Raw genomic sequence first — 120,243 nt, 5'->3', positions numbered from 1 at the left:
TATATTCTGCAAATCATACAGTTTTATTTAATTCTGGTAAGTAGCTCTTTTCTGCATATAGCTCACGGAAAGTGACTTTGGCTATTTGCAATTTAGTCATGCTTACCCTGTAAAATACTTTAATAATCTGTAGTTGACACTGCCATGACTATTATACAGTTCTAAAATTGGAACTGCCTCGGATACTACAAAAAGTCCTTTTTGGCTGTCAGCTCAATCCAGTACAGTAGGAGTTTTAGTTTCTTCCAAGTGATTAACTGTGGTGCCTAACCCTCAGAACTTGGGTATAGATATCCTATTCTTCTCTACTTGGGTTTCAAATTCTGTAACTAGTTTAGAAAAGTAAAGCAGGATTAGATTGTTATTCTGACTTTAATGCTAATTTAGTCATTACATTTCTGTTGCACAGATATTCAAGCAAGCATTGAAAGATTTTCTACTTGTTCCAAAGCTAAAATAGGCCTTTTAGTGGTACAGCTGTGCTTTATGGGAAAAAGGAATACAGTACTGCTAATCTTTGCCTTAGTTTTGAGATATATAAGAGTAATAAGACCTTTCTCTCTATAGAGATTTGGTATGTGGGAGTATTTGAACCAAGCCTGCTCATTTTAACAGCGTATTATGGAAATGCTGTTATAATTCAAACAAAATTACTTACTCTTTTAGTTCCTTCCATATATTTTGAGTTTACATAAAGAGAATGTATGTTGCATAATCTTTGCTGCTAGGGATTAGTAGTAAATATGGTTTCCTACCTAAGATTCTCTGAACTAGGAAGTTTAAATATGTCATTTTGCCCTTCAGATATAATTGAGTCTCAAGGCACACATAGAACCATCATTATCACACACTTTAAATTGAAGCTATGAGATTGTCTCTAAGGTGTTAGCTCCAATTAGAAAAAGGAACATCAATTTGCGATGGCAAAGCCATCTAAAAATAACAGAAGGCAATCAACAGCTTTTCTGATCAATTTAATTTCCACTTACCTAAAAGTACTTCCATTTTTGGTATCACTTCAATCAGTAAAAATTGTGAATCTGCTATCCCAACACTTATTCAAAACCCAGAGGTTCATCTTTAACATTAGAACTAAGCATTTTAACCTATCGGCATTTAATGTCTTAGTGAAGCACCTTAACTGGAGGAGCTTAGCATTAGTGTCTGGGTGGTGTTCAGGATTCAAGTCTGATAACTACTAGAATAAGAGGTTAATGAGACTCATGTAACATAACTCCTTCAGCTGCTTAATGAGTTGCAAAACAGTTGGCACTATGATTACCAAACAATGTCTTGCCCTCTTTCTTTCTGGTGCTTGTATCTCTGAATGCTAGCTAAGTGTCCTACTTACACCTTCATCATGGAGTCTTGCTTTGTCTGAAGATGAATGTGTTGGTGGTGGAATGCCAGGTACTATAGTAGTACATTGTAGACAGTATCGTGGCAATTCCATAGGGGTGTTGTGAGGATACTGTACATTTAAATGAGGTTACTTAAAATAAGAATGGTAGAAATTACCCGCTTTTGACCCTCACGCTCTGAAACAAATAGGCAGCTCTGGCCCTTCATGTTTTTCAGCTGCAACTTTCATAGTGTTTCCTCACCATTAGCTTTGTAGTCTAAGGCTGATGAGAGCTGTAGGCAAAAAACATAAGGCTACAGTTGCCCACTCCTGCCCTGAAACATCAGTTTTGATAGACTCTTCTAAAGATGGTGAACTTCATGGAAAAAAAGTCACAGGTAAATTCTATTTGGCATAGGCATAGGCTGAGCAACTTACACATTCTGTGACTGAAGCACAGAATTTCATGACTTCAGAACTCCAAGGTCTAAGAATGTCAGCCAAGATGTATACCTCACATGTATTCAGAAGCTGCACTCAAAACAACAGCAACTAAAAGATGGAAGTGACGCAAGTTTTCCTTCCATATGGATTACTGAATATAATATTCCAGACATTATGATGGCCACATTGCAAAAATACAAAATAATTGATTTTCCCCCACCACAAACACACACATTGAGCTATACCAAACTTCATGCAGTCTGGATTTAATATTAGAATGACCAGTACTTTCTAGCAAAGAGAGCTGTGGAAGTAATTCCTATTTTTTTTTTAATTAAAGGATTCTCTGAATTATTGCCAATCCCAGTCCTGATCTCAATTTTAGTCCTAATTTGGCTGAACTTTTACACAATTGTAGAAGTTACATAAAGCATCACTATCCTGCCTACTTGAAATGTAAGTAGTGAATTAATTGTCTAATCATGGTCTATTTTTACAACATAATTCAAACTATTTACTGAGAAAGGCCTTAATAGCCCAAAAATGAGAAGTGGCTTCTACTTTATTGTAAAGGCTAATGAAGCAACACATTCAAGCCCTATGGATGTTTCTGACTAAATAATATGTATACTTTAAAATTGTGTCTGCTTACTCCTATTTGCACTAATGAAGAGGAGGCCTTAATCACTGTGTAGTGCTACTTATGGTGAACAAGCAGATAATGATGCTGCAAAGAATTAGCTCTGGGCAGTTAATGTTCCTCATGCCTTTGTATTTATTAAATTACTTCACAATAGTTTAAAGAGTCATGTCTTAAAATATACAGTGGCTATGATCCAACTGTTCACATGCATCTAAGTTCAACATATGTGCATATTTAATAAATGTTCAATCTGCATTTTTATTTGGCTAAGTTTTTAAAAGTTGTCTACTCCTTGGAAGGGGACTCGGGAAAAAAACCCTCAACAAATCCTGATGTATACACACTTTCTCTTGCGTACAATGGTTGTCTCTTTGGGACACAGTGAATTTGACTTTTACATGCCTCTTAAGTCGGAGGTGGCAAACCTGAGTTTACAAACATAACATTCGTAATTTTAAGTCCAACCAACAGGCACAGTGTTTACGCATACAGACGGAGAGAATGTATTTGAGAGAGAAAAAGGCAGCTGTAAGGAATGCCTTGCTTTTATTTAAAATCTTATCAGCAGATCCTGAGGTTCTCTGTATTAACGTACTGTACAACCCCCCCCCAAAATGGAAAGCAGGCATATTTGCAAAAGGAGAAAAATAGTATCTCTGACTTCAGAAGTACTGAACATCCTTTTAATCCCACATGCAACATGAACTCAGAATTACTATGTTATGTACTGTACTCCACAATAGACAAGGGGGGGGATCTGAATTAGTACAAGTATTTTCCCTTTTGCTAGGTTATTTCTTTCCTTATCCATAATGCCATTAATGTAACACATTCAGGTTTTTCTCACTAGTGCTTGTTCAATTATTAGCAGATACTACAGGCTTAAAAATTCTCTTTAGTAAGCAATTGACTGCTATAAAATGTTTGGGGGACTGTGGATAAGAGAAATAGAAACTGTATTGGGAAAAATATCTGCTATGGTGCATACCTGATATGTACTGGTGGAGACCAGTCAAAAGGTAATCCAGAGTTAAGTACTGTATGCTTAAGATACATAGAATCAGTGGTGTTTTAAGTATGCTTAAAATACATAGAACCAGTGGTGTTTCAGAGCTTAAGTATGCAATAATGCATCAAAATTCTTTCAGAGTATTTAAAAGAATCACATACTCTGTTTCTAGTGCTGCAGATTCCATGGTTAACAATTTGTTGCTCTGCAGTAACAGAAACAAAATAAAGGTTCTTCCCTGCCACTTATGCTTCTTTGGATGATGACCAGTGGATTGAAATTTCAGATTCAGCTTTCTGAGTTGTGGGGTTGGAGTGTGAGTGAATGTTCAATAATAGGGCCTTAGTACTGCTAAGTACACTACTAAGTACCCCACCCCCAATTTCAGAATAGGCACAATTAATGGTGAGACCTTGGCACACTCAAAATGAGTTCAACTCCTTTGCTGGGCTTTGTTAAAAAGAGTCCTTTTACCAATAAATGAACTGAGATTGAACAGGCTGTAAGATAAACACTCTGCTTCCATTAATGTTTGGACTACAATAGTACATTCATTAAAATATCTGTCATAGTGATGCCGTAAAGTGGGCTTGTAGGGCACTTTGTTTTAACATCATTGCAGTAGAGGCCAAATCACTGGCACACCTTTGTTACAGTGTATCTCCATTTTAATGACAATTGTTTCCAATTACCAATGGAAGCTAAATATGTGGTATGCACTCCACCAGCAAAAAAAATACTTCATATGCCACTTTAAAATGTTTGATGTGGTTGCTATTGGAGTCAAGATGAAGCAAATATATTTTTGCAGCAAATATGCTGCTGAATATTTATCTTAACGTGAAATTCTCACACTTTGACCTAGTTTTGCAAAAACAGCTATTTGATGGGTAAAAACTTTCTTTTGTAGAGAGGAATTTTCACTAGGATATGAAACCAAAGCAAATCAACATGAGTTACTGTAATTTACTGTTACTTGAACTGGAAGCAGATCCAAGAAAACAGTATCTTTGTATTTGGCAAAGGCTGGAATAATCCTCCTCTAAAAGGCAATGCAAGTATGCAGAACTGGTATATATAACAAAAACAAGGCTGCCAATGACTTTAGATGTTAATGCATCACTTATTAGCATATTCTGTAGTTCTTTGGATAATGTTTATGGCTGTTTGCTTTAGAGTACTCCATCTCTTTCTCTTTCAACTATGAATGGATGCTTCTTTTTCTGCTTTGTAGACAAATATTGTGTAATACCCAGTGCACCTCCTTTTAAAAACCGTACAAAGTTGTCTCCAACCAGTGGACCTACAGCAAAAAGATTGGGTTCCTTTGTGCACTCATAGGTATATGGGTCAATTTCAATAGGGTTACCCTTGCAAGTAATTGGCTCATTTGGATTATGGCCTATACCTTGGCCTTGGTCCTTTAGGAAGCATAGGTTGGGATGTGAACCTATTAATACTACGGCTACAGAGAACTTTAAGATCTTCTTCAATCCAGAGGCACTCTGAAGAACACACTTCATATCTGGCTGAAATGAAAGTACCTGATGTTCAGGAAAACTTGTATAGCCAGGATGTAAATTATAGGCCGTAGTAACTGACTGAGTACACATCATATGGTAGACCTTATGGTATTCTGGGTATATTTTTTTAGGCAACTGTTTGAAAATTAAATTTGGATCAGTGACTCTCCTACGGAATGTATGGATTACAGGAATGTTGTTGTTATAAGCACAGAGAACTGCATCAGCAGCTGTGAGTCCACCACCTACGATTAAGACTGGGTCAACTTTCCCATGTAATATTCCTTTGTTGATGGCTGTACCAAACTCAGCTATGGAATGGAGCACAAAGGGAAAGTCTTCTCCTTCAACATGGAGCCATCCGGGAGCATCAAAAGTTCCAGTGGCAAGAGCCACGTTCTCAGCAAACAAACAAAATGGCACATGAGAGCCATCTGCTGCTCTCTGATAGCCTCTGATTTCCCAGTTTCTCTTGATCAGGGTTATTTGTCCACCTTGTTCTTCTGACTGCAAATGTGGCAAAACATCTTCATCCACTTGACTTTCATCTTCATGCTCCTGTTTTCGACTAAGCCTTGACACGGATGTTATGTAGGTATTTTCTCGGATGTTCTTCTGCAGGCCCATGACTTTAACATAGTGCTTGTAATAACTAGCAACCTCTTCTGGAAGAACTCTGTCACATGTTACAGTTCTGAAAAAATATGAGATTTGTAGTTATCCACATTAAGTTTAATTTTCACATTCACAAGAGAACCACTTATAAGGTTCGAAAAGATACTCTTTGAACTACAACTACCAGAATACCCCAATTCTTAGAATCATCTGAAAAACTCAACTTCCAAGTCTGATTATACTGCCACTTCTAGGTCAGAATCTCAAGGAAAGCATTTTGAAATTGAAATAACAGTGGATATGTTCCTTATTCACAGAAATATTTCAAGTTACAGCTCTTAAGTACTATAAAAATCAGTAGCCAAATTCATAATGTAACTGAGCTTCATGAACAAAATGTTGAATTAGACAGTAGCTCCTATTTATATAGTATCATGGTTTCAATAGTCTTAAAATAAGTGCAGGCAAATGCTTTGACTGAAAACTAAAGCCTCAATGTGGCAACAGCTCCAAAATAAATTACCAAACGTAAGATTGAAAAACTGGCTTTAGAACAATCAGATCTCAATATGAATGCAACTATTTTAAACAATTATTTTGTAATAACAAAATCAGTAATGGCCAGAATCTGACTGCATTACATAGTCGTATACAGTAACAGAAATCATACAAACAATAGGAGGTATTTTGCTGGCTGCTATAGTGCACTTTGTAGTCTTCTAGACATGCAGGTGACAGCCACCATTCCATATGCACTATTGGACAATAAGATTCAATAAGATTTTGGCTAAAGAATGTTGCTACAAATTTAACAGGTATTATGTATTTCATGAGCTGCAAGTATTTTTTTTCCCGATCATACTGAAGATCACAAAGTATTATGTCAAATAAATCTTGTTGGCCTTTAAGGTGCCACAAAACTCCTTGCTGTTTTTTCAGGAACAGCTTAAAACAGGTTCAGAAGATCTTTACCCAGGACAACAACTGAGATATGTTTTGAATAGAATCAGGGCTAAAGTGAGTGAATTGCATCAGAAATTATGATTTTGTTTGGCTGTGCTAAGCTTCCAGAAATACCTATATGTATTTCTTTGTTCTTTACCATTTTTGTAATTTTTAATTTATGCCCCAAAACATGTCTCTGTGATATTCCTACCTTCTCTTAGCTTAGCAATAATCCAACCTGTTAATGCCTTCTGCTTGGTTCATATACCAGTTAAAGGAAGGGTAAGCAAGCCCTAGGCCCTTTTTTCCAGATCCAAAAAAGAAGATGGGCCCTCAATAGAATTCCTCCTCTCTGTTAATAAACAGGGCCCTGGTTTGGAAAGGTGGCAGCTACTAATTTAATGTGTTTTTTTAAATACCAAGTTAGCTCCTCTTTTGGTTTTTCATAGAAGCTGGATGGTGACAGAAACTATATGGGGAAACAAAATCAAAGCAATTACTGTATATGCTGGCATACAAGACGCCTGGGCATATACGACGACCCCCCAACATTTCCACTCAAAATACAGAGTGGACGGCTCTGCTGTGGCGCCGGCGGCAAGGCCCGAGGAGGGCGAGGAGGAGGGGAAGCGGCCGGGCGGGCAACGGCAGCGGAGGAGGAGGGGAAGCTCTCCGGCAGCGGGCGGGCGGGCAGCCCGGAGGCGGGCTCTGGCAGCTCAGGCATGGTCAGTTCTGCTTCCCTCCGTCCGGACCGCCCGCCTGCCTGCCTGCCTCCCCAGCCAGCGCGGACCTGTGTCACTCACTCAACGGCGGCGGTAGCGGCTCCTTCTGGCCCAACTGAAGTGCACCCAGCGTATAAGACGACCCCACCACCACTTGGAGGCATGTTTTTTGGGCAAAAAGTCATCTTGTACACCAGCAAATACGGTATGTCAAAATTTTCTGCTAAAACAAATGACAGCAAATAGAATGTACAACAAAGGAACAAAATGTCAGAATTTGTATATCTTTCTTAAATTACGAAGGGAAAGGTTCAGCCTCAGAATTCTGGACCTGGTCAGTGTGGTTTATTGGTGCCAGTTCAAAGTTTCTACCATATTTTAAGTACACTACTAAATCTGAGCTAAAAACAAAAAAACAAAAAAACCCAAACCCTAAATATCAATGAAGCATCTATATGTCACATCCTGTAACACTGATTGAGGCAGTGTACTAAAATAAACAAGATAAAAAATTAGTAGACTATTCTATGTATCACAAATCTTCACAAAATCTTATATATATTTTGTTGTAAGGCAAGGGGATTTATATAACGCCTGTGTCTGTCTCAGAATAATACTACTATAAAACCAATGCTTATAAGGCTATAAACAGTACTTGAAAATTTGAATAGTGCAGGTGCCTGGTTACTAGTGGCGGAGCACAACAACATTTGCTATCAGTAAACCACTACCATGCTATAAATTGAGGGGCATCTGCACTTTGGGTAAACAAACTTTGCAATATAGATTTGTGCTCCTCAGGTTCTGCCCCCATCTTTTCAACTTCTGAAACAACCTGTTTCACCCACTAAGTATTTCCAGATATCCTACTGCAAGTTTCCAATGTAAGTGTGCATCTTTTCTTCCTCTCAATTTCTAAAAGTACATTTCAATATTTATGCAATAGTATTGTACCAGTTGCATATTATTGTGGGTGTGGAGTACCCTGAATACAAACTGCTATATTAAAAAATATAAAATTAATCATGATGATCATTAAAAAAATGAGCCCAATTCCAAATGTGATGTTTTTGTCCAGCATAATGTCATACTAACAGAAATTCTGACCAATTCTCAGTATATGACCATTTCTGTGAGATCATTTATGAATGATGCTTATTGACACTGGTAAGAACTCTTATACTGGCATCTTTCCAAATGTGTTAAGAGGCATAGTGAAATGCTTTTAAACAATTTGCATTTTCAGGCGGATTTTAAAAGTTACAAAAACATCCCTACAATAATTTGAATCCTGACATTTTCTATACACTGGCTACCTGCTCACTTCCGTACCGGGTTCAAGGTGCTGGTACTAACCTATAAGGCCCTAAATGGTTTCGGACCTCAATATCTGGCCGAGCGCCTCCTTCCAGTTAGGTCTGCCCATCCTATAAGATCATTGCAGGCAGGGCAGCTGAGAGTTCTGACCCTGAGAGAGCCCTGGAAAACAACCACTAGAAATCGGACCTTCTCAGCGGTAGCGCCACAATTGTGAAACTCTCTCCCGCCTGAAGTCTGCCTGGCCCCTTCACTGGGCACATTCAAAAAGCTGCTAAAAACCTGGCTATTTAGACAGGCCTTCCATGAATAAACTACACTCTGATACAATAGTGTCCAATAATATAACTTCTATCATACTGCCATGCTCCGTGTTTTTATTTTCTTTTATACTTTTAATTGTATTTACTGTATTATAATTTTATCCTCAGTTCACTTTTCAAACAACAGGAAAAGAGATTCCATCTAAACATTAGGAAAATTTTTCTAACGGTCAGAGCTGTCCGGCAGTGGAACAGGCTGCCTTGAAGCATAGTGAAGTCTCCTTCTTTGGAGGTTTTTAAGCAGAGGCTGGATGGCCATCTGTTGGGTGTACCTTGATGAATGTTCCCACATGGGGGGTTGGATTGGATGGCCTCAGTGGTCTTTTCCAACTCTATGACTCTGTAATTTTTGAATTTCACCTTTATGTATTAATGTTGCTATTTTGTTACTCTGTTTTTTGTTATTTGTTGTAAACCGCCCAGAGTGGCCTTGGCTGCCAGATGGGTGATATATAGATCAAATAAACAAACAAACAAACATACAGAATTTGTACTCTTCAAGGAGGAAAAAGGGGGGAAAGAGAATTAAGCAACATATGCATCCTGAACAGATATACTTTCCTGAGAAGATTATAGGAAGTAAGTTACTAAACAAGATTACAACGGGTAATCTTTAAAAAGGCATCTGGAAACAACCATGATTCCCCACCCCCTAATGCCCATCATCTTTCTTATAAACACATGTCTTAATGGAATATACTCAAATGCACAAAGCTATTTAAAACTTTGATCTCAAGCAGCTGTACTTGATATTTAGAAGCACCTATCCTAGCATATTTTGCTCTGATTTAAGTAATATTACTCAACTCTCTAAAAGAATAAGGCCATTACGGAGATTAAGCAGCTTTCCAAACATGAGAAGAAAATCTGGTGGCCAGTCATCCTATGTATTGCATCCCTCTACACTTTGCCCTTATCATCAGCCCTAAAAGAAGCATTGTTTATCTGATTTATGAACTGCATACAATGCATGGTTATAGAGCAGGGATCTCCAAACTATGGCCTGCAGGCCATATCCGGCCCACCTTGCCGTTTTATCCAGCCAATTCCCTTCAGCTCGTGCATGCGCATGCACGCAGAGGCAGGAAAAGTGGGGGTGCGTGCATGTGGCATGCGGGGGGGTGTCTGTGTGGGAGGCGTGTGTGGGAATGTGTGTGTGCATGTGGGCACATTCCTGTTCCTTCAGCCCTTAAAATGTTGGAAATATCCAGTGTGGCCCTCATGTTCAAAAGTTTGGACACCCCTGTTAGCAGAGCAAAGCAAAAAACTGAAGTATCATGATGGTGGTTCACTTTACAAGAGTTCAGTCTATTGTAACTCTGAGAAATATATGCACAAAACACTGGAACAAAATTTTGACTTCTCTGTCACTTACAGGAATAATTTCCTCTTCTATAAATCACTGTCATAAATGAAGTAGATTATAATACTTTACCACTTATGGTATAAGTAACGTGATAATCTTTAAGATATTACAACATTGTATTCACGAAGGCTTTCACAGCCGGGATCTAATGGTTGTTGTGGGTTTTTCGGGCTCTTTGGCTGTGTTCTGAAGGTTGTTCTTCCTAACGTTTCATCAGTCTCTGTGGCCGGCATCTTCAGAGGACAGCACTCTGTGCTCTGGTGAGTGCTGTCCTCTGAAGATGCCGGCCACAGACACTGGTGAAACGTTAGGAAGAACAACCTTCAGAACATGGCCAAAGAGCCCGAAAAACCCACAACAACTATTACAACATTGTTGTTTTTGCTGTAAATAAGTAACATAGCTGCCCATCTAGAAATTATTATACAGTAATGTTATTCTCACCGTCGCTTAGTAGCAGCCCAGTCTTTAAATGAATACCCAGGTAATTCCATCCAGTCTCCAAAACTGATAGTCCGCATAGAACCTTCCATACACTATGGGAAATAAAGTTCAGACAAGCTCATATACTTTTAAAACCGCTTCAGTTTATCTCATCAATTTATTCAATAACAAAATTCATTTGTGATGACCAAATTCAAAACCACAATTTTTTTTAAAAAAAGGTTTTCATTTTAAAAAAGGACTATGCAACATGTCATGTTCTTTTCATGGATTTTTTAAAAAAAATGTTTATTCATTAAAAATACTCGACTGCACATATGATGAAACTCAAAACATTATACTATGATGGTATACACAATAAAAAGTGTCACCAAATACATGCCCTGGCATGATACTTATCAAAAACAGAGACATTATTTGGATGTAGCACTCTGGCCTTCTCTTGAACCACCTACCACAAATTTTTATGGTGTAAAAAGAAGCAATGTGATAATGTACAGTACCTTTAAAGTACGGCATGCAGGGAGATTTCATTTTATTTTCCAGCTAATTAACTCTTATGGAACCCACCAGAAATACTAATCTGCCTTTGCAGCTTTCCTGATAAGTTTTAATCAGCTTGTAAATAAGGCATGAATTCCTTGGACACTTTGTTTCAAAGGATAATAATGGTTTTCTATTTATTGTTTTGTTTTGCCACTACAAGACTGTTTAACTTCAATAGTAGGGCTCTAAGAGGAATACGTAATAGGCAGGAGGCTAATAGGCAGGAGGCTAATGAGCCTAAAGCTTGCAGATTGCCTTACCAACCCACTCACACAGAGTTGCTTAATTGGTTATGACTATATACCCACAAGTGATATGTAAACTAAAGTTTTCCCATCAGAACTGATTCCAAATACAAATAATGAAAGTTTTACTCACATTCCAAGCTCCACCAGGTGGTCCTTTGCCAAGGACAATATGAGGAATATAGTGATGTGGTTCTAGTTTCCAGTGAAGAACAGGTGGATAGTTAAATCCGAAGTCAGCATCAGGATGAAGCAGCGTATCAAAGAGAACTGCAATGGGATTTGAAGAGCGGCCTTCTAAGCCTTCAGCCAAGTACTCTAACTCCTGTTTTGAATAAATGGGTTTAAATGGCCAGAATACAGATTGTGCTAAAAGAGTTTTCATTTCTCTTTCCCACCAGTCTCCTCTACAGTCAAGATCTATTAATCTTCTCATAAAAAATTAATTCTTCCCTTGTGATTAATTACTATCCAAATTCCATATTCTTACAGAAAGACTGATTAGTGTCATGACAGTGCTTCACTGTCTTAACAATGACAGAACAACTCTCTAAAGGTATGGGTTTGACTTGTCTGTACATTTCTCAGGTTTAATTTTAGTAATATACATTGCTGATGTGTCGAACCTGTATTCGTTGTTGAGTGTTTTAAAAACTGATGTTTTCCAACTGCACAAACCTACTAATGTCAATATACTTTTCTCCATTGACTTCAAGCTCAGTCTCTTGGAAACAGTTTCAATGGACTGAACTATATACTGTATGATAGCAGCTTAGAATAGACATAAAAGGAGCCTCCCCAAAGAGTGGAAAAGCATTGTGAGTACACTCTGGCATCCCCTGGGCAATGGTGTGCAGCTGGCAAATCCTTCACTTCCAGAAGCGTTGCACTGAAATAGCTGGACCCACTCACTTCATGGATGCCAAACCCCGGGACAGTGGCTGAAAGTTGAAAAGTTTCTGCACACATTTCAAACTCTGTCTGCTTCTGGTCAAAAATAGTCTGATTGTCTTGACATTTTAATTGTTTTTTTGCCTATATTTCATGTATCTCCATGATTCTGAACTGTGCAATGCTCTAATATGAATAAAGAAATAGAGAATAAATATTTGATATGATTAAATAGTGCATTTTCAATATTTCTGAGAAGATCTTCTCTATCATTTTATGGGCCAATGATTTTATTTTCAGTAATCCATTGTGCGTCACATCACTGGTTAAAGGAGTACACTGAGCAACAAAAGCTTAGGCCATTGTTAACTACAGTTCCTCAGTTCAAAGAACAAAATCAAAATAGGAAAATAACTACAATGGGCAATTTAGCCATTATATTCAATACATGGACTTCCATATTGATCACTAAGTTTGAGGTGGTGGGGCATGGGGACAAATACTAAGAAGACTTAGTGGACCAGAGGTGGCGATAATGCAAAACTAGACACATTTTGGCTAGTTCTTGTATTTTTATTGCTTGTGGTGTATCTCTCAAAATATCTTTACATCCCAAGTTCTACTTTGCACCTATTGTACAAGTGAGGAAAGTAAAACTTTCAGCTTCTATCATGGTTCTCATGAGGAAAATAGACACTGTATTTTTTCAGGCCAGGTACAAAATACATTGTTTCTCCCAAACTGACATAGAATCATAAATATAATTTCAAAAGCAGTTATTTCAAATGCTTTTCCTGATCTTGAGTGGCATCCACATTCATAAACTGAATAAAAGATTTGTAGGACCTTACCTGATCAACAATAGAAAGATGACTAGCTTCTTTTAATTTATTATGCAAAATAGGATTTGGATGTTCAGCTTCAGGAGACAAATAAGGCCTGTATCCAGATAGCATGTATGAAAGGCAAATTCCTGAAGGTCCATTACCTGTTGTCAAAAATATAAAGAATTTACCAAAGCTTAAAATTACATTTTACCATAGTGCCCCTTCCCCCTCCCCATAACCATGGTCAAATCAAAGTCAGAAGATGTAAGAATTAAAAAGCAGTATTAGATATAAGTAATTCTTTATACAGAATGAAGTTTAATTTTTATTCTTTTGCACTTAATTAGTATTAGTAATTGATAAACCATAGGCAGTACGCAAGGCTGCCGGCAATACAGTGGAATCCAGTGAAAATAGAAGAGGGCACTTTCCTCTCTGCACTACAGCCCCCTGTAGACCCCAAAACTAGGTTTCAAGGTGGTTTAGACAGACGGAGTAGAGAATGAAGGAAGTCTGTACTAATACTCCAGTGCCAGTATACCATTGGATTTAGGCCAATGTAATCATTTTATGGAAATGAAACATGGAATCTAAGCAATATGTATCTACCATATATTTGGAATTAGCCTCCTAACTTTCTCCAATTCCCCAAAATAAAGCAATCTGAGAAAAGAACCAGGAACAGAAAATGTGAAGTGTCAAATAGCCCTTTTCCCCACCAACTCCTTCCAAAGCTAGAGGAGAGTTGTTTGTTTTTAAGTGGTTTCAGACAGAATTTACCCAGTAACATCACTCTCCACTAACTTTCCTTGCTGTAAGTAGATTGTTAAATGGCACCTACTTACCATTTAGGTAAATAGATGCCATTTAAACTATCTACTTACAGCAAAAAAAGCTAATGGAAATGGGAAGCTAATAAAACATGTACAGTATCTGAAATCCTTTTGATCAGACAAGCAGCTTGGGAAGGAAGGAATGATTTTAAATACTATATGAGGAATTAAGCACCCCCATATCTCTGTTCCCAGTCATGGCCTCTCAAAGCAGCTTTGCCTAACAAAAAGGGAATCATTTGAGTTTATTACATGTGACTGCATGTTTCTGCTGTTATTATTTTACATTTATAAAGTGTTGACAAACATTTAAATAGTCTACATATATTGAAAAAGTATAATAAGTGTAATTTCATGCCTACAGGATGACAGTACAAAAAGAATGGGGGAAGAAGACAAGTAGCTGCTATTTCACTGCCCTATGGTTGTGGCCAGGTTGCGTGTGGTACACGTTGAGCCTCAAGGAGTTAGATCTGGCAAGAAAGGAATACAACTAGGCAATTCTTAATCTATTGCAATCATTTTACTAGTTGGAATAAAGTATATTAGCTCAAGTCTCTTTCCTACCAGTATCTAACATATAATATACCAGTATATTGTGATAATAATTTGCCAGTGTAAAATAATAATTATCAATTAATTGTATCAGTTTCCCAAACCATCTAGCAGAGGACAAGGTTGTCAGATGAATATTACTACAGTTTTAACACTTCCAGTATTTCAGATTCTCAATCACATCAGTTTTAAAATTGACAGAGAATAACCCACCTATTACTACCATTGGCAAAGTCAATGGTGGATCCACAGGCAGAGTTGTTTCTTCTAGTAAGGGCATTGTTTTAACATTTGTCCCAAGGTTGTCACCAAAATACTGCACTAAGGAGTTCAAAAAATGTCCTTCAGTTTCTGGGTTACAGTAGTTTCTATTTAAAGGGAAATAAATCAGTTCATCATTATAACGCATTCATAATAAAATAATTATAACACATTCATAATAAAATTATTATGGCAATGCAGCCAAAGGGAAATTTGTCACAATTAAGAAAAAAAGACACTAGTTTCTTCATGCAGAACTTTAAATCCACCCAAGCTCTTCCTAAATAGTTATTTCATCATACCAAAAAATAGTTTATGTTGTCCAATGAGAGTTTACAAAAGGATACAGTCCTTTTTGATTAATACACAATTACTTTTGTAATAAATTGCCTGGCATAATTTTCACACTAATGGCCAAAGAACAAAATCATATATTTAAAATGGCTAGAATCCTCTTGGGGTTTTACTCTGAAGTTAGTGAAACTGTGGAAATAGTTAACTAATGAGGTGCTAGTCATGTGCCTGACTGCTCACAACCACACTGCTGATGAGAAAAATTATACTGGTACAGGCATGAGACCAAAAAAAGTTTTAAAAGGAGAAGCATTTATTCCTCACCTCTGCCCTTGGTGTCAGAAGCCCTAAAAGATGCTAGACACATCAGGAGCTCCAACCTAAAGGGCACAGGACTGATCTGTGAATCTGATAATTATCTGCACATTTTCCCTCCAGTAAATAAAAAAAAAGTGTATTGTTTCTTCTTTAGTGAACCAGATAGCTCATTTTTTCACAAATGTCTTCAATGCAGCATGGAGTGTGACAGAGGGAGAAAGCCACAAGGTTACTATTCCTGAAAATTATTGTGTATTGAAATTGGTTTTGTGCCTTCTGTCAACTCTTATGTCATAAACAAATTGAAAAAAAGCATACTTATCTACTTTATTACAAAATTCCTTTCAAGAATAAATAATATTGTACAGCCCTGTATGTGGGCAGAATAGCTGGATTTAACTAAAGTAAGAGGAAAGTGCCAAAAGAGCAAATATCTCTATCACAATTGTGATGCTTTCCCTATTGCTTCCCCACACTCTCTGATACTGCAGCCGCACATTTGCTTCAGGATATGGAAGCCAAACTGATTAATACAGAACTTTTTGAATGCAAGTGCTCAGTTGCAGACAAAATAGTGCCCTCAATATGCCATAAAGGCAGCATACAGTGGTGCCTCGACTTAGAAACGTCCCTACTTTTGACCATTTCGAGTTACGACCAGCTCCGGATGCAAAATTTTGGTTCTACTTGCAACCGGAGCGTCCACTTACAAACAGAAAAAGGCAGGGGAAAAAAGGCAGGAAATTCAAATTTCTAACTGTAGGTGGCAACGAGGCTGCTTCTTTGTAGCTCTTTCGCCCCAGCAGTAAGAGAGTGTGCCTCAGAGGAGGAGGCTTGGGACTGCCTCCTGCTTCTGAGAGCGTGTGTGTGTTTCCAGGGAGGCTTCAGGCTGCCTTGTAAGCTAGGGTGCTGTTTTCTGCTTTTAAAAAACTGTTCTGGGTGTTTTTGCAGCATGATTTTGGGCTGGGGGGGTTATGCTTCTGTGCTGTGATAGGTCTTGGGGGTTGGTTTTTTTTCCCCATTTCCATTGGGTCTTGGGGAAGGCTGTTACTTTTTAGAGTGTTTTTTCCCATTTCCGATGGGTCTTGGGGGTTTGTTTGTTTTTTGGGTTTTTCCCTATTCCCATGGGTCTTGGGGGATTTGGTTGCTTTTGGGGTTTTTTCCCCCATTTCCAATGGGTCTTGGGAGGTTGTTTTTGTTTAGCTCCCCCCATTTCTGATGGGGTTTGGTTGCTTTTGGGGGGGATTCTCCATTTCCAATGTGTCCTGCATGCTTCCCTTGCTTTTTCCTTTTTTTTTTTTTTTTTTTGCATTTCCAACCTGCCCCCTTTGTTCTCTGTGCATTTCCAATGGGTCTTGCACGCTTGATTGCTTCCCCACCCTTCGGCCAGAAGGGATTAATCACGTTTCCAATGAGTATTGCAGTGATTTTTTTGGGGGGGGGAGTGGTTTATTTCTTCGGCCGGAACAGATTAATTGCATTTCAATGGGAAATGGTGCTTCGACTTACAACCAGAGTGGTACCTCGCAAGACGATGACTCCAAAAAATGACAAATCCGCATGACGATGAGGTTTTGTGATTGCTATAGCGATTTGCAAAACAGTGTTTCCAATGGGCAATTTTCGCTGGACGATGTTTGGGTCCGTGCCTCGCAAACCGTTTCTCGCAAGACGACGATTTTGGCACTGATTGGCGCTTCGCAAAATGGGTGTTTTTGGGACCAATGCTTCGCAGGACAGCCATTTTAACAGCTGATCGGCGCTCCACAAAATGGCTTCCCTGTGGGCGATCTTCGCAAAACGACGACAATTTTCCCCCTTTGGAACGCATTAAACAGGTTTCAATGCATTCCAATGGAGAAACAGTTTTCACAAGACAATGTTTTCACAAGACAGCGATTTCTATGGAACGGACTATCATCTTCATGCAGGGCACCACTGCATTTCGAGTTACAACCATCTTCTGGAATGGGTTATGGTCGTAAGTCAAGGCGCCACTGTATAGGTTAAAGTAAACCATGTTGTTATGCAACAACTGCAATGTTCATGAGTGCATAATGCTTTGGTTGGTTCCATAAACTTGTACAGTACTCATTTTCTTTTTGCTATCACAAAAGGGAGGCATCATCGTTCCATTCATCAAAACATATGCTGCAGCTTTACATATAAACATAAATAAGGATATATGTAATTGTGATAACACGTTTCAAGAATGAAGCACAGCACTTGGGGGTACCGACACAATTAAAGAGTTTTGTCAGAACATTAATTGAGGATATCTTGTAATTCAACCCTAACAGAGGATATCTTGTAATTCAAGTATCCTTGCCAAACAGCTGATGAATTTTTATCTGAAGGCTTCCCCTCCTCACATATTTTTACACTACAGGAAATGAAATGTGTTTTAAAATGACCTTTTCTGCTTTCTCACCAGAAGTCTAGAAAACCAATCTTTAACAATAAGAATTAATCAAATCCAGTCTATGGATGGGGAGATTTTCTGTTTCGTTATCTCTTTCCCATATTAAAACCCATCTGTAACTGAGCAGTGGGACACAGTGCACCATCCTCCCACTGCTCACTGGTGGATAATTCCTGCTTATCACTATATTCATTCTTCTTAAAAGTAACTTTCCACCTTTAGTCTGAACACTTAAGAGGCAGCAACCCTGCTGAATGGAAAAATGGTCAGTGGCTGAAGGACAGAAAGCACTCACAGAGTACTTTCAAGAATGCATTTGGCATCTGAAGAAGTGGGTTGCAGTCAACGAAAGTGCTTAGTCTTTAATGTGCCACAAGGTTCTGTTGTTTTTTCTGCAAAAGATTAAAACAGCTGTCCTCTTGGAAATCTCATGGATAAATCTCATCCTGAAAGAATTTCCAGAAGTGAAACAGACCTTAGTCTAGGAAAGGCTGTGCCGTAATACAACATAATTTCTTAGCTTTTAAGTGCATTAAAATGTATTACTGTAGTTTTGATTCTGGAGGAAAGGGCAAAAATATTGAACAAAAACACAGGCGTACACCTCCTGCTTGCTGTAATACAAACCATGGCATAGTTACTTACACATGCAACACATATAGACATTGTCTCCCATACACACGTGTCCCCGCGCACCCCTATACAAACACAGAGGAAGGAGAGCTGAGGATTCGGACATGCTTGTCTACCGTAACAATTTCAAAATTAAATGTATGTGCCTCTTAACCATTCAGAGATCCACCGCAGCCACCATTGATAGAAATGTGGTGGTGGCAATTAGGGGAGGCTGGGATGGGGACTGCTCTCCCCCCCCCCTTTTCCTCTCGAGAGCGAAGACATCTCGCTCACAATACAACCAATGTAATCCAGGCCATGGTACATTTCTCTCTCTCTCTCTCTCTCTCTCTCTCTCTCTCTCTCTCTCTCTCTCTCTCTCTCTCTCACACACACACACACACACACACACACACACACACACACACACACACACACACACACACACACACACACACACACACACACACACACACACACACACACACACACACACACACACACAGCATCTTCGCGCACCTTTCAGGATGTTCTAAAACCCCTCACAGGCTCTGCTTCCTTGCCCTCAACCTTCCGCCTCCTTGAACTCCGCCTGAGGGAGCTGCAAGCCGGGCGGCCACACACGATGCCGGCCCTCAGAAAAGGAGCCGTTCCTCTTACATCTATCTGCTCACGAGGAGGACGACGAAGAAGACGACGACAAGGAGGAGGAGCCGGAAGGGGAAAGGATGGAGAAGCTGTCGCCGCCAAGCCGCTTCTCTCTCTCTCTCTCTCTTTCCGTCAGCCCCCCCCCCCCACACACATAGCGACCTCCAGCCGCCGTTATTTATTTATGTATTAAATGGAACTGACCCACAAACCCATTTCCCCCCAGCCGGCCTCGCCGAAGGAAACCGACCAAGGAGGCTTTCGTTCCTTACCTGAAGTGACTGGCCAGGGAACACCGGCAGCACCAAACCGTCATGAGGGATGAACGGCGGAGGCGCAGCAGTTCACCAGGCGGCGGCGGCGGCGGCGGCAGCGAGAGATGAAGGCGGCGGCGGCGGCGGTGCTGTGGCGGCGACTGCTGTTGGTGCTGCTGCTGCCGCGGCCGCCGCTCCTGTTTCTGTTTCCGCCGGCGCTCTTGTTTCTTTCTTCTTTTTCTGCCGCCGCCGCCGCACTGGGGGCCGCTGTTGCCTCTCTCACACACACACTCCGTCACTCACTCCCTCCCTCACACAGGCACGCAGGGAAAGAGTGTATCGCGCCCTCGCCTTCGCGCTTGGCAGGCGGCCCTGGCTCAGTCACAAGGCGAGGAGGAGCCTCCGCGGGGCCCAGGCGACGAAAGGGGAAGAAGAGGGCAGGACCGGTGGCGGGAGCGGCTGGGGGCTTAGCGGCCGCCGCCGCCGCCACCGCCCTCGGCGCGTGTGAGGAGGGCGGGAAAGAGCGGGAATCACTGAGGGCCACCCGCTAGCTGAGGTGCGCCACAAGGACCCTCAAAACTCGGCCGGGTTTTGGTCGGAAAGGCTCCCGACAGCAACGATTCGGGGTAGATAGCCAGATTCATCACAGTCCTCGTCCCCGGTTTTTTTCCCTCCATCAAAAGCGGCGCCCAGCTTCCGTTTCCCCATGTTCCTAATTTGACCAAGCCCCATTTCCAAAGTTCGCCTTCAAATGTTGTTGCAGCAAAACAAGAGAAAACCAGAAGAAACTTGGCATCTCATTCCCAGCTATTAAGTGTGAAAAATGAATTACTATATAGGAAAGGAACATCTAGGTCCTGAACTGATGTTTTTAGTCGTTTAGTCATGTCCAACTCTTCGTGACCCCATGGACCAGAGCAGGCCAGGCCCTCCTGTCTTCCACTGCCTCCCGGAGTTGGGTCAAATTCATGCTGGTATGAACTGGTGTACTCAGAAATAAAAAGTGATTTACCGCTGATAAGTGATGCTAACAGATGGACCAATTGTAGGGCTAGCAAGGTGCAGCCATGCCACCTTTTTCTTCTATGGAGCGGAAAGAAAGAAAAAAAATAATGGCAATAAATCTGAGCTTCCTGTGGCATCTATTCTCATCCCTGTAAAATTCTGTTAGTCTGGAAGGGCGATTGAAGAATTATTTATTTATTGAGCAGAATCATTACAAGTTAAGAATATGGAAACAGTTGAGATACAATGTATACTCGTGATGGACACCCATACAAAGGGACTATAAGCTTAGGTTTCTTAAACCATTACTAAATGTAAAACCTCTGCTGTTAACTACTGCTACTGTTATTTTCTTCACAACTACTGTACCAACTCTCATCACAAGGTGCAAAGATAAAAACTCAATATTTCCTACATTAACACACGATTCCTTTGCCATCCTCTTTCACCATTATATTTAATATTCTCTTTTTCTCTCCCTCTTGAGTTTAAATGACCCCCCCATCTTCAAAACCCACACTCCATGGCCCTCCTCTCTCTTCTCCCCCTCCTTTGCCCAGGTCTGATGTCTGTTTGCTGTCTACTGAGGAATTTTTACAATAGAGCCCTAAAACAAGCCATAAATTACTGTATTTGCGAAGGCTGCCTGTAAACATAATATGCATAAATTACTGCCTGTAAACATAATATGCATCCAGGAGCCCATGAATATTTAGTATGAAACTGATATTTCATTCAACATTTCATTGTTTCCATATGTCTGTCCAATGAAGTCGATGACTCCACAAAAGCTTACATTAAAATATATTAGTTTTTAAAATGCCACATTTTCTTTTGTTTTTCCTTTGATTCTTTGCATTTTGCTTGATATGCTTCCACAAACTAACACAGCTACCTCTTCCAAAACTGAACAATAATAGTTAATCTTTTGTTTTCAGTTGAATACTGTCTTATTCAGATTCACCATTTAAGGAACAAAAGAATTAAGAGCTTAAGGTTGAACAGTAACCTGTTGGTGGATGGGCTGGTGACTATCTAGCCCAATATGAGCCCAGAAGATTTGAAAACAGTGAGGGCAGCTTAGGTGATCCTAAGTTGGTTGGGCTGCTGAGATGTTACTTCCTTGCTTTCTAACTTCTCTCTTCCTTTGTGCATCTAGCATCTAAAGACCTCGCGTGTGTGTGTGTGTGTGTGTGTGTGTGTGTGTGTGTGTGTGTGTGTGTGTGTGTGTGTGTGTGTGTGTGTGTGTGTGTGTGTGTGTGTGTGTGTAAGGAGTACCACAGGAGGATCTGTCCTGTCCCCATGTAATGGATTTTATAAAGGCTCCTTTTCAACATTACAGATAATACTAAACTAGGATGTACTTTCAAGCAGGGGTGTGCAAGCTCCTAGGGATTAGGAGGTGCATCCCCTCACCCACAGAGGAACCTGTCTTGCAGGGACCTGGCCCAGATGTTGTCTAGTTATGTCATATCAGAAAGAATTAAAAATAATCTTGAAAAGATGGAGAATTAAGAGGGGCAATTACAACTGAAATAAACATGATGGAAAATGTTGGTAGGAGAATTAATGGTGTAAATGCAGGGTGGGTAACACTCAGCCTGACAGCAGTACTCATAAACAGGAACTAGAGGGTTTTTTTTTAACCACAAGCTAGACATGCTTCAGCAGTGCAGTCTGAGAACTAAGAAAATTATATTCTTAAACTGCACCCATGGCCAACCCTACTGTTAGGTAGAGTGGGACTCTGGCCTCAGGCAACAGATTCTGAGTGTAATTAAAAGTCAGCAGATTGTTATTTAATTTAACTTTTAGATGGTAGAATATCTTCTAACAAATATTAAAAGAACTAGCCACATACTATTATAAAAATCAACTTAACCCAACCTTACTAAGATTCAAATATGTATCTTCTGTTTGAGAAACAGGCAGGAATCTCAAACACTTCAGGTTACCTGGAAGGGCATCTAACTAGATAGTTTTGCCTTTAAATTTCTATATGTTACTTTGGATCATGCACTTTCCTTGAAGAAATGCTGCCAAAATGCAAAACATTTGCCCCTAAGAAACAATATTCTTTGAAAGCTGTCAGAAACAAGTTAGGCAAACAACCACAAATACTAAGAGTTACAGGGATTACTTATGCTGTTCTGCAAGTGAATATCCCAGGCCAGTGTGGTAAAAATCAGCCTATGCAAAACAGGTAAATGTAGCAGTCAATGAAAGCTATAAAATCATTACTGGATGCCTGAAGTGAACCTCTGTTGATAAAACCAGCAACCTAGCATACGTTGCACCTAGGGACATAAGAAGAGACAGCTAACAGTGAAGGCCTCAAAGCATCTATATCAAATTTGCATCCATTCTCAGCTACTGTCCACCACTTCCTAGACTAAAATCAAGGAAAAAAAATTTCAGAATGCCCCAAATACCTAATAGGGACGTGCCTGATTAGGTGGAAATTTTCTGAAATGTGTAATTATACTGTGATTCTTCTGACACAAGCAAATAATTATTGTTATATCTCTATTGACAGGGAAAGGAGGAGAGGAAATTTTCTACTTCATGTACCAAATTACTCTAGTTGGTTTCAAACAGTTGTTATCTGGTATAATTCCCTTTTCTCTCTTGTTTGGCTCTTGCTGGAGGGATGACTCAGGGATGTCAGAATTTTCTAACAATAATCCTTTATTCTTTGACAACTTGCTCAGTTCAACATTAACAACAGACACTGTCTCTTGCTTCAGGGGTGTTGCACCTTTTCCATTCTCATTGAACTATAACAAATCCCTTCTAATTGCATAGAGGTAGAACTCAAGTTTCCATAACGCCACCTCCGTGGAACAAACAATCTATCACATACACTTGTAGCTGACCTTTTTGGGGAGGGTGGAAAACCCAGCCCACTTGTGGTTCCCATACTTTCTTGCCCCGTTTTTGTCTCATCCTCAGTCTGAATGGGCTCACCTCATGGGGTTTCCCAGGACAGTCTGGCCATGCCTTGTTCTCCCTTCTTTGTGCTTCCCTCTGCTGCCACTCCCTGAACTTTTTCCTTTGTTCTTTTTCTTCTGTCTCCCCCGAGTAAGGTGGCTTTCTATAGTCTTCCTCTTCATTCCTTTTCAGTATACTCCCTTGGGGCTTTAAACACCATCCACTCTCTTGTCCAGGGGTCCTCCTGTACTATCTCCCCCCAACCTTGTTTCCAATCCTCCTCCTCCTCCTTTTTCACCCAACACACTTCTCCTTCTTAAGTTTCCAACTGCCCACTTCCCCACTTTCTCCATTTTATCTCCTCTCCCTTTCTTGCCAAAATGATGCCCTCTGGTGGTTCCTCCTTTACTTGTCCTTTCTGCCACTGCTCTTCCAAACATCATCCTTTTAGGTTCTCCTCCAGGGTGGGCATGTGTCCCTCTGTTTTCAGCCAAGGAGGCAGACAGTACACTCTGAGGAGTGCCCCTTAGGGTACTCTCATCCTCACAACAGTATATACCTGCATTCCTTGGGTGAGGGGTGTCCTTAGCAGGTCGAGGGGCAGCAAAATATCAAATGGGGTAATGCTGACTGAATTAAAAGGAGCATATTGTTCAGAGAAAATAATAGTATCACAGTGTTTTGCTTTAGTCTCAGCTCTTGTCTTATGTCCAATTCTGGACAAAGCAATTTAAGAAATATATTGGAAAAAAAGTATGAAGAGAAAAATGGCAAAGAAGGAGAAGGGCTAGAGATCGAATCTTAAGAGGAAAGACTGAGGGAGTTTGATGTGTTTAGCCTGGAAAAGAGACTATAAAATATGTTAAGATAGATATTTGTTGAATATTAATTGAAGCTTAAATTAGACAAGAAAGAGGACTCTGCCATTGGGTTTCTGGCTGTTTTAGTTGGTGAAGTACTCTCCATGAATTTGCTCTTAGATTTGCTCTTAGATGATCAACAGTAGTTTGGGTGTTTTATCAGCTTTACCTATTGTACACTTTATTCCTGTTTCTGAGGAGGCCAGATCTCATCTGGCTACTGTAACATGCTTCAGTGATACCTAGGTTCGTTTATTGCACCTACCAAGGGCTACTCTGAAGCATCTTTAGAAACTTCAGTTTGTCCAAAACGCAGTGTTCCAGTGCATGTTAGTGGGAAGTTATCCATGAGGCAGTATTATATGGATCCTGCATCGCCTCTCACCATTGTCAGTTTAGTTTTAGGGAACAATTTAAAATGTCTTGAAATATGTTCTGTGCCAGGAATATGCAAAGCTCTGCTTGTAACCACTGCCTAACATTTTGTGGAAAGACCTTTTAATGTGCCTACCTGTGGTAGAAGTGTAGTTAGCTGTGACTGGAGAGAGACAATAACACATCAGCTTTTAAAATGATGCTGCGGTTTTATTGTGGGATTATAATTTTAATTGAGGTAAGCCACTCTGGGTTGATACATAAGAATGCCATGGTTGTTGTTGTTTAGTCGTTAAGTTGTGTCTGACTCTCAGTGGCCCCATGGACCAGATCACGCCAGGCCCCCCTGTCCTGCACTGCCTCCTGGAGTTTGGTCAAATTCATGTTGATCACTTTGATGACACTGTCCAACCATCTCATCCTCTGTTGTCCCCTTCTCCTCTTGCCTTCACACTTTCCCAATATCAGGGTTTTTTCCAAGGAGTCTTCTCTTCTCATGAGATGGCCAAAGTATTGAAGCCTCAGCTTCAGGATCTGTCCTTCCAGTGAGCACTCAGGGTTGATTTCCTTCAAAGTGGATACGTTAGATCTCTTTGCAGTCCAGAGAATCTCAAGATTCTTGTCCAGCACCACAATTCAAAATCATCAATTCTTTGGTGGTCAGCCTTCTTTATGGTCCATCTCCCACTTCCATACAACACTACTGGAAAAACCATAACTTTGACTATGTGGACCTTTGTTGGCAAGGTGGTGTCTCTGCTTTTTAAGATGCTGTTGAGGTTTGTAATCACTTTCCTCCCAAGAAGCAGGCATCTTTTCATTTCATGGCTCCTGTCACCATCTGCAGTGGATCATGGAGCCCAAGAAAGTAAAACATTGGACTGCCTCCATATCTTCCCCTTCTATTTACCAAGAGGTGATAGGACCAGTGGCCATGATCTTAGTTTTTTTGGTGTTGAGCTTCAGTCCATTTTTTGCACTCTCCTCCTTCACCCTCATTAAGAGGTTCTTTGCTTCCTCCTCACTTTCTGCCATCAGAGTGCTATCATCTGCATATCTGAGGTTTTTTATATTTCTTCTGGCAATCTTGATTCCATCTTGGATTACTCCAGTCCAGCCTTTCACATCAGAGTTTCCATATCAAGTCCTAACTGTCGCTTCCTGTCCCACATATAGATTTCTCAAGAGATAGATAAGGTGGTCAGGCATTCCCATTTCTTTAAGAACTTGTCATAGCTTGCTATGGTCCACACAGTCAAATGGTTTTGCTTAGTCAATGAAGTAGAAGTAGATGTTTTTCTGGAACTCTCTGGCTTTCTCCATAATCCAGCACATGTTAGCAATTTGATCTCTCGTTCTTCTGACCCTTCGAAATCCAGCTTGTACTTCTGGGAGTTCTTGGTCCACATACTGCTGAAGCCTGCCTTGGAGGATTTTGAGCATAACCTTGCTAGCATGTGAAATGAGTGCAATTGTACGGTAGTTGGAGCATTCTTTGGCACTGCCCTTCTTTGGGATTGGGATGTATACTGATCTTTTCCAGTCTTCTGGCAACTGTTGAGTTTTCCAAACTTGCTGGCACATTGAATGTAGCACCTTAACAGTGTCATCTTTTAATATTTTAAATAGTTCCACTGGAATGGCATCACCTCCACTGCCTTGTTGTTAGCCAAGCTTTCTAAGGCCCTCTTGAGTTCACTCTCCAGGATGTCTGGCTCAAGGTCAGCGACCACACTATCTGGGTTGTCCGGGACATCCAGATCTTTCTGGTATAATTCCTCTCTGTATTCTTGCCACCTGTTTCTGTTCAGTCCCTACCATTTTTGTCTTTTATCATGTCCATCTTTGCACAAAATGTTCTTTTCGTTTAGTCGTTTAGTCGTTCAGTCGTGTCCAACTGTTCGTGACCCCATGGACCAGAGCACGCCAGGCCCTCCTATCTTCTACTGCCTCCCGGAGTTGTGTCAAATTCATGTTGGTTGCTTCGCAGACACTGTCCAGCCATCTCATCCTCGGTCGTCCCCTTCTCCTCTTGCCATCACACTTTCCCAACATCAGGGTCTTTTCCAGGGAGTCTTTTCTTCTCATGAGATGGCCAAAGTACTGGAGCCTAAGCTTCAGGATCTGTCCTTCCAGTGAGCACTCAGGGTTGATTTCCTTTAGAATGGATAGGTTTGTTCTCCTTGCAGTCCAGGGGATTCTCAAGAGTCTCCTCCAGCGCCACAATTCAAAGGCATCAATTCTTTTAATATCTCCAATTTTCCTGAACAGATCTCCGTTTTTTTCCTTTCTATTCTTTTCCTCTATTTCTTTGCATTGTTCATTTAAGAAGGCCCTCTTGTCTCTCTGTGCTATTCTTTGGAAGTCTGCATTCAATCTTCTGTAACTTTCCCTATCTCCCTTGCATTTTGTTCCCCTTCTCTTCTCTGCTACTGTATTTGTAAGGCCTCATTGGACAGCCACTTTGCTTTCTTGCATTTCCTTTTCTTTGGGATGGTTTTTGTTGATGCCTCAGTACAGAGTTCTTCAGGCATTCTGTCCACCAAATGTAGTTCCTTAAATCTGTACTTCACTTCCATTGCGTATTCATAAGGGATTTGGTTTGGATTACACCTGACTAGCCCAGTGGTTTTTTCTACTCTCTTCAGTTTAAGCTTGAATTTTGCTATGAGAAGCTGATGATCAGATCCACAATCAGCTCCAGGTCTCGTTTTTGCTGACTATATAGAGCTCCTCCATCTTTGGCTGCAGATAACATAATCAATCTGATTTTGATATTGTCCATCTGGTGATGTCCATATGTAGAGTCGCCTCTTGTGTTGTTGGAAAAGAGTGTTTGTGATGACCAGCTTGTTCTCTTGACAAATAGCCTTTGCCCTGCTTTGTTTTGAACTCCAAGGCCAAATTTACCTGTTGTTCCTTTTGTCTCTTGGTTTCCTACTTTAGCATTCCAGTCCCCTATAATGAGAAGAACATATTTCTTTGGTGTCAGTTCTAGAAGGTGTTGTGAGTCTTCATAGAATTGGTCAATTTCAGCCTCTTCAGCATTGGTGGTTGGTTCATAAACTTGGATGAGTGTGATGTTGAAAAGTCTGCCTGGATTTGTATTGAAATCATTCTATCATTTTTGAGATTGTATCCCAGTACAGCTTTTCCCACTCTTCTGTTGACTATGAGGGCTACTCCATTTCTTCTATGGCAATCTTGCCGACAATAGTAGATATGATAATCATCTGAATTGAATTTGCCTGTTCTCATCCATTTCAGTTCACTGATGCCCAGAATGTCAATGTTTGTTCTTGCCATCTCCTATTTGAGCACATCCAGGTTACATTCCAGGTTCCTATGCAGGGTTTTTTTTTTTGTTGTTTTTTTTTTTTGCTGCATTGGACTTTCCTTTCACTTCCAGGCACATCTGCAGCTCAGCGTCCTTTCGGCTTTGGCCCAACCATTTCATTAGCTCTGGAGCTACTTGTCCTTGTCCTCGGCTCTTCCTCAGTAGCATGTTGGACACCTTCCGACCTGAGGGGCTCATCTTACAGCATCATATCTTTTAGCCTTTTTTTCTCTCCATGGAGTTTTCTTGGCAAAGATACTTGAGTGGCTTGCCAGTTCCTGCTCCAGGTGGATCACGTTTAGTCAGAACTCTCCACTATGACCTGTCTGTCTTGTGTGTCCCTGCATGGCATAGCCCATAGTTTCTCTGAATTAGTCAAGCCCCTTTGCCACAAGGCAGCAATCTGTGAGGGGAAATGCCATGGTAAAGTTTCTTTTATTCAAAAAAGAAAAAAGACAATAGACAGAATCAATTTATTTTCTTTTTTTCCAAAATACAACCCAAGTCACTTAATTCAGATTCACAAGAAAGGAGGGGTGTCAGCTAAATATCTAGGTAAAATTTTATGGTGCAAGCTGTTCTGTAGTGGAATAGACTGCTTCAAAAGGGAGTGGACTCTCATTCATAAAAGTATTTGAAAAAGGCTGGATCGAATCTGTGTTTGCCTTTTGTAAGGATCAAATGAAGTGAGGCTGAAGGGCACAGGGAATAGTTCTTGAGATATTTGGAGGTGAGATTGAAGATCTACTATTGTGCATGGGACAAATGCTTATTTTCTTTGTTATCCCAACTGCTTTTGTAGAGTTTTGTTGCACTTTTAACTTACATTGCAGCTTTGGCAGAACTGTAACTGATACGTGTAACTGGCACTACTGCTATAACAAACAACTGTGACAGGCAAATGCATGTAATAAAATACTTGTATTATCCCATTCTTTGAATCCAAGACTTGAAATATAAAAATAAATCTAAAAACTGCAAAAATTATCTCTCTTGGATATACTCCTTAATGTGGTGAAGAGCTTTGAGTGCATCAGGGAGGCTGAAAGCAGGGCTGTCAGTAGGCTAGATTCCATTATGAGGTTGAACTCCTAATAGAGTCATCCAATAAAGCTGAGACACCAGACTAATAAAACACATCTACTCCCTTCAGGATTAATTGCCACATTAGCAGAAGATAATGGAAGGTTCCAGTGATGATGGGAGCAGAAACTCCTAAAGGACAACTACTGAGCAGCAACAGTAGGAGAAGGTGACACTGCTGGAGGATCTTTCAAAGGCCACAGTAACACTCAAACTAACTTTTTGATAGTACCGTGCAGCAAAAGGTCTTACTTTGAAAACCCTATAATGAGACATTCCAAAATGAAATTAGATAGTGCTGGAAAATAAAGCTCCTAAATCAGAAGGCTAGCATAGAAGATCAAAGGACTAGTACAGATAGTATTGTTGGTAACGATAGAACTAGATAAAAGCCAAAGTGACATCTAGTGGCCAACATTGTACAAAAGTGAAAGGAAACTCTGATGCTGCATGTCACGTCCAGTTGGAGCATCTTTTATTTCCTTCATCACAGCTTTGTTGGAATAGTTTTAAGCATGTGGATGGATCCAAATTGGAGAAAATGCCCCTTTCCAACTTCATTATTCTTTAATTCTATGATAATCCATTGCTGGCCTAATGCAGTTTCTTAGACTTGGTGCCAAATGAGCAAAACAAAAAGTCTTCAATTATTTTAATTCTTCCTAACTCCCAATGGATGAGGAACAATACCGAAAAGAGGAAGGATTATGAAGATGATTACATCCAGATATCATCCTTTTTCACAAGAGTGAGCAACTCATGAAGATTGCCAGAGTGACCTTTTCTCACTTGAACTTTGGGTCAATAGTTCTGTAAGAATGAATTGTCCAATGTTAGAAGAGTAGTCGTCAAGAACTGGGAAGCTGAAGTATCATGGACTTTGATGCTTTTTTGGAAAATTCTGGTTTTGTAGTCAGTACCTGTAACAAGCTGGCTGAGAGAATGGGGTTAATGTCCACCAATAAGTAGAAGAGAGGACTATTTGCAGTTTATGCATGTGAAAGTGGCCTTTATTCTTTGGTACTTAACTAACTGGGAAGATGGTTTTCAGTTTAGTGAGGGAAGGGAGTAGAAACTGCTCTTGCCTTCATGAAAGTTCATGATAGCTGGGGTAATCTGTTACTCTGGCTGGCTTAGTTATCTTGTAGGATATGCTATGCGTGTTTGCTGTTCTGCTGTAAGGGATACATGTGTGTTTTGAGACTATACTGAAGGTATGCTAAAGAGCAAGCACTATAATAGTTTAGCCAGCTTATTAAAACTTCTGATTTTTTGCTTCAAAACCTTTTTGACTCTCTTTTTAACTCTTGAAACTTTGTTTGCTCTTTTCACCATCTTTAATAAAAAGTAACATTTCTTCATACAGCTGCTTGACTTCAGTTAAGAGAGTTGGCAGTATTTAAAACCAGGCCTTTCTTTGACCATCTCCTGGGAGCCTGTATGTTTTGTGGGTGTGGAGGCATTTCTACCTTGCAGGGTTGGTGTAAGGACTTAACCTTGTGGATTTTCTGGAACTCCCTGGAAGAACTGCTTAGCTGGGTTAAACAAAGGAGTTGTCAGATTTCTGGGCAGGAAGATTCCTCCAGCCATCTGTTGGCCCTCTGGTTTGTTTCATCCACACCAGGGCAGATAGATTAGTGTGGCTCAGTGGTTAGTGTGGGTCTCTCCGTACCTATGGATCCTTGAAAGTGGCAATAATACTCCTGAACATGTCCTGTTACTACTGATGCTCCTCTAAGAGATCATGACAGATTTATATGAATCTAGGGAAGAGCTGAAGATAAGGTCATTGCACTTGAGTCCTGTTATGTACCTGATTGAAATCAAAGGGACTATGTCCCTTACAAAACTACATTCCTTTGCTTCATTGGAAAAGCATTCCTGGTAGTGATAGCAATGTGATGTTAGATATCAGTGTAGGAAAAAAAAAATCACCTTCAATGCTTGAATGAAAAATCTCATCTACACATGCATGCCTCTTTAAAATCTAAAAAACCAACATTGAACAGGATTAATTGATGCATATAAAGTTTCACATCTAACACTGAGACATTTCAGCTATTTCTCATTGAATCATGGAACATATTCTAGGATTGGCAATTTTAAAATATGAAAATCTCTTGTACGCCAAATGAGAAATATTGACACTGAGCCCTGACTGACACAGAAAATGAATCCTTAAATGTGATGTGGAACTCTGTCTACAAGAACACCTATGCACTAGTCTGTTCTCTAGGCAGCATCATATAAAAGAAATGTGCAGAAGTATTAATTTGTTTTACAGTGAGAATGCAAACCTGAAACATTGAAAGCATTGTTAAGGGGTTCATGGAAAGCAATTCTGAAAGGCCCTTGTATAAAAAAGGCATTCTTTGTAAACTCAACGAATAAAAAACTACAATAAAAGTACTTGCCAAAATAATATATAGCTGTGAGACATGAGAAAACAGGAAACCTGAAAGCAGTAAAATTTTTGAGAAATTACAGAAAAAAAGTAATTTTGGATGATATTTCTGTTTTGGAACTATCTTCCGAAAGGGCAGAACTACAATCCCTTGATTATGTTCATCATATTGTCCTTAATATATAACAAAAGAAAATATTATGAATTTGGAAACGAGAGCTTATTTATTTTGGCTAATGTATTGAAGAAAAAAGGTAATAGAAATATTATGTTAAAACTCAATGTTGCAGCCTCAGTTATGTCGACATTTAATGAAATCAACAAACCTGTGATTTTTTTTTCCTTTTCCCACCCTTCACAATGAGGAAAAATCTAGATAATTTTACTCATCCCCCTTGCCCAAAAATAGTGACTTACAGAGTGACTTAAACATGCTCATTAGACAATTAAAAATTAAAATAACATACATTTCTTTCTTTAGTTCCAAACCCATATTAAAAGGCAAAGAGAAATTAATTATTTTCTCCCGTTCCCACGAATAGTTGAACGCACCCATCCCACTGCACACACACACCCAAATACTGTGACTGTGCTTTTGAATTTTTTATTGGTATCTCAACCAAGGTCATTTCCGTTCTGTATGCCTTTTGCATAACACTTATCCACAAAATTCTTAGGGGCATAAGCACACACTTTCTCCAAAGTCTGAAGTTTCCTATTGTACCACTCTTTGCACAAAGAGCTGGAATACTGAACTGGGGTTTGGGTTTGAGCTTCAGTCAAATCAGGCAGCCTCAGAATCAGTCTGAGTTAAACCATTTTCCGAATTGCTGAATTGAGGTCTGAAATTTATCTTAATTTTCTTAATTATTATCTTTTCTTCCAGAGGCAGAAATAGTTAAATCTCTGAGCTGATGCATACTTATGTCAAAATTTACTTTTAAATTTTTATTTTATTTTTAAATTTAATACCTGACACATAACAGAAAATGAAACAAAAAAAAATATTTACCCAAATTAGAAAAAATTATAAAACTTACTGCAACCCATCACTGGGACCAATATGGATTCTTGCGATATTATCAATATTCATTGCCCCCTATTCCCTCCCAAATTGTAATGTTTCCTGCAATTGTCCTTTTCCTTTAATTAATACAAATTCTATAAAGTCTCCCCATATATCATTAAATATATTCTTATTCAGCAGTTCTTTCTTTAACTTAATATCACATGTTAAATTACGTATCATTAATTGCTGTATTCCAGATCTCATTGTACCATTCAGTTTGTACTAAAATTTTCTAAGAATGCTCTACTCAGGGGGCAAAGCTTCCTTAGATACACAAGAGTTTACCAGCACCAGCTCCTTACTGTGTCCTTGGACCAGCCAGCTTTGGTGTCAATACATTGTCAACCACCATAATTACAGTATTTTGAATGGCGCTATATGTTCCACTCACTGTTTCACTGTGTTTAGTTTTGATGTTGTGTTTTAATGATGTAAGCCGCCTTGAGTCATTTCTTAGAAGAAAGGTGGGGTAAAAATATTTTAAATAAATCAGTAAATTAATAAATGCTGGAGAACTCCATGATCATCATTGGTGTGACTAGAAGGGGTGATAACTGACAGGCGACTTGAAAAAGTGTTTCCTATCTGATCGACTGATTGACTGACTGGTCTATTCAGAAGCTGTCCTCTGGACTCATTAGCATTTTTGCACAGCTAATCTCATCAAAACTGTAGACAGCTGTTCCAGGTTGCTCAGAAGAGTACACCACATTATTCTGACAAGTAAGACCTAGGGTTCTATGTACAACAAAGAGATACTTAATCCAGTTCATAGATTTAGTAGACCCAAATTGCCTTTAATCTGGATGAGTTTAGTGGCTCTGTTCCGGAAATGTTGTGAGTCCCTTGACTTGAACATAACAATAGCAGGTTAGAGGAGTAAAAGCAGGCTAGTTAGTAAAATTGTGGAAGGAGTGCAATGCACGGCTAGCAAGCCACATTATAATAATGTTAAAACGCCATGTGTTATATCATGTCTCTACCATGCGCTTGTGATAGTTTTAAGTAGAATTTTGGAATTGGGCCCATCTGAGCACCTGTCTTTGCTCCCTTGCATTGTCCGTTATGGTTCCAAAGTAGAAGCTTGGACTGCAGTGATCAGCGTATGAGAATAACTAACTGAACCACTGCAGCTTAGTGGAGATGAACTGTAACTCATTTTATTTAAATGATAGAATTAAAAAGAGAAGTTTCACAAAGCTGTATTTAGGATGATAAAATACAGAGAAGTCATGGGTATATCAGTGCTTTCCTAGTGAAGAATACTTCCATTATTCTGCTATCCCTCATAGTACAGTTTATCCTTAAAAAAAAGTCCCTGTCTGTTGATTTCCTGGCACATGTGCTAAAGGATTATTAGCTTCAGTATCTAATTGTTCTTTCCAAATGCTGTAAACAGAACGGCAACATTTTAGTTTGCCATGCAGGTTTCTGTGGGATATGCTGTGTTCAGTGAATTCCTTTGCATTTGGTTGTCTTTATAGTGAACTGAATATAAGAGACAAAGCAACAGGATTAAAAATATTGAGGTTTGGGTTTCATTTACAAAAGTACCTAAAGAACTTAAAAACTGACCTACCATTACCTTTTAATAAAAAGTACAGGATACACTTTAAGCATTCTGTTACCACAATACTCTTAGGCTGGAATCTTACACCTACTTACCTTTGGCTTACTTATCAGCAAATATGTATAAAATTCATAATAAAATACTAAAACAAGTTTTATTTGAAATGATTATTCAGCCCTAAAAAACAAAGTCTTTGGAGCCAGTTCATAATTTCATAGAATCACAGAATAATTGAGTTGATGGGGCTTATGCCTTTGACTCCAACGCCCTGCTCAGTGCAGGAATCCAAATCAAAGTAGATTTGTCAGACAGCTGCCCAATTTTCTCTTGAATGCTTCCAGTGTTGGGGCATTCACCACCTGCTGAAGTAACTGGTTCCCCGTCATACTGCTCTAATAGTTAGGAGTTTTTTTCATGAAATTCAGCCTAAATCTGGCTTCTTATAACTTGAGCTCATCGTGGCGATCCCCCTGGTTGCCCCTTTATTTCTTTGGACTCCACAAAGGTAAACACACCTTCTTTTTTTCTTCTTTTCGCTGCCACCAGGTATTTCTTCTAATACCACTACAATTCCCACACACAGGAGCTGCTCATATAACTTAGGAATCAGGGGTTTGATCAAATATTCTTTTATTAATGAACAAAAAAGGAAAATCAATATAAAACTGTTTCAGGTGTGCATATATATTAGATCAGGTATTCAATCACTGGTATTTCTCATATTATGCTTATGTGTTCATTCCTGCTTGTTCAATATGTTTTACTCTTTCAATATTCCTTTCTTAACCCCTTTTTATCTATTCTTAAACCCTAGCTCTCTCCACATCTTCTTGTTCCTAATTCTCTCTATCCCTATCTCATTCCAACTGTCCTTAACTGTCTCTTCCAACTGTCTGTCCTTTTTGCTCCGCCTCTCCTGCCCTATCCTCTGATTGACAGGCAGGGATGACGTCATCTTTTGGATTCCGCTACACCCATTATTATGTGTTCTGCACTCTGGAATAATCAAGAACAGATCCTTCCCCTGCTGTGTATGACAGTATTATAACTTGCCTCAATCTTCTTTTTTCAAGGCTGAACATGATCAGTCCACTGATCTTCCTTCCTCTGAACGTGTTCCGGTTTGTTGGTATCCTTCTTAAAGTGCAGTGTTCAGAACTGGACACAATACTCTAAATGTGGCATTACCAGTGCCAAATAGAAATAAACTAGTACTTCACGGGATTTGAAGATCATACTTGTGTTAATGAAGTAAAAAATAGCATTAGCCTTTTTTGCAGCCACAGCACTCTGTTGACTCATATTCAGCTTATTATCTACAACAATTGCAAGATCCTTCTCGCTCATAGTATTACTGAGTCAAGTAACCCCCATCAGTACCTGAATTTCCTCTGCGCTCAGAATCGAACAAACACCTGGAGAGCATTTTATGTATTTTATTAAAAGGAAAAGAATTAAGCAAAAAAGGATAAAATGGTTACCAAAAATAAAGAAGGTGAAAGTTATTCAAAAGTTCCTTGGTAAAAATAGAACAAGTTACAAGAAGTTACAAAACCAATCTTGGATAATTTTAGAGATGGTAAACACTTAGAATAATAAGAAATTCCTAGCTAACCTGAATCTCTTACTTATTCCTAACTCATGCTGTTACCTGAATGGGGTCTCTTTGAGTGTAAGCAGACTGGTTCCTGATAGACAAAGTTTACCCTTACATGAAGATGTTAAATTCTCTCTCATTTTCACAAATCTCTCAGGCTTATTTTATACCAGGGGTGGGCAATTGATTTCTATAGGGGGCCACATGAAAAATCTGAACTGTGTTTGGCGCCCGAACAAACTTTACTTAAAAATAAAATGAAACAGTGATGTTATGATTGTTTTTATTTTAAACTTGTTAATATTCACAAATACTAAATAGGTTTTTGTGGTATGTTAAAGATAAGCAACTGATCAACTTTGGACAAAAACCTATAAATGGTTTTGATGTTCCAAACTGTCCGCGGGCCAGACAGGAGTGGCTCGCGGGCTGTATGTGGCCCTCCAGCCGCACTTTGCCTAGGTCTGCTTTATACAGAACAATGCTTGATGTTGCTTAATTACCTGTCATTGCTGTTAATCCTTGTCAAGTATCCTCAGGCTAGTGAGTTGCTTTCTTCATCCCTCAGTGCAAATTATCATGCCCTCAGGCAGGAAGAAATTTCCCCAGGAAAGTCTAACACACATATCAAACCCTGCTTTGAACTAACCTATACACTGGATAAATAGTAGGGACATAGATCGCTCCTTTTTGAAATACATTCTAGCCAGTTCTTCCCAGCAATCACAGCTGACAGGGAGCACTTAAAATGTTTGGTTTCCTCCATTTGATCTTCTCAGCACACATATGTTCCCAAGTTAATATATTGTCTTCCCTCTATAACTTCATGTAGCCCATTTCCCACAATTCCTTCAGAGAGTCAATGACTAAAATCCAATAATAAGTTGCAACTAGAGTAGGCCCACTGAATCAGTGGAGATCTGGTGAGTCAATTCCTCTGTTGTTGTTGTTGTTTAGTCGTTTAGTTCTGTCCGACTCTTCGTGACCCCATGGACCAGAGCATGCCAGGCCGTCCTGTCTTTGACTGCCTCCCGGAACTGGGCCAAATTCATGTTGGTCACTTTGATGACACTGTCCAACCATCTCATCCTCTGTCGTCCCCTTCTCCTCTTGCCCTCACACTTTCCTAACATCAGGGTCTTTTCCAGGGAATCCTCTCTTCTCATGAGATGGCCAAAGTATTGGAGCCTCAGCTTCAGGATCTGTCCTTCCAGTGAGCACTCAGGGTTGATTTCCTTTAGAATGGATCGGTTTGTTCTCCTTGCAGTCCAGGGGACTCTCAAGAGCCTCCTCCAGCACCACAATTCAAAAGCATCAATTCTTCGGCGGTCAGCTTTCCTTATGGTCCAGCTCTCACTTCCATACATCGCTACAGGAAAAACCATAGCTTTGACTATTTGGACTTCTGTTGGCACAATTCCTCTGTAACCTCCACTAATTCAATGGTCCTACACTAGTGGCTTAATACTGTATTTCAGCCATCATGTTTCAATTTAAATCTCTCTCTCTCTCTCTCTCTCTCTGTGTGTGTGTGTGTGTATGTGTGTGAATAAAATTTTAAGTAAATGTATATCCTTCTGTTTTGTGTTGTGATTCCAGAGCAGTCATTTGAACCAAGAACTCAATTAGAGTTTTTAGCAGTTTTGTAGCTCTGGGTAAAAAAGAAGACATGTTGCAGGACTTGTATGTTCTAGTGCTAGAGAAGTGCATATGCTAATGGGCTAGCCCTTGTGCCTTTATATGCCACCCAACCCTTTAAACGGTGGTAGGTAGCCTTCAGGAAAGCAGTAGCACTTTCCCAGCAGCACACCATTTTGAGGTTGAGGAAATTGTGTTAGCTCTGACATAAAATGCTACGTGGGACAGGGAATTATGGACTTACGGCATAATAAAGTAGTTATATGGAAAGTTCCCATGTTTGAATCATAGCAATTAATGTCCACTTGCACAAAAACCAGTTGAATGAACTGTTCTTATGTAAAAACAGACACGCCTGGTTAAAAATAGAAATGAACACTGTCTGCCATTCCATAAACAAATCCCTTCCACTACAGATGAGACATTTTTCTAGTGCTAACAATAGATGCTTTTATTTTCCATTGAATAGCAGCAGAAAGGTCAAAACAATTGCTTTCTCTGCATAGACACTCCATTTAGTTCGTATACTCTTTGAATTCTTTGAAAATTGATTATTTTCAATCATATTGATAAAGATAACAAAAATTATAAATAATTCTGCCCTGTTAGGAAAACTAAATAATTCTTAGTATCAAAGCACTAGATTAAATAACATATTGGTTGTGAATGTGTTAACGTTTGCTTCAGTTTCTGAGTCATGATGTATGAATGTTTGTATGATGATTAACAAAAAGAAATTGCAAATCTTCATTTGAGAATTACCACAAGCAGGACTTTATGCAGTCGCAGCTGTATTCCTATACCCAGTTATTAAATGGTAAATCCAGTTGAACACAATGGGAAATTACCCCTGAGGCTATCCTTTGACATGGATGTGTGTGTGTGTATATGAGATCCTTCAAACACTTGAAAGTCCTTTTTTGGGGTGCACACAATTAATTTTTTAGTAAGACTTTGTAAGTCGTATGGAAGTTTGTCCAAAAAAAGACTGAAAGTCTGACAAGAATTTCATGGATATTCACAAGAATAAAGCAATGAACATGAAAAGATAAGACTGTAAGCAGACCCTAACTAGATCAAAGTAAATGTGTAACTGAACTGATACTTAATACACTAGTATTGAAACTATAGTGCCTAGGTAGATCATACATTCTACCCTTAACATTTAAGATGGAATGCATGTGTTAAATATTTTAGTGCTCTTGATATGGTTTGTAACATTGAATTGTGCTATTGGTTGTGAGGTTTCACATGTAGCTTGAGAGATCATGCTCTTCTGTGCAAACAGAAGACTTAGAAATATTATCAATGAGTAACAGATATGTCTTCTTTTAATCACATAAAGCACATTGTCTTCATTCCAGCAGGACTAAATATATGTCTGTGCATATTAAACCCCTGTTACTTGAAAGGCAACATCTACATTTGGAATTTGAACCCCTTCCAAATTATTATACCGAGGTCTTCCTGGTCCACCAGTCTTCCAAGCCTTGCTGCCTTGGTATCTACCCTGTGAGATTGCAGGTAAGTAACTGAGTGCTGCAGAATTAGACTTGTCTTTAGCAAATGGACTTTATATTACAAAAGGGAAATGAGTGGTAATGGAGCGTAAAACTTTTTCACTCTTCTTACTAATGAGTGGAAAAGTACATTTAAAAGCAAAGAGTGCAGTGAATAGCTTTTCTGGCCATTATTTGAAAAAGATCTGTTTGCTGTTAAAGACGCAGTGGTATACTAGTTGTGTTAAAAACTAAGACAGAAGATAAAAGGACTTGGATTGTTTTGCTTTATTACAAAATATAAATGGCTATTTTATTTCCCAAATAATTTGGCAACAACTGAACAAAGATTCTAAAACAAAGTGATACTCCTGGTACCGGAAGCACAAAGCTACGACACCCGATTCTTTTCTCTCCTTTTGGATGCTGTAGAGAGTCTGGGGCCATGCAAGAGTTGTGGTCCAAAAAAGTAAATGAGCTAAGCCTTGGAACACTTTACAGAGATACAGGGTGGCAAATAGCCCATAGCTTCTGCAGATATTACAGTTAGAGACTTCAGAAGAAATCGAGACTCAGTACAGATGGAAGGGAGAAAAGAGTCTGCGTCCAGGTAGATGACTATTCATTTGCCATCACTTAAAAGATGATATGAGTCAGTGAGAGTATGAGCCAGTGAGAGTACAAGCAAAGAAGGAACAAGCACAAACTAGATTGTGGGGATGAACTATATATATTCCAGAGGAATACCTAGTGGATGACATGCAAAGAAACAACCATGGTGTCATTATAGATTATTTATTTTTAATGTAAAGTGTTTGAGGATCATGATAAAAAATTTCAGGGCCATCCTGTAACAAATAACAGGATGGTGCCCCTTGCACTGTATGTATGGAAGCCAACTTGATTGGCATTTGAATCTCTTTGGCACTATTACTGAGGAAGTATCATCTGTTACCCTGGAAGATCAAATTGTCTAGAAGGGAACTCATCTCCTTGACACTTTTTTGCCATCTCCTAGATTGTGCCCACTTGGAGAGACTACTTCACTCAGACTAATAGCATGGAAAGCCTTGGTAGAAAGCAGATCAAATAAGTAATTTAAAAGGAATGTCTGTCTGGTCCCCTATTTCTTTTGCAGTCTATAGCTATAATATCCAAAAGAAGTGGGGACCCAGTACAGGTGTTCCTGCACAAAAGGCAGAAATTGGCAGTTGAAGTTGTTTCTTCTATAGTAAGGTGGAAGGGAAGGAGAAAAATTGTTTATATAGCACTTTAGCATGTTCAAAGCACTTTCCCTATATTATCTTGCTGTGAGCCTTTCAATGCAGTTAAGTAGGGATGAGGAATGTACAAATATATACTTCATTTGCAGCCTGTACTTTGTTTGAAATTGCAATCAGTGCTCACACAGGGGCTGCAGATTGATTTTGGTGTTCAGTGCTCATACTGATGTGATGTGATTCACATTCCAGCCCACAGCCCCCCTTCTTTCTCTCCTTCCTCTAGTCCCACCTCTGCCAATCCTTTATGGGATATAAATGCAGGAAATGATAAGAATGAGGACCCATCAATAAACTGATAGGGTGATCTAGCACTAATCTCATATATGTAAGATTTTTTTTTAAAGTGGGTGATCAGCGGAGAGGAAAAATGCAGGGCAATTTCCCCCAGTCTTGAACATCACAACCCAACTGACTGTGTCACCAAAACACCACCTACAAACACCCCCCTCCATCATCTTTACAAGAAAGTATCAAAATAAGCACAGAAAAAGCCTCTCAAATCAGTCTGGTTTGAAAAAGTAGAAGCCAGTGCCATAGAGAAAAAGGCACTTTGGGAGCAAAAAAGGCTGCACCAATTTGAGTCAACCTTTGGGTCATGTGGTGAGTTAAAAAATATTTCAGATTCACCGGTTTTAGAAGCCAAGCAAATCCTGCAACATTTGACCACGTAGTTGCAGCCTCCATTAAGCATTTGAATGTAAAGCAGATCAGAGTATGATATGTGTATTGAAATAAACATTATTAATAACATTTAAAGAGGTGAAGGTTAGATTTGGAGGAAAAAAACACTTTGTCCCTGATACGATTGGATATGAGGTAAGTAATCTGTGAAGCCAGGTATTTTACAGAGGTCACATGTGCTAGAGATGCGTTAAATTGGACATGTACAATAGACATCCAGCTCTGCTGCACTTGAATATTCAATTCATTAAAAAAACACCACTCCTTATTTTATGAATGTGGGATATTGTGCTTCAGTCTCCACAATTCAGAATGCCAGGAAATAGCTTGATGTTGCTGCACAAATCATGCCCGTGTTATCAGCAAGAAAAAGAACTCAAGGCTTTACATATCATAGGGTAGGCTGAATGTTGACAACACCAATGGCAGCAGTCAAAATGGTTTACAGGATACCCTCTTGAGCTTGCTACCATTCACAAAAGTTCACCACTTCCCACACAAACACATGGCAATTGTCAGGGCTTTTCAACAAGTGTGAATGGTAGTGAGCAGAAGGGGGCATCCTGTAGACCATCTTGATTGGTTTTTTGACATATTTGATCTGTTCTAAAAGATTCTTTTTTAAGATCCATGGAGCCCACATGAAAATTTGTAGCACAAAGTCACGCTACATGGGAAGAAAAGGGGGCACCTTAAAACATTTTGTTGCCAGAGTCAAGATACTGTGGCATCTCCCTTCCATGAACAGAGGCTGACTGTGTGTGTGTGTGCACACGTGCACATGTACACACAGGCGCACACATGCACACACATGTGTGCACGCACACACACATGCACACGCGTGCGCGCGCGCACACACACACACACACACACACACACACACACACACACACACACACAGTTGAACCTTAGTTCAAGAATGGCAGTGAACATAACATTGGCATCCTCCAATAAAGGGGAATGGCCTGGGACCTGTGAACTGAGAATTTTGGGGTTGCTACTGCTATTCCCCCACCACCAAACTTTGTTGCTTAAGATAGTTGATGCATTTTATCTAATGGTAGAGCTGGCCCTGCAAGAAACGGAAAGTGGTCATGCAGCAATGATAAATTTGAAGCTTAAGTATAAGTAGTGTGCCAGAGCAAAATGCCTCCTTTATGTGTCACTGGCATCTTTCTACAGATTTCTATGGCATATTGCCACAAGAAGCTGTACCCACATTGATTCAGACGTAAGGTTTCTTTATGTGTTTCTTTTAAAAAAAGGAAAGAAAGAATATAAAGCTACTAGAATTTGCAGCCCTTTAAAATAAAACAAATGTATAATGTGAGTATTTTTATACACCATTGGAGGGGAAAGTGCTGAGGTGGTATTTTTAGTCTGTGTTCTTGACATCATACAGTATTATGTTTTCCTTCTCAGAGTTTTGCATTTAACTGGTACCTTTGAGTCATCTTTATAATTAGCTTTTAAAAAAAAACTAGCACATGTTAAGTGCTTGTCATACCACACAGAAGTGTTTAACTGCCAGCTATTCAATTAGTACAAAGAAAATCTCACAAACTGGTAATCAGTCAAAGGGTAGGCTAGTAACATAGCATACATGAAGACGTATCAAAGGGATGTGGATTGCAGTTGGCTGTTCCTTGATGCAGCTCAAGAGCACAACAGACTATTTCAGCTATGTGGATATTCATGTTTCAAGTGTGGAAGCTGCTAAAATGACTCTCTACTTGGCTTTGCTTTCTGGGATCTCAGTTTCAAAGTCCAAGTCCGTGAGACAGCAACAGAACAACATCTGAACATATTTGGTGGTTTTAGCTGCAGGGGTAAAATACATAAAAGGATGATATTACAAAAGTCATAATGTTCATTCATGTTTTGTTTTGTTTTTATATTGTGTCATAGGTCACATTAAAAATACGGCAGCCTTTGATTATTAGAACAATCTGGCTATTGCCAAGAGCAGAAATTAATAATGCTAGATTGCCACTAATAGCAGGTTTTTAAAAATATTTTTTTCAATCCTAGAAATCCACTAGTGCACATTGCAGTTGGTTCAAATTATTTGAACATACAATGTAAGCAAGTGGAAATACTTCTAGATGCCAATGAAATGATAGAATATTTGAAATAAATAAATAAATTGTGCATTCCTTACCAGAAAGCCACTGGATATACTGTGGTCTCTTCTCAATTGGTAAATAGACTCCAAAAAAATAAGCTGGAATTCCAGACAGTGCTATGCCAATTCCAATTATAGAATTGATTGTGTCACTGTAGAGGGGGACTATGACCAGGAAAAGGGTGCATAAGCAATATACAATGGGGAAGAAGAGGCTGAGCTGTAAATACAAAATGGAAATGCATGTGAAAGGAAAATGCAGAAAATGTGGTATCATGCTTCAAATCCCATTGCTCAATGCAGATATTTCTATAACAGCTAGTTTGCTTTGCACTTCTGATAGGGTCAAAAATGCCTCAGTCTTAGGGTGTGATTACACTGGGAATAAGAATTGCAGTTGCATTAGATTTAGTGGCATTAGAATCACTAGACTTTTGGCTACATGATGCACAGCGAAGTCCATTTTTTGTTTACAATTTTATCTATATATCGGCCGGCCGGCCAGCCAGCCTGCCTGCCTGCCTGCCTGCCTGCCTGCCTGCCTGCCTGTCTGTCTATCTATCTATTTATCTATACCCCACTTTTCCCCTTAAAAGGACCTATGCAGTTATTTTGAACTGACCAGCAAAGACGTTTTAAATTCAATTCTTTTCAAATTGATCTGGCTCATGTGAATGATGCTGTCATTTTATTTTGTGCCTTTGTGAGATTCGGATGGCAGGGGCACTGCTGTTTTCCCATAAAAAACTTGTTAAAATCTTAAATAAAAGTTTAGCGCTACATTGCTTCATCCAGTGCAACCGCACATATGAATAGAGTCAAGGGCTAGCAGCTAGGATGCATAAAAATGGAACCTACATTTATTTGTTCACAAAATATTGGAGCAGAATAGCAAAGAGACCATATTAGCTTGTTTCTATGTCACAAAAACTTTCTATGAATAAGGAAAGCTATATGAGAGTAATAAATTAACCAATGCTAATGACATTTCTAAATGAATAACTTCTTGGGGTTTTGATGTCTGAAGCTTCTTGTATTTGAAATATTCAATCATTAAAATGGTCTGCTTGTCCTATGCATAAGCAAAATAAATAAATTTAAAAAACCTATCAGATTATGATGGTTTGCAAGAAATTTGTAACCTGCTTTAAAGGCAGTAGCATCCGAAAGGTTTATTTTCCACCTAAATAAGGTTGCTGAAATCAAGAAAACTTGGGAGGAAATGGGAGGAGCCTTGTCTGTGAAATTATTTTTCCTGTAAGCTCCAGATATGGTTCTCAGAACAAGTTCCTAGGTAGAGCACATGCTTTGAGCAGAACCTGGAAACATTGCTCTTGTTTTGGACTATAAGCCATGCTGGCAGGTCGATTCAAGAAGCTGAATCCCAAGAAGCAATTTTTTTCAAAGTTCTGGGTCAGAGACACTGTTGTGCAATTCTGTATGTCCTCTTCCTGAGACAGTTTTGTGCCTATTTTCAAGGTGGACATCACCTTCGAAAAACAAAGTACTGTAAGCCCAACAATCTCAAAATCGCCCCATTCCTGGATTGGGGTACAGGATATATTATTTGCACTCCATCCATAATTTCCTTGAGGTTGCTAGTTCCTTAACTGGCAAGATCAACTTTTCTCCCAAAATACCTACATTCTGTGAGAGGAACAAGGGAAAAAATATCTCTCAGTTCACTCATAGTCACTGGGACATTCCAAGAATGTCTCTATAGAACAGCAATGGCAGCAGCGTTAGTTATAGAGCAGCTTCCCGAAGATAAATAAGTACATATGTGACAAGAGTTCGGGGTGTGTGTGTGTGTGTGTGTGTGTGTGTGTGTGTGTGTGTGTGTGTGTGTGTGTGTGTGTGTGTGTGTGTGTGTGTGTGTGTGTGTGTGTGTGTATTTTTCTGGATCCCAACACACACAAAAACTATGTCATCCAGAAAAAGAACTTTTCCAGTCTTTACAACGTATTTCTAGGTAGGGTTGGACAATCTGCAAGAAGCATTACTGTCACCCTAGTCCTTCACTGGATTCTGCTGGCATTAAATGTGTATCACAAAATCCCGCTTTGTTCCTCAGTTTAAAGGGGAATTGAAAGAGGCTGCACAATGTATGGGCCATTACAGTTCATTTGTCTACATATTCTTAATAGCAAAGCCACAACACATGCATACACACTTTTTGTAAGCATTAGTTCTATCATTTACTTACTTTAATGGGCCTTGGCCTGTCAGGCTGGGTATATCTCAAATATATTAATCCTGCGATGGATAACCCAACAAAGAACCAATAGCTGAAACAATAGTAATTAATCAGGAGAAAGACATCTTCCACAAGGAGATAAGCCAAAGTCATTAAACCCTACAGAGAGATAAAAATGGAAAGAAAGGAGTAGTAAGAAAAAGTAGGGAAGGAGAAATCCAAGTGCATGTTTTTAATCAGGATGCAGGAACATTTTCCTCCCTCATTTGTTTTGTTTTGTTTTTTGGACTGCAACTCCCACAGTTCCTTTCCTTTGGCCATGCTGGATATCAGGATGGGATGCATAGGCCAACGTGTCCAGTTCCACATGGCTGTTTTAAATGGAGGTGTATAGGATTCTATCATTCACTGGGTAGGTAGATAGGTTAATGATTTGTATCCTTCTGTTCAGTCAAATATGTCCCAAAGAAATAGGCTCTTGAGAAATACAAAACTCTCCAGACCTCCCAGATAACACACAACCCAACAGATCCTAGTGAGGGGCTCTAGCAGTTGTAATCAAAAGAAAGTTACTAATCCAAGCAATGATTTGGATGTGAGGTGGGAAATTTGGAGAGTTTTTATATTTCTTGAGAGCTTGTTTCTTTGAGACTCATTTGACTGAACAGAAGGATACAAATTGTCTGCTTACCTATCAACCTACAGAATGCTGCAACCCTATACATCCAGGTGGGGAATGCTTCAGATGTAGTGGAACTTTCCTCACCACTGCTTATCATGAAAGATGATGGTAATTGAACTTCTCCAAGATCTAGAGTACCACAAATAGCTCACCCTTTCCACACTTAACTGGAAATTTAGTCATACCAAATTCAAACCACAGGATCCTGACAACTGGTGACAGAGGGTTAACACTCTAATATATCTCTGTGCAACTTCTGTTGCTCGGGGGAGATCATGAAACATACCTGTTCACAACAATGACCCTTCAGCTTATGCAAGAAGGTACTTGATATTTCCTTGCACATACTCCATAAATGCCATTCCACTCATACAGCAGCCTGTTGTGTGAGCGGAAAGGAAATGACCTGTCATATATGGAATTGCACTTTAACTAAATGCCTAGCTAGGTAAGTAAGTAAATAAATAAATATTAGCCTTGGAAAGAGCAACATTTGTTCTCTTAGATCAGTTTATACAGCAATAGGTAGGGCTGAGTGTATAATTTAAGTCAGTTTGAAAACAAGCAAAATGTCAGTGCAGTGATGTTCCAGAACTTTGTTTTCTTACGTCCTTGCAATGCTTACTTACATTAAAAAGAAGAGCAGGAACGGGTGTGAAGCATTTTATATGGATCAGGCTCAGACTATCAGGGAGGTGTCCTTCTCTGGCTCCAACATAAAAAAGCCTATTGCAAGACAAACAAATGTATCAATACTCAATCCTACCATAGGGCATTCTGGAAGCAAGACTTGCCCTATAGGTGTTAACTGTGGAAGAGAAAATCCAGCTAACTACAGATGTTTAGGCACATGAAATTGTAAAATAATGGAGTTGGAAGGGCACTGACCAATCCCCTGCTCAGTGCAGGAATCCAAATCAAAGGGTATCTGACAGTTTTTCTCATTTTCTCTTGAATGCCCCTAATTTTGGAACACTCACCACCTTCCAAGGTAATTGGTTTCATTGTTCCAACAGCTTAACAAGAATTTCTTGTTAGTATAGTTTACTTGGAGTTGATGGCAACATACACTTAGTATCCTGTTCAGTATTTATGCACTTGGGGTTCCAGCTGCAGAAATGTTGACTGTAATCTGATGAAATGCCTGTCCCACACATTCACATGCCTTAGTTAGACTGTTGTGGTAGCTTCTGTAATTGGCCCTCCACATCACACATTACACATTTACCTAACAGGATACCAGCCTATATATCTTGCAGTTAATCTTAGAAGACCATGTAGAAAGTAATAATACGTTGTCACATTATCTCATCTGAATCTTGTGTTAGCCTTGGCTGATTTTAGGTCTACCCTCAATATTGAATCAAGTGTACAGTTTCAGAAAACAAAAAACAAACAAACAACAACAAAAACAAACAAACAACAACAAAAACCCAAACCTTTAAGAGTTGTGAAGTGATGGATGACTTTCACATGGCATACAGGCTGTTTATACCAATTCCTCATTTTGAGTAAGTATTGGTATCCATATGAAACATTCTAATTTAGTGTTTTAGACATCTGGCTGTGGAAGCAGAGGTTGGGAGTTTGATTCCCCACTGTGCCTCCCTGACAGGGGCTGGACTTGATGATCTACAAGGTCCCTTCCAGCTCTGCAGTTCTAAGATTAATGTGCCAGTCTGATAGCAAATATATGTATTTTGTGGTGAAAAGAAGTATAATCTCATCACAGGCTATATGCATTCCCCTTGATGATAAGTTTTGTCACTGAATCCTGGGTAAATGCTGGGCTCATGAATGTTCTTGCTACTTGGTAACAGTGTGTTTGTATTTGTGTGTGTGTGTGTGTTTGTGTGTCTGTGTCTGTGTCTGTGTCTGTGTCTGTGTCTGTGTGTGTAAGTAACAATATTTTATTGATGTTGTAAAATGTTCTGTTTCATTTATTCTTTTACCAGGGAAGTGAAAATTGTATCCATTTTGCTTATAAAGGAAGGAATGTCAAAGTAAAGTTTCACAAACTAGTATCACGGTCTATGATTCAGTGGCATCCCTTAGTACTGTTACTCACTTGCTCTGCACAGTTCTAGCTTCTTAATGTCTCATACCTGGACGCTGCAATAATGGATGAGTTTAATCCTCCATAGCAAGACATAGCCACTGCAATTGGGATGATCCACTTAGCATGGCTAAGAGTTTCATTACCAAAAGTCTGCAATTGGAAAAAAGAAAGAAGAATATGTATGGTATCCTAATTCAGCTAGATTTGGAATGTCATGGAAATTGATAACACAAGCACAATGTCCGGTCCAAGCCATTTTTGAGCACAGTGATCATCATATTAAAGGGGGAAAAAAGCTTTTGAAAAGCCAAGCTACTATATAATTTCAGTTATGTACATTGAGCAGGTTGATTAAACACGAAGAGCAAGTGAAAGTAATGTTTGTATTAGAAGAGCCACTGTGGTCCAAAAGTAGGATTTAATTTAATTTAATTCATAACTACAGTGGGATTTTGTAAATTTTCTAGCTGCCTGTTAGATGACAAAAGGGATCATTATATTATTGTATTTTGCACAAGTAGACTTGTGAATCTTTAGCCACTCAGAAGATCACAAATGGTTACTTTGTGACTCCTCACCAAGTGATCAATGTGAATCAGGTTGAGGATGACTAGTGTTGACTCACTTGGACCCGAACAAAATGCCAAATTTTGCTCCCATTACCCATGTTTCAGAAGTTATAAAAAGCATGTAAATACAGTGGTGCCTCGACTTACAACCGTCTTGACTTGCAACAAATTCAAGTTACAACCAGCTCCACTTGCAACATTTTGCTTTGACTTGCAACTGGCGCTTTGAGGTACAACTGGAAAAAAGGTCTCTTTTCCCCATTGTTCCCTCCATCCATCCTTTCCTGCCCTTTTGTAACCTTAGAGGTCACCTTAGGTTAAAAAAAGTATCCCCCTAGTTGACGGATTAACCACTTTTGCATTAGTTCCTATGGGAATTAATGCTCTGAGATACAACCAGTGCCTTGAGATACAACCAAAAAATGTCCGGAACAGATTAATCTCTTTTCAATGCATTCCTATAGGAAATGGTGCTTTGAGTTACGACCAACTTGAGTTACGACCATCATCCAGAACGAATTAAGTTCGCAACGCAAGGCACCACTGTAATTGACTCCTATAGTACAAAGTGACAGGTTTAGTTCAAAACTATACTCAGCGCAGATCCCATGACTTCAGCTGAGCTATTGCTATTTGGACACACACTCATTCCAGCTGTATAACCAAACTTTCAGTGCATTCTAAATTGGCTTTTGACAAAGCTAGCTAAATCTGACCTGTATTTCTCAATGTAAACTCATGATACAAAGTGTATTATTAAGATACATAGCCCGTGCCAAATAATTTAATGAGGTATAACTGACCATTAACTTCATCATGTTCAGTAATGACCTTAAACCAGTAAATTACTGGTATTTCATATGCAGTGTCTCCCTAATATTTTGGAATCCCTCATCAGCAGGTGCTGATTTCCCCTTTTTGAAATAGCAGAAGACCTAAAATTATACACAGAATTATGAACAGGGAAAGTGTGGGTACATTAAGGCACAAGCAGGCATAAGATGCAAGCCTATACAGTATGTTACTGCTTAGGTCAGAGATGGTAGATGTGCGTTGTTCCAAATACCTCCCATAATGCTCCATCACTGGGGATGATGAGAACTGCTGTCCAACAACATCCAGAGAGCTACACATTTCACTTCTTGGCTTAGATAAAGCTAGGACAGAAGCACTGCTGAATTTTAATATGGCAAGTTATGGGAATCCACCACAAGTAGGTCAATTTTTTGTGATAGTTTAAGAAGTTTGGGCCATCAGAAGAAATGCAGCCTCCAACACTCCCATTCACAAAAACACTCTAATCAAGCTCAATTGTGCACTTCTTATCTAAGCCAGTAGTTGGATTGTTATAGTGCCATCCTTTCTCACTCAGTACATCACATTAAAACACCCAGTTGACTATGTATGAGCTCTCTTAACTTTTTAACTTTTTTTGGTTTTATGTGGGTTCTCTAATTTTTTTCTCTCTTTCTCGAAATCCTTTTCATGATAACCATAATTTGTCCTGCCTTAGGCCTCTGCTTCACTTGTTACAAGAAACAGAGAAAATGAACTATGGTTTGTCTGGTCATCCTTGGGACAATTCAAAGCTAAGGTAAAAAACCATGGCTAACACGAACCATGGGTTACATAAGCCATGGCTCATCATGACTTACAAATGCAGCCATACAGTTCCTTAAGATACAAGTTAACTATGTGTGCTTTGCAACATACCACAGCCACAGCGTCACTTGCTAGAAGAGCAGGCATGTCCAGTGCAACATAGTAGGCCACATTAGTCAGTAGGTAAATGATGGTCACAATAGGCATTGAAACTGCAATGGAAATTGGAAGGTTTCTGCAGAGGAAAACAAAACAGTATAGCACATTATTTGCCAAAGAATGAATGCAATCCTTTGTGCATACCTGTCCAAACACTTAAATACCATAAAACATAAAATAAGAGCCCTTCAATGCAAGCATCATTATCTGATATATGCATACACCTTTCTGGGTTTTTCATTTCTTCAGTGACAAAATTCAGTGTATCCCATCCAGAATAGGAAAAGAGTGCTGAGTATAGAGCAAGTGCAATTAATCCTGGATTTGCTGTAGAACCTTCAAATGGCTCCTTGAGGTTTTCTGTTTCTCCTGTGGAAACATAAGAAAACCTGTGATTATTTACATCTCTGCATAAACATAATCTCTATGTAATTTTTATGAAATAAAGGCATTATTGGAACGTGCGTTATGCAAAAATGATGGATAGAAGTCACTTCATATTGTTTTTACTGTGAATCAGCTCACTGGTTACTTCCATTTGATGTTCTTTATTGTGCGTTTAACTGCTCTGGCAAATGGTCTATTTGCATGAACTGGCTGGTATTAGAGAAGAAAAGTCCCAGAAGATCTCATTGTGAACAGAAATACCTAATTCTAGAGCATGCTCCATGCACTGAAGTTGACATGCAACCTTCCATGAGTTTTTTCTCAAATACAGCTAACAGAGACAGACCATTCCCAACAGAACCAGCAAAGGTAATGCATGAACTAATTCTGAGGGTGCTTTGTAGCTCGGACAGGGTATGTGTGTCTCCATCTGAAATTTTGGAATGAGGTGCCTCCTCGTCCCAGTCCACAACACATCCCTGACTGTCTCCATGTCAAGAAAACCACAAGGAAGTATCTGGGTTGGAATACCTTTGAATTTACTAGGATACAATTAATAAGTGGCGGTAACAAAGATGTATTGTACTGTGACTATCTTTGCTTAATAAATAAATAAATCTGAAGGGTATCTTAAGAAACAGAAATGACCAGCTATTTGATACACCGAGCTTTCATTTTCAGAGGAAAGAGAAGCTATTATAGATAATCTATAGCAGTTTTCCCCAAACTTGTACCTTCCAGGTGTGTTGGACTACAACTGGCATAAACCTTATCCCAGATACCTAACAACCAAACTAGCTGGGGCTATAGGGGGTAGAGGCTGAAATGCTCCATGGTGCAGATGCTGATCTCTAGAGTGATCTGTTCCTCAAAGGATTATTGTGGGAAAAGTATGTGCATACATACCGAGATGGTACTATCTGCACACATATCCCAACTCCACAGGAGTGCTTCTGTTATATCCCCTCCCTTACTGAGCTTCTAAGAGGTAAATAAAACCATATCTTTCCCTTTGTCTCTAGGACAACTGTCTTTTAGGAATGTTTTCAATTTGTTTTTAATAATTAGTATTCTTAGAGCTTTTTTTAATATAGCTTTGGCAGTCCTGCTGGGCAAAGAGCAATAAGCAAACAAATAAACATATAAACAACAAAAAAATTCTACATGATTGCACCTCCAGGTATACTTAATGGTATGAAAACCCAATGCAGCAGAAAATTACAGTCTGCACTCATGAGAAGACTTTTGGGAAAGCTGCTTTTTAAAGCAAGTCCAGGATCATTCAGCTAATATGGGATTTAGGGAAGTGCAAACCATAAAATCCCCTTCATGGATTGCTGTCCCCTCCCCCTCATGGATTTCTGCACCCTTCACGGATTGCTGCCTTATGACGAAGGGGCTTGAGTAATTCAGAGAAGCTATGGGCTATGCCGTGCAGGGACTCCCAAGACGGACAGATCATGGTGGAGAGTTCTGACTAAACGCAATCCACCTGGAACAGGAACTGGCAAGCCACTCCAGTATCTTTGCCAAGAAAATCCCATGGACAGAAACAAAAGGCTAAAGGATATGACACTGGGAGATGAGCCCCTCAGGTCAGAAGGCGTCCAATATGCTACTCAGGAAGAATGGAGGACAAGGACAAGTAGCTCCAGAGCTAATGAAGTGGTTGGGCCAAAGCCAAAAGGACGCTCAGCTGCGGACACACCTGGAAGTGAAAGTCTGATGCAAAAAAAAATATTGCATAGGAACCTGGAATGTAAGTTCTATGAACTTTGGTAATCTGGATGTGGTCAAGCAGGAGATGGCAAGAATGAACATTGACATCCTGGGTGTCAGTGAACTAAAATGGACAGGAATGGGCGATTTCAATTCAGATAATTATCATATCTACTAATGTGGACAAGAATCACATAGAAGAAATGGAGTAGCCCTCATAGTCAACAAAAGAGTGGGAAAAGCTATACTGGGATACAATCTCAAAAATGATAGAATGATTTCAATATGAATCCAAGGCCCACCTTTCAACATCACAGTCTTCCAAGTTTATGCACCAACCACTGATGCTGAAGAGGCTGAAATTGACCAATTCTATTAAGACTTACAACACCTTCTAGAACTGACACCAAAGAAAGATGTTCTTCTCATTATAGGGGACTGGGATGCTAATGTAGGGAGTCAAGAGATAAAAGGAACAACAGGTAAGTTTGGCCTTGGAGTTCAAAATGAAGCAGGGCAAAGGCTAATAGAGTTTTGTCAAGAGAACAAGCTGGTCATAACAAACACTCTTTTCCAACAACAGAAGAGGCGGCTCTATTTGTTTGTTTGTTTATTCTATTTATATCCCGCCTATCGGGTCATTGCAACCACTCTAGGCGGCTACACATGGACATCACCAGATGGGCAATATTGAAATCAGATGGATTATGTTCTCTGCAGCCAAAGATGGAGAAGCTCTATACAGTCAGCAAAAACAAGATCTGGAGCTGATTGTGGATCTGATCATCAGCTTCTTATAGCAAAACTCAAGCTTAAATTGAAGAAAGTAGGAAAAATCACTGGGCTAGTCAGGTATAATCTAAACCAAATCCCTTATGAATACACAGTGGAAGTGAAGAAACTAGATTTGGTGGGCAGAATGCCTGAAGAAGCATGGATGGGGGCTCGTAACACTGTACAGCAGGCAGCAACAATAACCATCCCAAAGAAAAGGAAATGCAAGAAAGCAAAGTGGCTGTCCAACGAGGCCTTGCAAATAGCAGAGAAGGGAAACAAAATGCAAGGGAGATAGGGAAAATTATAGAAAAGTAAATGCAGACATCCGAAGAATAGCAAGGAGAGACAAGAGGGCCTTCTTAATTGAACAGTGCAAAGAAGCAGAGGGTAAAACCAGAGACCTGTTCAAGAAAATTGGAGGTATTAAAGGAACAATTTGTGCAACGATGGACATGATAAAGGACAAAAATGGGAGGGACCTAGCTTAAGCAGAAGACATCAAGAAGAGGTGGCAAGAATACACAGAGGAATTATACCAGAAAGATCTGGATGTCCCGGACAACCCAGACAGCATCTTAAAAAGCAGAGACATCACCTTGCTGGCAAATGTCTGCATAGTCAAAGCTATGGTTTTTCCAGTAGTGATGTATGGAAGTGAGAGATAGACCATAAAGAAGGCTGGCTGCCAAATAATTGATGCTTTTGACTTGTGGTGCTGGAGGAGACTCTTGAGAGTCCCCTGGACTGCAAGGAAAACAAACCTATCCATTCTGAAGGAAATCAACCCTGAGTGCTCACGGGAAGGACAGATCCTGAAGCTTAGGCTCCAATACTTTGGCCATCTCATGAGAAGACTCCCTGGAAAAGACCCTGATGTTGGAAAAATGTGAGGGCAAGAGGAGAAGTGGACAACAGAGAATGAGATGGTTGGACAGTGTCATCGAAGCTACCAACATGAATTTGACTAAACTCTGGGAGGCAGTGGAAGACATGAGGTCCTAGCGTGATCTGGTCTATGGGGTCATTAAGAGTTGGACACGACTTAACGACTAAACAACAAATCGTAAAAAGCAATTTTGCCCTGGCTCTAGAGCTGACATAGACTAGCTATTCAGTTTTGCTTGAATTTTTACATGGGAAATAATTTCTTACCTTGGCTAATTTTATAAAGACCCACAGCTATTACCATAATAAGAGCCATTACTTTTGCATAGGTGAAAAGATCTTGTACTCGGGTTCCCCATTTCACATTGACACAGTTAATAAATGTCAGAGAACCTAATGAGAGAAAAGGAGAAAGACAAGGTGAGAGCAGTTAGCTGTCCCTTTTTACAATAAGGATTACCTGAATGTGTTCTGTTAACAGGGTTTGAGCTGTTGTTTTGAGAAATCAGTTGAAGCAGAATAAAAGAGAGTTATCCAAATTCATGCAAAAATGATTTTACAAGAAGATCAAATAATTTAGCAAGAAATGAGCATGGCCTATTTCAAATATGATACTGCCTCCTGGTGGGAAATGCAACAAAACATGTACTTTTGTAAGTAAATTATGGATTTTAAAATTAACTGCTTTCTAAGCATGCCATATCAATCTCATGAACTCTACAGAGGAAAGAAATCTTCAGGGGCCAATATCAACTGCATTACTATTTATATTAAGGAAGTTCTTAGATTTCTGGAGTTAAACCTCTTCTGTGGCCCAGTGATTACAACTTGGATCAGAATGCTATTGTTCACACTCAGAAATCTGCAGTAACATTACAAATAAAAAGTTAGTTCTAATTTATTATCTTCTGGAATAACTAAGAAATAACAAATTTATATTATTTACCATGTGATATAGTGAAAGAAAACTTAATTAGTTTTTCAGTGTGACTATAATTATATTTTAGCTACTCTTTTAGTTTCAGGGTATTGTGGCATTATTACATAGTTATATTTTGTATCCCAGGGCAGCAGTTTGTATGTTGAAGATTTATAAAAGTAACTAAAGTTATACAGTAATTACCTTTTTATAATAAGAAAATAGTTCATTTTAAAATTGTAATAGTAATGATTATTTACTTTTGAGGCCTTGAAACTGTAACCGTAAATATTTTGTAACATTCTGAGCTGCACACATACTGTACTTTATAGGGTGTAAGATCCATTTAGCACAATGGTCTTCTTCTGGATAAAGGATTCCTTTTTTGGCTCGTGTCCTATCTCTGGCACATACAAATGCATGGGTTCAGACCAGCTACTCTTTCACAGACTTAGGGGTCTCAACTGTAAATGGTACATGATCCAGCAGAGCTGTTGTGAGAGTGAAAAAAGGGATTGCTCTCACAGAGCACTGGGGTTATAAACATTATCTTTTGGAGAATACACCTCACCATGTCAATCATGAGTGTGACGAACAGCTGTTTGAAAATATGTGCATCTTGAAGGTACACTCTTTCAAAACCAGCACTGGTGAATTTCCCCGCTGAAGGTGAACTTGGTGAAGTTCTCACAGCTGAATATGTCAGACAGTCCATGTTCAATATTGAAAACATTTTTGTAAAAATATTATATAAGCAGTAATCTATTCATTTCTCTTTCTTTTGAGTAGGTTGACAAAACAACAAAATCATTTCAAAGCTAAGTGTTAACAATTACTCTAAATTCTTCAGCTGGGAAACAGAAACATAGGATGATAAAGTGCACACTGTAATTTACTCAGAGCCGCTTAATCTAAGGAGTGAGATCAGGATTTAGATGACTTGGAAAGTGTCCGTGAAGTAAGTTCATCTTTGTTTCCCAGTCACTTTCCCATGCTCATGAGGTGTGTTTTGCAGAAGTTTAATGAGAACTTCATGGCATGTAGTCAACCAAGGCAAATTCAGTCCACAGCAAAGGTATATTTGTTTTTAATAGTTCCAGGCCTGCAAAAACTGGAGGCCCAGTGAACTGTTGATTGGCCACCATATATAACTGGCATATAATGTTTGCCTCACTGGGCTAAAGGTGTGCAAGATTGTTTTACTCTGTTCTCTAGATTACTGGTTCTTAACCTTGGGTTACTCAGGAGTTTTGGACTGCAACTCCCAGAAGCCTTCACCACCAACTGTGCTGGCTGGGGTTTCTGGAAGTTGCAGTTCAAAAACATCCGAGTAACAAAGGTTAAGAACCACTGCTCTAGATCACTGGTTCTTAACCTTGAGTTACTCAGGAGTTTTGGACTGCAACTCCCAGAAGCCTTCACCACCAGCTGTGCTGACTGGGGTTTCTGGGAGTTGCAGTTCAAAAGCATCCAGGTAACAAAGGTTAAGAACCACTGCTCTAGATCAGAGGTCCTCAACTCCGGTTTGAGGCCTGGTGCCAGTCTGTGGCCTGAGCCAGACCGGCCACGGAGGCAGACCTGCCACACCCACCTCCGCACACACTCCCCCTGCACAGCCTGTTTGTACCTACGTGCAAGCGCGAGCACCCCTGTACAAGCGGCCCTGTGCCTTTGCACATGTGCATGAGCATGCACGCTCCTTCATGCATGCGTGTACGCAGGGGGTGTCCCACCTTCCCCAGCCAGACCGCAGAGCTAAAACAGTTGGGGACCACTGCTCTAGATCACATAGCAAGATTTAATTTGCTCTTGATATCCCATTCGCCTTTTCATCATATTTAGACATTGACATATTAGAGAAATGAAATAACTATTTCAATCTATTTTTTTTTCTTAAAACATGGGAGGTAGGAAGGAAACAGCCTTCTGCTGAGTCAGGCCACAGGTCCATTTAGCCCAGGAACTAGACAATGTCCTTTTCTTACCAATCTGGAGATCCCTAAGATTCCTTGGTGGTCTCCTATACAAATAGGAAACAGCCCATCATCCTTGGCTTCTAACAAGCCTGGGATGGTGGCGTAGATCATGGAGGACCATCCTCATAAAAAGAGCAGGTGTGGGAGATCCCACAGGCCTTTGATTACAACACTTCTTGGTTGTCCATTGCCTCCATAATAATCTTCTTAAACAGCATCTGAATGGATAATTGAGTGTCCCCATAAACCTAATAATGGCAGCAATCTTAGGTTTGGTTCTTAGAGGATATGTTTTTGTCTGGAGAGTGGTGAGTGATCTGGATGGTTTCTCCTTTCTTTTCCAGCAGAGGATGTGGCTTCTCCCAGGAGGGAATCATCCACATGTGTAGCAGCTTTCTATAGGCACAGTGAATGCTTGTGTAGCATTGTTTACTAATCCAAAAGCTTATCACCTGCATCAGGGAGAGCTCATAGCCCAATGGTAAAACACATGATTTCTAGGCAAAAGAACCCAAGTCCAATCCCTGGTATTCTCAAGTAGGGCTAGCAAAGAATCCTGCCTCAAACTCTGGAGAACTGTCACTCACCAAGATCGGTGCTATCTGTCAGCACTGGCAACACAGACAGAGCACTAGTCTCACTCAGTCCAAGGGAGCTTTCTATGTTTCAAACTGCTAGTATTTCTTTGTTTGACAATACTGGTCTAGATGGACTATTGACTTGATTTAGTATAAGGCAGTTTCCTATGTTCCTCAGGAGAGCTTTCTTGAAACTCTCCACTCATTGATTCCTCTGTCTGTCTTGAAAGCAAAGGTAGTACTTACAGACAAAGGGTAACTTAAGACTGGACATCTACAATGAGTGATTTAAAACTGGTGACTTACAGGGCTTTAGGTCTGCCCCCTTCCTTAAGTGCCTTTGTTGTATTCATTAAGTTCTGAAGCCCACAAGTACCATGCCTTTTCCTTTCCACCCATGACATACACTACCATTCTTGCTCTACAATGGCATCTATATTCCTCATGTAGAGAACATGCAGGAAAGGGAACAGGGAGGGCTGTTGGTCAACATGGATTTTTGAAAAACAGCCTCTGACCATGTGCAGTTTGGGGGGTGAAATCCAATTATTAATTCCAATGAGAGTAGAATGAATGGAGCTTGTTATGTCAATCCTTAGTTGTAAATCCTATTGATTGAATTATCTATTTACTATTTTCATTCATGTAACATTCTTGTCTCCAAAGACATCCAGTGTTTCACAAGATGAAAGAGTACATATAGTGTAGCCCCTATGAAATATTGATTCAACCCAAAGCGGTGGGACTAAGAAAAGAACAGGGCTGTGAGTAAGAGATTTGAATCAGAAAGAGTGGAAGAGCCAAAGAGGCCAGAGCTACTGCTGTCACTTAGACTGTAGAGGCCCTTGCCAAATTTGTCTAGGTATAATTCCTATATGTTTGTGTTGGAGGGTGATTCTACATAGTAAATTCGTGTATGTGCAATTTAATTGATATTTTATTCTAGGAGCCTAAAGACACAATTGTTAAACCTGGGGTTCAATCCCAGGTAGCTGGCTGGAGGTTGACTCAACCTTCTATTCTTCCAAGGATAATGAGTACCCAGCTCATGGGGGGGGGGAGAATGTGTCGCCTGCATAATTAACTTGTAAGCCACCCAAAGAGTACTTTAAGTGCTATGGGGCAATGTATAAGCAGCACACTTTGCTTTTGCTTTAGGGTTTTGAAGAATCAGAAAGTAGAGCTGGTTCTTCTATGCTCTGGATATCCAACCAGTTGTGGAAGATATGTTGGATTTTTGTCTGAATTTGAAATTAAAAAGGACACTTGAACTTTGAAATTCTACAAGTGACTTCTGTATTGGTGCTATTGCTGAGCTTGGGAGCACAAATTGTAGCATTTTCTTTTTATAAATTGCTCATGTCACCTGTTATATAACTGTGAATAAGAAGATATTCATTTTGTGAAATTGTGTTTTCAAGGTTCATTAATAGATATCTAAGTAAGTAAATAGCCCCCTAGAACTTTAAAATGTTACAAGAGCATATACTAAAAGGTAAAGGTAAAGGTTCCCCTTGACAATTTTTTTGTCCAGTCGTGTTCGACCCTAGGGGGCGGTGCTCATCCCCGTTTCCAAGCCATAGAGCCAGCGTTTGTCCGAAGACAATCTTCCGTGGTCACATGGCCAGTGCGACTTAGACACGGAATGCTGTTACCTTCCCACTAGGTTGGCGGGAGCTGGGACAAGCGACGGGCGCTCCCTCCGTTGCATGGATTCGATTTCACGACTGCTTGGTCTTCTGACCCTGCAGCACAGGCTTCTGCGGTTTAGCCCACAGCGCCACCACGTCCCATAAGAGCATATACAGCAATTAAATACTCCATAAAAATGATAACACCTAGCAGTAGTGTAAACAATCTTACCATATAAAAATGCTAGCCACATAAAAGTGGAGTGGCAGTTCCTAACTTCTAAAGACTCACTGAAACAATTCTGGATTACATCCACTCCTGAATTCCTGCAGGGATGTCATAATTCACAGGGACTCCAGTGGCGAATTCCAAACCACCGAGGCAAGAACACAACAATGTATTTTTCAAATTCATTCAAGCCAACTGCTTTAATGGTTGACACCTTGAGAAGAGCAGTTCTGGATGATCTCTTTTGTCTTGGGTGTTTATATTGGTAGAGGCAGTCCAGTAGGTATGTGAGTCCCAAACCATGTAGAATTTTAAAAGGAATAACCAACTCCTTGAATTGAATCCAGAAAACTACTGGCAATGAAAGCAGCTGGCACAGGATAGATGTCATATGATCCTGATATAAAGTACAGTAGTGCCTCACTTGATGAGGATAATCTGTTCCAGCAAAATCGCTGTAGAGCAAAATCCTCGTCAAGTGAAATAAAAAAGCCCATTGAAATGCATTGAAAACCGGTTCAATGCATTCCAATGGGTGAAATAACTCAGTGTCCAGTGAAGATCCTCCATAAGGTGGCCATTTTCCGATGCCTGTGCAGCGAAAAATCTGTCCTGAACACAGTGAGGAGCCATTTTGAGCAGTCGGTGGCCATTTTGAAAACCCGACGATCAGCTGTTTTGATCGTCGTAATGCGAAGAATCAGTTCCCAAAGCAGGGAACCGATTGTCGTAAAGCGGATTTTTCCCATTAAAACATCATTTTGCGATTGCAATTGCGATTGCAAAACATCATCGTGAAGCGGATTTGTCGTCAAGCAGGATAATGGTTAAGCGGGGCACCACTCTACCTGTTCATAGCCTAGCTGCCACACATTGTACCAGTTGTAGCTTTCATGTTGTCTACAAAGGTAACCACCCCCCAACAAAGAGTATTACAAATGAATCTTCTCTAGTTGGGATTAAGAATCCGATTTCACCCCTTCTATTTGAAACTCATTTAAATCAGAGTACCATTATAAACAAAGAGACAAAATAAAGTTTGTTTCTTCCGCCTTGATGCATTCTTGGAATAAACTTTGGAGAAATGAATTGCTTTCAGAAGAGAGGGTCCCTGGTGTACTATTAAGGCCAGTATAACCTGACTACACAATGGTTCATTCCACCATTCTCCCTGCATACCCCCCCTTTTATTATTTTCTTTCCTAGATCAGTAATTCACGAACTGTGGAAGCAAATATCACCCCTCACCTGTAAACCTTACACCAGTTCCATAGAGTTGTTAGGAATCTATAGTTTCTCTCCAATAAAATGGCTAAGCCCCCACCACTTGCCTTTTCCCCAGTACTCAAATAAAACCATAGTTCATTTTCCAAATGCATATAATCAAATGAATTTGTCATTGACTGACTATAATTTTACTTACAGATGCAGGCAGCTGCAATCAGCCTTACTGCTCCATAAGGTGGCTCGCAAAAGGGAAATATTGGTTGAACGATGTAATTAGCAAAAGTGATGGCTATGACAGCCTGAGTGGTGGGTTCAATAATCAGCAATGAAGACCAAAGTCTGATAAAGGCTATAAAACCTCCAAAGGCTTCCAGGATGTAGGCATAGCTTGCACCTGATTTAATAATGGATGTCCCCAGTTCAGCATAGCACAGGGCTCCAAACAATGAAAAGATCCCACCGAGGGCCCACAGAAGGAGAGAGAGTCCATACGAGCCACTGTACATCAGAACCCCCTTGGGAGAGACAAATATTCCAGAGCCTATCATGTTCCCTACTATTAAAGAAATGCCATTTAGCAAAGTGATTTCTTGTTTCATCTGCATTTTTTCCTCCTTCTTCTCTGCCACCAAGTCCAATTCTTGTAAGCCATCATTCAGGAGGTTCTTTTTCTTGCAACACGTTGTCCAAGAGCCCGTCATCTTTAGTTAATCATTACCTGGAAATGGGAAGAAGGAGAGAATGTTTGTCTGCAATAAAAAATAAACCCACAGGGCACAGTCTCAAAGGATGGAGGTGGTAACAAGCAACACTATTGCATAAACGTGTAGCTACATTGGGAGTAGCCCCTGGATACTTGTATTACTACCACAAACTGCCTCTGGCCACACAAGACATTATGTGGCAGTAACACAGGGTTTATCAAGTATCTAGAGACTACTTGCAACTATAACTGAAGACAACATTCGGAGAAATGTATATTTCTCAGGTTTATAATCATTTCAGTCCAGCAAAATAATATTTTGCTATTTGGGTTTTAGCAATCAGATCTGGAAAGAAAACTCATGTTTAATTCTAATTAGCAACCACACATCTGCTTTTAACATGTGTTTAAAATCATACACCATTTGCCATTTCAGGGAGTACTACTTCTAGGTCAACATATTGTCTAATTTTGCCTAACTTATTAGTGCTGCCACTAATTGCTCTGGCTGCTGTGAGATTCTTACACCATAATTCTCTGATCTATACAGTATATACTCAAAAATATGATTCACCACCTGTGCCCACTGAGGTATACTCATAAGATCATAATCAAACAAGACTACCACACTCTACTCCAAAGTAATTTCCACTGGGTTAAGTGGATATACTCCCAAGAGATAAAATATAAGATTGAGGACCTGGTGTTTTTCACTAGGGATCTGCAATCCATTTCAGACATATTTGGAATTCACAGAATATTGCTGTATTTGGATAGTCCTGAATATATGTGAATCCAAATTTGATAGCTCTGAATATCGGTAACACAATTCCTAATATATAGGGTTCTATTTACTCCTATAGAACAGAAAGCAAATGGGTAAGTTTCTGTTTGATAGGGGAAGAAGTGAAAGTGAAACCTAGTTCTCAGGCATCTTAGAATGACTTCTTAGGAAATAAAATTTAAAGACCCTCTAGCACCAATGGTAGTAGGGGCAGGGAACTCAGCGTCCCCCGATTGGGGTTGCCCAAGGAAGGGGGGCTGGATTGAGAGCAAAAACTTCAAACAAGGTCTATCTGCAGCAGTGGAATCTAGAAGATGGCACAGACACCAGAAGGTATCTTTTTCACATTAGTTATTTCCAATGGAAAGGTGGGCATAGCTGCTTATAAATCCCCTGATCATTTGCTGCTAGGATATACTCTGGGGTTAGCTTGCATTGCAGCAGTTTTCACTGTCCTTTTCTGAACTCTGAACTCTCATTCTCTCCATCTCATTGTATATTATTTACTTAATCTACTTTGGTATAAGATTTAGCATTACTGGATTCATAGTACTGTATTTTTCCATGTATAAGACACCCACCCTTTTCTAACCCAAAATTAAGAAATCTAAGTGGGGCTTAGCAAGTGGAGGGGAAAGCAGGGATCAAAGCCCTGCAGGATCACTTTGATCCCTGCTTTCCCCTCAATTTGTTTTTTCTCTCCTCAGCTTACTTCTGTGTATACGACGACCCTTAATTTTTAGTCTAAAGATTTTAGACAAAAATATAGTCTTATATATGGAAAAATACGGTATGTTCTAAATTAACAGGAAAATATTATATTAGGCTTAGGCCCCTTTGGAGTATGTCAGGGAGAAGAATAATATTTTTTGATATGTAGACAGATATATTAAGTTAATAGATTTTGCATTTCTGTGTGTAGATATAATTGGAAAGATTTATGTTTTGACATGCAGTCAAAAACTGGCGCTCCCAAGAAGTTAATAAGCTGGAAGCTGAAGATGCAAGAAGAGGCCCAAATGTGGGCAGGAACTGGCCACTTCTCCAGCAGTGGCATGATCATCCACCTGAAGACTTGGTACAGGGCATTGCTGCTGGCAAATGAAGTTGGTACTGTAGGGGCAAATAGTTCCCTTATTGTGAGAGGCAGAGGTTGGCCTCTAGCCCAGGGAAGCAGGGTGGTAGATTGACAAATAGCAAGAGATGGGAGGCAACAAATGCCAGACACACCCCTCAATAGTTCAAGAGTACCTTGAAGATGCTTGGAGGGGTGCAGGGAAAGGCTTTCTGCAAACATAAAAATGCTCACATCACTTGTCACCTCAAGGGAGATGCTTGCCCTCGATGACCAGTTATTCTCTCTGGTGGAAACACTGGTTTCCATAGGTTTGTGGCAGAACTGGCACCCCATTACCAGTTTTCACCCAAAATGACCCTTAGCTGAAGGATGACGCCAGATTTATGTTGGCGTGTCAGGCAACTGGTATAGCAGCTGTTGGCCAGGTGATACACTAAACATGTGACTGAGTGCAGTCAGCATGCAAAACACCCCTACCTTTCCCTGACAGGACATTGATGGGAGGAGAAGGCATTAGGCATAGGGCAACACACAAGGGCAGGATACAGGTGGGCCCTGTTTTGATGAGGGGAGCCACACAGCTTACAACATTCAAGAAGCTCTGAGGGATATGCTGTAACGGTGGTTTCTAGCTAACAGAAAGGAAAGATCTATTTGTCACAGGCCATGGGGCAAACATGGGGGCATCACTGCAGGCTGGGAAGATGAACGTGATGCAGTGTATGACCTACACCCTCAACCTAATAGTTCAGGGCGCTTTGCAGGGCATGGAAGATACCTGCATACCTAATATAATTGAGTGGGCCAGAAAGGTGGCAAGGCATTTTCACACAGTGACCAAAGCAATGAGCTGTTACAGCAGAGGCAAGAAAAACTGGGATTGCCACTGCATCACCTAATCGAGGATGTGGCAATTTGACAGAACTCCACTTTCTACCCACTTGATTTGGAACTGGAGACTTCCATTGGTGTGGCTGCTCCTCTGGGCAGGGAAGAAGGAGACATTATGGGTCAAATAGTCTATGTCCTCCAAAGCTTTCAGAGCACAACACAAGCCCTTAGTGGGGAGATAGCCATCCTGAGCCAGGTGATTCCAATGTTTCAGGCTGAAACACCCTTGGGCCCTCAGCTCCCAAAATATTTTTAAATATTGTTTTAAAATTGTTTTTAAATTTGTAAACCGTCCAGAGTAGACCTTTGGTCTAGATGGACAGGATAGAAATTCAATCAATCAATCAATCAATCAATCAATATTTTCCTCTTGGGAGTGTGGGTGGCAGTTCTGCTATGTTTTAAGGAGTCATACCTCATAACCTTCCATTTTAAATTAATTTTTTAAAAAAACTTTTTGACTATTAATGGTAGGATTCAGCATAAAATAATCTCTTTTTTTAAAGTTAAATGCCACTTTTTCAGTAAAAAAAATCTACTGTAGCAACCTGTATAATATATAATTGCTCAATAAAAAAATTGTAAAACAAGGTAATCAACCACTGGCCACATCTCTCCCATTTAATCTGCCCCATTGGCAAATCAGCAAATCCGAAAATTGACTTTCAACTCTTCTGTGACCTCCCATCCCAGCTACAGAGCATGCATGGGTGGAGAAGCTTCAGTCTGGTTTATTCATTTTTCAGCCTAGAGCCAAAAACTCCCTGAGAGAATCTTGTGCAAAAAACAAACAAAAAAGCATTTGAATGAAAAAAAAACACACAACACTTTTAAATAAATACCTTCTGTCTACGCCTGCCAATAATTCTGGGCTTCGGCATGTGCATTACATTTATTTGGCTGAATAGGATACAGGTCTGTCACTAAAGTATAACTACAGATTGCTGTACCCTCTCATAACTGTAGTTAGCACTAATTTTAGGATTATTTGATAATTATATATTGGCAGAGAGCATCAGCATGGGCTCAGATTGTGATTGCTAAAGAGTAGTAATTAATCTGCAGAGTTGTATTAGGTAAAAAAGCAGAGAACAAAGAACCCTAACCATATAGAGAGAAGCACCTGTGCAGGCTTTCATGCATGCAGACTTGAGGGCAGATAATTCTGCTTTTCTCTGGTTGAGATAGAGAAAGATGAAACAACCTCAACAATTAGGACGGATGGGTATATTAAGGCTCTCAAATTACTTGTGAATCTAGAAACACAAAGAGGGGAAAGCACCCAGATTGTTTTCCAATTTTCACTTCCTTTTTATTCAGATCACCTGCTACATGTCTAAGTGCTCTCTCTAATAAACAACCCACTTTGTGCCCATGTCAGTGTAATGCATAACTTAACCTCAATAAACCAAGGATCTGCTTCAGACTGAAGAGATCTGATCTGCACATATAGTTCCAGTCTTTCACCTCCTTCATTTTAATGACCAGAACAGTTACATGCATGAATCTGTGCCCTTCAGTGGAAGGAAGAAGTCCAGATATTCAAGTGCTATGGGCATTTATCATAGCATGTATTGGACTTTAGGTAAGGGTGTGTGGGTAGGTAATTCCAAAGAAGAATGTGGTTATCAGAACATTTGCAGATCAGAACCTCTCTCATTCTTTTATTGTTACAGCTGAACTCATGGTGGATCAAGTTGTTTTGATGCTTTCCCTTCTCTCTTTTGTAGTGTCTGCAAGTTTGAACACTGGAATAAATGGTGCCTACTCCCTAATGTGCTCTAATAGAGTTCAATTGTTGTCATCTCTGATTTTGCTGAGCTCTCTCTATTGATAGTCATCCTGATGCCAAAAGGAATCCACTGACTATCTTACATAATCAAATTTGCACTCAGATCCTTCAACAAAAGCAGTCAAGGATCACTAACTTGACAAGCCAAAGAAGATGGAATCAAGTGAGTAACTGGATTGTTGACAGGGTGACTGTATTTGCTCATGTTTCTTGGAGAGCACCCAAAGTAGTCAAGTAGCAAGGTCTAACCTTGCATAAATACAGTATGACATGCCACTCTCCTCCTTTTCACTAAGGGAAATGGAATCTTAGACCATGGCTACTAACATAAACATGTGACAACTGTTTTGATGTCTCAGAAGGGTGAAAAATATATTGGGTCAGGATGACCCTTCCGAAACCTCAAGGAACTCTTGGAGTGAATCCCAAATGGCATACCATGGCAACAATTTACAAATTTTGTTACCTCATTCGGACACTAAATCCTGCCTTCTTTTTTACTCTGGGACTGGGGAATTTCTGTGTCCTCTCATCCAGCCCATGGCATCCCTTCTCCTCCCCAATATATCCTCTTTCACCCCCACCCCCAAATCTGGCTACATTTGAAGTGAGCCTATAGGTATCAAGGAAGCCAGGGGTTCATCTGAATCAAACTTCTTATTTGATTTAAACAGGTGGTGAATCCAGGGCAGTAAAGCCAGAAATATTTGTTGGCTGCCTCAGCTCTCTCTCCCTGTGAGCTTCTGAGAAATTGGCACTACTTCTCATGAGAAGTTCATCTGAGGTAACACACGTGAGGTAGCTTACAACGGTCACTTAATGAAAAGAGGTGAATAATCAACATGATCCGGAAATCAGAAGAGAGTACAATAGACCAATGTATTCTGTTAAAAAAGCATGCTCTGACTGGTTTACATAGCAGGTCAAGATTTGGTGAAGACTGTTATATTAAATATAAGACATGGCATTAACAGGAAATTCCGTTGTGCTTACTCATTTGTATTAAAATACCAAATACAGCTACTGAGCATGTCAAGGCACAAGCTGTAAGAGGTGTGTTTGTTACCCAAACACATTGTAAAACAGGGAATAAGGAATGTGTACAAAAACAAGCCTTGAAACTCACCATCATGAAAGTGTTGCACTGAGATAGCCCCCCTCCATGCTATCTACTAATATTATATGCTAATTTATATTTATCATCCTCTATAAAAGGGAGGACATTTCTCCCTAAAAATGGTAGAAAAATTAAGTCTTCTGCATTTTCTGCTTGGCTATAATATTCAAAAGATACCTATGCTGGCTTTGTTTTAAATAAATTGGTACATGTTCTACATTTCAAAATCCAAAATCCACAGATGGGCAATACTTTTATTAGAACCAACTCCAGCAGTGTGTAAGCTTTTGAGTTTTCTAGAAGTTCTCATTAGTGGTAAAAAAAAAACAAGGAAAGCATGGGAGAACATAAATTTGACTGTATGTTGTTTTTGAATTTCTGTGCTTCCCCCCCTCCCCCCACCTTTTACCACCTAACCTGAAGTCTTTTGCTCGGAAGAATTTAAAAACACCCACACTATTTCAGCATTCTATGGTTGTGGAACTGTAGTTGATCCTAATAAAAGTCTTGCCCGCCAGTGGATTTTGAATTTTGTTTTGCTCTTCTGGATCAATGCTCCTAACTGTTTTTGTTGTTGTGTTTGTGGCTGTGACTATATCTACACATCAGATGATTAATCTCTAATGCACCTCTGTTTGAGAATATTGTTGTTTTCTGCCCCAACAAACAAATACTGAACAAACCCAGAAGTATGAAGGTTTACATACCCATTTATCATCGATGTCTTATTTCGTTTACTGAAAAAGCTGCTGTATGTTCAGAAATGGAGCAGTGATCTCAGGCTTGAAGTAAGCGAGCAGCTGCCTTGTGAGGAATGGTAAGTGATATGAACATGAATGGTTCTTCTCTCTCTCTCTCTGTCTCTCTCTCTCTCTCACTCACACAAACACACACACACACACACACACACACACACACACACACACACACACACAGAGAGAGAGAGAGAGAGAGAGAGTTGCTGCTGCTATTTGTGTCCTATACAGGGGAAGAACTGAGATCAGCACCAGCAACACATAAAGCAAACTCCTTTCCCCCATGTATCTCAAGTTTATAAATGAACAACAAGCAGAGCTGGGCAAAGTTTAACTCTCTTTTTTTGGGTGGCAGTTCCTAGAAATGTGCCAGCCCTAGACAGACCTGCAAGTTAGGAGGTATAGGAATTTGCAGTTCAAGTCTGATTTTCTGGATTCTGGAAACATCTGTCACAGCTACAGCCAAACTGCCTTTTCAGGGTTCCTTATATTTCGTAGGTCTCTTAGTACCTGTGGTTTAGGTACTTGGCTGTAGAGCCAGAAGTTAGGAGTTTGATTCCTCACTGTGCCAGCTGAGTTGAGCCAGCCTGGGTGGCCTTGGGCTAGCAGCACAGTCCCAGGAGGCCCCCAGAAGAAGGGAATAGTAAACCACTTCTGAGTACACTCTACTTGGAAAACCCTAAAAAGGGTCAACATTGACTTGATAGGATGATGAGTGTACTGTGTGTGTATGCATATCTATCTATCTATCTATCTATCTATCTATCTATCTATCTATCTATCTATCTATCTATCTATCTATCTATCTATCTATCTATCTATCTATCTATCTGTCTGTCTGTCTGTCTGTCTATCTATCTATCTATCTATCTATCTATCTATCTATCTATCTATCCACTCCGTCGCGTGGATTGGATCTTACGACTGCTTGGTCTTCTGACCCTGCAGCACAGGCTTCTGCGGTTTAGCCCACAGCGCCACCACGTCCCTCTACATACATACATACATACATACATACATACATACATACATACATACATACATACATACATACATACATACATACATACATACATACATACATACATACATACATACAGGGACGTGGTGGTGCCCGTCGCTTGTCCCAGCTCCCGCCAACCTAGCTGTTCAAAAGCATGCAAATGCAAGTAGATAAATAGGAACCACCTCGGTGGGAAGGTAACAGCATTCCGTGTCTAAGTCGCACTGGCCATGTGACCACGGAAGATTGTCTTCGGACAAAAGGCTGGCTCTGTGGCTTGGAAACGGGGATGAGCACCGCCCCCTAGAGTCGAACATGACTGGACAAAAATTGTCAAGGGGAACCATATATATATATGCATATATACATACCTACACACACATATAGTGTATATATGTGGGTTTGTGTGTGTGTTTATACACACACACAGTACACACATCATCATCATATGCCATCAAGTCAATTTTGACCCTGATGTGTGTACTGTGCTATAAACAAAGTTTCCTATTATGGAATTTCCATTATGAATTTTCCATTATGGTGCTCAAGTCTTGAAGCACTTGCAGTGGGGTATTTTACACAGGAAGCTGACTTGAAGCAATCCATTTCCAGAGCAATGAGAAGAGTCAAGGCTAAAGCTAAAAGTGAGCAGAAGACCTGGCAGAAAAGAATTCATTCATGAGCCAAAGGTTCAGAGTCAAAGTAGCAAGACTGTAGACAGAGTTCAGCAGCTGGGCAGTCCCTTGACACAATAAGTCAGGGATCACAGAGTATGATTGCTTGAGAGTGTTAATGTCCAGATTTCAAAGCTGTGATATGGAACTAAAGACACTTAGAAATTAATGTGATTTAAACTGTAATCATATATAAACCTTCTGGGGAGAAGTCCTATTTAACACAATGGAACCTGCTGTTTTGCTCAGCAGGCACACGAGCACTGCGCTGTCAACTTAATGTGAGTAGAACATCCCTCAAGACCTCGTTGCTCAGACCTCAGAAAAGTTACATTTTTGGAATATAGCACTCATAACCCATCTCTCTCTCTCTCTCTCTCTCTCTGTGTGTGTGTGTGTGTGTGTGTGTGTGTGGAATGGGTCCTAAATAGGGTTAAATGAGTTGCTAACCACTGCATGAACAGAAAGGCTGGACTATGTTGGAAATCCAGGGCCAGCTTATTAAGCACACTTTGGAGTTTTGGAGGAAATTTTGTCTCTTGTAGATGAATCCCAATTATTGGTAGAAAACTCTGCTCTGCATTCCTGAGAGGAGGAATAACTATTGAGAGGTCCTCTCCTGAGGTCCTTCTTTGCTGCAGCTACACCAGGACTAATGCTCGGCTAAATCAGGGCTGAACTAGATGCTGCAGAGAGCACATCATTAGAAGCAATAACTTCTTAAATCTCAAAAGCCATCTGTCCACAACTTTTTCTCAGCTCCCAAAGCTTGTCAACTAGCTTGCTTTGTTTTGTGATTGGTCATCAGGAATTAAACAGTGGCTTAGTTTAAGGTTCATGGAGTGCTAACATGTTTTCTTCTTCTAATGGTGTACTTATAGTGTACAGTCTCCTTAGCTTTGGACTTCCTTATTTGGCTCATGGACCTTAGGGTCTCAATAGCAGAGTGATCAGTTCAAGATCAACAGCACAAAAACAAGTGTATAAACAACAAGCAAGCATGGCATCATCAGACACTCCTGCTGTGTTCCTGGAAGTTCACCTACCCTACTATCCTGTTACCACTCATCGACATCACCTTTTCGCCTATGCATGAAATACACCATCCAATATGTGGTGACTGCGAAAATCTCATGATGACACCATCTGTTTGGGCCACAAAAGTGCCTCTTGAGTGCAAAATTGCTTTCTTTAGAGATCTCCCAAGAGCCTTTGATCTTAAGCCATGCATGTAGAACTTGGAAACTTTACAGAATGTGCCAATGGCTTCATATAGACGCTAACAGCACTGCACCCCACATGATTATATTGGTTCCTGCTGGAAAAGGAAGGAGCTAGCCAAACAAGTTATAATGGCAGGCACAAATGGCAAACTCACAGAACGGCAAACTGTGAAGCAGCAGGAGAGACGTTGATGCTAGACGAAAACAGCTGTGAGGACCGGATTCCTTGTGAAGTGATTCATATAACTACCATAAGGGATATGAAACATTCTGGAAGGCCCCAACAGCAGCCATATTCAGGTGCCAGTAACCATGTCACCCACACTCCCAGTCATTGCATGATTTCCGAGGCCAGAAAAGTTACTTTCTGGATTACAGGTATGAGAATTCCCCAGACAAAATCCATTACTGCCCAGAATCCCCCAGCTATGCAACATTATTCCCTATGGATGGAGGGGCACAGTGCCCCCTCCTACAGGGATGGGAAACCTGATAAAGATGCTCCCCTGCCCTTTACCTATATTCCTACTTTGTTCGCTTTGTCCTTGCAGCAACTCTCTGAAGGGAGTTTAATGGACTGCTACAGCCTGGAGACTTATCTCTGCAATCCTTCTCCAACAGTCTGACCATTCCCACCATACCAGCTCTCACTGCCAGAGAGTGGCCGTCGCTGTTGTGCTCATTGAGGTGCGTATCACTCCCAGGTGCATAAAACATCTCAGCACAGAAGAAATGCTATTTGAATCTCTTCTCTGACTAATTGTAGCAACACTCCGTAAAACAATAAAGAACTTACCAAAGCCCGCTGATCAGATGTCTTTACCTCCTGGTTTGAATGGATTCAAAGACTAGTCTGAGGCAAGGTATAACACAGCCCAAGAAACTGAACAAGAAAATAACTTAGGCCAAGTGTTCTGTGAGCAGCAGCAGCTTAAGAAGTTAATGAATGTTGGAAAACTATGAGGCAGTCAAAACAAGGAACAAAGGGGTCAAGGAATGATTCTCTATTCCTAAAGTCAAAGAGCAGCTAGAAGGAGCTTACAGGACACAGCGCAGCCATGGGGACATGGCTCAAGCTAGCCAAGCCCTGCCTCCTTGTTATTTTTTCCAAGCATCATGGTTATTTTTCCAACATTTTTAACTTCACCCCTACTTCCATGTGACTTCCACGTGAATTCCAGCTGCTGGGTTTATAATCATACCAGCACTTACCAGGTACAGGAAGAATAAGAGAGAGAGAGGTTTCAGTTATTGCCCACTTCATTTTTTGTCCCTTTTAAGAACAAGAGCTTTACAAAATTAGCAGAAATAACTTGAAATTGAAGCTGAAAGAGAAAACAAAATTGCCAGATTTCCTATCATGGCAGTGGGCTTTGAATGCTCAGCTCCTGATAAATTTATAACAACAACAACCATCTTAGAACTGCAGAGCAGGAAGGGACCCTAAACAGATCATAGAGCTCCTGTCAAAGACGCACGGTGGGGCATTGAGCTTCCAACCTCTGGCTTCACAGTCAGATACCTAAACCAATGAAGAGCAGTTCTAGTTTTGCTGAAATCAGCATGCAACCACATTGGTTGAACTGAGTTGCTACCCACCCTTTTGTCCTGACAGACTCCTCTTTTTCACTGGCAGTATGAGACAGAACATGACTGTTTCCGTGTTGGGATTAGGAAAACTGCCTGCATTTCCCTAATGCATATTTAGGGAAATCACAAGACTAATGTGATTTATTCTTGAGGAAGACCTTTCTAAAATCCACATATCTTCACATAAAAAGAATGGTTGGAAAACTCCTTGAAATTTTTGAAAAACTGTATTTCGAAAGAAGGTAACATATTCATCTATCTTAAACCTAGCCTTACGAGAGTCAAAGCAGACATGGAGTCACTGTCCTGGAAATGCATTTACAGTATTTGTTATTTACTGGCAAGAAAACATATGTCCTGACCTTCTGGTGTTTATATACACACAGTGCAATGGGCTGCATTTAAATTCAATAACATGTGAGAACATTACAATAGATATATAGATATACATGAAGATCAATAATAATGGAGTGATGTTATACATAGCTCAAGAAGTTAATCCTTGTCTCAACAGGAAGGTCTTCACCATATCACAAAATGCAATCAAAATAGGCTGCCAGCTGACTCTTTTGGGAAATGAAATTTCTAAGTTCTGTTTTGGCCACCGAGAAGGCCCTATCTCTTGTCCTTATCAACTCTGCCTCCATCATTGCTGAGGAATGGAGAAGAAGCTTTCTATTGGATCTTGCTGTGCAGGCTAGCCAGCCTGGGAGGAGGTAGTCCCCAGGACACACTGTACCTCTGCCATTAGTGCTTTAATCCTTGTCCTCACAACAAGGTTAAAAAACAACAGTGATGAGTGAATTCTTAGATATTTTCACACCCTGTAGAATTTCCAGTGTACTGGGGGTTTGTAGTAGGACTAGCATTGCTGTTATGATGAGATTTAGGAGCTAGGTTTAATGTAATTTACAAATATTTCCCACACCCACTGAGAATCACAACCCCCTTCTTATACAGGGTCAACCTACAATAATAAAAAGTGTGTGGCTTTTTTTTTACTTGGCATGATGGCTTGCCAGAAGATGGCACACACCTTTTATTGTCACAGCATGTTATGATGGCTGAGACAAAAAAACTACTTAGTCACAGTGTACAGTAATGGTCAGAATCCTGTTGGTGATTTACACTTGTGCAACTTCAAATGTGTAACTCACCATGGCAAACTGATACTAACAAATTATAATTAAATCAACAGATTTAATTATAATTTGTTATAATTAAATCAACAGATTTTTAATTAATGGCAGTTTGCCACAGTGAGTTATGTTGTTTAATTTAATGATGATGATGATGATGATGATGATCATCATCATCATGACAGTATGCTGTCAAATCAGTTCTAACTTATGGTGACCTTTTCTAGGTTTTTCGAAGTACATAATGGTTTACCATTCCTGTCTCCTGGAAATGTTCTAGGATTGTGCAACTTGCCCAAGGCTACACAGGCTGACTCATCTCCTGAGTGGGAGAATCAAAGTGCCAGTCTCAGACTCCACAGCTGTGTACCCAACTCATTCAGTTGTCCAGGCAGCTGATGACTTGCACACACATAAACCACCAATAGGCAATTTATTGATTGATCTTTTAGTTGGATACTTTTCATCCAAGATGGATTCTGGCTTTTAAAAAAAGCAAAACCAGAAACAAATTGTGAGTGACAAGTGGCTAAAAATTGAGGTCTTCAGGAGATAATGTCACAGAAATAGTAAATCAGTTCTATGTGGATCATGCTACAAAATGTAACTCTAGGAGACTCAAATGTTTTATCCTTCTCTGTGAGGATTACAGAATGTTACCCTGAATTGTTCCTGGAAACAAACATTAACCAGCGCAGAGTTTGCAGGATCATGTTATGTGATCCATTGTAAGTGCACACAGAGAGCAAGCAGTCCAGTGCAGTTAGCGTAGTACTAACCCTGTAATTTGAAATAAAAAGCAGGTGATTAAATGGTATGATCATCTGAAAGCAGTAATAGACACAGTGAAAGACCCTGACCATCAAAACCCAACGTGAACCAAGCCATATTGAAAAACGATAGTTTTTTCCCCCTATGATGAACTAAAATCACACTGAAATACGTGAGATAATGATCTGAAGTGAATGAACATCAGATATAGTTTTCCATTCAAAAAATCAGAAGATATCAGAGAAACATTTGAAGCCTGGTTTTAAAACTGAGGATTCTGAGAAACATTCTCTGGATTTAGCATTGTTTTCAAAGGTTTTTCAGCTTTTAATTCTACATGTTTTCAATAAAGGAAATAGCACCGGACTACAAAGTTTCAGGTATAAAATTGCACAGAACATAGTCATACCTATGAAAACAGTTATATCATCTTTACTTCTTGAAACTGATTGCATAATAATAATTTGAGATGGCTTATAACTGGAGCTATATCTAGTTGTAGGAAATTCTATTCCTCCTGTATTGCAGCAATAACTGGTATTTTAAGCCTGCAGTAGATACAAGCATGACGAAAAACCAAGTGATGCCATGAATCGGGCCTGCTAGTGTTAGGTGTTGTGTGCCAGAATTCAAACTTCACAAAGCTCTTCTCACCCTTCAAAATATGTCCACAAAGCATACTGAGCAGGGACAGAAATCATGCACCCAACACCTTATGCTTGCAGTGCTTCCTATTGAATGGCAGCAACACAAGGGTGGCCCAATACATTTTGCCTGAAGAGGAGCAGCAAACGGCACCTCCCCACTATTCCAGCCAAAGAGCATAGCATTCAAAGGTAATCAACCAACTTACTTAAGCATCTTTCCTGCCCTTGAAAATATTATTCTCTATTCTTTCATGACAGCTAAAACTTGTTGCTATGTGTCAGTCACCTCACTCAGCCTAATGGTTAGGGTCGCTAGATCTCAGTGTGGTGGCAGAAATCTTAAGGAATCACTATGCTATGCTTCCCTGGTTCCCCAGGCAGGGAGATAAATCTCAGCTGAGCAGCACTGGAAGAGGCAAAGGCTAGTTGTTTATGGCGGTGGCTTTAAATGTGGCAACCATCTTAACTTATTTCCAGCTGTCACCAGGGCTCCCTGGCTTGGAGCTCACACAATATTGTTCTACCATTATGCCATATGTAGCACAGTGGGGAATACAGTACTAGCATCGTGACTCATAAGCCTTCTTGTTGTACAAGTTCTGATGGCAGCAGCAGCGCAGGACCTGCAAAAACAAGAGTGGCAGCAGCAGCAACAGCTCCATGAGTATACAGTAGAGCATCTTCAAGTCCCAGGAGCAGCACAGGGCTGGTGAAAACTCTTTGTGTGTCATGTACACACCTAGCTATGTGGAATTCAATCCCTAGCACAAATGGCAAAAACTGTTGCATCTGTAAGGTGCATTTTATCATCTGTCTGGCTATCACAACATGTTTTTTTGGCCATGCTGTCTGATTAACTAGTTTTACCCAGATTCTGGGTCTATTTACATATGTGATTCTGCCCATTTTTACTAGAAAGTGTTCCAGGGCTCTTCTTAACCCTTGCCTTTCTTACCATGCTGAACATTGCAAAGGCCTGCCCAGTGATTCAAATAAGGTCCGCCTCTTTTCTGAAATTTCTGAGAATGTATTGCTGCTAACCTGACCAGCCTGCTAACCTGACCATCTAACAGATGGTGCTAATTCTGGTTATGCTTTAGTGTGTCCTTTGGCCAAATACTTCAGTGTGAGGCAAGAGAAAGTGATTCAGTGATTCAGTTACCCTTCTTTCTAGAGTGGGTTAGTGCTAATTGTGCCAAAGCCTGTAATACATTTATGTCATAAGAGCTACAAATGTCAAAATGGGTGCTCCCCTTGCTATGTTATTGTACGTAAAAGCAGGCTTGCAATGTTTGTGACTTGCCAAGTGCAAGAAAACAAAAAAAAGCAATCTAAACTCTGTTATGATGGTATTTCAAGAGGGGCAAGAGGTTGTTGTAGTAAGAATAAAGGATAAATTTGCCAAATGGAGAACAGAAACCAATGAGGAAACTGAACTACGCCTTTCAATTTCCCACATTTTTAGCAAACAATGGCTCTTACACAATTCTCTTGGTCTGAGTTTGAAGACCATGGGAGATCATTAAATCTGCTTACTTCACAGAACTCTTTTGTTGTGCAAAATATATCAAATGGATAACAATAAGATATTCAACTATTTGTGCTTCTGTTTCACATGATAACCACTCCCATTATTCCATGATACACTGAAAATAGATGCTGGCTACAATTCTAGTATTTCCATCTCATCTAGTAGGTTTAAAAATACTTTTAAAATAATGAATATATTTCTTACTCCAATAATTGTTTTCCACTTATGGCTATCTCTGAAGTGCTTTTTGACATGCATCGACAGTGAAAGCTACCTTGCATGTTACAATGAATGGGAAAACCTGCAGATCAGACCACGCCCATACATTTATTTATTTATTTCATTTGTACCTTGCCTATCTGGTCTTGCGACCACTCTTTATTCATTTATACTGGACTGTATATTTCAGAATCAATGTTTGCATTCTTTCTTTCATAATAGCTCAACATTTTTAGCAGGTTGATGACCGTTTCATTGAGCCGGCAACCGGGAGACAACAGATGCTTCTGCTGCTGCTTTTTTGCTAAAAACTAAATTAATATCTACCTAAGTTCATGATGGCACTTAACCGCCTAACATGATCGGAATCACATGGATATTGAATCTTGACTTGGCCCCCTCTCCATGATCCAATTCAGCCTCTTAATTGGCTCAAACAAACATCGGCAGACCTAAAATAGCTGACTGCACAGCTCAGTGGCTTATTTATCTAGAGGTTGGGAGTTCAATTCCCCACTGTGCCTCTTGCAAATAGAGCCTACCTTTGTGGCCCCTAGAAGCACTCTTTGTGTAATATTTTCGCGAAGGCTTTCACGGCCGAGATCTAATGGTTGTTGTGGGTTTTTCAGGCTCTTTGGCCATGTTCTGAAGGTTGTTCTTCCTAACGTTTCAGCAGTCTCTGTGGCCGGCATCTTCAGAGGACAGCTGTCCTCTGAAGATGCCGGCCACAGAGACTGGCGAAGCGTTAGGAAGAACAACCTTCAGAACATGGCCAAAGAGCCCGAAAAACCCACAACAACTCTTTGTGTACTCTATACTTAGAAACCCTTGAAAAGCATTGCTGTAAATCAGAATTAACTTGATGGCACATGTTTATTATTAACATAGAAAACCAGAAAGATCCTCCACCTTCTTATTTGATCTAATCATGCTGCTTCATTTGTATATACAGGATATTGATGGATTGTTGGCTAAACTTTTGGTGGAAATCTATTTGAGCAGAATATCTGGTGGGAAGAGGTCACATGGCCTATTTCTCCATAATACAGATCAAAGCTCTGCTAAATGATAGGAGAAGTATGAACTCCTCCTACATTTATCTTATATATAATTTATTAAAGGTATCCCTAACCCATATACAGAATAGTGTACAAGATATGTGAACAAATAAAAATCTGCTATAATATACCATTAAACATTGGAATAAACATTGGGATAAAAACCAATCAGAAGCCTACCAATAGCAGAGAGAAATAAGCATATGCCAGCATAACAATGTCAAACCACATGTCAAAGGAAATGCAAACACTGCAACTTTTTCCTACCAGGATGCAATGCCTGCAAAATTCTTTGCTTGAGCAACCAGACTGACAAATGAAGCTTGTGTTTACCTCCCAAAGACTGGTAACAAAGGTAAAGCAAGGGAATTCTCAAAGCATAGAGGGCAAAATCAAAGCTTTTCCACTTCTGTTCTAAACCATTTGGGAGCACAAAAGGAAGGTCCATGGCCATTTAAATTTTCCACATTGGCTCAGAGTGAAAGGTTACTGGGAGTTCTGTGGAAATTAAACTGGTGACAGCTTCTCGCACAGCCCATCCCACTCAGCACTTATGTCAGTGTCAGTTTCTCCTATCTCATATGTATATATTTTTAAAACAAGGTAGCCGTAGGTTCAACCAGTAGGTACTACAGTGGAACCAAGGCAGTTCCCAGAAGGCTTCCCTACAGTACTCAAACCCCAAGCTTCACACACTATCTTTCTGAACAGGCAAAATCCAAAGAAAGAAAACAAAACAAGATGCATCCATGAAAGCTTACATTAAAATATAATAGTCTTTAAGGTGCCATGTGTTGTTTTGTCCTTTTTTGTTGTTTCTTTGGATTTTGCCTGATATGATTGCACAGACTAACACAGCTAGTTCCTCCAAAAGTTTCTGAACAGGTAACTTTTGACTAGAACGTTAGATCAGTAATGTTTGCAGATAATACAATTAATATATCTGATGACATTTTGAGTGAGTGTACATCTTGTGCTGCACGGTACTATTTCCAAGAATTTACTGACACGAACAGATTTGCTCAATAAAATTAAAGCAAAAACTTCCCGCAAAATTCTTCCTGCCACACAAATACTAGTGCCAAATCCTCATTAAATGAAAAAAGGGCAATAATAATGGCCTTAACTCAGTTAATCATAGGCAATATTTACTTTTCTGCTCCAAATAATGTTCTACAAGAAATCTTAATGGATTGCAGGAGCTCATGCAAATTTATGTTTCCTCCATTATCTCAGCAAGTCAGCTAATGCCTTTGATATGTGAAGTCATAAAAAGTTTATCACCCATCATAAAAGGCATTATAAATTATATTTTCCAGTACTTTATTGATAGAAGTTGTGTTCAGGCTGATTAATTCTGCAAACATTCATCTCTGCCGCTTTCTGTCATATCAGTCTGTTTGTCCACCTACCTCACAGCAGACTATGCTGTGCTGTGGCTGCTCTCCAGAATATTTGTCAGTGTCTTCTCCTTCAGTTAACTTGATTCTTTTTGAACCAGAGATGTTGAATACTGAACCTGGAACCTTGTACATGGAAATCATGGAACTGCTGGGCAAACTGCCCCAGGACTGCAAATGGAGTAGGTGGGTTAACAACACCCATCTTCTGGCTGTTTCTCCTTAATGTCCTTGATGTTCCCCCTCTCTTCGATTAACATTAATTCCTCTAAAGAGTTGCAGATGGTTTATATGGCTCTCCTCCTCTCCATTGTACCCTCACATCAACCCCGAGAGGTAGGTCTGACTGTTCCAACAGTAAGTCCAACACTCCGATCCCAACAAGATATTAATTATAGGATGAAGTAGTGCCACACGGCATGTCCTGATTCTGTAAAATGGTTTGCTTTCAGCTCTCAGGTGTGGTAGAGGATTCTATCCCATCACCAGTCCTGAGGTAAGATCCAACTGATTTTTACATCAGTCAACTTCCGTGTGGAAAACGGTGGTAAGGGGTACACTCTTGTTCGTTGCCAGAGACAGAAAAATATTTTGGATGTTCTCCAACTTAGCAATACTGTACTGCCCTTCCCAACGTGGAACATGTCATATGAGTGTAAGGAAGAAAGATAGCTTGTAATAATATTTAAATATTATTTATTTACATTTAACTGGGATATTTTGGAAGTTGTAGTAATCTTTCACATGTCTGGTTAGGGTGAAGCACAAAAATCCCTAATGGGGTGAAGAATCCCTAAAAGATTTAAATAAATGAATTTCAGGTGAACCAAGTGGTTTTGACAGGGAAAAAAATTAGTACAGGCAACTTCAATAGCAATGAATTATACAACGGCCTTTCCTTCACAGCTTGTACTCGCTATCAAACCTTGGTGGTCCCTTTACAGGACAGTGTAAAGTACTATTGCGCATTTGTTTATGAAAGCAATGGCAAAAGGATTTCAGATGTGGTTACTCAGAAATTAATTCCTGTATTGTTAATTCCTTAATGTCCTATCTAGTTTTGTTTGTTTGTTGTTTGTTATTATGTATATGTTGTTCTGTTTAGGTTTTTACATATACACAATCCATAGTGTGGTGCACTAATGGGGCGATATCTAAATCTCAGAATTAAATAAATAAATAGTCTATCCACATTTATGTGTAACAGTCAATGTCTCATTCTTTCCACAAGGTGGAGCAAGTTCACTGAAAGAGGAATAAAGGAATGTGGCAAGAGGTTTTCCACTATTCTGCTTTCAAAGGTTTTGTCTTCCTCTGGATGGTAAACAGAATCATAATACAAGGGAATGGAATACAGCCCTAATTTGGTAATATTTTAAGAAACAAACCTGGAATCATGGCATGGAAAATTATTTAATGAATTAATGTCCTTTTATCAGTTTCCATTTCATCTCCTCTTAGCATCATCTACTTTGTTTCCTAATTTGAGGCTGTGTTGTTGGCCTTTTAAAAAAATTCTTACTCTGATTTAGAATTTCTACTGAAGTGTAATTGTTACAATATTTTTGTTAGAAAGAATTTTTTTCTTAGCAAGAAATATTAAAGGTGTTAATGAAATCATAGCCTGTCAAACTGCAATAACTCAGGCCTGGAGAAATCTAGAACAAGAATGTTGTGGATTTCCTCTAGAAATGCAAGCAATTTGCAGAACCACCTATCCTTTCCTCTTTTAATTGTAAGAAATTCCTCTGAAAGTTAGAGGAATTTCCTGTGAAAGTTGCTTTAAAACTTCATGGAAACCAATGGAGGGTGTGTTCAGGTTGTATGCTAAAGAAGTCTTGTCAGTATTACAAATGAACTGAACATTGCCTCAAAACATGCCCAATAATTTCCTGCAATCCACAGGAGTTCTGAAGCAGGCAGGCAAGGCTCATCAGGATAGACAAATTATTATAGAAAGGGACTTCTTCCAGGTAGGCTTGGAAACCACTGTTGCTAAGCTATCCCATCAACTTACTAAATCTGCAGTCTTGTTATCTTCCTGTGTAGAGTAAGACTGTTTTTTAATGATAGCATGTCACTGTCAGCTGAAACCACATTATTAGTCTTCCAGAGGTGTGAGTCCAGCAGACATTCATATTGAAGCAGTCATACAGTGGTGCCCCGCTTGACGACAAATCCACTTCACGACAATGTTTTAATGGGCAAAATCCGCTTTGTGACGATCGGCTCCCTGCTTTGGGAACCGATTCTTCGCATTACAACGATGAAAACAGCTGATCAGCGGGTTTTCAAAATGGCTGCTGGGTGTTCAAAATGGCTCCCCGTTGTGTTCAGGACAGATTTTTCGCTGCACAGGCATCGGAAAATGGCCGCCCTATGGAGGATCTTCGCTGGAAACTGACGTATTTCACCCATTGGAATGCATTGAACCAGTTTTCAATGCATTTCAATGGGCTTTTTTATTTCGCTTGACAAGGATTTCGCTCTACAGCGATTTCGCTGAAACGGATTATCCTCGTCAAGCGAAGCACCACTGTACTTATAAAACAAAGCCTGTGTTTATCTCCTGATGACCATTCACAAAACAAAGCTAGCTAATATGCAAACTACTGCTTCTTCTGTGACCATCACAAATCCTTCTCCATTTAGCATGATGTCATGCTAAGATATGGTTTGATTTGAAAGATAGCTTTTACCGACAAGAGAGGCACACAGAAACAATTAACACAATGTATATTTTCCCTATGCACCATGTTTTATAGTCTCCCTCTTCTAACAGATCCACATTATACTCATTGCATCCAGTGATGAAACTTCAAGTGCATGGAGTAAAAATAGTTCATATTTTTTTCTTCAAAAAGGACAAGGTTGCCATGTAATCCTCTCACTTACCACAGCTCTTCTGAGCACATCAGTCTAGAGCAATATGGCAGTAATGCAAGATGACATTTCAAAAACAAAAGCTGAATTTTAAAGAAACCACTGTGAGTTCTTTATACTGGCATTTATCATTTCAAAGATGAGGCTCTATATGTGGCAGATATATCTGGATAAGGCTGAAGCCCCAGCTGTTTATTGTCTTTTAGTTTTTGTACGATAACTCTAGCAACTTCTTCTCCTTGGCTATCACTAGTATCAAGCAGCTGCCTGACTTTTGAGGTCCTTGTAGGTTTGGTGCTGATGAGTTCATAGTCCTCTCTCATGATTAAATCTCGTGCAAGGAGGGCATCCAAAGACTGGTTCAGACAAGCTTCTGTCATTTGGTTGACTATTTCTTCTCTTTTGTTCTGAATCCACTGGTGAGCTACAGCCAGCCCATGTTGTGGCACAGTTTTCAATGTAAAATCTAACAAAAATAATATTAAAAATGGGGTTGACAACATTCTAAAAAATATACAAGTTATGAAATGTGACTATCTACTTGACAGAGAACTGCCTATCTGAATCTCAAGTTACTAGGTTAAATTCATAAACTGAAACAACCATATTTTTCTGTGTATAAGATGCCCCCATGTATACGACGCCCCCCCCCCCACTTTTCTAACCCAAAATTAAAAAATCTAAGCAGGGTTTAGCAAATGTAGGGGGAAAGGGATCAAAGTACTGCAGGATTGCTTTGATCCCTGCTTTCTCCCTTCGTGCTAAGGCCTGGGGGGCTTAGCAAAAGGAGAGGGAAAGGGATCAAAGCAATCACGCAACTGCAGGGTTGTTTTGATCCCTTTCCCCTTATACAACCAAGGGATTGCTTTGATTCTTTCCCCCCTCCTTTTGTCAAGCCCTATGGGACTTAGCAAGCAGAGGGGAAAGCAAGGGATCAAAGCGATCCTGCAGCGCTTTGATCCCTGCTTTCCTTTTGCTAAGGATTAGCAAGTGGAGGGGAAAGCAGGGATCAAAGCCCTGCAGGAACAAAGGGATCAAAGCCCTGCTTTCCCCTCCACTTGTTTTTGTACTCTCCTCAGCTTACTTCCATGTATAAGACAACCCTCAATTTTTAGTCTAAAAATTTTAGACAAAAGTATAATCTTATACACGGAAAATACGGTACTTAGTTTATGGATTGGTTAAAATACATTCTGAAAATAACCTTCATTTTTAGTTTACAGATTGGTTAAAATACATTCTCAAAATAACCCTCATTTTTATCTGTACCATTTTTGACAGGTTGTCGTGTTAAGACTAAGGTTTCCCTCTAAGGTGCACAAGCATGCATGACACCACCCCTTCTGTGCAGGGCTCCTCCTTCTCTGCAACCCACAGCAATTGTTTCCAGCCCCTTTGGTTCCACTGGTGACAGAACTCTACACAGAGGAAGGGGAGTCATGCATGCAGGGGGAGAGCAGAGTTGTGTGAGAGAGGGGCAGAAGCCCACCCAGCAGGGCTGAAAATTAGAGGGAACATTAGTTAAGACATTATAGTTAAGAGAGTAAAAAAAAACTGGTAAGCATTCATCACATCCTCTCTTAGAAGGATGACTAGTCTGCTCCTACACTATGGTCCAAATAACTTTTTTTTTTTTTAAAAAAAGTCATTCCTTAGAATGCAGCTAAATAGAAACTCTGTCATGTGCAAAGAAGTTTCACCACAGAAACGTTGCAGTTAGATATATAAATTTATCCCTAGAAATCAAAAGATGAAAGAGATACAAATGTCCATGTATTTACATATGCTGTAACATTACCTAAAAAAATGTGTAAGTCTGATTTAGATACTCTGCATATGGTGATATACTTCAATAGTTATTAATAAAAACCTGATCATATGAGTGCAATGCAATGATTCCAGGAATCTACCTGAATTGTTTCCTGCTGGCTGAAGTTTGTGTGGTGCCGAGTTTGATGAATTAGAACTACTTCTGTTTGATGAGGAAGAACTCTGGAAAGATGCATTAGGTAGAGTATTCTGACACAGTTCAGTGATGCTGTGTAATGAGCGTGGTTCACCTAATGAGTCATCACTACCTTTAAAGAAGGAAATGTGTTTTGTGGTTAAGAAGTGACATAGAAAAATACTGAACAAATCTAGAACCAACATGTCAACTTGCTATCATGCCATCCAGGATCCAAAGAGCTATTCTGTTTACAGGAAACAGTTTGGATGCCCACAGGGTCCCCCTGACCCCAGCCTTCAGAAATATCACATGCTGCTTTAGAAACATGGACTTGCTCCATGCCTTGTGACATGTATTCTATAAAATGTCCAAAGAGGAAGATGCTGTGAAGGTGGGGTTGGCATTCATTTTCTTAAGCTAGTGATACTCCTGGCCTAGTGACCATTCCCATTCAATTATTCTACATAAGAGAAACAGCCAATGAGGGCAGCTGTCTCTTCAAGTGGCAATGAAAATGTCTACTTTTTGAAAGGAAGACAAATGTAAGGAACAATCCTTCACCACCTTGTATCATAAATGTCTCCAACCTTGCAAAAGTCTATTGAATCTATCTCACCACAGGAATGCGCTTTCAGAATCTGGGGACTAAGTGCTTTGGCATAACTCAATTGTCATTGCTGCAGTAAGCAAGAAACAGTTAGAAGGAAGTTCAAACCAGCTTGTTCAGAGGTGGTCAAACAGGACAAACCAGCTGTATTACTGCTGCCCTTAAAGCTTTCTGCTTAAAACATCTACTCCTTGTTCAACCAGTTTGTATTCCTTCTTTTGTTTTGTTCCCACAGATCTCCTATGTAGGACAATGAGGGAGTGTTTTTTCAAGCTCTGCGTGATTAGTTTGGCTTTGTAGGCAGACAAGCTTACTAAACTTTGTTGGTTATCCTGGACATTGCAGGCCAATGATATTTGGAGGACTATACATTCTACACTTGGAAAATAGCTGCTCCATACTAAAAGAAACTTTCATGCCTAATTACCATTACCTAAAGCTGTTTAGACCAAAAGCACTTACCTCCTGAAAGGATATTGTATTGTCTTGATATACTTTGTAGAACCTGAGAATGTCCATCACTTTGGGATGAAGAATCACGGTTTTCCTGGGATGAAAACAGTCAAAGAGAGAACACAGACTGAGTAATAACATTTCCCTCCCCTCCCCACTGCCCTGTTTTCCCACCTCTCCTGTTTGCAACCACTGAGACCTTGCGCTCTGCACAAAAAGCAATCATGTTAGCAATTTAGTTTGGAACCAAAGGCTAGTCCTCAGGGCTGAGAAGGACTCTAATCTGAAGCCCAGAAGAACTACAGCCAATCAATATAGACTACAGATAGGAAACCTTTGGTTCTCCAGATGTTCTTGATTACAGCTGCCACAAATATTTAGTACTGGCTGTGCTGCCTTAGGCTTTTAGGCGTTTAAGACAGCTCAGTGGTTTAGGTTTCTGGCTGTGTAACCAGAGATATGGAGTTCAATTCCTACTGTCCCTCCCTAAGAGGAACTGGACTTGATGATATATAGTGACGCTTTCAGCTCTGCAGTTCTAAAATTATTATTATTATAGAATATAAGACCAAAACAATGGCAAGAATTCTGCTGAATGTTGGTACATTGAAATGCTTTGCCAATGTAGCTCCCAGTGGTAATCACCTGTTTGAACAAATGGAGCTTGCCCCAAACCTAAAATCAAAGTAGTCTGACACTAATAGGATCCTGTCCGAAGACAGACAAATTTTGCCCACTCTAGCATCAACAAAACTAAACTAGATGTCCTAAAGTTTTGTCAGTTGTACCTCTATCTTTTCCCTTTTCCATTCTTTATTTATCCATTCTTTATCGTACAAGTGTCATGTGATCTATAACTTGGAACATCATAAAATGGCCAGAATCCTATTGGCACTTTACATTTGCATTATTTGTGATAGTAAATTTCCACCATTAATGAGGTGTTGGATGCATTGTTGGGTACAGTTGTTGTTGTTTAGTTGTTTAGTCATGACCGACTCTTCGTGACCCCATGGACCAGGCCCTTTTGTCTTCCACTGCCTCCCGGAGTTGGGTCAAATTCATGTTGTTAGGACAGTAGGAACACCTCATTAAGAAGCAGCAATCTCTCCCCATGTTTTATATAATCTCCCTTATGCAAGTGTAAATCATCAATACGCTCCTGTCTAATACCTTTAGCCACCTCTATTTTGTGACAAGAACAAAACCAAAACAAATTCCCATCAATGGCCCTTGCTTCCGGGGTTTTGTTCTGAAACCAGTAACACTTGGGTGGGTTAATGCTGTTCTCAACATGTAGCACGTTCTCATCTTCTATATGTATAGCAAAGTCTGAAATAAGGATCCTGTTCTGATTGTAGACTGCAGCAGGATAACAGCTCAGCAGCAGAGCACATGTTTTCAGTTTTACATTTTTGCAAGTTCAGTCACTGGTGTCGCCAGTCCAAAGGGTCAAGAAGAAGGTTATCAGAAGGACTCCAGCCGAAACCCTGGAGAGCTGCTGACAATTAGAGTGGAGTGGACAAACAGCATCGTAACAGCCTTATCCAGAGCCAGACAGTGTTTCAACATTTCTGAAAGAACAGCTGCCCCAGTAAAAATTTTGCCTCAGCTACCCAGTGTACCCATTGCCCTACTGTTATACATTCATTCCTCTCTGCACCTAAAATTGTGATTGCCTAAGTATGATAAAGTCCTGAAAAATACAGCTGATGAGAGCATTGCAAAGACTACAACATGGCTTGTGCAATACATTTTTTTAAAGTTATACATTTATGGTTTTATTTGATTTGTGTTATTGTAATTGATGAAGATGGAACTGCCAACAAGTACTGCCTTAAATATTGAGACATAACAACTGGCATTAGAACACCCTCATGCTTAATCCACAGATCTGAAATTTAACCACTGTTTTCAAACAAAACTACAATAAAAATGTATCTGCAGTATCTGCAATTCCAGATATTTAAGAGAACTACAATAACTGTGTGCTGTCAACTCAATTCTGACTTATGACAACCCCCTTTCAGAGTTTTCCAAGCAGGGAGTACTCAGAAGTGGTTTACATTTCCTTTCCTCTGGGGGCACCCTGGGACTGTGCAGCTTAACCAAGGCCACTGAGGACGGAAAAGCAACAAGAAAAAAATCCCCTTGTTGCCCCTTCCTGTCTCCTCCCACTTCCCAGAGGAAGTTTTCCATTTGCCTTTTTTAAAACAAAACAAAACCCTGATGAAGTACATATGGGCTATCCTAAAACCACGCCCATTTTCTCATCCCCTTCAAAGAACCAAAGAAGTGTTTAATCTGCTATTATCCTGAAATGGCCCTCTTCTTAAGACAATTGACAGGGGAAGGCTTGCTTTTGGTTTGTTTCCAGTGATCATAACACGCTGGAAATGAACCAAAACTGAGGGATTCTACCTGCACCAAGAAAGTAGAAGCTCTGACAGATGTGGGTAAGAACACTCTTGGGGCAAGCTGGTTCACTCGAGCAAAGATATTGTCCAATTGCCATCTTTATGAGTGAACCAGCCCATTCCTGCAGTGAGTCAAGCAACAGACTAAATGCACATGTAGAGTCTCTTAGTCTTTTAGTTTGCGCAACTGGGAGCTTCCATCCACCTTAGGCCTAGGCAACAAAATAAACACATACAATTGTTGCTCCTAGGTGTTACTCCTTTCCTGTAAAAAAATAGGCACTAAACCTTGCATAAGGAGCATAAAGGACATAAAGGACTAAAATAATCTCTCTCTCTCTCTCTTTCTTTCATTTTCTTCGTCTCCCTCACACATATGTGATGATACTCAATTACTTCATGACAATTACTTCATGTAATCATTGGTTCCAGATGTGAAATTCCTTACATAAGAAGGAATTCTTTGACATGGACAGATTATATAGTATTTGCCCTAAGCAATGGCTTAAAAAAAAGAAACATGTTTCACTCACAGGTCTTCATGTTTCTGCACAAAAGCCATTTAAAATATTTAAGGCTTTAGTCATTTCAATAATATTTCTTGCATGCTCTGGGCATATTCCCCTGCTGGGTTTTTATTTTGGTTTAGTAAAACCAAAACAAAAAGTCCTTTTCCTACTTCTGCATTCCACTAGCAGTGCAGATTCAAATTCGCTTCCTCAGTAAATATGAAATGAAAGTAAGGCTGAGACACTGCACTCTCCCTATTTTTTCTTCATGCAACTGAGATAAATGGGCCAAAATTCTGTTGCAAAGTTACATAAAAGGGGCAATCTTTAGCAGCAAATGGCCTTAAGTTAAGAAATATCCACACATAATATCTGTTGTATACTGAATCATGCAATTCAGTGTACCACTGATAATATCTTAGGAGATTTCTTAACTTATAGGACCTCTCACCCAAAATATGTGGCCAATTACTGGTCCTGGAGATTTCCAGAAATTGTGCTTTCTTTCTTTCTTTTTTTTTTTTTAAACATCAGGGGCTCGAATGGCAGTTCTCCTGAGATCCCCAACTCTCCAAAACACAAAAAAAGCAAAGAAAACCAGAAATCCCTCCCTAGACATTCTTGTTTTTAAATGATTAGAAATGACCATTTTGGGGCACAATGTGGTACACAGCTGGTTAAGTGGGTACAACTTTGGCCTGAATTCTGCTAAACATGGCCACCTTGTGTTATATTAATGAGATTTAAATTAGTTCTAATTTGGATCCAGTCCTGAAGAATACAGGAAGTTGCCTATGTTAAGTTAAACCATTGGTCCATCAAATTCAGTACTTTTTTCCAATCTTTACCTGCAGATGGTGAGGACTGAATTAGGGACTTTCTTCATGCATAACATGTGCTTGACCAATAAACTAAAGGCATTGTGCATAAAAGTATGAATGAAAAAATAACTGTACCTTGAGAATTGTTGATATGTACTATCAAGTCATAATTGACTTATAGTGACCCTAATAGGGTTCCCAAGGTAAGCGTATTTGAGGAGTGGTTTTACCAGTTCCACCCACCAGTAAGTTCCCATATCGGAGCTGAGGAATCAAACCCAGATCTCCTGAGTCCTAGTTCGTTACTTTATCCACTACACCACTGGGTAGCCACCCTGAAAACAGGTCTTTAAATTTCTCAGCAGTGTGACAGAAGCAACATTGAAATGAACATGAAATATCTGAGTTTTGAAAGTGTCATATAAATACAGAGAGAAAGAAGATGATGAAGAAAATGACACAATTTCTAATACTACTAACAGGAACAATAAAAACAGGAAAATATTACCTCTTGTAGACTATGATTTAATGGTATATTTAGAGACATTGACTCATCATTTGATGTGCTGCTAGACAAGTGTAGACATCGCCATTCATAATGAGACTGAAAGAAATATTAACACAATTATGTCAATCGAGAAGGAACTATGGCACCAGGGTACATAACAGTTATTCAGCTCGCAGCTTCAGCTACATACTAATCATGTCTTTTTATGGACAGAGAATTTTTACTTGTGTATTTTTGTATTAGGCTACCATGAATACTTACTTTGGCCTTCTTTAACTGTATCACTGCCTGAAGCATAGGTATCTCATCAAAATTTCTCAACACAGGTTCAAGCTCGATTAAGCATTCTGAACAAATTTAAAAAAGGGTAGTCAGTTTTATAGCATTAGATGTCTAACAGGAAAACTATTAAATGATGAGATCACATTTATAAAAAGAAGACCTATGGAGATGCCCCACAAACCCTCTTCTAAGGATGTTCCTGTACCAACCAATCTCTGGTAAAACAAATAGGATTTTCTTTTGTGTATTTATTTTTATTTATCTTACAAACTGCCCTTCATCCACATGAGACTACAAAGATAGTCTGTGTGACATTTGTAATCATTATTTAATCAGATGCATTTATAATTCTGATTGTGGGATTTCAAAAGAAAATGTGTAATTGCAAATTGAGACACATACAAACTCTTTGGCCAGCAAACTAATAAAGAAATAATCAAACAGGGCATAAAATTATATTTGAAATTTCACAGTGGAGAAAGAGGAATATTTTCATTGGTTCAGGAAAGAAAATCCTAGTCCTGCTGTTCACAACAGCCAAGCAACAGCAGAATTTACTGAAAATTTATTATTATTATTTTAAAAAAACATACTACATTCAAGTTTCAGGACTATCACTTGTTATGATTCAGTATTACAGGGTACACAAACCCAGCATTGTTGGTCTTCTTTCCTCTCCCTAGGACAAGCAGCTAAGCCCCAACAAATGTCATTGACTAAACCTTAAAATATGTATTACACTATTAATTGGCAAAGAATGAAAGTCAAGACTTTTAATATTTTTATAAGTGTTCTCCCAGTGGGTGATGTTCTAGATTATAACTCCCATTAGCAGCAACATTTGGCCCAAAGCCATGGAACTTATGGCCCAACAACTGGAAGTACTCTGACTTCGGTTGGTTGCCTAACAACTGCATAAGAGTATGCCACATTTCCTGGTCCCTTCTTTATCCAAACAGTGTTTGAGGCTTAAACACCAAATTCATGGTCATGCCAAACCAAGGGTTCCTCATTGGTTCTTATACAGTCATGGCCAAAAATATTGGCACCTTTGCAATTCTGTCAGAAAATGCAACCCTTCTCACAGAAAATTGTTGCAGTTGCAAATGTTTTGGTACTCACATGTTCATTTCTTTGGTTTGTATTGGAACAAGACAAAAAAAAAAAAAAACAGAAGAAAAGTCAAACCTGACACAATCCCACACAGAAACCCCAAAATGCATTGGCCAGAATTATTGGCACCCTGTCTAAATTGTGAGAAATAATTGCTTTTCAAGCATGTGATGCTCCTTTAATTTGTATTTAGACACCCCAGTCACAAGTAAGAGGTGTAATCACACTTCCAACCAGTTAAGATGGAGAAAATTTGACTCAGCTTTTGTGTTGTGTGTGACACTGAGCATGGAGAAAAGAACGAAGTGTAAAGAGTTTTCTGTGGATTTGAGAGAAGAAATTGTGGAAAAACATTGACAATCTCAAGGCTACAAGTCTATCTTCAGAGATCTTAATGTTCCTGTGTCCACTGTGCAGAATATCATCAAGAGGTTTACAGCCCATGGCACTGTAGCTAACCTCCCTGGACTTGGACAGAAGAGCAAAATTACTGAAAAATTACAATGAAGGGTTGTTCGTATGGTGGATACAGAATCCAGATTAACTCCCCAACAAATTGAAGCTGATCTGCAGACACAGGGTACCGTGTCAGCTCGCACTGTCACCATCTGAATGAAAAGGGACGTTATGGAAGGAGACCCAGGAGGACACCACTGCTGACACAAATGCATAAAAAAAGCAAGACTGGAGTATGCCAAAACCTATGTGACAAAACCACAATCCTTCTGGGAGAACATATTGTGGACAGATGAGACAAAAGGAGAGATTTTGGGAAAGGACATCATGGCACTGTTTACAGAAAAAGAAATAGGGCATTCAAAGAAAGGAACACAGTCAAACATGGTGGAGGTTCAAAGATGTTTTGGGGTTGCTTTGCTGCTTCTGGCACTGGATGCCTTGACTATGTGAATGGTATCATGAAATCTGATGATTATCAAAGAATTTTGGGGCACAACGTAGTGGCCAGTGTCCAAAACCTGCGACTCCACCAGAGGTCATGGTGTCTTCCAGCAGGACAATGACCTGAAACACACTTCAAAAAGCACTCAGAAATGGTTACAAACAAAGCGCAGGAGAGTTCTGAAATGACCAGCAATGAATCCAATAGAATACATGTGGAGAGTTCTCAGAACAGCAGTTGGGAGAAGGCATCCTTCAAATCTGAAGGCCCTGGAGCAGTTTGCAAAAGAAAAGTGGTCCAAAATTCCAACAGGGAGGTGTAAGAAACTCATGCATGGTTACGGAAGCGATTGATTTCAGTTATTTTTTTCAAAGGGGGTGCTACCAAATATTAAGTTAAGGGTGCCAATAATTTTGGCCAGTGCATTTTTGGGTTTCTGTGTGGAAATGTATCAGATTTGACTTTTCTTCTCTCTCTCTCTCTCTCTCTCTCTCTCTCTCTCTCTCTCTCTCTCTCTCTCTGTGTGTGTGTGTGTGTGTGTGTGTGTGTGTGTGTTCCAACGCAAACCAAAGAAATGAACATGTGAGTACCAAAACGTTTGCAACTGCAACAGTTTTCTGAGAAGGGTTGCATTTTCTGAGAGAATTGGAAGGGTGCCAGTATTTTTGGACATGACTGTATGTCTCTTTGGAATGGAATTGCCTTGGAATTGAGTCCATAGAGATTAATAGGATTTATTCTCAAATAAACTGATATAAACTCAGATAAACTCACCAGCCTTGCTACTGAACAATCTTTACAAGAACAAAAATAGTATGAGATAATATTTGATTATACAGACAAATGAGAGGAAATCGTAAGATTTCTCTTTTTTAAAAAGACAGTGGACAATAAACACTGGTGCTACCAATCTGAAAATACAAAAATGTTGGAAAAATGTCTGCACATGGCCCAAAGAAGCAAGACGGCAATTATTATCTTTTGGGTTTTGCACTGATTATTGCAAAATGAAAGGAAGCAGAAGTGTAGCAATAAATAATTCCACATTTAGCATGTGATAGCAGACAAAGCTTGCTATTGCAAATAAACAACAATTAAATGAGTACCAAATTTTTCAGAAGAGGGAAGAGACAAATATTCCTGGAAATCTAATAAGATAAATATTACCTAAGCATTGCTTAATATTGTTGTATAGAATACTGAAACAAAAACATAATGGAGAACTTGAATAGTCCGAAACTGAGAAATCTCAAATAGACAATTGCTCAACTTTAAATCAATACCCTTGGTATAAATCTTCTATTACTGGTATATGTTCACTACTCTAACATGCATCTTCTAGTGCTTTATATACTCTGCACAGTAGAACAGAGAAGAAATCATTTCAACTTTAGAATGACACATTTAGGCAGCACACAAAGCTTTTGCTTGAAAGTGGGAAATGTGAATTTTGACTCTGATGTCTCAAAAAGATATTCCATTTTAAAACAATCCAGAATGAAAAACGCCCACCACTAAAATACTGGGATGCTTATTCACTCAAACAAAGGGAAGAGTTGCCAGGTGCCCTTAACTGTCTAAGAGCCAGATGTTATAAAACGCCTTTGGGATTTTAAACAAAGAAAAAATATGAATGCCTTATTTTTACTTCAACAGCTTAGAAGCAGGACAATTTACATAACTCCAAGTTTTTTAATTTTTTAGAGTCAACAACTACCAACGTACGTATACAGAATCTAAATTTATGTAATATCTGATGTGGCCTCAAGAGCAATCTGTTGAAAAGTATTAGGTCCTCTATAAGCTGTTCTAAGCTTTTTGTGAGGCATAATTGTATATAAATCAACTAATTTTAAAAAAACTGCTCATATACATGTTCTTGATACTAATCTCATTAATAATTTCTCTGTCAAATATATGATGCTTAAATCTTTTTATGTCAACCTCTACTCAAATGCCCAAATATCTAATTAGTAAGAACCTTCTTAAGTAATTTGATGCCATGGTATCTGTAATTTTTACAATTAGAAATGTTATGGCAATTTTATGAATACTCTGCGGCCCATAGCAATGCAAAGGGCAGTTCAAGCCACGCACTAGCAGCTTCTTTACTGCAACTGGACAAGAAAGTCCACATAAATTGTTTGCATAACCCTTACTGCCCTCACTTCCGAGAAGATGCCCATGTGTTTTTGTGTGAATTTGTTTATTAGAAAGAAAAAAGCCAATGAAACTTTAATGACCTAGAGTTAACCGTTGAAATCCTGCTGATCAGAATAATAAGTCACATTAGAGTAGGCCCACTGATTCAGTGAGGTTTAGTGAGTCAACTTCTCCATAATTTCCACACATGACTTACTATGCTTCAAAATAGGGTTTCAGCCAATGACATGTACTTAAATGTTTGCTTCATTTATATACTGCCGTTCCTCAGAAGGAACTTATGGCTACTAACAAAGAGTCCAAGATGGCTCCAAAGTATGCAAAACATATAACACAAGCGGAAACTATGTTCGTTCTCCCTCCTGTGCACAGTCTAAAACTTGGCTTCTGCCAGCGATACAGCACTTGAATAGAGAGAGGACACCCTTGGATGCTGACCAGTGGATATGCTTAAATGAAACTGGCAGACATGATGCCTACTTTGCAATGTCAAATGGGAAACTCACTTGAAAAAGAAGGCCTTTCATCTGGATTTTGTGCCCAGCCAGATTCCATTAATGATACCATCAATCCTCGGTGTGGAATATCAAAGGGCAAATATTCTTCGCCAGTGTTTGGACGCCTTCCTTGAGACACACTATACATAATCTGCAAGGGGTTTATAACATCTGTCAAAGTAGATATTATGCACTTATTAGAAATACATGTACTTCTTATCCAGTAGTGAAAACACAGGTGAGAATAGAGAATATACATCACGTTTCAGATTATATTATGTTGCCATCAAAGATTTCTTTAACATAAGAAGGTCGCTCAATACAGAGTCAGGTCATTGCTCCATGAAGCCCAGTCTTACAACTCTTGACTAGCAGGGTTTTAAGCAAAATTCTTCCCGTAGTCCTCCTTGGGGATGCTGGGAAATTATCTGGAACCATCTGCATGCTAAATAGGCACTGCACCAGTTATAGGTCATTCTTAATTAATCTAGCAAAATATGTCACCTCCAAAGCTTTTACTGAGCTGTTCATTTAACTGCATGAGAAAAAGTATGGTTTATTGGGCAAAAGTATTTGCCCAATAAAATGATACTGTTCAATATTAACCCAGCCTAAATTCTCCTGTATAGAATTATAAAACAGGAAAGGAAATTTATTTATTTAAAATACTTTTATTTATTTATTTATTTATTAGGTTTATACCTTGCCCATCTAGACAGATAGTCTACTCTGGGCGGCATAACAAAGTTTAAAAACAATAAAACCAATAACATACAAAAATCCAAGATGTAAACATATAGATATTAAAATACAGCAGGACGGAAAGTTTGCCTAAATAGCCATGTCTTTAGTTTACATCTAAAGACCCCCAGAGAGGGTGTCTTTATCCCATTTCCCCCTAAAAAGCAACCCAATGCATTTTATGGTTGTTGTGGCTTTTTTTGGGCTCTTTGGCTGTGTTCTGAAGGTTGTTCTTCCTAACATTTCGCCAGTCTCTGTGGCTGATATCTTCAGAGGACAGCACTGTGCCGGCCACAGAGACTGGCGAAACGTTAGGAAGAACAACCTTCAGAACTCAGCCAAAAAGCCCAAAAAAACCCACAACAACCTTTAGATCCCGGCCATGAAAGCCTTCGCGAATACCAATGCATTTTACGTTATTAAAACCTAACAACAGAGAGTACACAAATACTAAAAAAGATCAAATACCATATTAAAAAATGGTAAACAGAATAAAAACTGACCTTCAAATGGCTGTTTTCTTGACATTACTTCCCACATAATAATGGCATAACTGTTCAAAGCAAAAAATACAGATTATGAGAAAACAGTTACATATTTTATTTATTTATTTATTTATTTATTTATTTATTTATTTATTTATTTATTTATTTATTCATTTATTCATTTATTCATTCATTCATTCATTCATTCATTCATTCATTTAACCTATATGCCGCCCACACTACCTGAAGGTTCTGGCGGCTTACAGCATTTAAAATACAATAGTTGCGGCTTGTTGCCAGAGTTGAAAGGTTTTGATCCCATAAGTGATGTGCTGGTGGACGGAGGTGTAAATAAATACAGTGGACCCTTGACTTACAGACGGCTTGACTTACAGACTTTTTGAGTTACAGACTTCTCTGGCTGCAAAATTTAGGTTTGACTTGCAGACTGAGATTTGACTTACAGACCAGAAAAAAACCAAAATGGAACAAAAACGGCCTGTTACAGGATTAATCAGTTTTCAATGCACTGTAGGTCAATGGAGATTTGACTTACAGACTTTTTGACTTGAGAACCGCCTTCCAATACGGATTAAGTTCTCAAGTCAAAACCCCACTGTACCTATAAAGGTAAACCAGCCTCCAAAAAATACTTATTGTCTCACAATCTTCTACCCTTCTGCCTTTCAGGGACAATAGCAGTGTAGCCCAAATGCAATTATATCTCTCTTAGCCACAACATAAATGCAAAAATATTCTTAACATATTTCAATAGCAGATTTATAGCACATAGCTGTTTATTACCAGCTGATTAATGGCTCAGTAGCAGCGAAGAAATCAAAATTCAAGGTTTTTTTTAATAAGATGGTTCAATCATCTTTAATGGAGATTATAAATTAGAATAAACTGAGACTCAAAATGTACTTTGAGCATTCAATAGGAAGACAGGACTCAGTAGGAAAAAAAGCAGTAGGAAAAAAAGCAGTAGGAAAAAAAGCAGGAAAACAGAAGCAACTAACCCAAACACAAGACGGATTGATACAATAAAGGGAATCATGACCTTTAGTCTGCAAGATCTGAGCACTGCTGTTAATGACATGTCATTATTCCACCACTATGTCAGAAGGCTTTCACTCCTGAGTTTGATCAAATACAACTTGTCAGTGACCTTGTCTGAATGTGACAGATTCTGGTTAACTTGATTTACAATTTGTTAGTAAGAAGCCAACTTAAAACCACAAACTATGAAACCGGTTTCCTTCAACAAACATAGTCAACAAATTGTAAATTAAAATCGGTTTGTAGTCCTAAACTGTGGTTATTCTGTGATGGAGGTCAAAGTTTCTGATCTTGTTGGTGCAGTTGTGCTGGATAAGGTGAGTGGAGTATATAGAGCTGGAGGCTCTCTTACGCTGTCACCTGTCATTAAAACCATAATGTCATAATGTTTGAACATAATGATTTCAAACATACAAAGGAAAAACATGAACCTAACCTATATAACATTGTGAGAATCTGAAATAACATATAAATAACATATTTTGATATAACGTTTGTTTGTTTGTTTGCAGGCACTACTCTGGGCAGTTTCCCCAAAACACCATATAACATAATAGATTCAATAATATGGCGATCTAACCGTTTAGGTCTAAAATTCATACCAAAAACTTTAAAATTACCATTAAAATTAACAGCACACAGGATAATCTGTTGTTGAAAGAAGCTTTTAATAATTCTGTTTTCACCAAGGAAGGAACCCTGCATATTTCAGATGATAACTTATTTCAAAGACTGGGAACTCCTACCAAAAAGGCCCAATTCCCTGTTGTTACCCTTTTGGCCTCTTCTCAATGTGGCCACTTTTAGCAACATGGACTGAGAGGACTGGGTGAAATGAGTAGGTGATTTCTGAAAGATGTTTCAACAAGTATCACAAGTAGTGTTTACAATTATTGTGGTGGAGGGAAGGAACATAGGAGGCTGGACTTCCTTGAACTTAATTTTTTAAAAAGAAGGTAAGGAGGAGTAAGAAGGCCTGCCTCCCCTCCTCATATACTTTGAGTACTACACACAAAACGACTTCAAAAGGACTGCAAGAATACAAATACTCTGCTTGAACTGGCACCCAGTGGCCTTATATTACAAAAGCAACTGGAGATTTGTATGTGTGCATATATCAACAATTCAAGGACCAATGGTCTTGTCCTAATGAACATACCATACAGCACTAGAGTCATGCACACCCTGTGCTTTATTCCTCAAAACCATGACCAGAAACATACACAAGGAACACACACGGGTGACTTCACTTTTTTAAAGGCTCCAGAGACATTCTGAAAACTTAGTACATTTATGCTATATGAAAATTACTGTTCAATAATGCAGATTATTAAATAAAACCCTTTTTATAGTAGTTGCTGATGGCCTTCCAAGGTGGAATGGACAGGAAAAAATGTTAAAGATGACACATAAACGAATATGATTTAAAGCACTGTATAAAATCACTTTCCTTACTGACATAGTTACACTGACTTCAGCCTTTCCATTGGGACCTAAACTAATTACATGAAAACATGAAACTTGGGTGGTACATCTCTCAAGCCATACAATGTCCAACATATTATGTTTATTATCACCTAAAATGAAAGGACGTGTATGCATTTATGTGTGCTCACGCATACAATTTTTTAAAAATCTCTGTAATAAATTTTAAAATACCTGTATATGTCATGTTTTACACTTGCACGTGATTTTTGACTGCCATCATAATCTTCAGGAGGCATGTAGATAATAGTACCTCCTTCAGGCATAGATTTCTCACTCCGTGATAGTGACATGGATATCATGCGCCATTTTGATAACCCAAAATCTGCAATCTGGGAAGGAAGATAGGGGAGGAGAGAAACTCAGATTAAGCAAACCATAAGCAGCCTGTTATGAGGTTAAACCAGAGGTTTCATTCCATGAACAAAAAGAATGCCTGCTCACGGCCTCCCCACTTACCTATTTTTGAATAAAATATTTGGATCTGTGTTATTATTTTAAACCATGAGAAACAGCACTGGAACCCCTTTCATTCTGTTATCATTGCTACTTAGTTAAAATTCCGTGTCAATCTGCTGCAAATCACCTAGTCATCTTTGAAGGTAAATATCTACCTCTGACTTTTTATGGGGACTAAAATTTAAAGAATGCCCCAGTCAGCTACCCTACCCTTGGTCATTTTGGCCTCCTGCATTGGAAAGGAAAAGCCAGAATTCACCCATACCTTAACATGAAAGTCACTGTCAAGCAAAATATTCTGGGTCTTCAAATCGTGGTGCAGGAGTGGAGGAGTCATGTTGTGAAGGTAGTTCACTCCCAAGGCAATTTCATAAAGCATGCGAAACCTCAGCGACCAAGCAAGGTCAGGATACACATTTTTCTGTTTTAGAAAAAGGCATATGAAAAGAGGCTTAAACATGCATATTTGCTTATTTGAATTTATTTGAATTCATGTAAATTAATTCATTGATTTGATTTCTATTCTGCCCATCTGGTCAAAAGCCACTCTGAGCAGTTTACAACACACACACAAACACACACACACAGAGACCATCAACAACAATCGCCAAACATTATAAAACATAACTAAACCTTCAAAATAAACATGAAAATAAAAATAAACAGTGAATTTTAAAATACATTATAAAATACATAAAACATTTCAAACTAAGACAATATAAGGCCATCCATATTTAAAGGCACTAGCTTTATTTCCCAACCACTGACAAAATGCTTGCCGATATTAAGAAACCTTGCACCGATTCTAGAAAGGGACCACATATTCAGCAGCCATTTAGAGCAGGAGTGGGAACTTCTACTCCACCCTGATGTTTTGGCCAACAACTCCCATTGGCCCCAGCCATCATGGCCAATGGCTAGAAACCGCTGGAGTCCAGCAGTCCAAAGTATCTAGTAGTCCAAATTCTCCCCCCTCCTGAATTAGGGTCTTATTAGATAAGCACCCCCTCTTTGACACTAATTAATGGAGACAAGCTGTGATAGTCTCACCTACTTTCAGCATAATTTCCCCTTGACACTAACACACACCACTGGAGAAGACTAGGAGACTTGATCGTACTTTTTCCTCAATTGCTCACAGAACTGGCAGCTTTCTGGAAAGTCCCATTAACTTCCCCGTCTAACATAAACATTGCCCATGGACTCAATAATCATGCTACTGACACTGCTCATACTTACACCGTGTAAGAGTTCATTCAGGGACCCATTTGGCATATATTCTGTCACAATGCCCAGAAATTCAGGTTCATTGCAAATTCCCAGAATTGGCAGAATGTAACTGAACCTTGCCTGGTGTAAAACTTCTGCTTCTTTTAAAAGATTGGCTCTCTCGCTGCAAGAAGAAAAAGAGAAAATTAAACCAATTTGACCATTTCTATATTAGATTACAGGATCAGATCAGATAAATCAAGAAATTCTTGGGCTGTAATATTTTTGCAAAAAAATGTAAATGTCTAGTGCAGTAAGAAAATTAAAATGTATTTTCACCCAGTAAACAGATTATATAGTGTAAAGGAACAAACAGCTAAAATAAATAAATAAAATACACTTATTCATATTTATGTATTAATCTTCTGTCTATCCTAAATCTCAATTAAGGTTGCTTACAATAAGTCAAGCCTAATGAATTACTGTATAAGACATCTTATTCCTTTTACATGTCACCCAGAAGCTTCATAGTAGATTAGACATATTCCAGTCCTGCACGAAGCCAAACCCCTTCCTGGTCTTGTTTCAAATGGTTAATGACCATATGTGCTACTGAAATCAGTCTGGATCTGAGTGCAAAAGAGTTCATAAGTTGAGAGTTCCCATTATATGCTAGCGCTCTTCAAGTACTTGAAAGGTCATAACCCAGAGGAGGAGCAGGATCTCTTCTCAATCATTCTGCTGTGGACAACACTTTATAAGGGGCTTAAATTATAAGAAGCTGGATTTTGGCTGACTATCAGGAAAAACATCTTAACTTCTAGCACTTCAAAACTACCATTGATTGACCTACACTAAAAGAGGAAGAGGAGATAATCTTTTTTTCCCCCCAAAAGTAAGATGGGGTCTTATATTAATTTTTGCTCCAAAAAGGCATTAGGGCTTATTTTCAGGGGATGTTTTATTTTTTTCATGTATAACTGTATTATTCAAATACAGTCATGTCATCATCTTCTGGTTGCTGCACAATGGTGGAGGGCAGGGTTTCACTTAACTGGGGCTTATTTGGGGGGTAGGGCTTATATTACAAGCATCCTGAAAAATCATACTTATTTTCAGATTAGGTCTTATTTTTGGGGAAACAGGGTAACAACAACAACAACAACAACAACAACAACAACAACAACAACAATGATGAAAAGCAGTGGAAGCCCAGAAAGGTTAACTTCAGCATCTTTTGGGTAATGTGAGGTAAATTGACAAGACACTGGTGCTGGGGAGCTATCATTCCCAACACCTGGAGGGCACCAGTTTGGGAAAAGCTGGTGTAGGTTGTCACTTATCTTCAGGGAGTGAGGCAGCAACTACTAACCTGTTTGCAACCTGATCTCTGATGGATCACAACAACAGTGCTACCACACTGCAAGTAAGTGTGTGTGTGTGTGTGTGTAGAGACTTATTTCTTCAAAGGCATGTCTAAAGTGGATACCAATCTATGAAGATTAAAAACCAGGCAATATGAACTACAGACAGGTAGTTTGACTGTATAATGTGTAGCCTGTATAATTAAATTGTAAACCGCCCGGAGAGTGCTTGTAGCACTATGGGGCGGTATATAAGTCCAATAAATAAATAAATAAATAAATAAATAAATAAATAAATAAATAAATAAATAAATAAATAAATAAATAAATAAATAAATAAATAAATAAAGATACTATAATAAAAAGTGATCAATGAAACAAAGCCATTTCAAACTCAATTCAGTTTGAATGTCATTATTCCATATTTGGGTGGGAAAATTTTGCACTATAAGTAAAATAAATACATGGATTGAGAGATTACTAAAATTTGCTGGATTGGGAGGGTTTTTTTTGTTGTTGTTTAGTTGTTTAGTCATGTCCGACTTTTTGTGACCCCATGGACCAGAGCATTCCAGGCCCTCCTTTCTTCCACTGCCTCCTGGAATTTGGTCAAATTCATGTTGGTAGCTTCGATGACACTGTCCAGCCATCTCATCCTCAGTCATCCCCTTCTCCTCTTGCCTTCACACTTTCCTAACATCAAGGTCTTTTCCAAGGAGTCTTCTCTTCTCATGAGATGGCCAAACTACTGGAGCCTCATGAGATGGCCAAAGTACTGGAGCCTCAGCTTCAGGATCTGTCCTTCCAGTGTGCACTCAGGGTTGATTTCCTTTATAACTCTCTCCTCCGAAGATGGTGTTATGGGCAGTGGAGATCCCACTGCCCACTACCTCCACAAACCCCTGGTGAATACGTGTTTGATAACTATAGACCAGGGTCTGCCTTCATGTGCAGAAACAACTTATGTGTTCCAATGTATACACAGAGAATTCTGTCTGATCTACGGTAATGCACACTGTCCTGTTACTCCCTCTACTCATTGATTCTATATATGGAGGGGTGTGTGTCTCCTATTGTTTAGCTCTTGGTTCTGTGATTTTTGAGGAGAATATCCATCTGAGTGGAGTAGCTGCACTCCTCAATCTCTGAGAAGGGTACAGCAAATCAGCTGTTGTCAGTTTGGGCAGACAGTGTTCTGAGGTGCAGCTATCTGAAGTTGGTTGAAGTTTTGAGGCTTCACAATTTTAACTCTGAGGAATTTGCTGTCTTGTATACATGTTTGTTGTTTCTCTCTACTCATTGCCTGCTTGTATATTTTCACAGAAAGCAAAGACACTTCTGCTCTTGTGTGAGAAACTGAATGCCTTGTAAGTAAACCTGGTAATGTTGTCCCTAGAACTTACTACTTGGGAAAATATGGAATATATGATGTAATTATGACATGGGACACTAGCAGCAAATTAGCTGGGGAGCTCTGGAACAGAGAAAAAAGGATAAGTAATGAAGTACAGAGATTATGTATGTCCTTTATACTAGATTTTGTTCTGTCACACTGTTATTTCCCCTTCAAGCTTTTGCGATCGCTTTTGTGATTGCAAAATGATGTTTTAATAGGGAAAAACCGCTACACGACGATTGGTTCCCTGCTTCGGGAACTGATTTTTCGCTTAACGACAATCTTTACAGCTGATCGTCGGGTCTTCAAAATGGCCGCCCACTATGCAAAATGGCTCCCTGCTGTGTTTTAGGATGGATCCCTCGCATTACAGGCACTGGAAAATGGCCACCCTATGGAGAATCTTCGCTGGACGCTGAGGTATTTCGTCCATTGGAACACATTGAACTGGTTTTCAATGCATTTCAATGGGCTTTTTCATTTCGCTTGACGATGATTTCGTTCTACAGCGATTTTGCTGAAACGGATTATCCTCGTCAAGCGAGGCACCACTGTAGTCTCGTGGGCACCTGTGTAAATTTAATGAGTGAATCAAGCAGAAGAAACATTATGAATTACCCTCGGCAATGCCAAGAAAAAGCTGGGGTGTTAGATCACTGTTAGTTTAATGCAGTCAGAATTATTTCCTTTACCAAAAAGAGTAAGAAAGGTCAAATACATGGTGATGGGTCACCAGGGCTAAGGATTCTTTAGTTATGGTCCAAAATGTTTTTCAAGCTCTGAGACAGATGTATTAACATGCATAGCCTTCTGCACAAACTACAGAGTATACACACCAACATTGCAATGCTTATTCAAACTTTTTTTTAATAAACTGGGTTATGTCTTTTGATTTCTGACTGTATAGCTGAGTGAGTTAGGTACCTGGAAGCAAAGCCAAAAGTTGGGAGTTCAATTGGTCACTTTGCCTCCTGGGAAAAGGCCAGCCTGTGTAGCCTTGGGCAAGCTGCACAATCCCAGAGCGTTCCCACAAGAACAGAATGGTATACTGCTTTGAGGTACTCTATACCTAGAAAACTCTGGAAATGGTCAGCATAAATTGGAACTGAGCTGATGGCATGTAATTATATTATTGCTACACAAGAGTTATCTAATTTTGTCCTGACTGGTAGAACACAGATATTGTACAATAGAACAAAACAATATTCCAGAAGGCAACTCAAAAAAATGGGGAGGACCCCAAACAAAAAGTTAATAATTTTGAAACAGGACTTTAGATCAGCACTAAATTTGGCATACATGTAGCAGACAGTCTGCTCTTGCTCTGTGTGAATCTGGGGATGTTTACACAACTGGGTTTTGAGTTATGGTTTTTTAAAATAAAACTGCTTCCAATCCTGTGCAGATATTGGCTACCTTTTCTGTTTGCAGATTTAAAATACATCTAACACAATGAAAAGACAAAACTTGCTTACTTGGGAAGAGAGTAGTTAGTCCTAGCTTCCCCCCTCCCGTTTTTATTATTTATTTATTTATTTATTTTATTTATATCCCGCCTATCTGGTTGGTTAAGACCACTCTAGGCGGCTAACAACATAAAATAAAACAATGAATATATATAAAACAGTTTTACATAAAATAAACATAATAAAATAGACAAATAGAAGGGAGAAAGAGGGCATCAGGGATTGACTGGAGGGAAGGCCTGCCAAAACATCCATGTTTTAAGTTGATTTTTAAAGGTACTCAGCGAGGGGGCCACATGAATCTCAGGAGGTAGGTTGTTCCAGAGGCGAGGAGCCACCGCCGAGAAGGCCCGATTTCTTGTCTTCTCCTTCCGGGCCTCCCTCGGCGTTAGGCTCCTCAAACTCACCTCCTGGCTCGCACGAGTGACATGGGTAGATCTAGGTGGGAGTAGGCATTCCGCCAGGTATCGAGGCCCTAAACAGTTTAGGGCTTTGTACGTAAGCATCAACACTTTGAAGTCGATGCGGAAGCGCATGGGCAGCCAATGCAATGCGGCCAGAATGGGGGAAATATGCTGGTATTTTTTCACTCCACTGAGTAGTCTAGCCGCCGCATTCTGCACCACCTGAAGTTTCCTTAGCAGCCTCAAAGGCAGCCCCACGTAGAGCGCATTACAGTGGTCTAATTTTGAGATTACGATATTTGGAAAGAACCCAAGCATGTTCCTGCACTGGTGAGGGGGTCCCTTTTGTCCTTTGCCACCCACAAATAAAGTACAGTTTTTCTGCCATACATCAAAGGGGTCATGGACCACATGGGAAAACTTTTGAGAAAACACAACCTACAAAACAGTATTCAGACCCACCACAAAAATACAACAAATGTTACAGTCAGCAAAGGACAAAAGGGACCCCCTCACTACTGCAGGAGTACACCAGATACCTTGCAGTTGTGGTCAGGTATATATATGGAACCACAAAACGCAGCATTCACACCAGAATCAAAGAACATGAGAGACACTGCAGACTAAAACAACCAGAAAAATTAGCAGTAGCTGAACATGCCCTAAAAAAAGCTGGACATGAAATTCTATTTCAAAATACTGAAGTACTGGACAATACCAGCAATCATTATGTTAGACTGCACAGGGAAGCCATTGAAATCCATAAACATCAGCATAGCTTCAACAAAAAAGAGGAAAGTCTGAAACTGAACAAAGCTTGGCTTCCATCACTGGAAAATACAGCCTGCAGAAGGTCAACGAACTCTACACAGCCACAAGGACCAGAGATCATTGCACAAAAGAGACCAGCTAAAGACACCCATCAACCACAGTGACAGATAATCTCTCCCACTTATCACAACAATACATCCACAACAAAAACACGCTGATCACCCTATCTCCTGAAAAGGACAAAAGCTGTTCCCACAGCTATAAATATTCAACTATCCAACAAACAGCAACAGAGCATGGACAGAGTTCCTACTCCAGTCTTCTGAAGATGCCGGCCACTGGCGAAACATCAAGAAGAAGAACCTTCAGAACATGGCCAAAGAGCCCAGAAAACCCACAACAACTTTTTAACTCCTTCTTTTCAAATCAGACATGCAACTGTTTTTATTTCTGATGTAAAAATATTTAAAAAGATATATTTTTTAAAAAAGAGAATAAATAGAAGCTTGCCCATTTAAGCTGTGAAATTACTTATTTTTGTGTTGTGACTGGGTATGGTCTATCCACTCATTAAGTCACTTCTGATGTGTGGTGACTATATGAGTTACTGACTTCCAAAATGTCCTGTCATTAACAGCTTTGCTCAGATCTTGCAAACTAACAACATCTCATGTAAAGTTGTTCTCTCTACCTACTGCCATCCTTTCCTAGCAACAACACTGCACTTTCCAATCAGTTCTGCTCAGATCTTGCAAACTGTGGTTTTCCCTACTGAGTCAACGCATCCCATGCTAGCTCTTCCTCTTTTCCTACTGCTCCACCCCACTTTTCTAAGCAATATGATCTATTCTAGTCACTTCTGTTTTTTTCACTATATGTGCACAGTAAGATAGGCTCAAGTTACTCATTTCTGCTCTAGTGAGAATTCAGGCATGACTTACACCCAGTTTTCTGCTTTTCTGGCTGTCTTTTGGATCTGCATGACTCCAACACCACATTTCAATTTTCAAATGAGTTGATTTTCTTCACTGTCTTTCTTTTACATAGTATGGATGATTTTGACCTTGGTTTCCAGTGACACTTTTTGTTAACTCCAACCTTTCCCTTTAAAAAAAATTAAATGGCAAAGGGACATCTTTTGGAAAAATATTCATACAACATGTCCGTAAAGCTTTCGGTCTAATATATAGCTTTTCTTCTTCAGCTTGCCTTAGTCAAAGAAAGGGTTTGAAAACTGGAACATAGTGTTCTAGTCTGCATTCTGTGTAGCCGGTTAAAGGGTGTGTATGTTTCTCCATTGTATGTGTTCCACCCACTCACACCTTTGCTTCATCATTTTGATTAAGTCCAAAACAGCCCTTCAAAATATTTTGGCACATAGGGAATACAGTACAGCTACATACAAGCTGTTCTTGCTTTTTTCTTTTTCCAGGAGAATATATATATATGCAATACCTGCAATGCAAGAACAGTTTATATGTGGCTGTATACAATATGGGCAGCCTGAATGCTGACAATGGCAGCAGTCAAGCAGTCAAGATGGCCTACAGCAGTGCCCCCCAGCCTTGGGCCTCCAGATGTTCTTGGACTACAACTCCCAGAAGCCTTCACCACCACCTATGCTGACCAGGGTTTCTGGAAGCTGAAGTCTAAGAACATCTGGAGGCCCAAGGTTGGGGATCCCTGGCCTACGGGATACCCTCTCCTTCTCACTACCATTCACACTTGTGAACAAACAGTCCAGGCAATTGCTTTGTGTTTCGGTGAGAAGTGGTTAACTGATGAAAAAAGGAGTCAACAAGGGGTTTTGCCTTGTGTCATCTGGAAGGGTTATTATTATAGCTTCTGATACAGGAGTACTTCCTTATAAAGGCCACTGCTCTTAATCCAAGTTTTACTCTCCTCTTCCCATAGGTTTGGAGTTGTATATATGGGTAAGAGCTTTCTTCTTGCTGACTTTGGGAAAGAAGATAAAGTGAGGGCGGGAGAAGAGAAATATGTTTGCCAGGTTTGGGATATTAATGCAACAAATAAATAAAATAACAAATAAATCAATGTGTGAGGTAGATTAGGCTGAGACAGAACCCCTGTTTAAGCATTACTTAGAGTAATCAAATCACCACACTTTGAGGGGAGTGTTTAGCTCCCCCTCATTGTCACTCTTTGCATACAGAACATGGCATGACTGGGGAGAAGTTCCTGCTTGTGTGTAGGCTCTACGTACAAGTCACAACCCCAGAAAATTGTCATGAGGAAACACTTTCACTTGCATGTGGAGTCTACATATGAGCAGAAACCTCTCCTCTTCATGTGAAGAAATCAGTGACCCAGAGAAGAGGGGCTAGACTCTCTCCTCAAAGCATGGTGAGTCTGTGAAGGAAACACCTGGTTAGGTCTTAACTGTAACACACAGTTAGTTGTTTGCAACTAGAACTCACTCCAGCCAGTGACTATTTAGCTCTGATGCTCACCTTTTGCCAGCATGACATGTAAGTTGGGCAGAACTAAGGGTCAAGTGCAGTGTTTTAAAAAGAAAAGGAACATAACACTGCATAATTTTGTCTCCACACCCCAGCATTGCAGCATGAGGCAAATGAAAATCTAGTAAACCATTCATTATTGAAAGCCACAGAAAAGTCGGTTTCCCACACAGATCCCCAAAATCTTTATGGATATTGGGAAAATTAACTATTTCTACTTCATTTCATCTGTCTTTACATCAACAGTCACAGCTTTTTAATAATTTTTGGTATAGTGATGTCATGGCATGCAAAATTAATTGCAGTGAGAGTTACTCCACACAAAATTAAGCAACTGAAATCAGAAATACCTTCCCCATTCATTCTTTCTGCCACTGAAACTGTTCTACAGTGGACCCTCTACTTAAGGAATTAATCCGTATTGGAATGGTGGCTGCAAGTCGAAAAGTCTGTAAGTCGAATCTCCATTGACCTACAATGCACTGAAAACCGATTAATCCCATAACCAGTGGTTTTTATTCTATTTTTATTCCATTTTGGTTTTTTTCTGGTCTGTAAGTTGATTCTCTGGCTGCAAGTCGAATCTAAATTTTGCAGCCAGAGAAGTCTGTAACTCGAAAAGTCTGTAAGTCGAGCCGTCTGTAAGTCGAGGATCCACTGTACTAGCTTTATGTGTTAGTACTGAAGAGGTTTTTCTTAACGTTTTCCCCACTGAATTTCTATTGCTTTTACGTGTCAGGTACTAATGATATTTCAAAGCTTACATGAGTAGCATTCACCTGGACTAAAGCATACTTTTCTGTCTACAGATCCCTTCCTTTGCTTTGACTCCTCTCGAACTTCTGCCAAGAGGAAACATCTCCACAGTCTGAACAGAAAGCACTCATTGTACTCTCGTGGCTTGCTTGGGAAACTGTGGTGCTCACAATTATATTTCTAGCTCTCTAAATAAATAAACAATGACTACTTCACAAATACTTTCAAAGTACAAGGAAGCTTATGTTTCAATGGAAACATCATGAAAAACACAATTATTTTTGCTGACTCCAGTGGAGTGAAATGAAGCATGGCAGATTACCCTCATCATCTACCAGGAGTGCTGCTGACCAGGATTCCAGCTAGGCACACCCTTCTCCAGAGCATGCTTAGTCCTTCTTGAATTATTTTGGACTCCATGTGTTCCTTTGGGGTTTTAGGAAAGTTCTTCTGCATCCCATCAGATTAACCCGAGCATGCTGATACCTCCCTTGTGTTGGTCACTACATTCGTCCATTTTTGTTCTGATCCCATCCTGACACTGAAAAAACAGATTTGCTAGGAGAAGAAGCAAGTTTTTTGCTCTTTTCTGCTTTAGGCTGATTAGCATTTTTCACAAATGTATCAAGAATTTCATGTAGGCTTCCCCCTGCCTCACCAGCTCCTATGACAAAAGTGTCACATATACTATTGTTTTCATAACGTTTTCTTCTCTGGGATCTGAGGCTACAAAATAGTAGTTTGCCTACAACCACACAGTGAGTTCATCCCTAGACCACAGCTCCAAGATAGTGCACATGCTTTGCTAGCAAAATGCCAGTCCCTGGCAATTCCAGGTAAGGCTGGGAATAATTTACTGCTTGAAAGAAACCCTGGGTAGCTGTGCTATAGACAAACCTGAATCTAGACAGATTGTTGGTCTTATTCTGCAAAGCAGTTTCCTATGCTTAGGATTTGAAATAGGTGCTTGCCAACTCATAGTGCACAGTCTTGGGAGCTGCAAAACATTTGTACATTAGGATGTTAAATGAAAAACATATGCACATTTGCAAATGTGTCTCGATTGCAATGAAACCTGGTGCTTGTTCCGGGGGTGGGTGGGTGGAGAGAACAAGCCAGAACCTGGGCAAGGAAGGGAATATTATTCATTAGACCACAATGCCCAGAAACACTCAGTCGACATTTGGTGTAATTATCCAAAAAAGAAACATTTCCAGCCTCCGAGATAGGTTATTAGATGCCCACACATCTTACAGTACAGGAAATGCCTGAAGTTCCTTTTTTCAAGAAGCAGATGCACAAGTCATTCATGCCATTGCCCCCGCCTCCTTTCTGCTTCTCCATAACATCTGAAGCTCTTCTCACAGTTCAACTTTGGGATTAATTGCTCAACAGAAAACCCTGCTAGATTATTCTAAAGATGATCATCTTTCTAAGAATTTATCAGGACACTTTTAGACAGTTTACCACCTGTAGAATTTATTTTATTCATGCTATTTCTATACTGCATGTACACATCTTTCTTTTTGAAATCAAGGAACACTGCAATAAATGCAAAAATGCAATCAGGTTTTAAAATAGTCAGTAGCTACAGATCATGCTATCTGGAAGAGCTGAGAGTTGCTGTTCAAAAATACAACATTTCTAAGCTGCCCTTTTAACACATGCATCTTCAACTCTTCCTGATGCTTCCTGCCAACCATTAGCAGTTCTCTCTGTAGGTTTTGGCTCCACTCCCAAGCCAATAAATAAAATATTCGCGATGTTGTGATTGTGTTGTTAAACTGAACAGTCAACATGATTGTCACCTCAGTGAATTATCTACCCACTGTGAATGGTTGTATGTTAAAGAGGCTTGGTTTAGATCAAATTTCTCATTTGTGATATACTCCATACATTTCCTGAAACAATGAGTGTGAAGTGTTTCTGGAAGGGAAATGATACTAATTTTGTAGCAGGAAAACAGCACAGTGCTTGGGCATAGTAGAGACAAAGCAATTCACTATCATGCAAGGTTCTGTGGACTTCTGGTATATGAACTGCTGTTTTCAGTACATGTACCCATACATACATGCACTTTTAAAGCGTCTGAATTTTTTTAAATACAAATGAAGACAAAACCATCCATAAATGAATGGTATAGGATGGCGCTATTACTGCTTTGTTGTGGATGGCTACAGAACATCACTACATTAATTATTATCAAAAACAACTTTCTAAGCTCTGTACAGTTTGATTAGGAGGAAGCAGCAGTGAAGTTGGAGGAAAACAAAGTACAATGAAATTTATGATATGGAAAGTGGCTCTTCACACAAAAGAATTGGACACAACAGCACAGATTTCCTGGTGTATATACACTAAGCAATTCAATCCTGAACTCTAGAAGAAAAGATGACAAAACTGAGATTTTGGCATGAGAAGACAAGACCTACCTGAAAAGACAATAATGCTAGGAAAAGTTAAGGGTAGCAGGAAAAGAGGACAAGTGAATATGAGAGGGATTAACTCCATAAAGAAAGCCACAATCTTGAGTTTACAAGCATGGAGCAAGACTGGTAAATACCAAATAATCTGAAGGTCACTCATTCATAGAGTCGCCATGAGCCTGAGACAGCTTGACAGCACATATCAAGAAACCTGTTGCCTTCCAGATGTTCTAAACAACTGCTACCCAATCCATGTCAGCCTAATCATAGTCACCCTCATTATCCACAGTTATTGTCTCAATTAGAGCCCAGTCTTGAACACTAAGCCTATACACATCACACCCAGCTGTATCACAAGTAATTGCCAGTAGATCAGGAGTGTGGAACCATTGACCCTGCTGCTGTTTTTGCTTACAACACTCATAATCCACCATTACTGGTCATATTGGCTGGGGCTTGTGGATATCAATGCCTACAACATCTGGAAAACCATAGGTTCTCCACCACTGCACTACCTGATTCAGAGTAATCTTCTTTCATTCCTGGATTTCGTTCTTTTATTTCTTTATTCATTTGAGAGCATCGCACAATTTAAAATTATGGATGAATATAAAAAAGAAAAAATCAAACAAATTAAAATATTAAAATGATTAGACTATCTTTGACCAGAAGCAGGCTACCTCAACATTCACTAGATCTTCTGTACACAATGTAGGGCATAAGTCACATGCAGAAAAATGCTGCATTGATTGAATTTCTCCATATTCTCAAAAAAATTGTCCTATATTTAAGTAGTCCCATTCTACTTGATTATTCCGTTCATCTTCCTACTCAGCTTCAGTCTGTTTAGTGACTTCCTTCAAAATCTTGTCCTGGTGGGAGACACTCTTCAGCATTCATCCATTTGGCAAGGTGTGTTGTTTTTGCTCTCCAGAGGTTTAGGTAATCCTCTTCTGGCTTAATATTCTCAATTTGAGAGGTGTGCAGAAAACTTTTCTTTGATTTTGGCCATTGCCCTGGGGGTTAGTGTTCATAAAGTGGATGGGTTGGGTGCTGTATCACCTTATTTCATTCATCATTTGCTAGCATTTGAGTTTAGCTAAATTCTCAAGAGGCTATCAGAGAAATTTGTCATCTCCTCAAGACCTTAAGCGTAATCTTGAAGATCTATATCAACAGCTCTTCCTCATCAGACCTGTGTTGCAGCAAGGACAATCGCCAACTGATCAGACAGCAAGAGAAATTGCTGATAGAATGCACCACAGCCCTGCTACTAGTATATCCAATCCTGCAATCATTCTAGAACTGTACAGTCCAATGCAGTAATTGTTTTTATACAGTGTCATCTTTGTATGCTGGACTTTACAAAACAGGGATATGACAAATGTTTATATCCAAAACAGACATCTGCAAATAATTGCAGAAGGGAGGGCAAAGAGAGTCAAATGCAAAGAGAGGAAAGAATATGCAAATAATTCAATAACATAACTATGCTCAGTTACAGAAGAGTATGGAAACAGTGTGGGCTGCTTCATAAGGTTGCAAAAAAACTAAGCTGAGTTTTAAGAAGAAACTTGGAGAAAGGAAATGGAGGCATTTTGGAATGGGGCTCCAGAGACCAGGAGCAGCAAGGAGAAAGGATGGAGTTTTTTGAGGCAGCAGAAGACCTATGGATACTTTAGGGCTAGGAAACATCTGGCTTGCCAGATGTTTTGGACTATAGCTCCCATAATGTCTTACCACTGGTTATGCTTTTGTACACATGGTGGGCTGACTGGAACAAGTTCAGAGGGCCACGTTTAGATAAAATAGAGATGAGAAACGTCACCAATTTATTTTGCCTTCAGTTCCCATAAAACACATCCAGTGTGGCCAAGCACAAGAGACTGTGGGAGTTACAGTCCAAGAGAACTACAGGTCCCAAAACAGCCTCTTCTGGGTTATATCTCAAAGTTGTGCACTCAGTGGTCCTTACATCTGAGGCCTATCCAGGGTGCTAGCTTTCCTCCTGCTCCTCCTTACCGGACTCACAAGAATTCCCTCCGATACACAATTACGAAAGGCATATTAACTTTCACTCTTTCTGCACCAGAAAGAGGTTTTACAACTGCAGCTGAATTAGACTGAACTTCCTTAGTGTGCTAGAAGTCACAGAGGCCCAAGGCTGAGATTGCAAATGGTATTGCCTTATTAACAATTTAAGAAGCACTCTAGCAAAACTGGCGTGCTGAAGATATAGAGTGTAATACTGTACTGGTATATAGAAACATGCAACATTTTAACGAATTAACTGGCTTTTTTCAGGTTAGTTCTACTAAAAATAAAGTTCCGATTAATCAGCAGAACACTTATATCTGTCCTTTAAAAAATGCTGCCAATTAATCAGAGGTTTACAATTCCTTATAAAAACCGATTTTAAAAAACAACAACACTAAGAGGCATTCTCTTTTCTCTCACAATATGGAATGCCTTTTTAAGCTTTCATCCATGTGGATAGAAGACTTGCATTGAGTTCAGGGCTAGAGTTAAATGTCTCATTTAATTCTACTTGGACTCCTATCCTTTGCAGGCAATGCACATGACATATCCTCCCCCTCACCTGACTTTAAAGTATATCACACTCTTTAAGTCTGCATTTAGTATTCCTAATCAAATTTGGAATTTGTAAGGGGAATGCATATGGATGTTGTCTTTCAATGTTCACCACCCCTTTTTACACATGGATAAATGTGAAACTTTCCAGATCCATTCCACTTGGGGTTTTTCTCCTCCTTTGATTTTTCACCATGTCTTCCACTTCAGTTGCTTTAATACTCCCTATAATACCACCCCACCATCATTTCCCCCTACGATCTTTCAGTTACGTTATCTTCACATTTGCATAGACAGTTTAGGGCTATTTTTTTAAAAAACTGAACAAAAGTGATCAGACTCCTATTGTTGATTTATACTTGACATAAGGGAAATCATGTAAAACTCTGTGGTAAATTACCACTCAATAATGAGATGCTAGTTGTACTCTTGGGGGCCAACCCATCAGTGTGACTGGGAACATTCCTAGAAACACAATCAGAATCTTAATGAGCTATAAACCTCTGGCCAGAACTGCATTTATTCCCTGCCCAAAACTGGTTGTGGAGTGAAAATCTGGCATAATTATGGCATGCTTTCCTCTACCTAATAATACTAACTACATGCAAAAAAGTCAATTCTTATGGTGGCCATTTGCATAGTGTTTTAGGTACAGAGTACTCAGAAATGAGTAACTATTCATTTCTGAGCGAAAGCTTTGGGACCATGCAGCTTGTTCAATACTATACGGTCTGGCTTCCCCTGCCCAGGGTAAACTGGGGAGTTGTACTCCTGCCCTCATGCAGCTGCAGCCTTGTGGCACAGTGGTTAAACTGCAATACTGCAGTGAAGACTCTGCTCACAACCTGAATTCAATCGTGGGCTCAGGTAGCCAGCTCAAGGTTTATTTAGCCTTCTGTCCTTCCAAGGTCAGTAAATTTAGTACCCAGTTCACTGGGGGGTGGGGACAATGTGTAGCCTGCATAATTAAATTGTAAACCACCCAGGGAGTTCTTTAAGCACTATAGGGTGATACATAAGTAGCACAATTTGCTTTATTTTGATCTATCTAGGCTATTCAATGCAAATTGGTTTTTGGACATAAGGGTGCAGTGGAAATCTGGATTAAAGGAAAGGAAAACCTGGGATAGCTGGTCATGTATATAACTGAGGTTTTTAATGCATCTTGAATGAGGCAAAGTGTAGGTCCAGCCTTCAGATACTTTGTAATCCCATGGGAATTCCAATATATTGAAGATTAGCACAGATTTATATGTTCAGTATTTCTCACATCTCCTGTCAGTATTGAGCCAACCAGTTAACAGCTGGAACACATCACTTCCGCTTCCCACTGACAGAAAAAATAGATTTGTTAGGACAATTGTTGTTCCAGATGCTTTTTGTTGAGTGAGGGGGAGGCGAATGAACATAGCAGGTAACTGAAACTCTGCAACACTGTTTCATTCTGTGTGAATACTGCAATAAAATATGACTCAGTCTACTGTAGAGCAGGGGTCCCCAACCCCCGTTCTGTGGCCCTGTGCCAGTCTATGGCCTTGGATGGACCAGGCTGCGGAGACAGATCTCCCACACACCCCTGCACGCACTCCCCCCTGGACACCCACCCACTAGCACCTTCACACATGCGTGTGAGCATGCTGTGCAAGTGCCCCACCCCCTTCTAGCAAGCGCCAACACTTCACGCATGCACACCCATGTGCATGGACCCCGTCACCCCAAACCAGTCCGTGGTTCAAAACAGTTGGGGACCACTGCTCTAGAGGATTAAAACTTTTGTCCAGGTGGATAGGGATGCGCATCCATTTGAGTACATGTAGGATACGAGTATTTCTTGTTTCAGAAATAAGTTTTATAAATGTGCAAATTTAAATAATTAATAACAGTTATTCCGTTAAAATATTTTTAATCTTTTTTCCCCCTCAAACAGGTTGTCATGCAGTCTGTTTCAATATGTGTAACAAAAACAAAATAAAACAAAAACGAAAGCATTGTTGTCCCTTTAAGATTGACACATTTATTTCAGTATTGGCGTTTGTGGATTAATGAGGTTAGAGTCCTAACAATTACTCAGCAGTAAGTTGCAAATCGGTGAATCAATGGAATTTGCACAGAAGTTGACTCGCCAAATCCCCACTGATTCAATGAGTCCATTCTAGTTGCAACTTATTCCTGGGTTTTAGTCAATAAAACACTTCAATGTATCTAACTATTCAGAATATTCATTTGATTTTTAGCTTTACATATACTTGATACTACCTTGACTGAACTACTCAACTCTCGGTACCAGTACCAACAGCAATTCTCACTCATTTCACTGTGAAACTCGCATGACTAACTAGACTTATTCACACTAACTGAATCACTTAAGGTGATTAAGGCATGAATTAGGAAAGTAAATTAAGAACTAATGCTGTGCCCATTTTCCAGTTCCAGTCCCAAAGCGGACCCATACAAATAAAAATTTTATACAGATTATATTTGAACATGTTTTATTGGTTCTGCAACAACTAATTCATCAAGATGACTTCTGCTCCTACATATCACATCAAAAAGGGGTTATTTAGATTTTCCCTGGACTCCTTCCCTGAGTTCCTTTAAAATATATTGAACCAGTTAACATTTATTATATTGTGGGTTTAGATCAGCCTTGTCCAACATGGTGCTCTCCAGAGGTCGCTGACTACAACTCCCAGAATCCCTCAGCCATACACAGATGGGCAGATTCTAGGAACTATAACATAACTTTTCTGGAGGGCATAAGATTGGGGTAGGTTGACTTAGTCCCAAGGTGGATAAAATGTGGCCCTCCAGATGCTGTTGGACTGTAATTCCCAGCATTCTTTACCACAAGCTACTCTGGCTGTATACATTGAGGTCCAAGAACATCTGGAAGTTGGTGCCTTGCCCACTCTGTATCTAAAGGGTATTCCTTTCTGCCTTCTGTTTTTCATTCTACCTTTTAGCATTCTAAAATATGCTTTTTGTTCCTAGAAAACCAGAAGGAAGTAGAGAGAGAGAAAGAATGGTGATGATACTCGTAAAGACAGGCCTTGATTCAGAGAAACTATTTCAGTGTGCCAAAGACTGTGTCTAGCTAAGATTCTCTAAATTTTTACAGTTGCAGTTTCATCACACAAAAAGGTGAGCTATTTTTTCTTTCCTTAAATGCCCCGGATTTTGATTCACAAATTATTCTCACAGTTTTAAGATTCAACAAATATACATTAAAATCACTTACTTTTAGGGTCACATGGAATCATGCCCTTTCCCTGCTTTTTTTAACTGGCATTTGCCAGACTATGCTTTTATTCTTGTCTGTCTGTCTGTCCCTCCTTCCCTCCCTCTCCCACATTGCTAATCAATCTGGAGTCCACAAAACTTGCTAGACTAATAAATCCATGCAGTTAAGATTCAGTGAGTAAGGCTATCAAGCAATAAAACAGCATTTATCACCAGAAAGCATCAAACATTTGCTGAAAAATTCCAGTAAATGCAAAGTATCAAGTCTCTTACCAACACATTGTAAACAGAGAGAGCATGGCGAGTTTCCTGCCAATTAAACAATGAATAACTAAGGTGTATGTAATCCTCAACAAACTGCAGGATAAAAATGCATGACTATAATACCGAACTCATTTTGCAAGGCTATACTAACTTCTCTAGGAATAAATCCACTGAGTTTAATTAGAACTTTTATCTGAGCAGACACATACATGATTGTATTGTTAGGCTCTCAGAACAGCACATACACTACAGTAACCTTATAATCCCATCTTCTACATGGCTACTCAGAACTAGGCTCCTACAAAGCGTATGATTTATAGCTGGGAAGGAGTAAAAACCAATGTAACACAAATGTATCCAAATGTAAGTACCCCTGATTTCCAAAGGCCATGCTCCTAAGGTTCAGTCATATATAAATTCACATTAACAAGAATAGAACCTACTGAAAAGCAAATAAACTTTGACAGATATGCTTTGCATCTTGCGCAATTAAAATTAAAATTCTCCCCAGCTGCCTAAAGCTCTTGTGAGAAAGGATGAGAAGGAAAAGAAAATCTTTGGAAAACAATCTCTAAATGCAGAATTGAAACTCAAGCCATCATAAACCAAGTACCTACAAGGGTGAGAGCAAAAACAATCCTTGCAATCCAGGTTGCACTGCTAGGCAAATCTAATATTCATTGGGCTTGCCCTGGAAAAAAGGGGGACGTGCTTCTTCCTCCTTTCTCCCCAGGAACAAACCAGGGAGTGAACGGGTCTTGCAGCCTGCCTCAAGCAGGTCTCCTCCATATGTTACAATGGCTACAATGACCATCATCACCAGCCACGTCGACACCTATCTTAACTGGGGCCAATGGACAATGCAGCACAAGACACAAGGGTGATGCGTGATTGGGAGCGGCTGCAACAAGGACAGAGGAAAGGCGGTCTTAGCACAGAAACAGTAAATCATAATATTTTCCTCCTGAGTATCCTGGATTCAAATCCCGTGAATCCACTCGTTCACAGGACTGTTCTGAACCTAATGTTTTTATTTCGTTATATTTACTTATACAGTATAGTATTGCACTTTTCCTCTCAGACGCTGAAGCCAGTACTTCTCGTCCAGCCCCTCCCATTTTATTCTCACAAAGCAAGCTCTGGAAGGTGTGACAAGATGACACGATCAGTTTCATAGAGGCATGGAGGGTGGGGGGTTGAATCCAGATCCTCCGCCTAACACAGTAGCCACTACACCCCCCCACGGTCGGTCTCTTGGCTAAGCGGACCAGAACACTTTATTTTGCCCCCTCGGAGGACTGGCGGGATACGACTGGATGAAGTTTCGGTTGGGAGGGGGATGCAGAGAGAAGCGGGAAACTCTCTCCCCCACCCACCCCGAACCTGCCACACAACCCGAAGCGTCGTTACCTGTCTAGCAGAGGCCCCTGCAGGCACTTGACGGCCACGGGGACGCGCCAGTCCGCGTGCCGCGCGGAGGAGACGGTGCCATAGGCTCCCCGGCTAATGAAGCGCAGGTCCGGAAGCTTGTTGGAGGAGATGGTGGGGAGCGTGTAGCTGATGTTGCTGGGGCTGGAGCGGCCGCCGGTGCCCCTCATGCCGGGGTCAGCAGCCATCAAGCCGGGGCGCTTCTCCAGCCTAGGGTTAGTCGAGTGTCCTCGGTCGCCACGGGAGACGTCCAGGAGGCCCTCCCTCCGCGTCACCCAAGGGGTGCACACTTTGACGCCACCTCAGCCTCCACCCCTAGTGTTTTGGAGCAGACAGGCGGAGGCCTCCCCAGCCGGCCCCCACCAGTTTTCCTCAGCCGCGCTCCCGCTTCTCCCTCTGCATCACCTCCTGCCCTCCAAGTGGCCTTTGTCTCGCCCAGTTTCTGCCTCCCCTAACTTTACAGCTCGCGCCCCTCTCGCTTGGCCTTCTCCTACCGGGCCCGACTCCGCTGGCCGACACCCAGAGCTTTCATCTCTCTCAGGCCACCCCGCGACCCTCTCCGCGCCCGCCCGCGCTTCACAGAAGCCTCCGGCCGGAGTCTCTCCGGCTAGCCTTCTTCACCCTCGGCGCGCCGAAAATTCAGAGGACGGCCGGTGACAGAGACCTAACTTTCCGCGGTTCCGAGGCAAGTTTCGTCTGGCGGGGAGCGCGTCTTCCTTCCAGGCCTCCGCCCGGGCAGCCCCGAGAACTATCCATCGGAACCAAGCCGCCTTCGAAGGAGAAAAAAGAGTGGCCGTTTCCCAGTTTGCAACCCAGGCGATCCGTTGTAGGGCAGAGAAATACCAGGAGTATTATTATTTTGCATCAAACCACACACGCAGGCAGAAAACCAGAAGCCAAGCGACGGGCGATCCGCGCGCCAATGGCGACTGAGGCGGCGAGTGAAGGAAGAAGAGCCTTCGACGGCTGCCCCGCCTTGCGGTGGGGGAACAACCACCACCTCTCCACCCTCTCCCCGTCCAGCCGGCACCCAGAGGAGAGGAGGAGGGGGAGGTTGCGATGGTGGCTCAGCTCCAGAGGAGACACCGCCTCCTCCTGCTTTCGGGAAAGCAGCCGCTGCGCCGTCCGGAAAGTCTGGCTCGTCCTGTGAGGAAGCAAAAACTCCCGGGCTCTGTGGGAATAGGTGAACATCTCTCTCTCCAGCAGTTCGTGGCTCTTCGGCAGGGCGAGCTCGGCGCTTTCTTTGGTCATTTTGCGCTCCGTTTTGGAGAGGGTGGCTTTCTACTCCGCTTTACCTGGCAGTGAAAGATACATTTCTTCTCCGAGTTACTTAATTCGGAGTCACTATTTCCAGCAAGGTTCTTTTCTTTTTCTTTTTTCTTTTGGTAACCAGAAGCGAAACAGAAGTGAGGCTGTACGTGACTCTTCATTGTTTGAATTCGGAGTAACTCACAAACAACCATTTGCTCCCTGTGGATAGTCACCGATGAGTCACCTTGGAAGTCACAGGCGTTGTTAGAAAGGAGCCGTTCGTCAACCTCGATGCTTTTTCGAGACAGCTGTCACGCGCGGAGGAGTGAAGTCAGGAAATCTTATTCCCAGTTGTTAAAGTCGGGCTGGTAGATAAAGAGTTTAAGGGTGAGAGACCCACTGAATGCAAAAGGACATATTCCCGGCCTGTTAAAGACTGGCTTTTAAAAATTTATTATTATTTTTAAGGCTGTTGCCTTCTATGTACCTTTGCTTTTGGTGCACAGGGGAATCTCGCTACTGAATTCAGTGGGATTTGCTTCAAAGCAGAGCCCTGCCTGGCAATGTTGGGTGCCTGAAAGAAGCATCAAATGTGCCCAGCCTACAAACTCAGTCTCCAGCCCCTGCAAGGTCCATTCACTTTCATCAAGTGCCTTCTCTGCCCAGCATAGAGCCTATCTGAGAAACAGGCAAAGTGTGCAAGCAAGCAAGTATTGTATTCTCATCTTCCTGGCTCAGCACTACCTCTCTGTTAACCTTCCCAGGGGTAGCCCTGCACTTCCCATGGCCCCGTGTCACAGGATTGTCCTAAGGAGCCAGGCCTGTTGATATGGAGGCAGAGGGATTGGAGGCAAAGAAGGAAAGAAGAGGGGATATGCAACCTTGGGGCTGAGATGTAGGGTGCAAGTGTGTGTGTGTGTGTGTATGTGATGTGCTGATTCTGACTTACATTGATCTAGACAGGTCCCAAACTTTATGAGACATTGAAGGAGCACTTTTACTATTTCCCCCAGTGAGTTTCAAAAATATGGAACT

At 39.9% G+C, this 120,243-nt stretch overlaps 3 protein-coding genes and 1 long non-coding RNA gene across 6 annotated transcripts; 1 reads left to right on the top strand and 3 right to left on the bottom strand.

The window, feature by feature from the left end:
- Nucleotides 1-2,537: 2,537 nt before the first annotated feature.
- On the bottom strand, nt 2,538-19,896 carry OSGIN2 (oxidative stress induced growth inhibitor family member 2). Of its 2 annotated transcripts, none has more exons than XM_072999095.2 (6): nt 19,421-19,896; nt 14,804-14,958; nt 13,227-13,363; nt 11,618-11,809; nt 10,694-10,785; nt 2,538-5,655 (listed from the first exon to the last, which is right to left on the bottom strand). In XM_072999095.2, exons 1-6 carry the CDS (start codon nt 19,462-19,464, stop codon nt 4,611-4,613), a joined length of 1,665 nt encoding a protein of 554 aa, XP_072855196.1. In that variant the 5' UTR covers nt 19,465-19,896; the 3' UTR covers nt 2,538-4,610. The 2 variants fall into 2 exon arrangements, with proteins under 2 accessions (XP_072855196.1, XP_020669477.1); XM_020813818.3 differs by lacking the exon at nt 19,421-19,896 and adding an exon at nt 19,020-19,201.
- Nucleotides 19,897-42,021: 22,125 nt separating this feature from the next.
- On the bottom strand, nt 42,022-71,353 carry LOC110090236 (Y+L amino acid transporter 2). 2 transcript variants are annotated; one of them, XM_020813821.3, is made up of 10 exons: nt 71,272-71,353; nt 60,652-61,173; nt 54,163-54,288; nt 50,352-50,496; nt 50,080-50,203; nt 47,844-47,947; nt 46,368-46,464; nt 45,066-45,215; nt 42,896-43,079; nt 42,022-42,555 (listed from the first exon to the last, which is right to left on the bottom strand). In XM_020813821.3, exons 2-10 carry the CDS (start codon nt 61,154-61,156, stop codon nt 42,464-42,466), a joined length of 1,527 nt encoding a protein of 508 aa, XP_020669480.2. In that variant the 5' UTR covers nt 61,157-61,173; nt 71,272-71,353; the 3' UTR covers nt 42,022-42,463. The 2 variants fall into 2 exon arrangements, with proteins under 2 accessions (XP_020669480.2, XP_020669479.2); XM_020813820.3 differs by lacking the exon at nt 71,272-71,353 and adding an exon at nt 67,528-67,663.
- Nucleotides 65,642-66,917, top strand: LOC144589269 (uncharacterized). Its single transcript, XR_013545306.1, has 2 exons — nt 65,642-65,866; nt 66,378-66,917. It is a non-coding gene; the product is annotated as an uncharacterized LOC144589269 (long non-coding RNA).
- An 8,156-nt stretch (nt 71,354-79,509) lies between the features above and the next one.
- On the bottom strand, nt 79,510-118,292 carry RIPK2 (receptor interacting serine/threonine kinase 2). The gene is made up of 11 exons (XM_020813813.3): nt 117,940-118,292; nt 99,401-99,554; nt 98,427-98,582; nt 97,877-98,034; nt 95,177-95,226; nt 93,942-94,103; nt 89,238-89,323; nt 88,977-89,072; nt 84,731-84,815; nt 83,624-83,791; nt 79,510-82,179 (listed from the first exon to the last, which is right to left on the bottom strand). Exons 1-11 carry the CDS (start codon nt 118,143-118,145, stop codon nt 81,842-81,844), a joined length of 1,659 nt encoding a protein of 552 aa, XP_020669472.3. The 5' UTR covers nt 118,146-118,292; the 3' UTR covers nt 79,510-81,841.
- Nucleotides 118,293-120,243: the final 1,951 nt, after the last annotated feature.

This window comes from Pogona vitticeps, chromosome 4 (assembly GCF_051106095.1).
Source record: "Pogona vitticeps strain Pit_001003342236 chromosome 4, PviZW2.1, whole genome shotgun sequence".
Classification (NCBI taxonomy): Eukaryota; Metazoa; Chordata; class Lepidosauria; order Squamata; family Agamidae; genus Pogona; species Pogona vitticeps.
The sequence above is the reverse complement of the archived record's forward strand: the minus strand, read 5'-3'. Positions and strand labels throughout refer to the sequence as shown.

What these genes read in the sequence shown, in the direction of transcription:
- OSGIN2 (XM_072999095.2), bottom strand. Translation starts at nt 19,464, where the DNA reads ATGACGGTTTGGTGCTGCCGGTGTTCCCTGGCCAGTCACTTCAG. An exon ending in TCCCTGGCCAGTCACTTCAG is followed by an intron (nt 14,959 to 19,420) that starts GTAAGGAACGAA and finishes CCCTTTAAATAG; the next exon opens with AAACTACTGTAACCCAGAAA. An exon ending in TGGGCTGCTACTAAGCGACG is followed by an intron (nt 5,656 to 10,693) that starts GTGAGAATAACA and finishes ATATTTTTTCAG; the next exon opens with AACTGTAACATGTGACAGAG.
- LOC110090236 (XM_020813821.3), bottom strand. Translation starts at nt 61,156, where the DNA reads ATGACGGGCTCTTGGACAACGTGTTGCAAGAAAAAGAACCTCCTGAAT. An exon ending in TCCATTATTGCAGCGTCCAG is followed by an intron (nt 46,465 to 47,843) that starts GTATGAGACATT and finishes GTCTTGCAATAG; the next exon opens with GCTTTTTTATGTTGGAGCCA. An exon ending in ACAGGCCAAGGCCCATTAAA is followed by an intron (nt 43,080 to 45,065) that starts GTAAGTAAATGA and finishes TTGTATTTACAG; the next exon opens with CTCAGCCTCTTCTTCCCCAT.
- RIPK2 (XM_020813813.3), bottom strand. Translation starts at nt 118,145, where the DNA reads ATGGCTGCTGACCCCGGCATGAGGGGCACCGGCGGCCGCTCCAGCCCC. An exon ending in GTAAAACATGACATATACAG is followed by an intron (nt 95,227 to 97,876) that starts GTATTTTAAAAT and finishes TGCTTTGAACAG; the next exon opens with TTATGCCATTATTATGTGGG. An exon ending in TACAGTTAAAGAAGGCCAAA is followed by an intron (nt 89,073 to 89,237) that starts GTAAGTATTCAT and finishes TATTTCTTTCAG; the next exon opens with TCTCATTATGAATGGCGATG.